We start from the raw sequence: 144,179 nt of genomic DNA on the forward strand, positions 1-144,179 counted from the left end.
CATTTCTAGAAATATGGACAAATTTATTAAACCCCCCAAAATATGACTATCCAGCGTTGGGAGCAGGAAGCAGAGTTGCAGTCTTACACGCCTCTCTGCAGTTTATGTTACCCCCCCCCAAAACCCCATCTCCATAGAGACTGTGTCAGCTCCTAAACAGAAAAAAAACAAACTAAAAACCAGCAAAAAACGACTTAAACATAAACAATCACAAAGAAAGAACAATACAGTATCCACATCTGAACCAAAGAGTAAAACAGTGAAATGTGGATTATTAAATATTAGGTCTCTCTCCTGCAAATCTAATTATAAGCTAGTCTAAATAAATGAGTCTTAAGATGATGTTTAAAAGAAAAAATACAATCCAGCAAGGGTGTAGATTTGGTTGTGGCGTTGGTGGGGACGGAGAATTCAACCACCGAACCCTGCCCTGATTCTTTTTTTTACTTTTTGTCTTTGCTTCTTTATTAAAAAAAAGGAGAAATATACTTCTCTACGTATGCTATTCTACCTGCTTTTAAAGCATTTAAAATTACAATTCATAGTTTTATGTCACGGCGGGGTGCGCCGATGTGAATGGAAACAGGACCCAAAAGCAGATGATGACGAGTAGTGTAAGTTTGAACAGAAAAGTGATCCTTTATTGGATGACGACAGGTAGTGATGGCCCGCTTGAAGCTGACGCTCCGGAGCGTGTGTCGAAAAAAACAACACACTGGTTCAGAAGCACTGTGTCGAGGCTTGCTTCGTTTGGCAAAAGTCACGTGACCAGTGACGTCCGAAGCTTCATTACGCACGTAACTGCTTCGGTACCTGATTCAAACAGATATAAGGAAGTGAATCATCCACGGGATTCGTGGAGTGTGTTGATGGTGACAGATAGCGACGAGGTGATCATTCCACTGACAGATATGGAGCCAGCGAGGAAGAGAGGACGTTCTGGCGTGTGGGAATATTTTGAGTTGATTTTGCTCAATCCATTTTATCTGCCGAAGTGAAAAACTTGAAATGTCCAAAATCATGTTTTCATAATGTAAATATCATTACAGCATATGACTTTAGGAACACTTCCATGTGAATTAAAGCTGATGAAGACTACAAAAATGTATTTGACACTATACGTACATTACATTGCTACAGTTTAGAAAATCATTTTGTTTATTGTTGTTAGGTGATAGTCTGCAGACCCAGGAATACCTGCATATCTACCAGCTTGCAGTGTAGTTCCTGCACTCCACAGCCTCTTCTGTTCCATGCAAGTGGATTTTCTCCAGGGCAGGAGAAACTATTTCTAAGAAAAGAAACAGACTCAGCCAGCACACAGTAACACTAATCCTCTTTTTAAATGTAAATAACAAAAGGGCTACCTTACATTGATCATGTTTTTACTTTGCAAGTTCTTGATTAGGGGTGGGTTTTGACTATGCTTTTCTGATTACAATCCATGCTAAATTGAATAAAGTGATATTGATTCATTAAAATCCCGTGTCGATTTGTAAATTAACGTTATTATGCCTGAAACGCCAGCATCTCAGGTTAAATCTCACAACATGTCGTCAAACACCATGCAGCTAAAACAGTAACTGGGAGCAGGTTTACGGATTCTGCATACAAACGTAAACACAGAGCGCGGACCCGACGCGTCAGAGTCAGATTTTGATGTGTCGTCAGGTCCGCGCTGTGTTTGCCTCTTTTTTTTCCCGCTGGCTTCTGCAGCTGCAGGTTTCATAACTCTCTGTTTACATCTCTAATTAAGTCTCACATGTGTCAGCTTTCTTTTAATAGATACGAAATTATGGATATATACTGTTAAATGATCAGACTTGTAATATTTCTGACTGAGGCAAAACTTTCCAGATTCCAATCAAATTGAATCGGATCCTGTATCGAATCAAAATGATTCTACAAATCAGTGACGATGCAGCCGTACTCAGCTCCCTAAGCATTTTCCCTTTCCAGTTCACAATCAATCCCACCCCTAGGTCAAAAATATGTATAGGACAATTGGCCTAATCTAATATTTTGTATGAACCTGTCCAGCTGTCCAGTGATTAAACGACAAGTAGATGGAGGCAGGACTTCACAGCAGGGGCATACTCCATAATGTGCTGTGCATTATCATATGTATATTATATATATTGCTCACTTATTGTATTTACCAACATCAAGGAGTTATGAGCAAAGAAAGGCCACCATAGTGCATGTTTAAATAGGGAAACTTTATTGATCAAAATGTATTACGCTGATACGCATTACATTTTTTTTCAGCCCCCCAATCGAGAAAACAAAACCAATTACATGTTCAAAGCAACGGAACGGTGGCCCAATATCAGAGAGAACTCCACTCTTGAGTGAGCAGTGATAATTGAGCAGTCCGTTTTATTTTGCAGATTCAAGCTGCTCTTCTAAATATTCGCCACCAGATGTCACCGGAGAGGACTGTGTTGAAAAGCTTCGAGTAATGAACCGTTTTTCAATACAAGCTTCAGTGCTTCGGAAAGCTTCATTTGGCCATCACTAACGGCAGGAGTAAACCAGGAAATCCAAGTAAACTGACAAGACACTAAGAAACAAAATACTAAACGGTACTGAGACCAAAACCTAAACTATGACTGTGGTGGAAAATAACAAGCAAAGACCATAACTAAGACTAATAATACATAACAGACGAAAACCGTAACTAAGACTGAGGTCAAATAAACAGACGACCCGACAATGGCATGCAGAAAACAAAGGGCTTAAATACATACATACATACATACATGCATGAGGTGATCAGGGGAAGTGGAGACACATGGGGGAACAGCTGACTGACATAAACCTAATGACAGGACCAGGAGGAGGAAAGCTAAATACAATGAACAAAGAACACATGACACTGTCAGAATAAAACAGGAAATACTAAAACTAAACATGACAACACAACTTAACAGACCTAATACGTGATGAATAAATACAAAACCCCAAAACATAGAAAAACCAGGAACAATAACTGCCTAAACTAAAGGCAAAATAGGAAATAACACAAAAACTATTCACATAACAAAATGAGAACTCAGAGCGCTGGGTCAGAGACCCAGCCTGTGACAGTTTTATATGTGAATTATATAATGTTAAATTACTATTAAACAACTGACTAAGTATTTCAGGCTTTAGTTTACTGCAGCCATATTCCATATAAATCAGGTATCATACAAAAATAAAAATGGCTTCAAATACAGTCGTGACAATGAAAGAATATGACTTGAAGGACTTAACATCATTACTTCAGTTAGTACACCAACATCGCTGATACATCAGCACTAAGGGAACACTGAATGACCTGCTGGTTTTTGTCTCATCTAAGATTAGCACAGAGTAAAAGACCTCTCAGCAAAATTATGCAACATTTTAGGCACTGTTGCCCCGATCAGATCAGTGAGCTGGGATTTTCTATTCTCAACATGAACTACTGTTACAGCAACAGACATGGACCCACACAACAACTCAATGTCCACTATGTGAAGCAGCCAAACACATGCCTGCTCCTCTCGTTAACTGAGAAACTGCTGGCATATTTGTTTTACATCTATACTGTCCAGTGTCTCCTGGTGGACATACGGCAGCATTGTTTAATCTCATTTGAGTCATTGTTGACCTTAGCCCTGTTTTTAGTCTTCTGAGAGCACTGAAGCTTCTTTCAGCCTCAGTACCTGCGTTTTATCCTCAGATTAAAAGTATTATTATGTGCTTGCTTTGCCTCACCTTTGGCCCTGGCTCCTCCCCTCTGCCACCTGATAAAATAACACATGGATTCGTGCCATATAAAAAGTGAGACGTGTCAATTCAGATTCTTTGTCAAACATACACTAATGAATCAGTTTACATCAGCAGCCTAACAACTGTCATGATAATAAATACTAGTTAATCTACAGCACCGAATCATCAGTCACCTGCGACCTCGGCTCTTCACCTCTCAGCTACAACATGGCAGAGCTGCCTCTGTCACCTGATGAATAACAGTGAGACACTCCACATACATGCAGCCACACATGTGCTTCAAATACAGTCACGAACCACCAGGTCATCCTCCAGTTTCACCTGTGATCTTGTGTCACCATTACTCTCTATCACCTGACAAACAGGACAAACATGACAATAAGAATAAAATGTGGAGCTGCTTCAGTGTTTCTGTCACTTTGTGCAGATCCTGACTCGTCAGTAATGTTTGTAGGCTGAGTGCATTTTTAAAACAAGTTGTGCAAACTGCACTACAAGGTGGATATTTGCAAAATCATGACTACCTCATGATATATTGTCTCAAAAATGAACCCTATGAATATGTCAGTGCCATTAGGATGAAATTATTGTGTCACCAACATTTTGACGTTAGACATATAATTCTAACAGCCTCTGTAAACTAATATCCTGGCTGCTCGAGGCTGCTGTTTTCTCCGACAGCTTCAATCAAAATTAGAAACGCTGCTCTGAGACTGAGAGAACTAATAGTGCTGCTTGTTGTGCAGTTAGTTTCCAAAATACTTTTTTATATCCAGGCTCTTCCTTGTTGCTGCCGTCCTCCTCTCCTCCTCGCAGCGCAGGCTTGCCGCTGCTAAAACTAAACAGAGCTCCCTGAAAGGCTCAGCCAATCACATTGGCCATAATTGTCACACGAGGTAGGACTGCAGTAGAGAACTTAATTTAACTCTTTCTGCACCGCTGGGTGAATGAGACGCTGACAGATCGTTTTTTTGCCAAGACGGATGACGTATGACCCACTGGGCACCCCATCTTGCTACAGTGTTTGTTGTAATTGAATACATTGTGAATAAGACTGACCAAGCTAAACTGTACAGCACAGTGAGAAAAGCATTTCCCAGCCTCAAAAGACACAAGGTGAAAGCTTTTATACAGGCTGTTAGTGCGGATGCAGTTGACGAGTACAAAGTGATGACAAAGAAAGACTGTATTACTGTACCTAAAAAAAGCCACATGCATGTTGAGGGTCGTATAGCAGCAGGGCCATTTAAACAAGACATGGTCATGATATTTGAGCCAGACTTAAACCCCCAGTGGCCAGACGATCTTGAGTTTTTTGACACTTTGGTTAAAGTTAAGAAGGGTACTTTACCCGTCATAACACTAGGTGTCTCTAACCCAACTGACCATGAAATTGTCATACCAGGCCGTACATTAGTTGGCTCGGTTCAGACTATTACAGCTGTTTTACCTGCTCAGGTGTTTGAAAAAGCCGCATCTGTAGCTACTGTTAACCAGACAAATACACAAGCCCAGTGTAGCGCTAGTGAAGAGTGGGACCCACCTGTAGATCTTAGCCACCTGGGTGAAGAGCATAGAGTATTAGCGAAACAGATGCTCAGAGAGGAATGCCAGACTTTCTCTAAAACAGACAATGATATAGGCTGTATTGAAAAACTGAAAATGACCAGATGACCAAAGACTACGAACCAGTCAAACGCACATACCTGTCTGTGCCACGGCCGCTCTACCAAGAGATGAAAAGTTACCTGCATGATTTAATAGCACAAGGCTGGGTCAGGAAGTCAGACTTGTCATACTCCTCACCAGTTGTTTGTGTTAGAAAAAAAGATGGTACTTTAAGACTGTGCATAGACTACAGAGACCTGAATCGGAAAACCCATCCTGATCGCCAGCCCATCCCACGCGTCCAGGATATTATGGACAGTTTGGGTGGAAACTCCTGGTTTTCGCTTTTAGATCAGGGGAAAGCGTACCACCAGGGGTTCATGTTAGAAGAAAGTCGTCCACTCACTGCTTTTGTGACCCCCTGGGGATTATATGAGTGGATTCGCATCCCCTTTGGACTTATGAATGCCCCTGCAGCATTTCAGCGCTGTATGGAAGAGTGCCTGGATGGGCTGCGCGACAACATCTGCATCCCCTATCTGGATGACACATTAGTTTACAGCAAAACGTTCAAAGATCACTTGGAGGACGTGAGAAAAGAGCTCCAGAGATTGAGAGGCTTTGGTATAAAGCTTAAGCCAAGTAAGTGCGACATGTTTAAGTCTGAGGTGCGCTATTTGGGCAGAATAGTGTCTGCAGAGGGCAGTAAAGTGGATCCTGCAGACTTTGAAGCAGTCAAAGCACTCAAAGGTATAAAACCACAAAATGTTGGTCAGCTCAGAAAAATGTTAGGCCTTCTCTCCTACTACAGACAATACATAAAAGACTTCTCCAGAAAAGCAGGTTGTTTGTATGAACTGTTAAAAGCTGACAAAACCACAGAGAACTCAGACACCACAAAAGGGCCAGCAAATGTAGCCTTGTGGGGCCGGCCGGGCAGGCACGGAGACCATGACACTGTTTGCTCCACCCACCAGTGCTGGGGTTCCCAGATTTCACACAGACGCCTCACACAAAGGGCTAGGCGCAGTGTTGTACCAGAGACAAGATGGTAAGCTGCGAGTTATTGCTTATGGCTCCCGTACTCTAACAGCGGCTGAAAAAAACTACCACTTCCATGCAGGAAAACTAGAATTTTTAGCATTGAAGTGGGCTATCACTGACAAATTTAGAGACTATTTGTACTATGCCCCAACATTTACTGTCTATAGCGATAACAACCCGCTAACATACATTCTGTCAACAGCCAAACTGAATGCCACCACATCAAGATGGGTCGCTGAGCTCGCTGATTTTCACTTCACCATTAAGTACAAACCAGGGACGGAAAACAGTGATGCAGATGCTTTATCAAGAATGCCACTTGATGTCGAAACCTTGATGAGAGACTGCTCGGAGGAAGTGCCACCGGACACTATTGCAGCTGCTATCCAGGCCATTGAGGTACAGAAAGACACACCTGCCGCATGGACACTCTCAGCTGCAGCAATGTCAGTCACAGCAGACGGTGAGCCAGCAGAAGCAACATTCACACCCATACCAAAAGAACAGCTTAATGAAGCGCAAAAGTCTGATCCTGTTATAAGCCCTGTATTACAGTGTAAACAGACAGATTCAAAACCACTGCCCAAAGAGCTAAGAACATTTGACCCTAAGACAAAATTCTTGTTCAGAGAGTGGGGCAAGTTAAGACTAGATAACAATGACATCTTGTACAGACTCACTTCTGCCCGGAAACAGCTAGTCCTGCCAGATCAGTTCAAAAAGACTGTACTTGAAGAGCTGCACAATAATATGGGCCATCAAGGTGTTGATCGCACAGTGTCTTTGATACGTGAACGCTTCTTTTGGCCACACATGCAGGCAGACATCGAGCATTATGTGACCAACGTTTGTTCCTGTGTAAAGCAGAAAAAGCCCAGCCATGAAACAAGAGCTCCTTTAACAAACATCGTAACTACGCAGCCCTTTGAGCTGGTGTGTATAGACTTTCTCCATCTTGAAAAATGCAAAGGCGGTTATGAATATATTCAAATTCAAATTTTATTTGTCACGTACACAGTCATACACAGTACGATATGTAGTGAAATGCTTGGACAACTGCTCGTGACCTAAAGAAAAAAAAGGAAAAGGCTATGAATAAGATAGGAAATAAATATGAAAAATTAAAAAGGGTAAATTTAACTAGGAAGGAATAAAATATAAATTAAGGTTAAAAATGAAATAATTGTACAACACAAATTAGAATGAAGGGTAAATTTAACTGGGAAGAATAAGATAAAGATAAATATATAAATTAAAGTTGAAAATAAAATAACTGTACAACAAAATACACAATATAGAACTATATAAGAATGTATGAAGAAATCTAAATATAAATAAATATATACACAATAACAGCAGCTGTACAAGTATTAACCGGAAATGAAGAATATAGTGACCAGTGTTGTGCAAAACCAAAGTCCAGAAAGTCCAGTGTGTGTGTAAGAACCATATGTGTGGGTCAGTACTGTGTGGTGGTGTGATTGAGAGACCGTATCGCCTGCGGGAAGAAGCTCCTCCTCAGTCTCTCTGTGTTGGTCTTCAGGGAGCGGAATCGCTTTCCTGACCTCAGCAGAGAGAACAGTCTGTTGTTGGGATGGCTGAGGTCCTTCACGATCTTCCTGGCCTTGGTCCAGCACCGCCTGCTGTAGATTGAGTGCAGGTCAGGGAGCTCGGAGCGGATGGTGCGCTCAGCTGATCGCACAACCCTCTGTAGAGCTCGTCTGTCCTGCATGGTGCTGTTCCCGAACCAGGTTAAGATGTTTCCCGTCAGGATGCTCTCTATGGTGCACGAGTAAAAGTTCCTGAGCACCTTGGAGGGCAGTTGGAAGTCTCTCAAGCGTCTGAGGTGGTAGAGACGCTGTCGGGCCTTTTTCACCACGGTGTTGATGTGACAGGACCATGACAGGTCCTGCGTGATGTGAACTCCGAGGTATTTGAAGCTGTCCACTCTCTCCACTGGGCACTCGTTGATGACGGGGGTCTGGTAGTTCCTCTCCTGCTTAGTGCTGAAGTCCACTATCAGCTCCTTTGTCTTACTGACGTTTAGAAGGAGGTTGTTCCTCTGGCACCAGTTCTCCAGATTCCTAATCTCCTTCAGGTAGGCCGTCTCGTTGTTATCAGAGATCAGGCCCACCACGACGGTGTCGTCAGCAAACTTGATGATGGTGGTGGAGCTGGTAGTGGCCACACAGTCATATGTGTACAAAGAGTACAGCAGGGGGCTCAGAACACACCCCTGGGGGGCTCCAGTGCTGAGAGTGGTGGAGGCTGAGACATGTCCGCCCATCCTTACTGCCTGTGGTCTGCCAGTTAGGAAGTTGGAGATCCACTGACACATAGATGAGCTGAGTCCCAGATGCTCCAGCTTGGTGGTGAGTGTGGAGGGAATTATGGTGTTAAATGCAGAGCTGTAGTCTATGAAGAGCATTTTAACATAATTCCCCCTTCTAGTGTCCAAGTGAGTGAGTGATGTGTGGAGGAGATGAGAGATGGCATCGTCTGTGGAACGATTTGGACGGTAAGCGAACTGTAGTGGGTCCAGTGTGTCTGGTAGTGAAGAAATGATGAAGTCCCTGACCAGGCGTTCAAAGCACTTCATCACTACTGAGGTGAGGGCTACAGGGCGATAGTCATTGAGAGAAGCAGGGTGGGGTTTCTTCGGGACAGGAACAATGATGGACTCTTTGAAGCATGTGGGGATCACCGACTGAGATAAAGAGATGTTGAATATCTCAGTGAACACAGGAGCTAGCTGGTATGCGCAGTCTCTGAGGATACGACCTGGGATGCCGTCTGGTCCTGCTGCTTTCCTGGTGTTCACTCTCTTGAAGGCTCTCCTTACTTCATGCTCGGAGATGACGAGCACGTTTCCGGTGCTGGCAGTATCTTCCTGTCTGCAGCCGTTAGCGCCGCTAACACTAGCATTGTTGGAGACCTTAGCTGCAGCCTCGAAGCGAGCATAGAAAGTGTTCAGCTCGTCTGCCAGAGTCACGGCCACGTTCGTCATACCGGTTGTTGGTGCTTTATAGTCCGTTATTGTCCTTAGTCCCCGCCACAGGCTCCTAGAGTCACTCTGTTGGAGTTGTGACTCTAGTTTCCTCCCGTAGCGCTGCTTCGCCTCTTTCACCGCCCTCCGCACGTTATATGACGCGGCTTTGTACGGGTCCATGTCCCCCGTCATGAGTCCCGTGTTGTAGGCAGCGGTGCGGGATCTCAGAGCGTCGCGGATGGTTTTATCCACCCACGGCTTCTGGTTGGGAAACGTTGTGATAGTCTTTGTCTCCACGGTATCATCCGCTAGTTTCCTGATGAATCCCACAACCGCTTCCGTAAACACGTTGACGTCATCGTCGGAGCTGTTTCTGAACATGCCCCAGTCTGCGTCATCGAGTGCGTCCTGTAACGCGGCCACCGATTGATCCGTCCAGCGCGCGACCTTCCTCTGAACCGGAACTTCCTGTTTCAGCCTTTGTTTGTATTTTGGCATGAGGAAGATGGCGGCGTGATCAGATTTGCCAAACGGGGGGCGGGATTGTGCCTTGTAGCCGTCCTTGACCGTAGTGTAGCAGTGGTCCAGTGTCCTTTCACCTCTGGTGGGGCAGGTGATGTGTTGATAAAAGTTCGGCGCTGCGCGTTTGAGGTTGGCGCTATTAAAGTCCCCCGTCACAATAAGCGCAGCGTCCCGGTGTTGTGTCTGGTGCTGTGTGAGTGCCTCATGCAGCTCGCATAAGGCGGTGACCGTGTCCGCTTGTGGTGGAATATAAACGGCACTTACAATGACCGATGTAAATTCCCGAGGTAGATAAAAAGGACGACACATGATGGACAGTAATTCCAGATTTGGTGTGCAGGAGCGTGTGAGAGGAACAACGTTCGCACTGTTGCACCAGTTGTTGTTCACCATTAAACACACGCCGCCTCCCCTTGACTTCCCCGAGTCCCGTGTCCTGTCCATGCGGTGAACCGAGAAGAACTCGGCCGGCTGGATGGCGTGGTCCGGCACCGCTGGGTTCAGCCATGTCTCGGTGAAGCAGAGGAGATTGCAGTCCCGAATGTCTCTCTGGAACTTTATCCTGGCCCTGAGGTCGTCAAGCTTGTTCTCCAGTGACTGGACGTTGGCGAGCAGGATGCTAGGCAGAGGTGTGCGGTGTGCACGAGCTCTCAGCCTGTTCCTGACGCCGGCTCGCTTCCCTCTAGGCCGCCGCCGCTTCCCTTTGTTCTCCCTCGAGATCTCACTCAGCCAGCTCGGATCCGGAGTTAAAAACTTCGAATTGTGAGTACATTGTATACCAATAGAAACAAGACTGTCACTGTCATACCTAATGTACCCAATGGTGATGATTTTGCCGATTTAGAAACGCTGAAAACTAACTTAAAAAACAAAGACAAAGAAAAAGTGGTTGGAGCAGTCGTGACGGCAGCCGACCTCACCGGCGCCATCTTAAAAACGCCATCTTATTCTAGTGATAACTGACCACTTCACACGTTTTGCCCAAGCCTATGCCACCACCTCAAAGTCAGGCCGGTTCTAGGACAACACCCTATCACCCAATGGGGAATGGTCAAGTTGAACGTATGAACAGGACATTGTTGCAAATGCTTAGAACGCTAACCGAAACACAAAAGTCAAACTGGAAGGAATCTATCAATAAGCTAATGTATGCATATAATTGCACACATTGTGAAGTCACTGGCTACTCCCCATTTTACCTACTGTTTGGACGGTCACCAAGGCTACCAGTAGATATGCTCTTTGGACTGTACTCAGAAACAGATTTTAGTGACCACAGAGACTACGTTGAAAAATGGAGAAAGGGCATGGAACAAGGATACTCTATAGCAAATGAGAATGCAAAGAAAGCTGCTGAAAAGGGCAAAAGACACTACGACACAAAAGTAAGGAGTTCTGTGTTACAACCTGGCGAGAGAGTTCTGGTCAAAAACCTGACACCTAGAGGAGGCCCAGGGAAACTGAGAGACTATTGGGAGGACACTGTTCACACAGTAGTCAGACAAATGGGGCCTGACCTCCCTATCTATGAGGTAAGACCGGAGAGAGGCAGAGGGCGCTCTAGAGTGCTTCACAGAAACTTGCTTATGTCATGTGACCACTTACCTTTTGAAAAAGTGCCTGAAAAAGATAATCGTACAAGACATGAACAGAAAAAGACTGATAAACCTGTCGCTGTTGTGCCAGACTCTGATGATGAGGGCAGTTTTGATGAATACCGCTGTCATTACGCACCACCTCAACCTGTGTCCCAGCCATCAGAACAAGAACTTCTCACAGCAACGTCTCAGCTCGCAGCTTCAGTCCCTGCTCTTGCACCAACACCAGAGCTTCTTGCTGGAGACCATCTGGAGGCGCCTGACCCAGCTGTCGTGGAGACAACTGGTGAGGAGGCAGAGCCCACTGCAGGTGACATACCTGCCCCTCCTCCACCTGTTGTACTCGAGAGACTTGAGGAGGAGACACCTCAGCGGCCACAGCGAGAGAGACACCCGCCAAGACGGATGACGTATGACCAACTGGGCACCCCATCTTGCTACAGTGTTCAGCCAGCACCGCAACTGCTTCCTGTGTACCCGGGCCTGGTTCCATGGTTTCCAGCTGTGCAGTCATACTGCACCCAGCCCATTGGTTTGTATGGACTCCAGCAAATGTAAGTTGACACTTTTTCACTGATGACTTGAGAACTGTACTTAAAGACTGTCATCAAGAAAAAGACATGAACTTTTTCCCATCTGTGGATTATAACCATAGACAATAGACTTTGTGAAGACTCACACATGGACTGGTTATAGACTTTGTCTTCAGTCACCAGTGATGGACTGTGGTGAAACAGGTGTTAAACCCACAGAATTGAGGACATTGGTTCACCGTACTGTTGATGTTGTTAGATTATAATATTATTTTATGCCATGTTAGACCCCTAATTAAAGATTGTGAATTATTATGTAGTTTTAGTTTGCATTATTCTCCTGAATTAGAAGAAGCTGATAACTATTACATTAGTTAAACTGATTTGCATTACATTAGACTGCTGATTTATTGTGGATGAATGATATTGTTTTATGATGTTATAAGAAATACTGTTTGCAGAAAGTCATCGCCTTATTTGTCTGATTAGAAGAGAACGGAACATGCTGGAGTTTTCTGCCCCATCTCAGCAGGAGCAGATAAACGGGGAGCCAAGGTCGTAGCTTAGGCGCTGTGTGAGAGAAAGCATGTGAATGTTTAGGCTTTTATGATAAGGTGGAGACACCAGAGGCTATAAGAGTTTGATCAATGCTCCACCATTTTGAGATCTGATGCTGTCTGCATACATTGTCCATCTCCCACGCGTGTGATCATTAAAATCATCGTTTGACTCAACCCTGCCAGACCAGTGTTGTTATTGTGGTTTTTTCTCTTGTCTCCATCCCCAATTTTGAACTCGTAACAATGTCCTGACTACAAGAGAATATAGACTGAAAAGCATCTTGTTGGTATGATGTCGGGATGACATTTATTTGAGTGGGGGAGAGTGTGACAGGTTGAAGGACTATTTTTTTTGCCTGTCCCATTTGGTTCTTTAGCCGTCAGAATTGTTGTCTGAAGACCAACAAGGAGACCCAATGGATTTACTTTGCCAAATGGATCATCGTGGCATTGCCGTATTGGTCCATTTGATCGACCTTTGTTTTTATTATTTATTAAATTTTATTTTCAGATGTTACAGACGGGACAGACATGAGTGAGGGATAGGAAAGGGAGAAAGAAAGAGGAAGGAAAAGAAAAACAGAAGGGGAGAGGGACAGTGAGAAAGGGGGGGAGAAAAAAAATCTCCTGGATCAGCTGTTGAGAGAAGAAGAGAAAACAAGCAAAAAACAAAACAAAACAAAAAAACAAACAAAGCAACATACTAAACACAACACCATCGCATCAATCTAGCTAAGTGTAAACAGCAGTAAATACTAAATATTCAATGTTGTTGTGCAGCACGCAGGACAGACAGCGCACAATGTGCTTTGAAGTAGCAGCCAAGAAAGGTGTAATTTAAGTCTACGAGCAGTGAACACCCGTGTGCACACCTGTGTGGATCAGCGTGCTTGTATTCAAATGGTTTCCACATGTAATGGTCTGCAAGGGGATGTAGCGAGCCATAGCCCCGTCCCCCAGGGCATGAAGCAGGCCTGTGCTTCGAGGTTTCTGGTAGTTAGAATGACTCGGGGGTGTTGATTCATTTAAACTAACATAATCATCCTGCTGCAAGCAGGTTTCTGTAAGGCAGAGTAAATCGATTTGTTGATCATTATCATTGATTATTAAGTCACGTACTAACAGAGACTTGGAAGAGAGAGACCTAATGGTACTGTTTTACTCTTTGGTGCTGTTGAGGACGCTGTATTGTTCTTTCTTTGTGATTTTTGTGTTGTGTTTGGTTTGTTAAGTTTTGGTTTGTTTTTTGTCTTTTGTCTTTTGCAGACACACTCTCTAAGGGGTCTAGCGTTCTGTGGGGGGATACCAGTAGGAGAGAAACAACTTGGGGTCCTGGACCCAACTCTGGATAGTCACGTTTTGGGGGGTTTATTAAATCTTAATTATCTATGAAGCCCACATAATTTTTTTTTGAAAGAAATTATTTATTTAAGCTGGTAAACAGGGCATTAAAATAATCTGAATGCAAAGAAGAGAAGAAATGTTAGACATGTTCCTTAAATGGAATAAATAAGAATGAGACAAAGATTTTACATGAGAGTCGAAGCCCAGAGAAGAATCAATTGTTACACCAACATTTAGTAGTTAAACAAAAAGAAGCAAGGAGCTGACTGATGTTGGATTTAGTTTACAAGGGCTATAATTATGGTCTCAGTCCTTCTGGGAGTTAAAACAAGGTAACTGCTAGAGAGCCAATCAGTAACCTGAGTTAAGGAGTGAACTAGGGTGGACAGCCTATCCAGCTCATGAGGCTTAAAAAACATGTACAGCTGAATGTCATCAGCATAGAAATAATGAAAAATGTTATTAAAAGATTGAATGATGCCACCTCCTAGGACTTGCTGTCCACATATGTGGACATCACATTTTGGGTTATTTAGACCAAAATACTCAATTTTGCTCTACATGGGCCTGATATCCACTTACGAGGACATTATACTGCTACTGTTCTATCAAAATTTTAAATGAATATCCTCATTTGTGGCTCTCATTTTTCTTAAAAACAAAAATAAGGTAAAAAAAATCCGGTAATTCTTTTTTTTTTACATTCATCGGGCCCCAATATGCCCAAATATCAAAGAGAAATTAAAAATGCATGTTGTGGAAGAGTTCGGGTCTTAGGAGGTTAAAGGAAGCAGAAAGCAGAAAGAAAATAATGGACTCAGAACTGAACCTTGTGGAACCCTACAGGTTAGAGATGCAGTGTGAGAGGTCCCACCAGTAGAAACAAACCCAGTCTAACAGGAGACACCAGGCAAACCTTTTAGCCCATTATGAAAGTTTTCTTGGTCAATCACACAAAATTCATTTTACTCATTACTGTAGTTAAGTCATTGAGTGCAATTCGAGCAAAGGGAATAAATGACTCACACTACTGAGGACCATCTTTCATGTCAATCGCCTTTTTTCTCAGAATGGTTGAGAAATGTGTTACAGTTATTATCAGAAAGGAACAGCAGGAGGAGTTCAGTGCTCTAAAAAGTTGATCTTACATAGGTGACTACATCAACGAGTAACTGTAGGAGAGGAAAGGTAATGGATTGTTCTCAACTTCCCCAGAGATAATGGAGAGAGACTCCTGCATCACTCAGGCATTTGTGTCTGTCAGATTTACTGATTTAAACCAAATCCAAACATAAATATAACAAGTCTTAATATTTGTTTTGTCCATAAAGTTTTAATTGGACATTTCTGTCATATAAGGCATGAAGCTATTTGATTAAGAGTTTATTACAAAATAATTGAAAAATGTTCATCTGTGTAGTTTTCTGTCGTCATATTTCTAAAGGCATGTCTTCAGTTGTATTGTAACATACTGTATTTAAAAACAACTCAAAACCTCATCAGAAAAACTTTAAAAAGTTTGAAAACTTGAAACAAAGGGAAAAAAAAGGTAAAAAACAGTGAATAAGATTCTGATTAAATTCAGCTACAGCTGATTCTGGGCAGCACTGCTGTTTGCAGTACTCACTGGTATTCATCACAGTATATTTATCCAGTACACTCAGTGTATACTTGAGTGGAGATCTCCTGTCGAATTGACTCAGCCATCTCCAGCAGGTCGGACACTTCAGCAGCTTTCTGGTTTCTTCTGTGAAGCAGCTGCTGGATCTTCTGCTCCATGTCTGCAGAAACACAAAGAAACTCATTTGAATTCATATCTATCTATCTATCTATCTATCTATCTATCTATCTATCTATCTATCTATCTATCTATCTATCTATCTATCTATCTATCTATCTATCTATCTATCTATCTATCTATCTATCTATCTATCTATCTATCTATCTATCTATCTATCTATCTATCTATCTATCTGTGTATGTATCAGGGTGTGGCAACCCTGGGCACGCATGGTGATTTTTCGTTTTTATGGGCCGATGATTTTTTTTTCTTTTTTTTGTAACGGTATAAACAATGAAAGGTGGTGGCCGATGTGTAAAAATAACTCTAAATGTTTGGTGGTGGCTATCGTGGAGCTGCCACAGAGGCCAGCAGGTGGATGAGGGAAAGGTGAGACAGGAGGAGGAGGAGAGACCCGAGGCGGCCGCCGGTCCGAGTGTCAGGTGAACTGAACTTCAGAAGTTATGACCTGCAGTCTATCTGGGTCAGATATAAACCAAGTTTAGGTGGAGTTTATTTTTGTTGTGCTGACTTTTTACAGTCAGTTGCAATAACTCGTACTGCGTACTAGCTAGCATGACGGAGTTTCTATACAGCTGGGTGGGTGCTGTGATGTTACTGATAGTGAACTTTATTTTGTTCAAAAGGTTAGTTAGTAGAGTTGCCAACCGTCCCGTAAAAAGGCGGTCCCGTATTCAGAGAAAATATTACGCGTTTGTATTAAGGTGAAATGGAACAGTTTGTCCCGGACTTCAGCTAGAATGGAAAAAGAGACAAAGCTGGAGTTATTCTTCTTCTCTCATTCTCTCCTCTCCCTCTCCTGTTGCTACTTCAATCATGAAACTGATTAATGATCAGCTGATCAGCTTTTTTCTCTCGTTTGTTTATCTCCCACTTTGCGCCAGAAAGAGGACACCAGTGGATGTCGCGCTAAACATCAGCAGCACGTTTGAGCTTGATCAGCTGTTGTTAGAATGTATTTAATAATATCAGCTTGAGGTTCCAGGTGCAGACACAGACGAAGAGACAGTGCCTTTATTTGGGCTGATTAACGTGGCAAACAACAGAAAGCACTGAGACAAAACTAAACTAGAAGCTGAACTGGGAAAACTAAGAACTGACACTTAACTCAGACAGCAGGGAAGGCTAAGACAGGGTGACAATGATGCACATGACGGAGGCAACTGTGAACAGGTCTCTGTGCTGGAACAACAAGGAACTATGAAACGTATATACGTAAGTAACATGGACATGACCAGCACAGAGTCCTGAAACCTGGCGTAACATGGGGGAAGTTGAACAGACGACGCGGCGATGAACAAAGCAAGACTGAGGACTTAAATACACACATGAGGTGATCAGGAGAAGTGGAGACACATGAGAACACAGCTGACTAGAAGGAAACATAATGACAATACAGGGGAGAGTAACACTAACTACAATGAACAAAGAACACCATACTCTTTCAAAATAAAACAGGAAACACAGAGACATAGACATGGAGATAGAACATGAATTTAACCTAACCAGAGACATGAAACATGACAGGTAGACACACGGACCAGGGAGAGATGACAAAAGGGACTAAGAAACCAAGGACTAAACTGCAAACTAGAAAACAACTAGATGCGTTAAACTACACATGTGGATACAAAAATATGCATTAGAACTTAAACCCTGGGCCTCATGGCCTAGTACCATGACACAGCTGATGTTTGCTGGAGCCACAGCTGTAAAGCTGCTGGTCATGATGTTGGTTTGGATATGTGGTGAGAGGGAAACATGAAGATGAAACCAGGAGATGTCCTTACTGAACCATCAGAGCTGTGATGGAGAAACAGGTTTACCTTTTAGGTGACATGAATGAGTTGAAGTTATGAACTGTTTCTGAGAGACAAATAACACCAGGATGCTTTTCTAAGCAGCTGACAGCTGGTAACTGTGCAGGGGCGGGTCTAGTAAAGTGTTGCCAGGGGGCAGGTAGGGCATTAACAGTCTCTCACAGAACAGACTGTGAGAGACTGTTCCAGGGAAAGTAATACAAAAAACACGAGACTAGACAAGGACATAAGAGCTAAGCAGGGAAGATAAGAGAGAGAGGAGAGGAGAAAAGTGCGACCGCCTTCGCCAAGAGCCAAACGAGAAACCATAGTCTTTTGCATGTTTCTTTAACACCGTTGTGTCTGCACTGTCTTGTGCCTGTATCCTTCTGTCTGGTGTTGCACTGTCTTTGTTTTTTTTTTCAATTTTTTACATTTAAATAATATCACTCAGTCTTCCTATTTTCATCTTCATATTATTAACCGCCTTCGTCCCTCACTCACTCCAAACAGTACCGCCATATTTGTCAATGCTCTTGTCACATCTCTTTTAGATTACTGTAATTCTCTTCTCTGTGGTCTACCTCATAAATCCCTCCATGAATTGCACTTAGTTCAAAATTACAGCTGCTCGTATTGTATCCAGAAATAGATGCACTGAACATATAACAGCTGTTTTTAAACAGCTCCATTGGTTTCCAGTTCACCTCTGTGCCAATTTCAAGATCCTGCTTCATACTTTCAAAGTGCTTCATAACCTCGCTCCTCCATATTTATCTGATCTTGTCCTTCAATAGGGCTTTGGAGCAATCTCTTTGCATCCAGACGCAACCTGTCTCTATACCGTCCTTTTTCTCTTGAGCTGTTTTTAAAGCATGGTTGGTAGCAATCGTCCTTCCAACACAGTTTGTTTTGATACGTGCCCTTCAAATGTGGCGCCGTGCACCCACAATACATTGTGCCGTTACATCAGTTCCAAAGCCCTATACTCACCCCCTCGTACACTCGGCTCTTTTTCAGCTTCCCTTCTGTCTGTTCCACCTTGCCCGCCTGATGGGACTCAGAGCCTTTGGTAGACTATGGATGTACTTCCACCAGATCTCCAGACCACAAACTGTTTCTTCACTTTTAAATTGTATTTTAAAACCATCTATTCAGAACTGCATTCCCTTCATTATGACTCTGTCTTAGTGCATTTTTACCATTCTTAGCTTTTATACTTTCATGCTTGTTGTTTTTCTCATTTAACTTGTGTTTTTATTTAGTTTTACTATATTTTAATATGTTGTATTGTTGTTACTGTTATTGTACTATTGTAAGGTGACCTAGAGGGCCTTAAAGGCACCTAGAAATAAAATGTATCATTATTATTATTAGCATTACTCTTAATAATTTTTGCACATTGCACCTTATGTAGTCCTGCGCTTATTGTCTGTTATATGTAGCACCATATGGAGGAATTCGTTTCACTGTGTACTGTACCACAGCACAAAGTTGGAATGACAATAAAGCCACTTGATTTAGTTTGAGATTTAGTGGGTGTTAACCATCGGGTGCTTAGTTTATGTAAAATTGTAGTTTGTTGTTTTGGTTAAATTAGCTTAAATTATGTGTGTGTTGTATATGAGTAGACTTGTATACAGTTAAACATGTATGGATTATATAATATCGAAGTCTGAATACTGATTTGTAAATACTGGAATTTGAAATGAGGGGGTAGGTACAGAAAAGGTGCAAACTTTATCCTACTCATTTTCTAGCATACACATTGTGTAGACATAGAGATAATCACGAAACTTGATGTTAAGGTTTTTCTTTTTTCTTGTTATTTCAGTTATATTTACGAAATAAACATTATTGTATTTATGCATCTATATATAGAAGTGGGAGTGGAGATACATGACCGGAAACATACAATAGTTAAACACAGAAGCAAAGCTGTGATGGGGACAGGGATTTTACTTTGTCCAGTGACGACAGAAATGACATTTCAGTGCCTCAGAGTTTATCTGAAGGTCACACCTATCACGCCTCAAACACACCAGCAGGTCAGCGCTCTGACCTTGTATCTGCTGGAGTTTGTCCTCCACTTGTCTCTTCATGTCCTCAGCTTCCATCATGATGTTCTTCAGTCGACCAGCAGCTTGACCCTTGACCTCCTGATTCTGTTGATTTTGCTTTAAAACCTCAAACTGCTTAGTGACATCACTGAGCTCCTGTTGGGCAGAAACAGTGTTCTGATTTTCATCTGAGACTTGAAACTAAAAACAGAGACTCAAAGTTGTGTGCAAAGTTTTACATAGATTTTTCTTATCTTAAAGCCTCAAACACATATAAATGTGTCTGTTGGTGTTTTTACCGCCTCTGCATCAGTGGTCATGTTTAAAGCACTCTCTGCCACCTCTCTGGCTTCTCTCGCTGTCTCTCTGTTCTCTTCAGTTTTGTCCTTCATAGCTTCAATCTCTTTCTGCAGGTCTTTGGTCTGAATCATGAGCCTCGTCTCGATGTTGTCCAGTGTGTCTTCAGCCTGAAACAGAAAACAAACACGAGCACATCAGCATCAGGCTGAACAAACGTCTCAGAGGTCATATGTGAAATATTTTGGATGTTTTACATCTTGGATCCTGTCTTTGGTCTCATCTTTGTTTCTGCTCGCTCTCTCTAAGAGGTTGTTAGCTTTGGCCTGAGCTTTGTCTGCTTCATAAATATCCTGAATGATCTTCTTCACATCAGTGTTCTCCATCTGCTCCCTAAATACAATAAACAAAGACGATTAAGGTTCAGAACACGAAGAGGACAAATATGTGTTACACCTATAAATCACTAATCAGAAGGACAGGAAGTAAAAACATCAGAGAGCAGTGACACTCAGACTCAGAAAGCTGATTCTGCTCCTGCTGCCGAACATCCGAAGGACCAGTTCAGCACTGAAAGCACCTCACTATGCCTGAGAAAAACATCTAAAACATATGAAGAAAAATAATGTTTCATGCAGTCACAGATCAGCTGTGGATGTGTCCAAAACTCCTCAGTGTTCGTCTGAAAGACTAAAAATGAAAAATGGCCTCTGATACTGTCTGAGGTCATCTTCACAGTCACGGTATTATATTGTTCATGACATCATGAAGCTCCTGTTGGACAGCGTTGTAGTGAGAAGTTGTGTCCTTACCTTTTCCATTTTGAAATGTTATAGAGTCTTTCATTGATGACAAAAATGGGGGAAACACAAATGAGACAGAGCAAATGATCTAAAATCAAAAGAGTAAACATGGACGTATCTGTGGTAAAGTCTTAACTAGGGATGGGTACCAGTATCCGGTGCCATTATGGCACTGACATAAACGGTAGTAACCAGGCCGAAAAGCAGCGCACATTTCGGTGCTTGGTTTCGGTGCTTTTTTTTTTCTTGAGATGTCATACACTTTGGATTCTAGCCAATCATTTTACCTTTCCGAGGATAGTAGGCGGGTCCAGGTACTTACAGTCTTTTATTGCAGAGCTACAGATTAAAAATGCCCAAGGCGAAGCAGTCAAAAGTCTGGCTGTACTTCACAGCAAAAGATGCAAACTCAACAGTCTGCAACAAGTGCTTTAAGGTGATACTGTGATACTGTGCAAAGGAGGTAACACCTCAAATCTGATGAAACACCTGGCGACGTATAGCATTTTTTTAAAAGCTGAGAAATGCACCGTATTTGATAGCTTGCTGTGAGACCTCACACCGAGCACAACTACTGTGGGTGGGTTGCCTGTTATTGGACCCGGAGTTAGCAACATCCCCCAAGCACCTGAAGAGGAGAGTCCTGCCCCCTAGCCCTGCCAGTGTAGCAGAAATGATGAGGATGATGATGGCAGCAGCAGCCGTTCTTCTCTGCGTGAGGAGCTTAATGTTGTTCGTGTGTAATTTACGTTGAGTAGGCTAACCACGTTATTACATTAATGCACGTAAGGTGAACTAGCAAACACCGTCGTAGTTACATGCGGCTGTCTTCTTGTTTGATAGAGTGATACCATATATGCCCTATAGCTGCAAAAAAGGCTAACCTGGTAATCATTTTGCAGAAAAAAAGAGACTGCTAAAAATAATAACATAAGAGATTTTTGGACAAAGTTTGTGTTCTCCATTCTTTAAGCACCGGTTCGAGCACCGTTTAAGCACCGGCACCGTTTCAAAAGTACTGGTTTGGCACCGGTATCGGATAAAACCTAAACGATACCCATCCATGGGGGTGGAAAAAAAAAAAACAAAAAACAAAAAAACAAAAAACAAAAAAACATGGGGATGACTCCCTGCTGGAGCCTCTGCTGGATGTCAGCGGGACTGCAGCTGATGGTGGTTTTAGGGCAGGGGTGGGCAACTCCAGGCCTCAAGGGCTGGTGTCCTGGAGGTTTTAGATAGCACCCGGGGTCAGCACACCTGAATCACATGATTAGTTTATTACCAGGCCTCTGGAGAACTTCAAGACATGTTGAGGAGGTTGTTAGCTCTTAGAAACATATAATCATATATGCTGAGAGGTATATAATCGATTGCATAATGATATAATGCCTGATCCTCAGTAGTCTGCAAAGACTATGTGCGTTCCAGAATGCTCTGGCATACCACACGTCCTAAGGTCATGATAGAGGTCTTACCTTCTCTTTCTGATATATAGTATAGGAGGACACCTACTTTATCTGTTTGAGTATAAGAGCCCTTTGTTTAGGCGGACCGCATGCCTGGTTGATATGTTATATGTTAATGAGACTATGCATTTTCATGTAACCACAATAAAGAGCAGACTACAGAGGGGCTGACATATAGTGACTGGCGTTTGAGCGGCAGGAACAGCGCTCGTCCCGGTCACCTCCCTCATGCACGAGATCACACAAATAGCTCTGGTGTCTGGTGTGTTGTTTTTGCCATTGTAGTGGATTGTCTCGGTTGTTGCAGCAATAGGTTTGTGCCTAGTTAAAGCTATCAGAGGTCATTTAGCCATTTAAATCAGCTGACATTTCTAAAACCTGCAGGACACTGGCCATTGAGGCCTGGAGCACCCCCACCTCTGTTTTAGGCTAAAGGTTGCATTTCATTTCTAGTTTCTAGTTTAAAGTTTTTGGTTTGAATTAAGCTTTTATGTCATTTTTATGCTCTCAGCACTGACTTGAGTTCCAAAGCTTCCTGCTGCAGGTCCATGGCTGCCTTGGCTTGCTTGTCCAGGTTCTTTAAGTCCTCCAGGAATCTGGTGGCATTTTTCAGCAAATTATTGACGTTGCTGATCATGGACTGGATGTTAGCAGGTGACTGTGGGAGCTCGATTCTCAAAACTGCTTGTGCCATTTTCTCAGTGTCCTTTGGAGGAACCATGTCATCTGTCAGGGAGGAAATGTGAAGAGCAATGAAAAGGTTTCCTGCAGAGAAACATTACATACTCACATACAGCAGCATCACAACAGCACCAACGTTCTCTGTAAAGCCACGCTCTCTCTCTCTGACTTCAAAGGATCCATCCTGTACTTTGCTACCATCTGGTGGGTACTGCCTCAAAGTGGACATGAAACACTACATGTATAAAGCCTAATTTACACCATTCACAGAGAGTTGGGGAATGGCTGCAATCACAGCATTGTAAGATGGCGACAGATGTACCCTTAGGCCCCTCCTCAATTCAGAGATGGTCTTTCCCTTTTCACGTAAATGGCCTCCTTGACTCCGCCCTCAAACCAGCGTTCCTCCCTGTCCAGGATGTGTACATCTTCATCCTTGAAAGAGTGTCCACTGGCCTGTAGGTGTAAATAGACTGCAGAGTCCTGGCCTGACGAGGTAGCTCTTCTGTGTTTTGCCATCCGCTTCGCCAAAGGTTGTTTGGTTTCCCCGATGTATAAATCCTGGCAATCCTCCTGGCACTTAACAGCGTACACTATGTTACTCTGTTTGTGTCGGGGGACCCGATCTTTGGGGTGGACCAATTTTTAAAAGCCAAAGAGACGCAGTGTTTAGAAAAAATGCGTCTCAGCTGCTCCGATACTCCTGTCACCTACGGGATCACTACTACAGGTTTTCACTTAGACAGCAGTTGTCCTTCTCTCCTGGATCGGCTGGAGCTTTGTTTAGGTGCCTTCCCAGGTTTGACAAAAGTCCAGCTGGGATAACCACATTTACTCAGGGCCTTCTTCATGTGATGTTCGTCTGCTTCCCTGGCCACTGTGTCAGTGGGGATGGTGTTAGCTCTGTGCTGTAGCGTCCTAATGACACCCAGTTTGTGCTCCAGTGGATGATGAGAGTCAAGCCTTAAATGGCCTGTATTTGTATAGCGCTTTACTAGTTCCTAAGGACTCCAAAGCGCTTTACATATCCAGTCATCCACCCATTCACACACACATTCACACACTGGTGATGGCAGCTACATTGTAGCCACAGCCACCCTGGGGCGCACTGACAGAGGCGAGGCTGCCGGACACTGGCGCCACCGGGCCCTCTGACCAGACTAAATACTTATCCATATGTGTAGGTTTACGGTGCACGTCAGCTTTTAGATGTCCCCCATTACTGATGGAAATCTCACAGTCTAAGAAGGCTAACTTGCAATTATTTCATATCCTCCCTGGTGAATTTGATGTGTCGGTCCACCGAGTTATTGTAATCCGTAAAATGTGGTATGTCCTGAGATTTGATTTTCACCCAGGTGTCATCCACAAATCTGAACCAACGGCTTGATGGTGTTCCAGGGTAGGATAGCAAAGCCCTCTTTGCCACTTCTTCCATGTACAAATTGGCCACAATGGGTGAAACTGGGGAGCCCATGGCACACCCGTGATTGCGGTGCCGTGCAGAGGAGGTGGGCGCACCTGCACGGCATCCGCAATCACGAATTGAATATTGTACTGGGTCCTGTGGTTGGCGTTGTTGTTGTGATAATGTTGAGCGGGCAGCAGTAGAGCTGCAGCTCTGTGAGTATTGTGGACAGCATCCGTCAAAGCATTAATAAAAAGTATTAAAATGCCACTGGGTCTGCCGTGTATGTTTACACATATAGTTAGGGCTGGATCAGGTGAATCTACCCATGACCCTCTTAATGAACAACCCCCACTACAGTTTAAATACATGGGATGATCCATCAATTAATTTTAGACCTGGTGAAGCCTCTTGGATGAAATATGTTCACAAACTTAAAGATGTCCAGTTGTTTTCTTTCCAAACTCCTTAGGCTTCCGTGACCTGACTGAGGACCTACACTGAGACTTATCATTTAGTTCTATTTGTCTACTATTTATATTTTATTCTGGGACAGTTGGTGTGCAGCACCCACAATTTTGTTGTACAAGTACAACAACAATAAAGGGTTATTCTATTCTATTCTGGCTGTACAGGACCTCCACATCTGCCTTTTATGTGGCTTATAAATGATCTGAATTACTGTCTCTTAAATCTGTTGATTTGATGATGATCTATGTCTCACTGAGGAAAGTGAGATGATCTGATGATCATTGCAGGCTGAGAAAGAACACACTGTACATGATTGCTCTACAACTTTAAACAATAAGTTAATGAATGTGGAGTGAGCACTGACCCATCAGGTAGTCTTTGACTTGCTGAATAAGCTCTCTGATTTTGTTTTTCTCTCTCTCACACGAGTTTGTATTGTTGTTGATCTGGTCCTGCAGATCTCTGGCCCAGTTTTTGGCACCCCAAGTCATCTCATTGGCATTATTGATCTGACAAAAGAAATCACCTTTTAAAAGATTTAGTTTGTGGAGAGGGATGTGAAATATTACACTATGGTAATTGGTCTACACGTAAGTTTATAATGCTACAACACTAGCATCTGCAAAATTAAAAACATCTTTGTGAGGAAGAAAAGAAAGTGTGATTTGAGTCATCAAATTGAAAAAAACATTTCTGTTTGTTCATCCAAAAAAGTAAAACAGGAAGAGCTCTACTGTTCTGTCGATCACACACAAATATCAAAGAAATGTAGATGCAAAACTCACTGGTCTCGTCAAATGACACCACAACACACCACCAACACACTTCCAAACCAACGTGGTGCTTGGTAAGAGGCCTGCAGGTTTAACCTGTGTTTAACCCTCACCCACTCCCATAGAGAGTAGAGCATTCACCAGTGTTTCCAGTATAGACCTGCCTTGTTCTTGGTGTCCTGCAGTCTGGAAGGCAAATTCATGAGCTGGTCTTTCAGCTTCTCTGCAGTCTTAGAAGCATCCTCACTGACATGAACAGCTCCTTTACAGTTTGGACTTCCGCACTTCCTCTTCCCCAGATCACGCCCACAAAGAGCTCCAGTACACCCTGAACAGTCCTCCAAACCTGGATCGCCACAGACCTTTATCGCATCACAACAAATTGCTTAAACAGTATTCACATTTACCCAGCGGTCATTGTTGATTTGATTATATGGAATCAATGATTTTCACAGCAGCATTGAGACAACAGGACAATCAGCTATTCATTTAATCCTGCAGCTACTCATGTGATATATTAGTCATATGACCTTACAGTTCAATGTTTACATTGTAGGGTTTTTGGTTTGTTTGTTTGTTGACAAACTGCATCTGGTTGTTCTAGATTGGTCATTTTCCAACAAAGAACAATTTCCATGTTTACATCATCTTATCTTGACTTAATGAAAGGTAGGTTTGGTGTTGGTGATGTCTTGCCTAACATCATTGGGTCAAACGAAATTCATAGGTTTGTTCTTTGTAGGAAATGTGCCAGTGGTTTTCAGGTGTACCTGTGTGACCTAACGGTACTGGCTAAAACAGGTGTGGTTTGCTCAAAGCAAGGAGACGCTCGACATTTTGTCTAAGTGTTCGGGTTTTCTAATGGAGAGTGCTGTAAACTAAACATGTCTGCTGAGTTTGGCATCAACTCTGATCTGCTGAACTGTGATTGTGATTTAAGCACCTTGAGACAACAGCTTTAAGGTTTGGTGCTATGTAAATAAACCTGAATTGAATTGCGTTTAAATCATTGGCTAAAAAATTATTGATCACCATACCCTCCAGTTTTATAGGAGCTGAGTTGCTCCCAGTCAGTGACCTCACCACAGGTTCAAACTCAAACCTCTTTGGTAAAGATAAAGATATCTTTATCTCTATCTTTTGGTAAAGATAGTCACCTTCTGTTTGAGCTGAACCACACTCAGCTCTGTGACCTTCTTCTTCAGCAGTGCAAGGTCTCCTGTATTGCACATGCTCAGTTTGTGTTTGACTTCCTGTCTGGTGTCCATGGAGTCCTCTACAGCTTTGCTGACATTTCCCACCCTCTCATCCTCCAACATGAAGAATCTGTAAAGCGTCTGGATCTCATCCAACAGCTCTACAACAGGTTCAGATGAGACACGTGCTAAGCAGAGAAAGTGAAATCATGAAACATGAAGTCTGCTCTGTGATGAAAACAAAGGTTTATGTTTAAAAAGATGAATTCATTGCCTGACAAATAGATCTGCTCTGTTTTTAACTGAACCATGAAAGCAGTTTCTGAGAATATTTATGTTTCTTCACTTTCTGTTAGAGATAAGTGAACATTTTTAGGTATTTAGCTTCACATTAAGACCGTGCATGTCCTGATCTTTAATTTAAATGTGGAGTCTTCAAAAACTCAGAAAAGGATCTTGTGTAGTTTATCTGAAGATGTTTAAAATCCTCTGATGTGATGTGATGTGATTTTAAAAACAAAACATATAAAAAAAGGAATGTACCTTTCTGTTGGTCATTTACGTTATCAGTTGGCACACTGGTGAGTTTCTTCTTAAGGTTCATGATTTCTAGATGAATGTCGTCAATTTCAGTGTTGAAGAGGGGAGACATGTCAATCAGGATCATATTTGTGTCGATGGCATCTTTCACCTTCCTGTGAGATGAATACACTCTGATTATTCAGCATAAGCTAAATCTTCCTGAGTGCTCTTTGATTGTACAGTATTGTGAAAAAGTCTTGAGTCAACCTCATTTCTTAATATTTTGCTAAGTTAAAGGCAAATATGTGACTATTTATTGAAACATGCAGCCATAAATTGAAATAGATAAAAACAGACTGCACAATTCTAACAAACTTGAACGTCAGTATTTGGCAGAGGTGTGGACTCGACTCAGACTCGAGTCATTAATTTTATGACTTTAGACTTGACTTGAAAAAATGTTCTAAGACTTGTGACTTGACTTGGACTTTTACACCAATGACCTGGGACTTGAATTGGACTTGAACTGGTTTACTTGAGAAGACTTGATATTTCACCCCAAATATAAAATTTAACATGCATATTATATAGAGATTGAAAATGTGACGTCATTCAGGGGTAAAACCGCAAAGGATTCTGGGAACTCGTGGCAAGCGGTACTAGCACATGCAGGCTTTCAATTGAAATCAGTCACACAGCGATAAAAAGAAACACAAAAATGGCAACAAGCTGTTGTATTATTAACTGCAATAGCCGGTCGCATGACAGCCACGGGAAGCCGACGGGTAAAGAGATCGGTTGTTATCGGATTACGTCGTTGAAGAGAAATTGTTCGAGCCATGTTTCCGAAGTAACAAAGAGGCGACTGGATTGCAGCCATTCAAAGATCAAATTTAACATCCCAGAACACTCCAGCTCACAGGTTAGTCTGCTCCAAGCATTTCCACGAAGGTCAGTCTGCTGTTGTAGTTAATACGTCATTTTTCTTAACATAATTGGTGATATAGGTTACAAGCAAGTCTGGCGCTGAACAGAAATTGTCGCGCTATGCTCCTTTGTTTATTGTGCATAAATAGTGAATTGTCCTGACACAATATTGCGTTTCGCTTCTGTTATTATGGTACATTGACAAAAACATATACTTTTATTCACAGGATAAAACAGGTTTTTTGTATCACTAATTGCCCAGTGCGATTACAACATACAATATTATTGTCACTGCTACATTTCTGTAATGAACCAGAAATTATTTCCACTACTAATTAATTACCGTTGAGCTCAAAGGTTATATTAATAAACGGTTAACGAATGTGTATTTATGAAGACGATTTGTGAGACTGGTAAACTTATGATACGTACGATGGTCCTTCGTTCGGTGCATTTCAAGGTCCTGTACCCATCCGTCGGTAAACTGTACCTGGGCTTGTTGCATGACCTGAAGTTACTAAACTTCATGAGTGTATGCACTCACTCCAAGAACCGTATGATTATAAATATGCATATAAATATGCTACGATGAGATAGCTGACTTCATCTAACTGGCAAATGTTGTCCAGGCTACGTTGGTGATACAGTTCTTTTTAATGTGTATGATATTTTTGTCATGCGATTTTAAAGCCGGTCCTACAAGCGCATCCAAGCATAACATGCAGCTTATCTCAGAACTGTCGGTGAAAATTATTCTTGGAGCTAAGTTTAATTGAGCTGCATTTTAAAGAGGTGCAATTTCACAATTTGTGTATATTTTCCAAGTTCACTATTTTGTCATGTGTTGAGAAAAACACAGATTTAAAAATTACATGGTCTAATATTTACATTTAGCATATAATGGCAACATGCTTTTTTCGGGTTTTTTTAGAGACTCGAAAGGACTTGAAATTCAAAATTTCAGACTTGTGACTTTACTCGGACTTTTACACCAGTGACTTGAGACTCGACTCTGACTTGCCTGACATTACTTGAGACTTGATTTGAGACTTGAGGATAAAGACTTGAGACTTACTTGAGACTTGCAAAACAATGACTTGATCCAACCTCTGGTATTTGGTATGATCACCTTCATTCTTCAGCACAGATTGAGCTCTCTGAGGTAGCTTTCTGTAATTTGTTTTAGTCCACAGAAAGAGTTCTCCACGCTTCTTGAAGGACATCCAAAGTGCTTCTTTGGATGATGATCCCACACTGCTTAAATATTGTTGATGTGCAGGCTATGGGGAAGCAACTCCATGTCTAACAGTATTCTGTTATGTGTTTTGGTATTACATGGTTTTGTATGGTGGATCAAAGCTGATGGTACTTTTCTGCATTCATCAGTTTTATCAAAGATCTTAATTCTGACCACCTCCTTTAAATTTGTCAGTCCGTCAGATTTTAGTTTAATAAATTTTTTGGCATTTCTTAAGGACATGATGTTTTAGACACTGTTCATCTGAAATGTTCAAATTTTTTAGGCCTGGCACTTCAGATACATATCAAATTTCCTTCCTCTGAATCTGGTAAGTTACAAGAACTGGACTGAAAATGAGTAAAAAAGCAGCCTATGTCCAAAGAAAAACTTTGAAAGACCTTCAGAAACTATGCTCAAATACACTTTACAAAATTACGGGAAAGTCTGGCTCCTTGGAAGCAAAATATAAAGAAATGAGGGATGACTCAAGAGATTTCCAGTATACTGTATATTTTTACATTTAGCATTAGTGGAGTTCCTTTTAAGTTCATCCTCTCATGCCTTACCTAACCTTCAAAGACATTTTCTCCAGTTTCTCCACGCTTGGTGGGGAGATTACTCTCAGGTTGGCCAGGCTGTCCAGCATAGAGTGCATGTTAATCATCTCCTGCAGGTGCTGGTTATCTGTGGGCTGTACATTGTTATGAGGGATAAGGGTCCTCATTTTCTGGGCAGCTCGCTGGACATCAGTGACAATTTGAGTCCAGAGTGCGTTGCAGGGATGGCACGGTTCACAGGCTGGGAATAATGTATTGAAGCCGGGCGTGCACTCATCACAGAATATACCGCTTACACCCGCCCGACAGATGCACTTGCCAGTCTCAGGGTCACATGATGGTTGTTTGGTTCCCTCCAGATTGCAGTCACAAGCTGAAAACAAGATAAAACATGGTATCTTCGCATGAAAACAAGGGGGATTTAGAAAAGGTTAAAGTGGACCTGCGCTGCTGCTACTTAGAATACACTTTCCCCCAATAAACTGTAAACTCAATAAATCAGTGTGTCTATGCCTTAAAAGTAGAATGGGAGGCGGAGCCTTCAGTTTTCAGGCCCCTCTTCTGTGGAACCAGCTTCCAGTTTGGATTCAGGAGACAGACACTATCTCTACTTTTAAGATTAGGCTTCAAACTTTCCTTTGTTCTAAAGCATATAGATAGGGTTGGATCAGTTGTCTAGGCTGCTGGGGGATTCTCAGGATGCACCAATGTATTTACACACCTGTCTGCATTTAATTATTAGTTAATATTAATGTCTGGTTCTCTTCCACACCCTGTCTTTGACCTGCGTTCTTCCTGGAACAGTGCAAAGTTTCCAAATAAGACAGAAGTGGTAGATGTGGATGTTGTGCTTTGAGTGCAGCTCTTTCAGTGACCATATAAGAATATCCCCATCCTGCGACATCAAGCAGATCAAAGAGTATAAAAAGTGTGATAAAATGAGTCTTCAGAACAGTCTGCACCCTTTTTTTGGTTTTTGGTTCACTGCCCTCAATATTTGAAACTTTGGAACGATTTATATGAATAAACACCACTGGAGACATATGTCAGAAAAGAAAAGAAGAATTGTCCACTTAAAGGAAACATTGAAATATTACTCACAGATACACTGCAGGTCTGGATTCCTAAAATGATTTTCTCTGCATTCATCACAGTGCCTTCCTCCAAACTCAGGATGGCATGGACAATGTCCAGTTACCTGAATATGTCACAGCACATTCATTCAAAGTTTAACCATCAGCATCTACTGCAGGTGATTATTTATAATTTTGTTTTTTATTTGAAATAAAAACAACCTTGAAATGGACACACAAACACACAAGGCTGTTTTTCTGAGGTGAGAGGAGTAGCAGAGTGACAGTCTCACACCCTAAATGATAAATGAAAACTGAACCCTGTGGTCACACGCCGACACTGTCTGTGGCTGTGGAGCTCTTGCCTTGTCACAGATGTTGGAGATAGATTTGATGAGGTCACAGCTGCAGGGCTGACATCCCGAGGCTATGTTCAGATTCCAGTATCTGTCCTCACATTCATCACAGAGTTTACCTATCACACCTGTCCTACAGGGACACTGTCCTGTCCTGGGATCACAGAAACAGGGTCTCCCCAGAGGACACCGAGTCTCCTGAGTCCCCCGTCGATCACAGGAGCATTCTGGAAAATACTTTTATTTTAGTGTTTGTCAGACCATTGTGAAATATAGAAAAGAAATACAGGGTATACAGTATAGATGGAGCAATAAAGAAGAAAATTTATGCAAGAAGATTATTGATGATGGAAGCATTCATCCCTCTTTCAAAACTGCAGTTTAACTTTAAAATGGTTATAGTAAGAATCAGGTTTTAAACAGGATCTTTAGATACTTTGCTACTAGCAGCCTGTCATAAAAATACATAACACATTCCTTAGCATTTTCACAGCTTTAATTGAAAAAAACAACACATTTTGACAGCATGAAATAGTACTTTTGCACCAGCAAGTTTATTCTCGCAGACCTGTTAGCTGAAAAGTTTGCACATTTTGGCATTGTGAGCAGCGTGCCTTTGTAAAAAAAAAAACTGAGGACAATGGAAAAGTGAAGGCCTAAAGAAGAAGTGTGAGGCCTAAAACGATATCTACAGCAGATAAACAGTACCTGATATCATGAAGTCATGTCCTTAAGAAAAAGGGGAAAAATGCTTTGCCTATTGATCACACTTATCGGTTCTGCTTGCACTTGGACAATCAGCTAATTTCAGTTTGTGTGCAGGAGAAGGAAAATAGTGGCACAGCCTACAGCATGAATATGGATATTTTATGGTAAAGTGGAGACTGCTCCAGAACAGAAACAGCTGCATTATTCTGCTAACACAACTTCAGCTCTTTGCAAGCACCTTCACAGATGGCATGCTAATGCTAAGCTAGCCAAGAACCCAGAGTGATGCTAAAGCTGAGTAAATGCAGACCTCAGCCCAGCAGCCAGAGCCTGAACAATAAGTAAAAAACTTGCTGCAATCAGGCTGCAGCCTCTACCTGTTCATGCTTCTACAGTGGGATCACCATGACGACTGCTTTGAAGTCTCTTTGTGCTGGTCTCCATATTTCAATTCAATTCAATTTTATTTATATAGCGCCAGTTCACAACAACAGTCGCCTCAAGGCGTTTACATTGTAAGGTAGACCCTAAAACAATACAATAATCCCTGCAGCAAAAAGTCTAATGTGGCTGAAGCAATCTTATTATGACCAAGGAGAGAAAGCAGGTAGACTTTTGGCATGGAGAATTAAGAAAATGCAGAGTGAAGGAGCAATTAATAGTATAAAGACCTCTTCAGGGTATGTAACAGTAGATCCATTGGAAATTAATGACAGCTTTAGAGAATTGTATGAAAATTTGTATAAATCAGAATGTGCTTATGCCTCAGAAGAACAGGACGTATTCTTAGATCAAAATCAGTTCCAGACACTAATGGAAAACACAAAGCAGGAGTTAGACGGACGTCTATTGAAGAGATATCACAGGCTATCAAAGCATTAACAGTGGTAAGGCACCTGGGCCAGATGGCTTTCCGGTCGAATTTTGTAAAAATTTCCAAGAAAAATTAACATTTCCTCTTTTTACCCTGAAGAAGCGTAAATGAAACTCTCCCACCTACTCTGGAACAGGTAATGATTACTTTGCTAATGAAACCTGGTAAGCCCCTGCAGAGAGTTCATCATTTAGACTAATGGTGGTTGACACTAAAATACTTTGTAAAGTTTTAGCAAGACGATTAGACTCCTGTATCGCACATTTAGTTCATGATGATCAAAATGGCTTTGTACTAAAACGTCAAGGGTTTCACAACATAAGAAGGATTTTGATTATAATTCATGAGAAATTTGATGCTAAAGATACAGCATTATTATCACTTGATGCTCGTCAGGCCTTTGACAGAATACAGGAGTCATATTTATTTAATGTTCTTCCAAAATATAGATTTGGAAACACTTTTCTCAAATGGGTTAAACGTTTGTATACAAATCCCAAAGCTAATGTTTTAACAGATAACAAGTTTCTAACCCTATCACATTGGAGCGTTCCACACGCCAGGGGTGCCCGTTATCTCCAATGCTATTTTTCTTAGCTGGCGATGATGTTAGAATGAGAACTGACATATTTGTTTTCCAGTTAGGAGATCAAGAGCATAGATTGGCCCTTTATGCTGATGACCTGATAGATTTTTTTGACTAGGCTCTCCATTAGTATACCAAAATTAATGCAACTAATGGAGTTATTTCTGGCTATAATGATTCAAAATCCTCCATCCTATTTCTGAACAAGGATGAAAGGCTAAATCCTATTATACAAACCTCGCTTATTAATGCAAAAAGGATTTGTGTATCTTGGAGTTAAAATCACCCCAGACATTGACACCATTGTAGCAACAAACTATGACCCTTGATTAGTGAAGTGGAGGAATCTCTAAATAAATGAATGACAATGGCCATATCAGTGAATGGCCATAGAAACATTATAAAAATGAACATATTACCAAAATGTTTATATCTGTTCCAGTCACTTCCTCTGCCTTTTCCAAAAGAATTCTTTGATAAGTTAAACAGTATCTTTGATATATTTATTTGGAATAACAAAAAACCTAAATTAAGACTTCACTTGTTGTAGTTAGTGATATAGATATATTACAATATATATTAGCAATAGTATAGATATGTGAGTATATTACAGAAATGGGTCTATTATGGTATGTTATAATGTACACGGTATGAAGTATGTTGTGAATATTCTATAACTATAAGTATGTACAGGCTGTAGTGAGTACAAGCTATGTACAGGCTATGAAAAGGATATAAATATGAAAAACTATACAGAATATGAAATAAATAACTTTACAGAATCTGGGATATACAGCTATACAGAAATGGGAACTATGCAAGTTGTAAACAGTTGTAGGATTAAAGATTATCGAATGTACAGAATGATTATTTACACAGAGCTATACAGTAGTGCAGTTAAGATAAGTGAGGGTGTGGATAATTTCTACAGAGGCTATATAAAGTGCTAGTGGTTGTGAGTGGTGGTTCAGTCCATGTTATTATTGTGTTTGAGGGTACAGTTGTCCATTGTGGGTGTGTGTATGTTCAGTCCATGAGTTTAACGTGGGTCAGATGTCAGGAGGCAGAGTTCAGGAGTCTGACAGCTGTGGGGAAGAAGCTGTTCCGGTACCTGGTGGTCTTAGTCCGGAGGCTCCTGTGGCGCCTCCCAGAGGGCAGGAGGGTGAAGAGTCCATGTGATGGGTGACTGGGGTCTTTGATGATTTTCCCAGCCCTTTTCAGACACCGCTTCCTGTAGATGTCTTTTATGGCAGGAAGTGGTGCTCCGGCGATGCGCTGGGCAGTTTTCACGACCCTCTGCAGTGTCTTGTAAACTGTATGTATGTATAAGATGTTCTCACCTACCTGTGAGTCCAGCGTTTGGGTCCTCCTTTCTTCACCCACACTGCAACCACTGACAGAATGACACGACCCCGCCTTGTGGACCCAGCGGACTCTGAACTTTTCGAGCGGCAGGAGGCAGCGCTCCTTCACTGGACGGAGGAGATTAGGGGAAAACAGCGGCTCTTCGTGGAGAGAGAGCACGTCTTTGCAGGGACTCGTCTGGCTCTGGGCAGGCCTCGGGGATGCCGTGTTCTTCCGCCTGCTGCCTCTCCTGCATTGAAGCATTCACCGCGGAGAGTGGGTGTCACTGGCCAAGCTTCAGCTGCTCACTCCCTCACTGCTCTGCTCCTCGAGGGAGGCAGCCGACGGGCAAGTCGGCTGCTTCACTCACCAGACTCTCCGCCTCGCCACGGCACAGCGGCTCCGTCTCCCACCTCCCCTCAATGGAGGCTCCCGTGCCAGAGGCTCAGCTGTTTACCCTGCCCGCTTCCTCTTCCCGGAGAAAGCGGCGCAAACGCCACCATAAAATGGACTATTTTGAGGAACTCCCGGTGGTGAGTTCCAGTGACTGTTTTCCACACTCGTCATCCGTTTCCTCACTTAAAACAAATAATAGACTTATCTCTGATTCATGGTGAGTTTCCCTCCTGGATGAGGATGTGGATTGGGAAGTTGTTTTCTGCTCTGCTCCCTCTGAGCTGGTATTTATTTAAGACAATAACAGCACTTCAACACCCCCAAAGACTGTTCAGTTAAAGACTGTGAATAGTGGTGGCAGAAGGGCCAGAATAATATTGGATAAATCTGTTGTCACGATTCCTGGGTACGCAAACCCTAGGTCTGCTTATTCTAAGACTGTTTTATCTAAGCCGGCTTCTTCACCTACCTGTCAGCTTGTTCCGGTTTCATCAGCCCAGGCCACTCTTAAAAATATTCATGCACCTAAACCTGCCAGTATCACTCACCCTGTCATTATTTCCACCTCTATCAGTTAGCCAACACCCACACCTGTGCCAGCGCCCAGGCTGAGGGCAGCTAGAACCCAGTCTGACCTCCCTAGAGGCTCGGAAGAGCTAGCCTCTCCACCTGTCAGTCTACCACTTCATCCACCTCCTGATCCAGCCTTTCACACACTAGCACTATCCCTGGTCAGGCTAGCTGATCTGTTTCCAGCTCAAGCACCAGATTTACTAGCCCAGGTTTCTGCACCCGCTGGCCCTGCCTGCCTCCAGCCAGAGGCTCCCACGCTATTGCCTGCAACTGCTCCTCCGCCGGCTCCCACGGTGTCGTCTGCAGCTGCTGCTCCGCTGCAGCCTCCTCATACACGTTGGATTTGGCATCAGCGACCACCTTCCAGGCCGCTGACTGGACCTTGTCACCGGTGTGGCCGGCCTCTGGACCTGCTCAACTGCCGCCACTGCCTTCCACGTGGCCGGCCTCCGGACCTGCTCAGCTGCCACTACTGCCTTCCACGTGTCCGGCCTCCTGACCTACTCAGCTGCCGCCACTGCCTTCCACGTGGCCGGCCTCCAGACCTGCTCAGCTGCCACCACTGCCTTCCACGTGGCCGGCCTCCAGACCTGCTCAGCTGCCACTACTGCCTTCCACGTGGCCGGCCTCCGGACCTACTCAGCTGCCACTACTGCCTTCCACGTGGCCGGCCTCCTGACCTACTCAGCTGCCGCCACTGCCTTCCACGTGGCCGGCCTCCAGACCTGCTCAGCTGCCACCACTGCCTTCCATGTGGCCGGCCTCCAGACCTGCTCAGCTGCCACTACTGCCTTCCGCGTGGCCGGCCTCCGGACCTGCTCAGCTGCCACCAATGCCTTCCACGTGGTCGGCCTCCGGACCTGCTCATTCGCCTCAGCTGCTGGCCACACAGCCGCCCAGCAGAACTGTTTTGGCTCAGCTGTTGGCCACGTGGCCGCTCACCAAAACTGTGCCTGTTTGGACTCTGTCTGTAGTCCCAGCCTGCTTCAAAATGGCCACCATCATTCTGTGCCCAAATCCTCCACCATCTCATCACTGAACAACTGGCAACCGGTAGCCCTGACCCACATCACTGAATTGAATTGAAATGTAAATCCTTCACCATAGGGAGAGGGCAACCAGTTATCTTTTGGGTCGAGTCAGGGTTACACTCTCAATGGTAGTGCTATAGAAGGACACCATCAGTTTCTGTGTGATATTATTCTTCCTGAGAATTCTCAGGAAGTACAGTTCTGTTTTGGACCTTCTTCAGTAGCTCAGAGGTATTTATACTCCAGGACAAGTTCTCCTCCATGTGGACTCCCAAAAAACGAAAGTCCGTCACCGTCTCCACACAGTCTCCCTTTATAGTTAGGGGTGAAAACTCTGTCTTTTTCTTTCTAAAGTCAATTATAAGTTCTTTGGTTTTTGAAGTACTGAGAACAAGATTGTTGATTTTGCACCAAGACACCAGTTGCATCATCATCATGAGCAAATGTTTCGAGAGGCTGTTCAGGGACTTCATCTGCTCTGCACTATCCAACTGACTGGACCCTCTACAATTCAGATACTGCCACAACAGGTCCACTGATGATGCCATAGCCCTGACACTACATACTGCCCTGTCACACCTGGAGAAGAGAGACACGTATGTGAGAATGCTGTTTGTAGATTACAGCTCAGCATTCAATACCATCGTTCCCTCGAAGCTGGACAGGAAACAGCAGGATCTAGGATTGAACAGCTCCCTCTGCTGCTGTATCCTTCACTTCCTGTCTGAGACGCCAAGTGGTCAGATTGGCAGCTTCACCTCATCCCCCATCATAATGAACTCAGGTGCTCCACAGGGGTGTGTACTGAGCCCTCTCCTGTACTCACTCTACATCTATGACTGCACGGCCACTAGCAACTCCAGCATCATTGTGAAGTTTGCGGATGACACTACAGTGGTGGGTCTTATCACCAAAGGTGCGCTAACCAGTGCCCTGACCCACTGGTGTCGAGACAACCATTTCACCCTCAACGTCGCAAAGACAAAGGAGTTGATAGTGGACTTCCAGAGGTGCAGAGAAGCACACACCCCCACCACCATCAACTGTGGCGAGAGTGAGCAGCTTCCGCTTCCAAGGTGTACACCTGGCAGAGGATCTCACATGGTCAGTACAAAACAGTGAAGAAGGTCCAGCAGCGTCTCTTCTTTCTCAGGAGACTGAAAAGATTCGGCACGAGCCCCCGCATCCTCAGGACCATCTACTGCTGTGCCATTGAGAGCATCCTCACTGGATGCATCACCACCTGGTACGGCAACAGCACCGCTTACAACTGCAAAGCTCTTCAGAGAGCTGTACCAGTACATGTGATGTGACAATAAAAGTGATTTAATTTTGATTTGATTAATTATTTTATCTGAGCTGAGCACTAAATCAGATAAAAAGTCTGAGAAATCAGGTAGACGATAGATGATAACGAACAAGACTGGCCTTTTTACATCTGATGTGGACAAGGATAAGCATCAGGCTTTCAAATGAATTAAAAATCTGTCTTGGTCTTTCATTAATTAATAGGCTGGTGTGAAAAATTCCTGCCACACCTCCCCCTCGGCCTGTGCTTCGAGATTTCTGGTAGTTAGAATGACTCGGGGGTGTTGATTCATTTAAACTAACATAATCATCCTGCTGCAACCAGGTTTCTGTAAGGCAGAGTAAATCGATTTGTTGATCAATTATTAAGTCATGTACTAACAGAGACTTGGAGGAGAGAGACCTAATATTTAATAATCCACATTTCACTGTTTTACTCTTTGGTTCAGATGTGGATACTGTATTGTTCTTTCTTTGTGATTGTTTATGTTTAAGTTGTTTGTTGCTGGTTTTTAGTTTGTTTTTTGTCTGTTTGGGAGCTGACACAGTCTCTATGGAGATGGGTTTTTGGGGGGGTAGCAGGAGGAGAGAAGCTGCAGAGAGGCGTGTAAGACTGCAACTCTGCTTCCTGGTCCCAACTCTGGATAGTCATATTTTGGGGGGTTTAATAAATTTGTCCATATTTCTAGAAATGAGAGCTGCTCCATCCAAAGTGGGATGGATGCCGTCTCTCCTAACAAGACCAGGTTTCCTCCAGAAGGTTTGCCAATTATCTATGAAGCCCACATCGTTTCTGGGACACCACTCAGACAGCCAGCAATTTAAGGAGAACATGCGGCTAAACATGTCACTCCTGGTCTGATTGGGGAGGGGACCAGAGAAACTTAGATCCAACATATTATTTTTCCAATAGTATATATTTTTTTTAATACCGTTTGTATGTTTATAGTGGTGCAGAACTGGGCTTTTATTTTCCCAAATGTCTGCACTGAGTAGGAGATTGTACATGTGTATAGAAAAAAAAAAGGATTCTACTCTATTCTATTAGGGTAGAGATCTGTTTTAGTGTGTGGGGCTGTGGCCTCAGGTTCATATTATTAAATGGTGATTATGAAGCAGTGCATTTCAGATAATTTTACAGAGTAACATGAAAGTAACGTAACAAGTAGACCAACGAATGTCTTTCTTCTGGGTGTAATTAAGTAACATACTGCAATACTTTGAAGAAAATTGCTCTGTGTAATATGTGTAATAATTACTTTGTTGAGTGACGACACCAACACTGATCACAACAGAGGGAAGCACCTCCAACATGCACAAACATGTGACCCGCAGCATGCAGTGAATGTGCATGAGTGTAATTTCTTTGATATGCTGATTATTGATGGTGGTGACTCTCAAAGTGGAGCCAGTGAGAACTGATAAGGGAAGGAATTGAATTGATAAGTGATATCAATAATAGAACTGAAACTGCTAAATTCTTATCAATTCGAATCCCTAGTCAAGATTGAATTTAAAGTTTTCAATTCACTCAGCCTTACAGACACTCAAGAACCAGCGCTCCTTTACACTGAAAGTTAAGGTAGCTCAGGCACCTGATCAAGACATGTTTAAGTTGCCTCTCAGTGGAGGTTTAGTGGGTTGGGTGTCCAGCTGGGTGAAGACTGTGGGTTCCACCAAAAAAGGGACACATTAGAGGACACAGGAATACTTGGTGCCCCGATGAGGTTTTGCATACATGTAAGCGGATGAAAGGATGATAGATGAAGTTTCTATGTTTTGTTGTCACCTTTGCAGTCCTGGGTTAAGGCGTTGCCATGGTAGCCAGGTTTGCAGTGTTGGCAGTGCAGGCCAATTGTGTTGTGAAGGCAGTGTAGACACTCTCCTGTTGTGCTGTTACATGAGTTGGGATCATCAGGGTCGATGTTGTTGTTGCAGGGACACTCTTTACAGACTGCACCTGGCAATGTCAGATCACCATAGAAACCAGGGCTGCAGCTGTCACAGCTTACACCTAAAAGGGAAATGGAGAGTGATATATTTTATGTGTCTTTCCAAAAATCTGCTGATAAACACTGACTCTTAGCATCGCTGCTGTCTGTCTGTCTGGTTGCCTCTTTTATGTAAAGAAGGTAAAAGTAACTAATGCAAACATACTGGCTCTTACCTGTGTGCCCCTCCTGGCACTTACAGATGAGCCTGAGGGACTGTGGGTCATGCTGACAGGAAGTGGCGAAGAATCGTCCACTGCTCAGAACATCTGGACACAAACATGGCTGACAGGCCTGTCTGGAGATTGGGTCACCATAGTAACCCTCAACACACCTGCATCAAAATAGGTTTATCATGATTACCTGAACAGGTACCGACCCTCAGCAGTAAGTACTGGCACACTTATTTCCTGAGTAAATCTAATTTATATAAATTTACTCAGAGACGTAGCAAAGACATTTTCAGAGGGAAATTTTCAGCTGAAAAAAACCCAGCTGAGTTACAGTAAACAAAGGTTCCTTTTTTGAAATTGCATCTACTTGCAGATAAAAGCTGCATAGCTGAAAACTGAAAACCCAGCCCTTTGTCTAATTCTCTCTGTTCTTCATCATTATGGAGTATAGTATGTACTACATCTCTGAGTCGAGGAGAGGGCCTAAGGGTACATCTGTCACCATCTTACAATGCTGTGATTGCAGCCATTCCCGAACTCTCTGTGAATGGTACTCATGGCCATTGATCATGATAATTTTGCATATTAATGATTAAGGACCTGACCTCACAGTCCATTGTTTGTCAGTGACTAACCTTTCACAGCTGGGTCCAGTAGTGTGCTCCCTGCAGTTCAGACAGTCTCCGGTAAATCCATCACACACCTCTGATAGCCCATTACATTCACACGATCGACATGAAGGGAATCCCCAGAATCCCATCTGACAGCGTTTGCAGCGCTGACCCGTAATCTCTGAACGGCATGCACACTGACCACTGACCTGATCGCACAGCTCTGACACAGAGCCATGGGGGTCACAATTACATCCTACAAAAAGGTGAGAATTCATTGTGAATCAACTGTCAGACGCTCAGAGAGAAAACGAAAGGCAGTGTTTCCCCTCTGGTTTGGGTTTCTTACGTTTGCAGCCTTCAGGTCCAAAGCCAAACGTCATTGGGGCACAGGCATCGCAGCAACGACCAATCACATTGGCCTTACAGTCACAAAACCCACCCAGTTTACTGCAGGATGGTCCAGTAGAGCCAATAACATTACACCTGCAAACTGACCACAGGTAAAACGCAGATATAAACATATGAAACACTCATCTTTTCCATTGTCTCAGTCCTGGATCATCTCAGTCCAACTACTTACGGACAGCTCCATTGTGGATTTGTGCTGAAAGGCTCACGATGAGTCCCTCGCAGACTTCAGGTAGCGACTCCTGAGGGCCAGGCTTGACAGCCAATCCAGTACAGTGAAACTGGTGAAAAGTGTCGAGGTCGCTCTGGGAGCAGAAATTTTGGACTGACCCAATTCTATTAAAAAGACTAATCTGAAAAAAGGGGGGCATGATTAAACATGTAGAAATCACCTCATGTAGACACATCCCATCATTTAATTTTGAAGAGAAAAATTGAAAATTGAAACCATGCAATCTTCCCAAATTTATTTATCTCCTCAGCTATGATTGGACAGTTACTGTTAGTAGGAGGATTTCAGGGAATATGTCAATCACTTTATCTGAATAGATGAAGACCTCCTTACCGAGTCAATTAGGATGTGTGAACTATCAGATCTGGGCTGTTTATAAAAGGTGATATCCACAAAATATTGACCTCCAGCATTTAGACAGAGCAAAGAGTCCAGAATACCTCGTCTGGAAAAACAAAAAGAAAAAACAAACAAAAACTGCTGCTACTGAGACACAATCTCTGACACAAGTACACTATTAAGGCTTCAGAGAACCTTGGGGCTCACATAAGTACAAATGTGTAAGAATGTCTCTGTACGTGGAACCAGGAGTACAAAGGCACAACATTTGGCTCATGTGCGTTAGCTGTAGCTGCTGGCTGTCTGCTGTCGTTTTATAGATGTTCTGTTGAGAGTCCTCTCTCAGTACATCCTGGTATGGTTCACAAGCTGCACTAGGACTGACAACAAAGTGCTGCAAAGTTTATTAAATCATCACACACATGCAGCTACGCCCTGTCACTGATATGCACACAGAGCCTGCTGCCTCAGCCACAAACATGATGTCACCCACAGGCCACCTGATCATGGCCTCTATTAACAACTCACACAGACACTGTACAATATCCTGTATGTCTGTGAAGGTTCTCAGTCATCCAGGTCATCGTAGTCAAAGGAGCTTGCAAAGAAAGGCGTCTGGACTTCTTTAAGTTACTTGAAGACGGATGAGAGGTGAAACGTCTTCAAGTAACTTAAAGAAGTCCAGACGCCTTTCTTTGCAATATCCTGTACAATTTGCTAGTTTCAAAGAACCTGCTTAATTTCACATCTGAATAGTGTTGTGGCAGATTTCTTTTCTCATGTATTAATCACATATTTAATCATATCACATTATTTATAGTAATATCACTGTCACGGTCCTGGGTCCCCTGACCCAGCGTTTTTAGTTCCTTGTGATGTTTGTAATATTGTACTTGTGTGAGTTATTCTATGGTTTCTAGTTTCGATCCCTTGCCCTTCATGTTTCTCTGTGTCCCCTCTGTTCTGTGTAGTCTGTGTCGGCATGTTTGAGTTCCCCTCTGTCCCTCGGTTCTTAGAGTCCTCTGCCTTATGGTTTATGTCTCTGTTTCTTAGTTGCTTTCTCCACTGTGCCAAGCTTGTGTCTCTGTATGATACTTCCTGTTTTACTTTGATGGTCCGTGTGTCACGATCCCGGGTCTTATGACCCAGTGTTTTGAGTTCTAGTTCTTTTGATGTTTATAGCGTATGTTTAAGCTTATTAGGTTTCCTATGTTCGTTTGCTTATTAGCTCCCCCTTGTGTTTTCAACCCCTGTGAAGTCTCCCTTGCCCTTCGTGTGTTTCATGTCTGTTGTCTTATGTTGTCATGTGTGCCTCTCATTATGTTTCCTGTTTTATTGTGAAGAGGTCTGGTGTTTCTGGGTTCATCATGTTCAGTTTTACTCTTCCACTGTGACGTCGTTATGTTCATGTGTCAGCTGTTTCCCCATGTGTTGCCACTTTCCTCATTATCCTCCTGTGTCTATTTAGTCCGTGTGCTTTCAGTCATTCTTTGTCATGTCGTCTGCTCATCCATGTCTCATCTCTAGGTATCTCTGTCAGTTCACTATGCTTAAGGTTTTTCATTTTTAGTTTTAGTTCACCCAGTTTAGGTTAGTGTTTAGTGTTCACCTATGCCCTCTTGTTTGTACCCTCGTTGCTAGCCTCAATAAACGGCTTGTTTTTGTTAATCCACGCCACGTTTTTGGTCTGCGTTTGAGTCCTCTTTTGCAACACTTACAGTCTGCCCTAGCCAGACTGTGACAGGACGACCTGACCGTACAATGGACTCAGCAGACCGCGAGCTCTATGAGCGTCGGGAGGCAGCCTTCGCCCAACTGGAGGAAGAGCTCCGTTGGAAGCCGTGGCGTGCCCTCGACTACGAGCGCATTTTCCACGGGACTCGGCTAGCTCTCGGAGGTCCCAAGAGCTGCCGAAAGTCCCCGCCTGTTGCGCTGCCTGCATCCAAGCCTCGCCCGCTTCAGGTGGGAGTCCTCCGTGTGGCTTCAGGCGCTCACACTCCAGCCTTGGTGTCACCATTCTGTGCACCAGAGGCTCAGTCGCTCGCTCCGCCAGCTTCCTCGGTTCAAAGGAAGCGGCGCACCCGCCGCCATAAACTGGAGATTGCTGAGCAACTCACGGTGGTGAGTGACAATGACTCTTATTCTCACGTCCCGTCTGACATTAACAGTAATAAGCTCACCTCTGATCCGTGGGGAACTTCCCTTATGGATGATGACATGGACTGGGAACAGTTATTTTGCTTTGCTCCCTCTGAGCAGGGAGAGATTACAGACAATACCCGCTCACCTAAGTCTGCACATGCAGTTAAAGGAAAAACTGTGAACACTTCTACCAGGTCTAACACACTCAGTTCAGATCCCGTCTGTTCAGGTTTTGTCAGGTCTGGTTCAGTCATCCCCGAGTCAGCTCACTCTAGAACTGTTAACCCAAGGACTTCGAAGCCTGTTAATACTAAGATTGTGAGACGTGGTGGGAAGGATGGCGGATTCATTTTTGCTAGGTCTATTTTTGTCGACCCAATACATGTTGACCCTGAGCCTGCCGATTCTGAGACTGTTTTTTCTGAGCCTGCTCCTTTTCCTGCTCATGTTCCTCCTCCCGGGGCAGCTCGGGCCCAGCTTACCTCTGCACCCGTACCCTGGGGGAGGCTGAGGCCCAGTTGGTCCCTGCTCTGGTTTCCAGGCCGGCTGAGGCTCTGTCCATTTCTGCACCCGTACCAGCTCCTCGGGTGGGAAGGGCAGTTGCCCGGCCGTTGCCGGTGCCTGTCCCGGCTTCCGGGGTGAGGGGGGCTGTGAACCAGTCCACCCCTGCACCCATGCCGGTCCCCAGGGTGAGGTCAGCCAGGATACAGCCCGTCTCCGCACCCGTACCTACTCCTCGGGTGGGAGTGGCTAGTGTCCGGCAGGTGCCTGCACCCGTTCCTGTTTCTACTGAAGGCTCTGTCTGGTGCCAGCCCTTAAGGGGGGGGGGGGGTACTGTCACGGTCCTGGGTCCCTTGACCCAGCGTTTTTAGTTCCTTGTGATGTTTGTAATATTGTACTTGTGTGAGTTATTCTATGGTTTCTAGTTTCGATCCCTTGCCCTTCATGTTTCTCTGTGTCCCCTCTGTTCTGTGTAAGTCTGTGTCGGCATGTTTGAGTTCCCCTCTGTCCCTCGGTTCTTAGAGTCCTCTGCCTTATGGTTTATGTCTCTGTTTCTTAGTTGCTTTCTCCACTGTGCCAAGCTTGCGTCTCTGTATGATACTTCCTGTTTTACTTTGATGGTCCGTGTCTTATGTGAATGTGTCCTGCTTTGCTCGTCTCGTCCAGCCTGATTACTCCCAGCTGTGCTCTCCTACTGTGTCTCATTCCCTCGTTATCCCTCTGTGTATTTAAGCCCTGTGTTTCTCTTTGTCAGTGTCGTAAATTCCCTCATGCTGTGTGTGATGCTCTCCGTGTTTCCTGGTATACTTTATGATTAGCTTTCCCAGTTTAGTTTTGTATTGCCTGTGTTCTATTTTTCCAGCAATTAAAGCTGTGCTTTTGAGTTCAAGTTCTGTCCCCGTGAGTTTGCGTTTGGGTCCTCTCCTGCCTGCCACACAGCCGAAACATGACAATCACTTTCTCACTTTACTATAGTAAGAGCACTCCTGTCCATAGTTTACATGCATGTGGAACGTAAACACAGTGAGGCCGTTAAACAGATAGTGGGAGTCCTGCTTATCAGGGATGTAAATCCTTAGGTGACGCCAAAGCAGAAAACAAGGTCATAATTCTCTCTGAGGGAGGAGGTATTGCTCCACGTGAGAGGGGCCAACATGTAAGAGTTTGTGAATGTTCTTTGTCTGTGTCTCTGTATATATGATGTAAGGGCGGTGGCCACAATTCAGAGATGGTCCTGGTGTTTCACTGGGATGCTCTCTCCATATTGCAATGTGTTTATTAAACCCACTTCAAATCAAGCTCACTGGGTGTTTTGCAGGTAATTGTTAAATTTTCCATAACAATTTGCCGTTGTCAGGCAGGATTCCTCCGGTGAGTTTCGCTGAACTACGGGCACACAGTGACTGGCCATCAGCAGCAGGACCAGACGGCATCCCAGGTCGTATCCTAAGAGACTGCGCATACCAGCTAGCTCCTGTGTTCACTGAGATATTCAACATCTCTTTATCTCAGTCGGTGATCCCCACATGCTTCAAAGAGTCCATCATTGTTCCTGTCCCGAAGAAACCCCACCCTGCTTCTCTCAATGACTATCGCCCTGTAGCCCTCACCTCAGTAGTGATGAAGTGCTTTGAACGCCTGGTCAGAGACTTCATCATTTCTTCACTACCAGACACACTGGACCCACTACAGTTCGCTTACCGTCCAAATCGTTCCACAGACGATGCCATCTCTCATCTCCTCCACACATCACTCACTCACTTGGACACTAGAAGGGGGAATTATGTTAAAATGCTCTTCATAGACTACAGCTCTGCATTTAACACCATAATTCCCTCCACACTCACCACCAAGCTGGAGCATCTGGGACTCAGCTCATCTATGTGTCAGTGGATCTCCAACTTCCTAACTGGCAGACCACAGGCAGTAAGGATGGGCGGACATGTCTCAGCCTCCACCACTCTCAGCACTGGAGCCCCCCAGGGGTGTGTTCTGAGCCCCCTGCTGTACTCTCTGTACACATATGACTGCGTGGCCACTACCAGCTCCACCACCATCATCAAGTTTGCTGACGACACCGTCGTGGTGGGCCTGATCTCTGATAACAACGAGACGGCCTACCTGAAGGAGATTAGGAATCTGGAGAACTGGTGCCAGAGGAACAACCTCCTTCTAAACATCAGTAAGACAAAGGAGCTGATAGTGGACTTCAGCACTAAGCAGGAGAGGAACTACCAGACCCCCGTCATCGAGTGCCCAGTGGAGAGAGTGGACAGCTTCAAATACCTCGGAGTTCACATCACGCAGGACCTGTCATGGTCCTGTCACATCAACTCCGTGGTGAAAAAGGCCCGTCAGCGTCTCTACCACCTCAGACGCTTGAGAGACTTCCAACTGCCCTCCAAGGTGCTCAGGAACTTTTACTCCTGCACCATAGAGAGCATCCTGACGGGAAACATCTCAACCTGGTTCGGGAACAGCACCATGCAGGACAGACGAGCTCTACAGAGGGTTGTGCGATCAGCTGAGCGCACCATCTGCTCCGAGCTCCCTGACCTGCACTCAATCTACAGCAGGCGGTGCTGGACCAAGGCCAGGAAGATGGTGAAGGACCTCAGCCATCCCAACAACAGACTGTTCTCTCTGCTGAGGTCAGGAAAGCGATTCCGCTCCCTGAAGACCAACACAGAGAGACTGAGGAGGAGCTTCTTCCCGCAGGCGATACGGTCTCTCAATCACAATCACACCACCACACAGTACTGACCCACACATATAGTTCTTACACACACTGGACTTTCTGGACTTTGTTTCCACTTCATCACTTAAATCACGCTGCTGTCATTGTGTATATGCTGCTGTTATTGTGTATATATTTATTTATATTTCTTCATACATACTTATATAGTTCTATACTGTGTATTTTGTTGTACAGTTATTTTATTTTCAACTTTAATTTATATATTTTATCTTATTCTTTCCCAGTTAAATTTACCCTTCATTCTAATTTGTGTTGTACAGTTATTTCATTTTTAACATTAATTTATATTTTATTCCTTCCTAGTTAAATTTACCCTTTTTAATTTTTCATATTTATTTCCTATCTTATTCATAGCCTTTTCCTTTTTTGTTTTCTTTAGGTCATGAGCAGTTGTCCAAGCATTTCACTACATATCGTACTGTGTATGACTGTGTACGTGACAAATAAAATTTGAATTTGAATTTCCTGAGGTAAAATTGCCTTAGTCCCACCATTCCTTTGTTTTCAAAAAAAGAAGGAACCACAAGATGTGCTTCAGCGACTCACACATGCAGGAATTTTTTAATGAACCAAGAGACGGACTGCAAATGATTTAGCTGCTTTGATTTGGGCAGGGTTCTTAACCAGACAGATGGGAAAAGCCTTGGTTACTTATTACTGCAACAAGTAGATTCAGGGTCCTAGAAACTCAACGAATTTGGGTATCCTAGTGTGAGAAATTGCACCTTGTTGTGGTAGTAAGTGCAGGATCTTAGAAGCTCAATAATTTGAGCATTCTAGTGTATGGCAGTTTAGCACTTTTGCACCAGTGAAAAAAGGCAGAAAGGCCTTGTTCGTACAAAGGAAGCTGGGCTCAGAAAAATGGCTACTGGAGCAGTGGGAGGCATTCCTCCACGTTGTCTGGTTGAAAACTCCAAGTGTGTGGAAGATGGTTGTGTGATGGAAAGTGTGATATTATTCTGTTATCATATGTTACCTTATATATGTAATCAAAGTAGTTGAAGTATGATACTGCTGTAGATCATATTATACCCTTTAACATAGAGTGTGTGATCAGTATGTAGTTTTAGTTTGCATTTTACTTCTGACTTAAAAGAGTGTGAAAATCATTAGATCTATTGGATTGACCTGTATTACTCGACACTGTTGAATGTGTTACACTGTTTCTTGACATTTCATACTGCTGAATCATGAAGAGAATGTTGTGTGCAGAGGACCTTGTGCAGATAATAGAAGAAACAGACCACATTCCAGACCCCCACCTTACAGAGAGCAGAGAAATAAGGAAGCCGAGGTCATAACTTAGGCGCCATAAGAGAGAAAGAATGTGAATGTTTAGGCTTTTACGACTAGGTGGGGGCCACTAGAGGGTATAAAAAGCTGAGTAACCCGTCACCATTTTGAGACTTGCTGTGACCCTCTGCAGGCAGGTCTCCCCATCATGATGGTTTTAATGCTCTTAAGTGTTGAATTGTATGGAAATAAATGATTGTTGATTGAGCATTTATACACCGAGTACTGTCCTTCCTTCAGCCCAAAGATTCAAAGAATTGGGAGATTTCAACAAAAGATATGTTGACAGGGATAAGAGTTTTTTATTGTTTGTAGTTTTTTGTTGTTGCTGTTGTTGGGTTTTCTGTTTATTTGTTTTAGATGGACCACTGGGAGGGAAACCTCAGAAATACGACGCCTGATTTCAGGACTGTTGTGGGAAGGACTCTGTCCTTAGTTTATGGTGTTTAACACTTTTGCATCGGAAGGAAAAGGCCAGACGGTGAACGCGCTTGTCCACAAAGCTGAGCCCAGCAGTACGGCCAGTGAGGCTGTAGGAGGCATCCCTTCAGGTGGTCTGGACAAATCCAGGTTTTGATTGTATGATTTTTTTTCTTTCAGAAATATGGGAAAGAATACATGGAGTATGAAGTGTGTAGAAACTGAGGAATGCAGTGAAGAGAAGTGTGTGTGTGTGAGGAGTGCTGTGGGTGTGTGTATAAAAGAGATGTGTTAAAATGTGGACAGAAGAATAAGAGAGGGAACGTGTTAATGAGCAGTGATGAAAATGATATTAAATAAATGTTTTAGTGTGTTAGTACAGGTTGCTACGGAACTGGATCAGCGCCCTCCACAAGCACAGCGGCCGGAGTAAAATGATAGATCAACGTAATTGGAACCGCATACAGCCCATGTTTTGGCTGAATATTTCACAGCTTCACTTTATGCACATCTTAACCTGAAGAACATGCTTCGAAGACAATCAATCTCTCCCTGAAGACGAAATGCAGTTCGAGAGCAACGGCGTCGACTTCAAGAGTCAACAAGGTGAAGAGACAGCAACACTGCCCTAAACCTTAAACCTTAAAGGGTTCAGCAGCATGTACACATGCCATAGTGGATGGAAGCATGCGCTCCTGATCACAAGCTGAGAGGTTCACCAGCGACATCACTGTGTGTGAATGGACTTGAGAAGACTGTCTGAGTTTCACATTTGCCATACTGGGAGTTGAAATGGCAAAGGAAGAGACTGAAAAGAGTGAAAGACAAAAGGCAAAGCCGAAGAACGGCCCACTGGCCTCTGACACGCCACAACCATGAACTGCTGCAGATGCAGGAGAAAGACAGAAGCTGTGAGAAGTGGGAGCATGGAGGAAAAATGAAGGCCGTTGTTGTTAATGTGAGAGCACATGAAAATTGTGTTGGGAAACTGTGGCCGACTGTCTTGTGGAGGTTGAGAAAGAGTCCGTAGGATTGCAACAAAGGTAAAAATAAAATGCACACAAACGCACACAGAGAAATGTGAAGGAAAAGCAGCTTTAAGGACAAAGCCCTGCTGAATCTGCAGCTCCACTGCACACACATGCATTGAACCTGCCTACTAACACACACACACACACACACATGCAATGAAGATCAGCTTGTTATCTCTCATCAGTGTTAAAATAGTGTAAATTTAACAGACACTTGTTATCAAATGCTGAGTGTATCCACTGCTGACAATTAATCAGAATCAGAATCAGAATACTTTATTGATCCCTGGGGGAAATTATTTATTATTTAACTCTCTAGGGTTGCAGGACAACAGTTTACCTTTTGTGAAGGGAAAAAAAGATTCTGGTTTGACCAACCAGCGATCAGACAATAAATTTAGTTGTTGATACAGTAAATTGTGAGATGTTTTCTGCTTGATTGGTGCAGCACAATTAATTTACTGTATGAAGGAAATTCTCTTTTGTGATAATATTTTTTGTTACTAGATCAGGGAAAGATGACTGGATTATAAAACAAGTGAATAAGATGTAGCAGAGGGTTGAGTTTCCTGTTTCTGATGTGTGGGTGAAACTTGCACCCAGATACACATCACTGAATACATAAAACAAACTTGTTTTGTGAAATACATGATGACATGTTACACGTTTACTTTTGGAGGGGGAGAAAAGGAGAAAAGCTAAATGAAATGATTGGGTCTGTGAAAGTGACAAATGAGTGACCTGGGGAAGAAATTCACATTCCAGTGATAAAACATTGATATGAAGTGTTTAGGAAGCGTTTAATGGTGAACATTAGTGTTGTGTGAACTGTGCAGCTGCTAATAAAAAAGAGGGAGATTTCTCTGTGTATTTAGCAGGTGGATCTATGTTTGTTGGCCCCAGACTTTCCAGGATTGTGTGATATTCTGGAGCTCTTGTGGGCAACCAGTAAATATGATGTGGGGAAAATGAACAAAGGCAGTGACTCTTAAGTCTGATTTTAGACCATGTAAGCATCAGTTATAAATTAAAGTAAAGCCAGGAGCAGTGACTGCATGGCAGGTTCTAATCCCTACAGCATGTTGTTTCACCTGAAGGCAAAACGTTTCCTGTGATTTTTCTGGCAGATTTTGGGGTTTTGTTTTAGTACCAGACTGATTCTGCGAGTTAGGTTTGGGTTGTTTTCTTTTTCTTTTTGCACGTACAAACTGGGCCCAATATGGGTTTTATTTTTGTAACAGTGCACTTAGGAAAAAACCTGCCAGGTATCACCCCTCTGGGTGTGATATTTTGTGTGTTGATGATTTAATAATCAGCTCTCTTTAAGCAGGCAGCAAGATTGGAAGTAAAAGTGCTATAAAATACTTTACTGAGAGCAAATACAAAGTGAGATTCTCCAGATTACAATGGCTTAGGAGAAATACACCTACCTAGGACCATATTAGATGGCAAGTCCTGTGTTTAAAAGGATTGTAGCGATTCAATTCATTTCAAAAGCAAAAAGAATTGTTTTTATTTTTGGAATGACGTAATATTGCTGCCAATGGATACTTAAATTCGTGCGCAGTTTTCCACTATCAGCAATGATTTGTACGAATGTATATGACTGGATGAATGCATGTGATTGAGATGAATGCATATGACTGGACTGTGGCTGGACTGATGATGTCACTTAGTCACTTCTAATGCCTAATCCACCCCAAACAGTGAAAAAAGGGTGGATGTATGTGGGTTTTTTTTTTGTTTTCTTGTTATTGCAGGAGCAGGAGGATGGCAGAGACCAGAGGAGGGGGAGACCTGTGGGTTCACATTAATATGTGTGGAACCTGCAGACTTAATCCTTTACATAGCACTTTTCTGTGTTACTGATTTTTGTGTGAAGGAAACTGTGGTTTTACTGGCTGCTTGTTGGTTATGGTACCACATTGTAGTGTTGGGAAATGTTAAATGTTACAGTGGGAAAATGTATATTCAGTGTGAAACACATACTGTGTTAAGATCAGTATCACTCCTTTCGCAGAAAAGGAGGGTTGACCACATGATTTACAGCAGCACCTCTGGAATCTGTTAATCTAGGCCCGACCTGCGAGGACACACCACCGGCTAATGTTTTTTTTCCTCTCTAAGGGTTTTGGCATCACACAGGCAGACATAAGTGAAATGAAGCAGGTTTTGCAGTTATTACAGAACATCTTAGTGTGGGGCTCATTATCATATCTTTATTCATTTTAAGGTGTTGAGCCCACAGTGTTTAAAACAAGTGAGTGACATTACTTAAGAAAGGTCACTGGCTACAGTAGCTTTGAATAAACACATTTGGCAAATTATGGCAACAGTAGTGTTTTTAATGATTTGGGGAAATAAACTGCGCAAGGCACACTTGTGTCTGTGGTGTGGGATGCCTTATTACTCTTATAACCTACAGTTGTTTGCAAGTGTGAAGTTTGTATTTACTCACTGATTTTGGTTTCTGGGTAATCGTGGTGTGGATGCAGGCTCCAGGCAGAGCCAAGAATTAGACCTACTTAACATGACATTAATACAAATTTTATTCTCTAACACAGGGTTTAAAGGGCTGGAGCGAAATTACTCAGGAGGAGAAGCCCTGATGTTGTCTGAGAAATGATCTAACTACCCTTTTGTGTTGTTATTCTCCTAGTTCTGATGAGTTGACTCATGGGAGAGACCATGTGTCAAAAGGAGGGAATCCAGGTTTAACATGAAACAATGTTCTCTATGTTTTCTGAGTTTTTTCATGATAATTTTTCCATGGCTTTTTGTGGGATTAACAGTTCATTTATAGGTATGAAACCTCTACATGGGGCACAGACATGTTCAGATAAGGGTAGGGCTGTGCGATATGACCAAAATCTCATATCCTGATATAAGACATCTATCGTCCCAATAACGATATAAATCACAATAATTTAATATTTTCTGTATATTCTATGAATCTCGGGCAGCTTGACTTGCGTGAAGTGTTTCCAGGTGGGCGTCATGTACCTGGAGTCGAGTGTTTTAACCGATGCATGAAACGATACATTTTTAGACACAAGTTGTAATTGCCGCCGTTTTCTTTGTGAGTATTTATTACCCATCGTGCTGCGGGGAAAAGCCTGTTGTAACGTTGAGTCTTTTAGCACCTGACGGCTCTTTTTGGCTTCTCATCCGTAAATACTCTGCATACTCTTTCACGTGATTGAGTTTATTTTGAAAAGTCTCAACAGGATCTTGAACTTTATTGTGAAAGGTTAATGTGGAAACTAAACCAGGGGACACGCAATGGTTTTGCCGTCGTTGTTGCTAATGACAACGCATAAAAGCAGGCGCTTGTCCGTCCGTAGTGTAGTTATATTAAATATAAGAGAAAGAGAAAACTTTAAGAAATTAATATAGCCACTACAGCCACCATGAAAACGATGAAAAAATATTGAAGTAAACAGTTTATTTTGTGACACCACGAAACAAACAATAGCGTAAAATGAAACGATAGACGTTTTTATATCGTCATTCGATATATATTGTTATATCGAACAGCCCTAGATAAGGGTTGAACTTCATTGAACTAAAAGGAAAATGTGGTTTGATGATGGCTGACATGTTTTCCAAATGGTTAGAAATTTTTCCTCCTAGTAAGGAGATACAGGTGCAGTAGCCAGAGTATTGCTGGAAGAAATCATCCCAAGGGTGGAATCTCCAGACTGAGATTGAGACTGGGTGCTGATCAGAAGTCTTCAGAGACCCAGCGAGAAGCAGGGATCATTCATAGCACAGCTGACAGCCCAGGCAGTGGTTGAGATCAAAGGTCGTGCGGTTTGGGGCCCTACTAGTCATCATGAGAAGATTCCAGAACCACAGAAATAACCATAAAGGTTAAAGATCTCTGCATTAGACACTGAGGAAGACAACAGGGTGTCAGATGAGCTCTGCCCTTTTAACCTACAGCTGCATTGGAACGAGAGAGTGAAGGGTGAAAAGAGCACCCTCCTCCAACAAGGGTGTGCCAAGCTCCAACTCAGCGACTGCAGAGCAGACCCTGTACCACCCAAGAGCGATCAGCGAATGAATGCAGATGACAACTGATTAAAGAATCAGGCTGTCATGCCTGAAGTAGTTGTAGTTGTGTTTTTGAGTTAAGGTGGTCGTTGGTGTATAGTAATCTTACTAGTAAGGATATGATTTAATCACATATTTAATCATATCACATCAGAAATCTGCCACAACACTATTCAGATGTGAAATTATAACAATAGTCATGTGACATTCATGGATAGATGCCCTGTTTTTTTATTCTCACCTGGAGTTTCCAGGTAGAATCACAGTTTTACTTCCTGTTGGATTGCTGCTGCAGCCACCATCGCCTGGTGACACTTTGCCGATACTGACTATAGCCATCCAATCAGATGCAGACTAGAGAAAATAATAAATTGACATGAGTTATAGAAAGACAATTCCGTCAATTTTATTAAACATGTACATTTAAATGAAGTTTACCATTCAAAATCGCCTCACCTCCGGTTCATAGGAAATCGCCAGCTGGTAATCAGTCGAAGAATGGAGGTTGTCCACAGTAAATCTAAGCCCCACCCCCTCAAACACTCTGACCAATCCTAGGCCAGTCCAGGTTACTGGCTGGTGAGATGCCCTTTGACGGGGAATGATTTGCAGGGTGTAACCAGGGACCAGAGGTATGCTGGTTTGCTGCTGGATGGAAATAAACAACAGATGCACTGAGGAAAGAGGACGATCTGATTAGCTGAAACATATGAGTTGAGCTGTTTCCAAATTCAGGGGCTGCATCCTTTGGAGACCACATTTGTGGGACGACTATATCACAGCACACCAAAGGCTGCTCCAAATGCGGCCCACTAATGCGTCTTCCTTTTCCCCGGATTTGAAGAGAGTCCGGTGTATCCTTTGTGTCCCAGAGAAGCCCAGACCTCTCTCCCCAGCTATCTCTTCCAGCTTATCCGGGGGAACAGCAAGGCATTCCCAAGTCAGCCAAGAGATACAATTTCTCCAGCGTGTCCTGGGTCTGCCCCTGAGCTTCCTCCTGATGGAACATCACCCAGGAGGCGCCCAGGAGGCATTCTTGTCAGATGCTTGAACCATCTAGACTGGCTCCTGTCGATGTGGAAGAGCAGCATCCCTACTCTGAGCCCCTGCCAGATGGCTGAACCTCTCTAAGGGAGAGTCCAGCCACCCTTCGGAAGATGCCCACTTGTTCATCACTTGTGAACAAGACCACAGGATAGTTAAACTCCTCCACTTGGGGTAGTAACTCATCCCTGACCTGGAGTGGGCACCCCAACCCTTCCGGCTGAGGACCATGGCCTCAGACTTGGAGGTGCTGATTTTCATTACCACCACTTCACACTCAGCTGTGAATCATTCCAGTGTGAGCTGGAGACGATCACCTGATGAAGCCAATAGAACCACATCATCCGCGAAAAGCAGAGATGAGATTTTTAGACCATCAGGTGAAAGCCTTCTGCCCCTTGGCTAAACCTAGAAACTTTGTCCATAAAAATTTTGAACAGAATCTGTGATAAAGGGCAGCCCTAGCGGAGTCCATCACCCACTGGGAATGAGTCCCACTAATTACCGTCTATGCAAACCAAGCTCTTCCAATGGTTGTATAAGGATTGAATGGCCTGTAGTAATGGGCCAAACACCCCATACTCCTGAAGAACACCCCACGGGAAACTCAAAGGGACACGGTCGAATGCCCACAGCCAAAACACTGGCTGGGCAAACTCCCATGCACCCTCATGTATCCTTGAGAGGATAAAGAGCTGGTCCAGTTTTCCACGACTAGGACGAAAACCGCATTGTTCCTCCTTTATCTGGTTTTTATCATGTTATCATAGCATGGCTCAAGCACGTTCATCATAGTTTAACCCCCTTGTTTTGCACAACGGAATATGGCCTGCCGTCTGCAGCTAAACACCCCAATAGCTTTTGTAATAGCTTTAGCCCGATCGGACTGGGCAGCAAATGGCTGCTTAAATACAGAAAACTCTTCTGCTCTTCCACCTGGACCGCTAGCGCTGGCCATAACTATCGCTTGACAGACGCACCATACACATAATTTTTTTCCTTCTTTTTCGAATCTTCGGATTACGTGGGTGTCAAACCGTGGAGTGGGATCGGTTCGGATTACGGATCAACCGTGATCCGTTACACCACTAGTACATATCAGCTGCCTCCGAAGTCCCACAGGCGAACCAAGGACTCCTTCAATAGGACTCCTTCTTCAGCCGGGTGGCTCCCTTCACCTCTGGTGTCTAAGGATGGGTATCGAAACCCGGTTCTTGTTGAGAACCAGTTCCCACTGTTTCAATTCCTTGGAATTGTTTGGCATTTTTGCAAATGATTCCCTTATCGATTCCAGTCGCCCCGAATGACGTCACCACGTTGCAGAGTGTCATTTACCTGGCGGGTAACATGGCGCCTAAGCGGCTCAAACACTCAAAAGTTTGGTTATACTTTAGGAGAACGGATGACAACAGGGCAACTTGCAATACTTGTAAAGTAGATACTTCATTTAAGGGAGTAAACACTACGAATATGCAAAAGCATTTGCTCACAAAACACGCAATAACCTCAAATGAATGTCGTGTTTTTAATTCTGCTCCGGACTCGTGAATCTCAACCCAGCAGCAGAGGTAACGTTTGCACGTCCTCTCCCGTTAATGCGGCAGGTAAATAATCAACTAACAGTGCATATTATGTTAGCACGATGTGCCTTATTACAAAACCTGCCATTACTGTGCATTTAGGTGACCAAGATGAGAGAGACAAAGTCTGGCTGGCTCAGATGCTGGCAGTTCTCGCTGCAGTCTACCGGTAGCGTCTCCTTTCAGGCCAGGATAGACAAATGTCACAGAGCAGTGACTCAGTTTGTGGTCAAAGGCTTGCAGCTGTTTGCCACAGCAGATGATTTTCAGTAAGTGTATGTGTTTAATTGTAGGCAGGGACATTACTGGATATTCTTGTGTAATTGCTACAGAATAATTTGTGTTATGCTTTGTTATTGCTACAGAAGAATATTTATTTTATTATTTTACAATTACATTTTTTTTCCTGGGGACCCTGTGACACCCATTGAAGAGCCATAGGCTGTGGATCTCTTAAGATCTCACTTTTGGGTTTGTAAGGCCATGTTACTCTTACTTAGAGAAGATATAAAACAAAGTTCTAAGCTAATCAACCTTAGTGTTCTCCTTTTTAAAAAATAAGAATCAATAAGAGAATCGATAAAGAATCGAATCGTTAAACAGACTCGAAAATGGAATCGGAAACATGAAAATCTTATCAATACCCATCCCTACTGGTGTCCACCATTTGGTTTAGGTGTTACCACCATGACAGGCACCAACCGCAGCGCAGTGCAGCAGCTTTGGCGGTGGAGGTGCTGAACATGGTCCATTTGGACTCAGTGCCCCCAGATTCTCTTGGAAAACTGTTGAAGCTCTGCCAGAGGTGTGTGTTTAAGATCTTGCGGACTGGGGGCCTCTGCCAGGCATTCCCAGCACACCCTCACTATACCTTTAGCTGCGCCATGTCTGTCCAATGTCCTCCCCAGCCACCTGATCTGATGGTGATCAGTTAACAGCTCAGCCCCTCTCTTTACCCGAGGGTCCAGAACATATGGCCGCAGGTCTGGTGATACGATTACAAAATCGATCATCGACCTATGGCCTGTAAATGGCCTGTATTTATATAGCGCTTTACTAGTCCCTAAGGACCCCAAAGCGCTTTACATATCCAGTCATCCACCCATTCACACACTGGTGATGGCAAGCTACATTGTAGCCACAGCCACCCTGGGGCGCACTGACAGAGGCGAGGCTGCCGGACACTGGCGCCACCGGGCTCTCTGACCACCACCAGTAGGCAACGGGTCAAGTGTCTTGCCCAAGGACACAACGACCGAGACTGTCCAAGCCGGGGCTCGAACCGGCAACCTTCCGATTACAAGGCGAACGCCCAACTCTTGAGCCACGATCAGCCTAGAACTTTCTGCACTTTGTGGACTTATGGACGATCTTATGTTTTAACATGGTGTTTGAATCCAGGATTCATTGTGAGTCTAAGGTACAAGCAATTTTTTGGAAAAAAAACAAAACATGGCAAACAGTTGTAGCAAAGCAGTCCAGAAATAAAAAAGTGAGTACTGGGTTTTTATCTCACCCAAATATCCAGTGGAACAAATGTTAGCACACCAAAGAATCTTAGAACATCAAACTTAGCTAACCTTCATCTAAGTTACATGACGTTAGTGATATTGCTACTTAATCGGGTCATGCAAACTTTGGTTAGTTATAACCTGAACCTTTGTTATAAAGCCCAACATTTATGCCGATCTTATGGACTGGACTGGTTCCTATATAGCGCTTTTCTATTCTTCTGAGCACTCAAAGCGCTTTACACAACTTGTGCATTCACATATTTTCTTAGTGCTTTCTAATTAACATTCACACTCCAATGGATGCATCGGAGAGCAATTTAGGGTTAGTATCTTGCCCAAGATATTTGGCATGCGGACTAGGGGAAGCCAGGAATCAAACCACCAACCTTCCGATTAGTAGATGACCTGCTCTACCGCCTGAGCTTATGTCCTGTTTCCCATTTCTCTTAGTTTTTTTTTTCTCTCTGATTAAAATGAAAGTACGTCCCATGATTCTAATAAGAAAATTGTGCTTTCATCCTGCAAGTTACCAAATGCTTGATGAGACCTATTATATTTGTACTGTCAAAATGAAATGAGACTAGTCTCATGCTCTACTCTAGCAAACTAGCTAAACTTAGATTCATTGTTGGTTAAGGGGACTCAGTACCCAGATTCACATGTAGATGAAAAAACAACATACAGATTTTTTGTATTTCTGTTGAACATGCTGACCACCACAGCAGTAGCTGCGACTGTCATGGTTGCCAGGCAACAGGAACCCCATGTTGTAGGCTAGACCGTCCAAGTTCACAGCCTTGCACTTCTGGCCTTCGCTGCCTTTGAAGAATGCAGCCCCTGAATTTGGACACAACCTATAGTCTCCAAATAATCAAAGCATTAAAGTGTAACAGAAAATGGATCTCACCAATCTCTTTCTCATTTTCTGTTGCTGGGCAAGTTGGCGAGCCCGCCGAACTAAAATAACTCGTCCATTTTGGAACTTGGTGTCAAAACCTTGCTCTTTGAAGTACTGCTCACACTGAGGTAACACTCGTGGGTTCAGCTGAAAACACACACGCAGATACTGTTTATATAGTGCAAGTGGACAGCATTCACAGTGCTTCACTTGTTCCACATTTTGTCATATTAGTATGGGCAGAAATCTGTGCCATCAGAAACTGAATTTGAATGAGTTCAATTTGAATTTGAATTGCTCAGATTGAATCTGAATTGTAACTTGAATAAATGCTTTTGAAAACTGAATTTGAATTAGTCTAATTTGAAATTGAATTTATGGTTTGAAAATGAATTGATTTGCTTTGAAACTGCATTTTATCCTTTAAAAATTCAGCTCTCGAATAATTTCAGTTTCACTTCTCACCATTCAGTTTCAGGTCTACAATTCAATTTCAGTTCCAAAATTCAGTTTTTTGGAACTTACATCCGGTTCCGGTTCAAGCGCAGATCAATAGAACTACGTTTTACTAGCGGACCGAAAGTGTTACTGACGGGAATCTACAGCGTCTTGAGCTGAATTAAGACTTCAGAAGTCATTCGTCATGTCGAATGACCAGCGGATAAACTCTCAGGTTGGTAATAAATGTATTACATGTATAAGAACAAGCGTCATGTTAACAAATGATAGCCGTAAGGTAACTTTTATGCTTATTGTAGCTGCTAGCTAAAAACGCTAATTTAGCGTAGTTTGCCTTGAATTCAGCTTTGACAAACAAATATGATCGACTGTTTCTAGTAGAATTCCAAAGTTGTCATCTTGGACCCTCTCAGAGTACCCCCTCTGTATGCTTGCAGAGACCCCTACAGTAGGGAAACATGCAAAACAGTGTCCAAACCTTTGTATTTTAGCTTTATTTATGTCTTACACGGCATCCCAACTCTTTAGCTAACTTAATAACTTTAGCTAACGTGAATAGTTAGTCTAATTCATTAGTGCAGCATTACTGGATCATCTCTGTTTGAAGTGATATAATATGATATACAACTATCACTGTGTTTAACTACCATAATAATTCTTAGGGTACTGAGTGCATGCTTAATTAGATTTTTTTTTTAAAGCATGCTGCTCCATTACTATGTTTGACAGGCTGAAGTTGTCGGGTCACCTCCTAAATCGACCATCTTTTACAGGTGTTTTGTGCCAGAAATGGAGTGTCCACTGAAGACTGAAGATACTGAATCTCTACGCCTTGCCATTGATCCCTCTTGTGCCTTCATCTAGACAAGAGACAAACTTCACCACTCTCATATGCTCTGTACCTACATCACCTTCCCTGCCAGTCATAGCTTGGCTCATCTGAGGGTGAAATTATAAGAATGTGTTATTTTGCAAAGTGCTCTCTAGGGTTCCTAAATAAAATATGGCATTGAGGTCATTTCTTTTGAATTAATCCCTCCTTCTGAAATATAAGAACCTCTCCTGGTTTTAATGGCACTTTGGATTTCCTTACTTTTTGTTCCACTCCCAACCCCAAATAGATGCTGACAAGCTGCCACAGTAACATGGAAGAGGGAAAGACGTTGGAAAGGACTACTACAAATAAACCTAATGCCTAACAATGAAAAGTGTAAAATAATAATATTAATAAAGATAAAAGATAAAAGATAAAGTAACAAGTTTTTAGTTTCTTGTTTATTCCAAATGATCATCCAGATGTCTGTGACATGTGATGACAAACACCATAATGGAAGGCCTTAGTCATCACATGCTTAAACTCATATATTTTTGCATATGCTGAACAGGCAGTCAGACATGCTGTAACTGTGGGGTAGAAAACAGCATGAACACCATACAGCAGGGGTCTCAAACTCCAGTCCTCGAGGGCATGGAAAAGTTGCATGACACTGGCCCTTGGGGACTGAAGTTTGAGACCCCTGTCATATGGAATATGACAGGTGTGGTTGAACTGCATGAAGACTCTGAAGTTTGTCTTCTCTTCTGGCAGGACAGTAATGTGGCCTTGTCCTGTGAGCCACTGTAAGGATGTACTTAGAGTAGAACTGGACTGTCACCGGCCTCAGGCTCTTCACCCTTTTCAAAGACAAAGCAGTCATTTAGATAAAATATTAGATATTGTTTACCTGTAAATGCACAAAGTAAATTTAGAAATGTTATTATTGTCAAGAGTGAACAAGCACTGATAGTGTAATCTACAACTGTGGCCAAACGTTTAGAGAATGAGAAGTGGTGTTTGCTTATTTACAAAGTTTGCTTGTTTCAGTGATAGTTGTATATCATATTATATCACTTCAAACAGAGGTGATCCAGTAATGCTGCACTAATGAATTAGACTAACTATTCACGTTAGCTAAAGTTATTAAGTTAGCTAAAGAGTTGGGATGCCGTGTAAGACATAAATAAAGCTAAAATACAAAGGTTTGGACACCGTTTTGCATGTTTCCCTACTGTAGGGGTCTCTGCAAGCATACAGAGGGGGTACTCTGAGAGGGTCCAAGATGACAACTTTGGAATTCTACTAGAAACAGTCGATCATATTTGTTTTTCAAAGCTGAATCCAGGGCAAACTACGCTAAATTAGCGTTTTTAGCTAGCAGCTACAATAAGCATAAAAGTTACCTTACGGCTATCATTTGTTAACATGACGCTTGTTCTTATACATGTAATACATTTATTACCAACCTGAGAGTTCATCCGCTGGTCATTCGACATGACGAATGACTTCTGAAGTCTTAATTCAGCTCAAGACGCTGTAGATTCCCGTCAGTAACACTTTCGGTCCGCCAGTAAAACGTAGTTCTATTAATCGGCGCTTGAACCGGAACCGGATGTAAGTTCCAAAAAACTGAATTTTGGAACTGAAATTGAATTGTAGAACTGAAACTGAATGGTGAGAAGTGAATCTGAAATTATTCGAGAGCTGAATTTTTAAAGGATAAAATGCAGTTTCAAAGCAAATCAATTCATTTTCAAAATATAGAATTCAATTTCAATTTAGTGATGATCATTTTCAAACCATAAATTCAATTTCAAATTAGACTAATTCAAATTCAGTTTTCAAAAGCATTTATTCAAGTTACAATTCAGATTCAATCTGAGCAATTCAAATTCAAATTGAACTCATTCAAATTCAGTTTCTGATGGCACAGATTTCTGCCCATATATTAGAGCCTTATTCCAAAATGGATTAAAATCATTTTTCACCTCAAATTTTTACACAGAATACCCTATAATGACAAAGTAAAATGAGTTTCCCTTAAAGTCTTGCAAATTTATTAAAAATTAAAATACAAACAAATAACATGTAGCTATAAGGAGGAATTGTTTGTAGACCTTTGAGCCTGGACTGTATTGAGGCACGGATCTGGAACAGAAACATTTCTAAAGATCCCAAATGAGCACAGCGGCCTGCATTATTCATAAATAGACGTTTAGAACCACTATTACTCTTCCTAAACCTGGCTGCTCAGCAAACGGTTAGGGAGCTGAAGGAATGGGCTAGAAGTCCTTACTTATAGAGGTCACCAAGAACCTAATGCTCAATCTAACAGAGCTCCATGGTTGCTTTGTGGAGAGACGAGAACCTTCCAGAAAGACAGCCATTTTTGCAGCACTCCACCAATCAGACCTGTATGGTAGCGTGGCCAGATGGAAGAGATTCCTCAGTAAAAGGATCAAGAGTTTGCTAAACAGCATACCAAGGACTCTCAGACCATGAGTAACAAAATTCTTTGGTCTGAGGAAATGAAGATTGAGCTTTTTGGCCTGACTGCCAAGCATCGCGTCTAGAAGAAACCAGCCACGGCGCATTATATGCTCAACACCATTGCTACAGGGAATCACGGTGATATAGAATCATGCTATGGGGATGACTTTCAGAAGGAGGAACTGGGAGACTAGTAATTGTTGAAGGAAAGATAAATGCTGCAATGTATAGTGATATCCTTGAAATCCTAACCTGCTCCAGAACACTCTGGACCTCAGACTGGGATGAAGGTTTATCTTCCAACAGTGCAACAACTCTAAGCACACAGCTAAGATAAGAAAGGTGCTGTCCAGACAGAGCTCAGACTTGCTTTTAGTTCTGGTTCATTTCCTTTTTTCTTGTTTTAGGTTCCATTGCACACTTTAGTGTCTATTTCCGTGTTTCTGATTGAGTTCATTTCTATGAAGAGTTTTCCCAGCAATAAATCTGTGCTCTGAGTTTAACTTTCCATTTCTGAGTCCTGCATTTGGGTCCCTTATCCTGCCTGCTCCACAGCACTGTCTTCTGAATCCAACCTGGAAGTTGGTTCCACAGAAGAGGGGCTTGAAAACTGAAGGCTCTGTGTAAGAGCCAAAGTCAATGTTTATGTTTTTCCTTTTTGTTTTGGTGGCACAGGTGTATAGCTTTACCTGCGTCTCAGGTGATGGTATGTGGGTGTGGTCACAGTCTATTTACCTGATGTCGGTGTTCGCAGCAGGTGTGTTGGGTGAGTGGTTTGTGGGCAAACTTTTCTGTTGACCGTCATTTTTTGGCACACCAGTTAATCCATGCGCTAGTTGGAAATTGATTGAAAGCGCAAATGTTTGTTCTTGTTTTGTTCTTAAAATAAATGCGCAAAGTACTAGTATGACTCACTATGGATTATTGGAGGCGCGTCACAGGGACACAACCAACTCAGCCGGCTGCAGCTTTATTTACGGATGAAAGTCGCAACACTCTGCCTCTCATTCCACTTTTAAATAGTCTAGGAAAGAAGAATGGGACAAACTGCAGAAAAAAAGGTGTGCCAAGCTTGTAGCATTGTACTCAACAGGACTTGAAGGTGCCATTGCAGCCAAACATGCTTAAACAAAGAATTGAGGAAAGGTTATGAATATTTATGTACATGATATAATTTTTTTTAATTTTTAATAAATTTGCAATAATTTCGAGTAAACCTTTTTTACTTTGCTACTATGGGGTATTGTGCGTAGAATTATGAGTTGAAAAAAATGAATGCAATGAATTTTAGACTGAGGCTGTATCATTACACAATGTAGAACGAACAAAATGCTGTGAATACTTTGCTGAATGCACTGTAAAAAGACAATTTTACCTATAAACACATATTAATACTGAACTATAGCTGTGTAGGTTCTAAGTCATTCAGGTCATGGTAGCCTAAGGAGCTTGGAATGAAAGCAACTGGACTTCTTTAATTCAATTAAAATTCAGACCGCGGTCAAGTGAGCCATCATTTCTGTGCTTCTACACCAGCCTTTACGGCAGCGCTTTTTATCCTTCATTCCCGATCACAAACATAGACTTGTGCACACATACACACGTGTGCACACATTGCATTGGAACAGTATGGTTGCATCATGCATTTCTTCACCAGGGCTGATGTGTTAGTTGTCCAGTATAGGTCCTCGGAAATGTGGTCACCTTTTATGGATAGGGGAGGGGGATGAGTTTTTTTTCTTGCAGAAGTCCATGACCATTTCTTTGGTTTTCCTGGTGTTTATGGTTAGGTTATTGTAGTCACACCATTCTGTCAGACATTGGATCTCATCTCTGTAGGCGGTGTCGTCATCATCGGTGATGAGCCCCATCAGAGTGGAGTCATCTGCAAATTTGATGATGATGTTGCAGGGATGTGTGAGGGTGCAGTCACTGGTATAGATGGTGTATAGGAGTGGACACAACACACATCCTTGTGGTGAGCCAGTGCTGGGTGGATGATCTCTGGTTGCCCACCTTGACTCTTTGTGATTGGTCTGTGAGAACGTTTTTGAACCACGCACATGTAGCAAGGGGGAAGTCTAAGTTTACCAGTTTGACTATAAGAATGTCTGGGATGATGCTATTAAAGGCTGAGCTGAAATCAATGATGAGCATCCTTACTGAAGTCCCAGCATTCTCCAGGTTATGCAGAGCAGAGTGGAGGGCAGTGGAAATTGCTTTCTCAGTGGACCTGTTTGCCTTATAGCAGGGGTCGGCAACCTTTCAGATGATGAGTGCCATCTAAAATGTCCTCAGAAGTCAGTGTGCTGTATGATTGCATTAGCAATAAATTTAACAATGCTCTATATTGACAGTTACACACTATATAGAACAACTTAATAGAATTATACAGTATTTGTTCACAGATGTTGGCAGCTATCAGCGAATAGTTATCAGCTATTTTGAAACAAAAAAAGATACAGAGTTCTTGTTATGGATAAAAAGTAACAGCAAATGAACTGTACAAAAGAAAATATAAATGCTATTTATGGTCTCCTCACAACAATGATAAGAGAAATAAACTGGGCCAATATGGCATGTTTGTTAATACAGGGATAAACATGTTAATGTGATCTCTGGTCTTCCAATCAGCGACACAGGTCTATGAGTGTCCACCATTCAGATGGCTACCTCACGACACTTTTTGTGTGAGAGAAAATCTGCTCACACAGATATGTAGAGCCAAATACTGTCAATAAGGCCTCTGCAATGTTCTGAATGTCATGGTCCAGGTGAGTACGGGGTTTTTCCACTCCGCTGGGCTCCACCTTCAGGCAGAGACTCCAATCAGCTTCCACACCTGGTTCCAATCAAGTCACCAGCATATAAGACCAGCATTCACAACAGACCTCTGCCAGATCTTCTGCTAACTCATGTTAGTGCTAGGCCGCCAAGCCCTTGTGAGAACCCTTAACTACTGCTTTTCTCCTCACCGTGTTTTCTTTGTCATAGGACCCACCTGGCAGTCGCGCTTCCCAACCTAGATTACTCACATCTCCGCCTGGACGCTGGTTCTGTCATCTGGTTGCTTCCTTTCCATCATCGGACTACACCTGCCTGCCTCCCTGCCAAGCCCCTCACTCCAAGCATATTCTGGATCCTCTCTGGACACCCCCTCCTCGCATGACACTTTAAACCTGCAACGCGTAAGCCCTAACCACCATAGTCTAATCCTTCAGCTGTGATTCACTAGACTGCCACTGACAACTTGTCTCCTCTCATTATAGTGACTGCGTACCTCCATCCAAGCCGCTGCCCCTTTTTCCCATTCCCCGGATCCATCCGTGAAATCTAGCACCTAGTCATAGCACTCCGAGTTTCATGTTCACAGTTTGGCCTCACAGTTCTCAGTTCATAGCTTCCACAGTTCATACCATTCATAGTTTCCTGCTTTTTAAGTTCACTAGGCACAGCAAATAAAGCACTGTGTTCACACCCGTTTTTCTTCCCTCTGTGTCTGCATTTGAGTCCACACCCACAGCCTGGCCCGCTCGGCCGTAACACTGAAGACAGTAAAACTTGACTGGGAGTGATGTCCAGCAGGTGAAAAAGCTCCATGAACATGCACAGCTATGGATTTCCGCTGCGTTCGTAGTTCTGCAAACTTTGACCCTCATAGAGTCGAGCTCCTGAAGCATTCGAAGTGTTGGAATGTAGAAATTTCAACATCGCTTGAAAAAACTGCCAGCTAGCAACATCCCTCTCACTGGTAGGCGAAGTTATTTTTAGCCAATTACATGTTGAACCTGGTAGTTGGGGTTGTTAGCCAAGTTACCGTCATTAAGAAGCGACACAACTAATGTGTCTATGCTAGTTAATTTGCAATGTGTACCACTGGCCCGGCCATTTATTTTTTAATGCACCTTCTCAGATTAATTCACTGCATGTCGTGCCCAGGGCTGGACTGGGACAAATAAAAATCAGCCTGGGCATTTTGACTACAGACCAGCCCCCCAGGTATTGCAGGGAAAATCATAAAGCCTTTTAATGAAAATAAACACTGTTGTGACAGTGATGTACACCGTCTTGTTGGTATGATTTCTATACATTTTACATCAGATAAAAACTTAAAGCGAGGCATTTTTAATGAGAATAAGAAAGAAAAGTATGTGTCCCCTTTCCCTGTTAATGCCCTGCCTGGCCTCCTGGCAAAACTTTGCTAGACATGCCCCTGCACAGTTACCAGGTGTCAGGTGCTTAGAAAAGTATCCTGGTGTTATTTCTCTGTCAGAAACAGTTCATAACTTCAACTGAGCTATTTTTACACATTGGCCAGCACCTGGCCAATACACCACCTTTCATTGTTTATACCGTTACAAAAACTAAAACAAACAAAAAAACATTGGCCCATAAAAACAAAATTCACTATTGGCCCACCGGGCAAATGCCCGATATGCCCGATGGCCAGTCCAGCTATGGTTGTGCCATCAGTTAACCCTTAGCTTGCCAGCTGTGGCACGCGTGCCCAGGGTTGCCGACCCTGGTTGGGGTCCAAACTAGGTGTGATGCAGTCCTTTATGTGCTTTAAGACCAGCTTCTTGAAGAACTTTGCGACCACTGGAGCACTGATGGTGGTGGACTCGGAACTATTGTTGCTGATTTCAGGCAATGAGGGGCAGTGGCATGTGACAGGGAGAGGTCCAATAGTCTGGTGAAAACAGGAGCCAGCTGGTCGGCACAGGCTTTGAAGATACTCCCAGGTATTCCATCTCGGCCAGCAGCTTTTCTCTGGTACTGCTCTGCAAACCTAGTTTTCTTGAAGAGTAAATGTGTGAGGGCTGTGCTCAGAGAAGGCTGTGGCAGAGCGGTGTGCATGGTAGGTGTGTCTACAGTTCTCTCAAAGCGGCTAAAGAAGTGGTTAAGTTCCTCTGCTAATGAGATGTCCATGTTATCCGTATTTGTCCCATTGCCTTTGTAGTTGGTGATGTGTTTCAGGCCCTCCCATACCTTCTTGGAGTTGTTGTCTGAGAGGTGATCCGATAGTTTATTTGAATAGTCCGGTTTTGCTGCTCTGATGCCTTTTTTAAGGTCTGCTCTTTCTCTGATATACATATCGTGCTCCCCAGATTTGTATGCAGAGTTGTGTGCTTTTAACAATTCCTGAACTTTACTCGTCATCCAGGTTTCACAGTTGGGGCTGACCTGGACCTACTTTTCCGTGGTGACAGTGTCCATGCAGTGCATAACTCACCACTGCAGATGTGTGGGTCTATAGGTCGCCATGTTCGAAGACATGCCACTCTGTGAGGGCAAAAGAGTCCTGCAGCTGAGCCAGAGCTTCCTTAGAAAAGGTGTTAATGTTTCTGATGGTGGGCTTTGTCCTTTTCCTGAGTGGTGTGTATGCCGCGACAACGAGCAGGGAGAGGTGGTCGGGCATACTCAGGTGGGGGAGGGGAACAGATCTGTAGGCTTGCTTAATATTTGAGTAAACATGGCCCAAGGTGTTATTCCCTCTCATGTGGCATTTCACATGTTGTACAAATTTAGGCAGCACAGTTTTTAAGCATGCTTTGTTAAAGTCCCCTGCGATGATGTGTACTTCCTCTGGATATGTCCGTAGCTGTTCGGAGATCGTGTCGTTCAGGTAGGCAAGGGCTGTGCTAGCATTAGCGTCTGGTGGTATGTAGACTGCTGTTATTAGCACCGCAGGCAGTTCTCTGGGATGTTGTTGATCCACTGATAATCGCTGGTAACGGGGTTCTGGCTGTCATAACTGATGTTGTATAATTCCCAATGACTTAAGGTGAATTTGGCTACACAATAAGGGAAACAAAAGAAAAAGAAAAGGAAACAAAAAGAAAAAGAAGATCACCTAATTGGGGGCCCTTAAACAACTGCGATTATGTGCACCGCCATGTTGTACTAAAATCTACAAGATATTAAAAATTTATTTAAAATCATCTGCAATAGTTGACATAGAATTGTCAGTTGAATACTCCTTTTAGTTACCTTCTTTACATGTCTCGCAACTTTTCTCACAAAATGCTGCATCTATCTATCTATCTTAAAGAACTCCATTCACTTTCTTTCCAAGCTCTGTGTCAGGTGGCTTGTCATCTGTTACACACCCGAGAAGAAGATGATGGATCAGCAGAAGAAGAAGGCGATGGAGGAGGAATTGTAGAAGACCTTCCTCCTAGCAGTGGGAAAGTGAGTTCAGCCTCATAGAGGAAATAATTCAGTGCAGGCAAGAAGTACCCAGGTGCAGGGTCAGAGCATCGCCGACCAATCATGTTGGGTAAACAGCGACACTGTCCATCCTCTGGAGAACACCTGACGGGACAGGAAATCCCCCCAAAAGACAGGAAGTGACACACTGGAGGCTCTATGGTGTCAGTTATTAAGAGTCTAATTACTGCTTTTATGATGAATTTCCAGCTCACAACAGCGTGCCATACCTATAAGGTAATAAACTGTTTTTTCTGATTATTTTACTGGTATTCAGTTGGTGCTTCCTGTTAATTTTTCTTCTTTCTCAAACTAACCTGTGATTCAGATCAAACTGACTGTTGATCTTTATTCAATACTTTTTATTATGTTTCACACAAAATAAAGACAGAAAGAAAACATACGTGCTGCCGTGAGCTCCGCCAATATCACAGTTACAAGGTGAGCATCTGAACACAGAGTTTCCCAAACCCCAGAAATCTGGCTGAACACAAACACATTAAAAGACATTAAAATCAGACTTTTCTTTCACTCAGACTGGCTAAAATGTTGTGATATTTGCTTTAGAATCACTGTGTCCAGGCAATCATTTCAAACTAAGGACAAAATATAGTTTACTTAAACACTGTTTTATGCTTTAAAACTCATTCATCATTTATTTTGAAAATTCAGACAATGCTTGCAGAGTTTGAGTGAGTTTTTATGTGCCTTCAAATCATACAGTTTTTGTTCTTCTTCTTCTTGCTGCTTCAGGAATGAGCACAGCATTATATTTATTAGATAGTTTTAATGTGATTCAGATATTTTGATTTTCCATTGTTATCACTACCTACATCCGTGTTACCACATCCGGGATGGAAAATGCTCTCACTACATGACAGTAACTGATGTTATTAGTACTTCAGTATCTTCTTAGATGAAATTTGAGATTTTATTACTTGTGTTGTGGAACTGATGAGGAAACTAAATACTGGGTTTAATATTGTATACAAAAAAATTTGTGCAGTCTTTAACTGCCAGCGCTCTTAAGCCTGTTGATGCTGTGTATCACAGTTCTCTTTTTTATGACTAGGGGCAGTTTCAACAGCAACCACTCTATTTTCTATGACTGCCATCTCCAAGTCCCAGAAAATCCCATGGGGTCCACGAACTATAGAAATGTTTTCAGTGGGAGACACATTTCGTCATCATCATGTGACTTCTCAGTCTCAGCTGATTGCAGGTTTCCAACCTTATGAGCAGTTCATCTGCACAATGATTAAAACTAAAACCACTGAAGGAACAATGGGCTGTGAGCTCAGTTTTGTAAATGGCCTCCTTGACTCCATGCTCAAACCAGCATTCCTCCCTGTCCACGATACATCCTCACCATTGAAAGAGTGTCCACTGGCCTGTAGGTGTAAATAGACTGCAGCGTCCTGGCCTAACCAGGTAGTTCCTCTGTGTTGTGGCATCTGCTTAGCCAGAGGTTGTTTGGTTGTAAAAATCAGCACTTAACAGTGTACAGGGGTAGGCAACGCCAGGCCTCAAGTGACAATGTCCTTCAGGTTTTAGATCTCATCCTGGTCAACACACCTGAATCAAATAATTAGTTCATTACCAGGCCTCTGGAGAACTTCAAGACATGCTGAAGAAGTCATTTAGCCATTTAAATCAGCTGTGTTGGATCCATGGCACATCTAAAGCAGGCCGGACACAGGCACTTGAATCCTGGCATTACCTATCTGTGTACATTATATTCCTTAGGTTGGGATTATTATTTGTTTGAATTATTTCCCAGCTCTATTATCAATTAAATTTAATGAGGATGAAAGGAAGCTAAAGAGTAAATCACTTATTTTACAGATGTGGCCTACCAGACACCGATCACACAGCGGTCCACTTGCCATTGGGTCACATTCACAAGTTCCTGTTAGCTGATCACATGACCCAACACTCCCCAAAGGATGACACCTGCACGCTGAAACACACACACACACACACAGTCAGCCTGAAAGTTTCTGTCATGCTCATACCTTCAGCTCGTTGAAATCATCATATACACACAAGCAGGAGCTCCTTTGTTGAGAATGACAACAGGACAAATAAAGTTGTTTGGTCACCCTGACAACCCGTGGGGTCATCCTGCCTCAGGCTGAAGAAGCCATGTTTGCAGCGATCACAACGTTGACCCTCCACATTTTCTTTGCATACGCACTGACCGCTCAGAGCGTCACACTGACCGCCGCCACGTGAACCAGCTGGATCGCAGTTACATGCTGAAACACATCACCATTACATGGTATGACATCATCATCCCAAAGCTGTTACGTCATTTCACTCAATGCAGATTTATTTCTAAAGGACCAGATCAAAACAACATTATAAATTAAAGACCATACAATAATCATCATCTTGTTATGAGACAGCTTCCCCGAGAAACTCGTTATTGTGCCATCAACTACAGATAGACAGTCTGCTACTACTGTGATTGAAATTGGCAATTACACACATTCTGTTTGCGACAAAAGTTATGCATGATACCATAGCTGTGATAAACTGAAAAAAACACTACACCCAAATCTACTGCCATCTTGATCAGAAATGTAGTGCTATACTGGAGCCAGGAGTGGACTTATCGGTCCACTGGGACACCGGCCTAAGCGTCATTATGGGCTGTGGTGAGGAGCCCATTTGATGAGAAAACAGCTTATGGACCAAGTCAAATTCATGGACCAAGCACGACTCCATCAGCCACAAACTTGCTGAGATTTAATTACCAGAACAACTGTCTGTGAAGGTTCTCAGTCATCCAGGTCATCGTAGTCTAAGGATCTTGGAAAGAAAAGCGTCTGGACTTCTTTAAGTTGCTTGAAGATGTTTCACCTCTCATCTGAGAAGCTTCTTCAGTTCTAAGGTCAAATGGTTGAACTCTGGAATTCTCCACCTAGAATTGAAGAAGCTTCTCGGATGAGAGGTGAAATGTCTTCAAGCAACTTAACGAATATCTGAATACCTGTACCATAAACATATTTTACTATCAGCTTTCACTGAGTTAATGGAGACTGTTACTGCACCATGTTGGTAAAAGTCATAAAGCACTGGGTTTGACATTCAGACATTACTGTTAACATAGAAAATATCCCATAAAGAGCTGCATTCTGACAAACATCCAGCCGCACCACTTCAGCAATGAAAGAAAATAATAGAAACAGAAAAAGGTGAGACTCATTTCTACAGGAACAGTGAGAGCATGAATATTCAAAAAGTAAAATAACAATAAAAGCTTACGTATGCAGGCTTGTGGGTCATCCTTCGCTCTCTGCGGATCCTGATACAAAAAAGGTTGACACTGTTCACACTGAGGCCCCATCCTGTTGTTGCCGCAGTCATCACACACACCGCCGCTCACACCTCCAGTCGCTTCGTAACGAGCTGCATCAAAGTGACACGAGTCCGAGTGACTGTGGCAATTACATGCTAAGAAAGACAGAAAACAGCATTTTAAAGTATAAAAGTTATGGAAAAAAATAATCATGTCAACAAACAAGATACAGAGGTGTTTAAGATTATCAAACAAATTTAAGTATAAAACAAAGATAACAAACGGAACACAAAACGCAGTTTCTAAATGAAGTGGTTTATAATTGGGGGGGGGGGGGGGGGGGGGCGCAATTCCAAACCATCATGGCCCTGTGTGATTAAGTGATTGCCCCCTGAACCTAATAACTGGTTGGACCACCCTTAGCAGCAACAACTGCAATCAAGCATTTGTATTAACTGGCAATGACACTTTTACAGCCGTGGAGGAACTTTGGCCCACTCATCCTTGCAGAATTGTTGTAATTCAGCCACACTGGAGGTTTTTGGAGTATGAACTGCCTTTTTAAGGTGATGCCACAGCATCTCAATTGGATTAAGGTCAGGACTTTAACTAGGCCACTCCAAAGTGTTTTTTAAGCCATTCAGAGGTGGACTTGCTGCTGGGTTTTGATTATTGTCCTGCTACAGAAACCAAGTGCGCTTCAGCTTGAAGTCATGAACAGATGGCCTGCTATTCTCCTTCAGGATGTCTTGGTAGATGGCAAATTTCATGGTTACACTTACCACAGCAAGTTTTCCAGGTGCTGAGAAGGCAAAACAGCCCCAAACCATCACACTATCACCACCATATTTTAATGAAGCTATAATGTTGCTTTTCTAAAATGCTGTTAGTTTTATGCCAGATGTAATGGGGTGCACACCTTTCAAAAAGTTTAACTTTTGTCTTGTCAGTCCCCAGAGTATTTTCCCTAAAATTCTTGGGGATCATCAAGATGTTTTCTGGCCAAACTGATACAATCCTTTATTGTTCCTTTTGCCCAGCCACCTCTTTGCTGTAAGAACAGGAAGTGCTGTTTAACATTCACATTTTAACCTTGTAGACAATAATGGTCAGAGGTTTATAATTTTAAACTCCAAAAATTCTGCCAGAAAATGAGATTGGAGTGTAAAATTTTACTGAATTTTATTCCTCCTATTCCTATTTTTAATTTGTATTAATTTATGTTGATAAATAATGTCAAAGGTCCAGCTGGTTTATTTCTAATGGGAGAGAAAAGGCAGAAAGCTAATTTCACTCAGAGATGGAGACAGATAAGAAAGAAGGAGAGAAAGGAGAGAGGTTAGAATTAAAGGAAGGATCCTCATTTAAAGCTCACATGGAAGTAGGGCTGCCACGGTTAGTCGACTAGTCACGACTACGTCGACTATCAAAATCGTCAACGACTGATTTAATAGTTGACGCGTCGTTTGAAGCTTTGTAAGATCCCAAAAGACGCAGGAATAAGTAGCAGGATTTAAGAGTGTAATAACGGACTGAAACAGAAGATGGCAGCACTGCATGTACAAGGATGCCAGCTGCCGTTAAACCCCGAAGAAGAAAAAGTAGCTCTGACCCAGAATTCATAGCGCAGCCCAGCTCAGTTTCCAACAATGGCGGCAGCTAGTTAGTTTTAATGTTACTCTTATTATTCTTTCTGGGTCACAAAATAAACGTTTAACATATTTTCAGGCGAGAATGTAGCTGTGGAAACCTCAAATATCTGCTCAGTTTATCAAGACACCACATATTTTCAAAAGCGCTCCAACGTTTTCGGAGACGTCTGTTACCCACTAGCTCGATAGCTAGCCGGGGGCGAGGCTCACTAGAGCCCGTGAGAACACCGGCAAATCATTTTCAAACCCACCGCTGTCTTTCGCTACTCAGGTTAAACACGATATATGAGTCACTTAGATAACTTAAAAATGTTGTTGTTTGGCTTTTTTTTTTAGTGTTTTATTTGTTCCTGAGTAAATCGGTTTGTCTGAGATTAAAGTTATAGTTTTTACACAGCTGAATAAACATCAAGCAGACAGCTGATTATCAGAAGTGTGAGATGCTCCAGAATATACTCCGGTGTCCTGTTATATTTTAGAGAGCAAGGAGTTTATTAAACTTCACCGAAACAATCTGCAAATTTCATTAAAAATTTAATAAACTATCATCTTGTCTTTATTTTTAGTTAGCACAGACCATAAACACTTACAGCTGTAAGCTAATGATAGTTATATAAGAGCAGATGCTGCTGGTGCAATAAGCTGTATGTTTTACGTCCAATGGGTGATGATCTGATTAGTCGACTAATCGCAAAAATAATCATTTGTGGCAGCCCTACATGGAAGTCCTCATGTCTCTGAATCTGTACGTGACACATGATGTTTGTTCATAAAGTTGCTGCTAAACAAACTGAGGCAGACTGTGTTATTTAAAGGCTGCAGGTTAGTGCAGGATGAACAGGAGAGTTTACTGCACTGTGATGGGTTCAAAGTAAAGAACAGTGTGACTGCTGCACAGTGGCTGTGGGATCATGGTCACAGTTAGCTTCCATCAATTGCAGCAGAGACTCACTGACTGAATTCATACCAACTCTATAGTGTAATATAAATACAGCATAAACAGGGTACTGTCAGGGTAGAGGATGGACTCAGCCAGGACAGGTCAGGAAACATCTGCTCACATCTGGTTGAATTCAGCTGTGTAAGAAAATGGACTGAAGCTCTCAGCAGAAATGGTTGTGATTGTTTTCCCCACACTGAGACATTACAGCTGATTTTATGTTCCCTACCTGCTGAATCCGCGCTGACCTCTTCCCTGCTTATTTCCTGTTTAAAGTCCCCCTCTACAATCGAGGCAACAGGAAACAGAGCTATTTTATTTTACTTCTTTTTCGCTGCTCATGTTCTACTTTTCTGATTCAAGGTGAACACATTTATTAGAATTAAAATGATTTGAATAAAAATTTAGACTGAAATAATGTATTATAATTTACTAATATTATTTTATTATAACATTAATAAAAAAAAAATAGGTGGTAGAAAGTCTAAATCATGCTTAAATTGTGCAAGGTTGTTCTATGACCACACACAGAACCATTTATTGTTACTGAAAAGTGCTGATATTCAATTTTAAAATGGGACAAAAAACCATCAAATGCATCACCTGAGCTTTTAGTTTTGTGTCTTTCATCTATTTTAATTTAACCTTTGTCTGGATCTAAAATAGATCAGAACAAAATAAATAATTCAGTCATTAAAGTGGACATATACTTTTGACTTTTAACCAGACAGCAAAATTTCATTTCACATCAAAGGAATGTGTTTAAGAATGATTGAAAATCCCTAATAATCATATGCTATCCACAAATGTAAGCAATTCTACTTACTACTTACTCTAGTTGTAATTTGATATCATGTGAGGTATTCTGATATCTAAAATGAATCTGTAATACAGATGTAGCTTCTACAGAAGGAAGTTGACCTTCTGCTGCCTCAGCAAAAGTTCTTTGAAAGGGAAAACTGATTTCTTATTTTTTTATACGTTCAGGCTTTGCAAATATGCAAACATTTTGCAAACATCAGTTTGACAACTGAATCACAATGACATTTGTGTATTAGCCAAAAACCTAAAAATATTTTTGATAATGTTTCCAACAATCTCTTTTTTTTTTAAATAAAACATTAAAAAGTGATACATTTATGTCAATTTGAGTTACCTCGGCAGATGTCTGCTGCACCCTCTCCTCCAGGCTTCCAGGGGGAGTCGTTGTGAAAATCCTGACATCTCTCACAGTTTTCTCCAGCTGTATTGTGCTTACAAACACATTGTCTGTGAACCTGAAATCAGAAAATATCTTTACCTGCTGAGCTCAACTGCAGTTTCAGGTGTAGTGAGATGTCGAGGGAAAAATGATGCATACACACATTTGATTAAAAATGTGCAGAGGTTATATTAGGACTCCATCTATTTTCCCCTGCTGGCCAGAACACCAGTTTTACCCAAAGACCACTGATTTGTGGATAGCAGAGGTCACACATGCATGATGACTTTTTCTAATTCTTAAGCCACAGCTGCCCAAATACATATAATCTTTTCTCTCAATTTTTGCCTTCATCTTTAATTTCTTTTTACTGACTTTCAAGTTCTTGATTCGCCTTTCAAAGCTGTTTGTTAAAAACAAAAAACCCAGCACGTTAACATTGATTAAATCACAATACAATACAATTTTATTTATATAGCACATTTAAAACCAAAGTGCTTCACAATAATGCAATAAGTCATTGTTATAAAATATTAACAAAGTACAAAAACAAGTACTAGTACTAATCCTAACAGATGGGAAGCACTAATCACTTTAAATAATCAAGTTAATCACTGAAGGACGAATAATTTCAGACCGGCTCTACTCCATACCATGCCAGGCTGGGTGAAAACGTCCCTGTGGACTCCAGCCATGGGCACACACTGGCTGGCGTGTCCGTTACAGAAACAGCTTCCTTGAACCACCATGTTGTAAACAGAATAGTAATATTTGTCCTGAGGGTTCCTGCGTTTTCGACTCAGCAGTGTGTCACCAAGTGTGAAAAGACGTGTGAAGTTCACCCGAATGTTTGTCACGGTGGTCAGATCTGAGGATGATGATCAGAACAATATTCAGTTTTACACGTTTCCCCTATTCCCATTAAAATGTTCCATTTGACAGACACATTAAAAGTGTCAGGGCTGCTGAGCGCCATTTGTTAGGGTCTATCTTCAGTCTGTCGCTGGGAAGTTTTTCCCAATGATGAATATGCAGAGAACATAATTGGAGATACATTTTCTGAATTTCAGGAGGGGGACTACGCCTCTAAACACGCCCCTTCCAGCTCTTATCTATATATAACCATTTATATATATATTTATATATATATATATATATACATTTCTACAAGCTCTTTTGTCTCGTTTTCGTGCACCACTCTCCCTCTCCTTTTTCAAGTCTTTCACTTCTTCACTTCACATTAGTACATGAGGGATCTGCCAGGCCTAGGAGACGCCTCCAGTTCAACTCCAAACTGCAGTTCAATTCATGTTTAAGCCATTCACTATTATCTATTCAAAAAAAGCTGTTAAACCTCAAATAACGACGTGGGCCCAGCTAGTGAATGATACATTTATTGGAGGCTCATTAGACATCTTTTGTACCTCTTGTTAAAGAGCGTAAACCCCTGAGGCAAAAAAATGGGTGAAAGACTAAAACCTGCAGTTCCTCTAATGTTCGCAGCACATTGGTCCCCTTAGGCTATGTTCACACTGCAGGTCTTAATGCTTAATTCCGATTTTTTGATCAAATCAGATTTTTTTGGTCTGCTCGTTCACACTACAAATAAAATGTGACAGCAAACACGCTCTAGTGTGAACCCTCAAAGCGGCCCGCATGCACAAAGAGATGTCACACACAACGCGCTCCGTTTAGACCCAGAGCAAGCAATATTGTTTGACTGATGGACCTTAATATAAAGACTTGTTTCAGACCTTATGTTTCCCAATTTTGCTTTAAGTTATAAAGTTATTTTGTTATTTACATATGGCCTAGTAATTATCCTTATTGCTGTTTTAGAGAGGAGCGGTGCTTTAAAGGATAGCTGCAGACTTCTGTCAGAATCTGCAGATTATACAGTACAAATAAAATGTTCACGTTTCTCCAACGTTGTCTTCCCAACAGTTTTACTAACATCTACACTTGCTGGCCAGGAAGTGTTCACGATGTCTTCTCGTGCACTTCTCCGGTGCTAATAATTGGCGTCTGTCCTGTGTCAGTGATGTAAAAGACGGATTTAATGCGACATGATCATTCAAACTGCAGTCGCTTTCTAAAACATCATATATGTATCAGATTCAGCACCACATACGAAAGTGACCCAGATCGGATCTGTTCACACTGTCATACCATGATCGGATATGGGTCGCATAGGGTCAAAAAGGTCAGATTTGATGCACTTTCGCCTGCAGTGTGAATGTAGCCTTAGACTCCCATGTTAAAACGTTATAAAAGAAATAAGCCTGACCCCCCCCGCAGTTTGCCCCAGGGCAACTATGGTTTGCCTCCACCAGTGTGTGAATGTGAGAGTGAATGTATAGTGGAATTGTAAAGCACTTTGAGTGTCTAGAAAAGCGCTATATAAATGCAATCCATTATTATTATTATTACATATAAACACAGTGACAGCTATTTAGGAAAACCTCACCGTGGATGTTCGGTGCATGAGGGTTTTCTGTTTTAAAGACAGGATCAAGAGCTTTCAGGACCACCTAGAGGACAAATATAAGAAATACAAACATATTTACTTACACAGAACCAGTATAAAAAAGCATCATTAATGCTTTGCTGTTATATTACTTCATCATTTTATCATTCCTGTGAATTAGTTTCAGTTTTGTCTCAATGAATTCTTATGACAAAGTCCAGAATGACTGAAGCCCAGGGGGAGCTATAGAAAAAAGCTCATGTTCACACTGGCTGTAGTTACAATTGTTACCTCTCCAACTAAGGATGGTTCTGATCCAGAGTATCTGCTGTCACAGACAACGTCATCGATGCTCCTGGCGGGCGCAGTCGACACTGAAGGGAAATGAAGAGAACAGTCTTCTGCAAAGTAACGGACAACTGTCCAACTTCGCCCAAAATCCCTTGATCGTTCCACCAACATGGCTGCTGGCCGAAAACTCTGCACAGAGCAGATTAGCATTATTTTAATGTTTGATTAGGCAAATGTTAAAGGTGTAGGCTCTTTTCTATTCATACGACTTTTTGACTAACATTAAGTTAATTCCCTAAAAACATTAAATTCAGTACGCTTTAGAGGTATACCTTGAACCTGAGGACCAGGTGACTGAACTGGAACATAGTCTCCAGATTTAACTGGATGCTGACATTATGAACTCCTGCACAGAAGGCAAACACAGAGCAGACTTACAGTGTTGCAGATTATTTGTGATAGCATATTTTAACTGTAACGTTCCACAAACAGTAAGTCGTGTTTCTTTGTCACACACAGAGCAGTAGGGGTAGAGTTGCACAGCTAAGTGCTTTCTCTTACCCAAACACATTCTGCCACCTAAACAAAATGTTTTTTGTAACTAATATATTGATTTCACATAGTTTTCCTTCTCCCTCTGATTGGACAGTTTGTTGTTGCAGAAATACTCAAACTTACCAGTCTCCGACTGCCACCACTTCAGCTTTCTCTCGAGGTCAAAATTTGTGATGACATTCTCAATACGATGGCTGTTTGGGCTGTTGTAGCGATGATATGGTAGCCGAGAGTCACATGTGAAACATTTCTGCCCCTCCTATGAATAAACATAAACCAGCCTGATCAATGATTACCTCTGGGTTTATAATACTACAAGTAAACTACATGAAATATCATTACTTTAGTAGTAATGATATTTCATGTAGTTTATTGTAGTTAATTTCATTTATTAAGTATTTCAATCACCATAAAGGAGGTAATGCTTATTTCTTCATTATACCAACGCCTACAAATCATGGAACAGGCTATTAGCCCAGGCAAAAATAGCATCTTCCATGATATAACAAATTTATTTTGTTATTGATCAATGTAGAAGACAGAGTCATGCTTTAAGCTGTGCTTGAAGAGCCTGAACATACAATTTAAAACTGGATCATTGCCAAGTTGTCTGTTATTTTTAGTTGTTCATCCTTTGAGCCTTTTCATGCTCGGGTGATTCACCAGTCAGAAGAACTTTGAATGCTGGAGAAATAATGCAAAGATTGACGATACATCAGAAGGAAAAGAAAATAAAGAGAAAAGCATACACGACGGGAGAGGTGGAAATGATCCTCAGGGTGAAGAGAACAGCGTCAGATAATAAAGACACAGATCTGAACATGCTTCAGTATGAAGACCAGCCAGAAACATCAATCAAAGAGAAAATGAGTTCAGCTGTAGTTTATTCACACACAGGCTGACATATCTTGCTTCACTTAACACACACACACACACACACTTTGTGTGTATGAATTTTCTATTTGACCTCCAGATATCCGATGATGCAGTAATTTTGTGGTCCATCCAGACCACAAGTGGATGACGCTGAGAGCTGAGCAGCACGACCCACCAACAGGTCACCCAGCTGGGGGTTACAGGAGCTGATGGGGCATGGGTCCTGGAAGTCCTTGTAGTCCTGAAGGTGAACTGCTGGAAGGAAAGCTGCAGAGAGACAAACTGACCAAAGACATTTGAGGTATTGGACATTTCTTCCAGACTCGGGAAAGTAGGTCTTTTAACAGACATAAAAATAAAATAGTTGTCTGCAGTTTAAATATTTCAGCATATCGTTAAATCGATCCTTTTTTCCAAAGCGTCACAGTGAAGTGTTTTTTTCTAAATTATAGCTTTCTAGAAGGAGAAAGGTGTTCACATTTTTGTTTTTACAAGAGTTATGATGAGAACTAAAAATAAGTTTAAATTTAATAGATTGGGAAGAAAAACACGTGACAACAAGAGGAAAACCTTCAACAAGTGATTGCATGTCTGCAAATCTTCAGCTAAAATACCTTGAACAGCACACCTGATCAACCTGACAACTGCTCCCTGCCCTGGCCATAACAACTTGGACTTTTCCTCAAAGAGGAGGTGCACCTGCAGGTGTTGGACATCACATCTCACAACATGAGAACTGCAATGTCACTTTCTTTACAGGAAGTTTTATTCATTGTTAGATTAAACATTGAATTCTAATGTTTTGTTATCCAGGTCATGGTAAAGAGTTTGAAAAGAAAGTGATTGGAATTGTCATGGTTTGCGTGAGTGCTGGGTTTTTTTCACAATCCTGGCATTTCCACCTCTGGGCAGAGCTGCCGCATCACTGCTGAAAGGCTGCACCTAAGCCGGCAGCCCAGATTGTCTGCTAGCCCTCATTAGTCGCGGTTATAGTTATTCCTAAATTTGACTTTCTTCTCACAGAAAATCTCCGGATATTGCTGAGACTCACTGCCATAGCCTGCCTTGGTTCAATCGCTTCAACTCGCAGTTTCTCCAACTATGCTCACCTGCCTTGCTCCCCACCCAGCACTCTGACTTTAACAGATCACTCATTGGATTACCTTTGCACCTCACCCTGACCACCTACCCCTCTATGCTTCACCTGCGCCTGTGAAAAGACTTTGCAATTCACAACTTACACCTTGGATCAGCATCTGAAACCCATTCTAACACCTGTTTCCCTCATTTCAGTGAGTGAGAATACCACCACACCCTTTCCCTCTGTCCCACACCCCAGGGGTCCTGCACTGGAAGTGTCCAACTGTTTGCCATCTATAATCCAGTTTTGAGATCCTTCCCAGGCCCTCTTTTGGGATCACTCCTACTAGGGTTTAAATACCCAGGGCTCTCCACCATTTCATTTTATAACTGGAGACGCTTCTTGGATGCGAGGTGAACTGTCTTCAGGAAACTTAAAGAAGTCCAGGTGCTTTGTTTCCAAGCTCTAGTGATTTTAATGGTCCTTCCTTCACTGAGTGAAAGTTCAGAAAACATATGGCAGTGATTAGAAACTGAACTTACCGATGAAAAAGTGAAAGATCATGTTGTGCTGAGGCTGGTCAGGTAGATTCCACAGATCTCTAGCAAATTCTTCTTACTCTGAGCACAAAAACATGTAAACATCTTCATCACATTTATTGCTAAATTACTCATTTCGTGATTGCTAATCTAAGGTCAGTTTTATCTGCATAAACAATAAAATGTATATTTAACAAAACCAAACACATTTAAGGGAAACAAACAAAAATCACACCGATAATTTTTCATGTTCTTATCAATAAACAGTTCAATTCTGTTTTATTGATAGAGCAGTTCACAACAATAATCACTTCTGAATTGACTCTTATCCAGCCTCTTAACATTTCATTTGCTGTTGGCTGCTCTGTTAACTGAGTCTCTATCTTTACACTGTGGAGTCCCCTGGAAAAGTTGAAACAGATATTGTATTTTAATTGTGTTATGAGACAAACAATTCTAGTAAGCACATGACAAATATGTCATCATTAATGTCACCATATATGACAAAATAAAGAAAAAGTGATTTGTAAATAAGATAGTAATCTCATGTACTATAACTAGAAAATGGTTATGAAAAATCTGCTAACCTTCGATTAAATGCTAGTTCTTTCTTTTTTTTCAAACTGAATAAAAGAAAGTGGGGTATTGGTTGAATATAATATGCCTCCTCCCATTTAAATAAAAGAGCCTGACAGAGCAGTATGTTTTCACAGAGCAATCAAATGCAACCCCCTGAGGGGACTGATGCACTTTCACAGGAATGAAAGGAAAATGAAGTTTTGCTGAACATTTCAACACCTTCCATGCGTTTAAGCCAGTTTGATTGCACAAGTTCTTTATGGAGAGGCAAGTTATCATTTTGTGTTGTTTCTAAGTTAGCTTTATTGTCCCCTGCAGGGAAAGTGCTATGGGAAACAGAAGTGGATAGGTATGTTGGATCAGTATGTTCACAACATAGTAAATATAAACAGATTTCCAACTTGTTTTTCGAAACAGTTGGAACACTGTAAAGGTTAAAAAGGTAGGTAAAAAATTAATAACAAAAACAATTTTCCCAGGAAAAGGCATAATCCAGATGGGAGCTAGTGTTTCTCATCATTCAAACTTCTCCGTGATTTACATGTAAAACACTGACTTAATCGTGTTAGTGATGTGCAAAAACAAAGCTTTCTCTGGACTCCTTAGAATGCCTAACACGAAAAATACAAATACTCTAAATATTCATGCTCACAAATTTTGCACAAGTTAAATAGGATTTGCAAATTACATTTCAAGATGTGCGTGTGTGTGTGTGTGTGTGTGTAATGGAATGAAGTACTGAATATTTATCATGCTCCTGGGAATATTGTTTATAGGTATGAACTTAAAGTGATAAATATCTTGATGTGATCTGTCACACATCCTTATAGCCACAATCGATTAGAATGGTCTGACAGGACCTTGAACATATTTAAAAAGTACAATTGTCGAATGACAAAAACTGTCAAAAACTTGGTGGTAACATTTATATGTACACTGAAAATACCCACCAACCTTTAATTTCTACTTTAGAATAGTGAAACGATAAAACAAATTCATAGGTTCACAATTTAACACACCAACTATTAATTACCAATTATATCTACAACCCCAAATACATTTCAGTGCAGAGCAATTAACGCTTCACAAAATACTGTTTGCAGGCTTACAGTTCTATGAAATGCGAATTATTCCAGTTAAATTGAACAAATCAGCTGATCATATGAGGTACAAAGCTGCCTGACTTTTCTAACAGCAGGTCCAGTTTTGACTTAAAAGATAGTTGATAGACTTAATTAGAGTAAATATGGAACATACCTACTTCTGCCTCCATCGCAAAAGAAAGAACACATCTGGGCAAGTAACAGCACACCTGAGACATATGCAGCCTCAGGCTGTACTTATCAGTGTGAGAGATAAAAAAAAAAGGCAAAGAGAGAAAGTGAGAAAGTCGGTGTGTGTAAGAGAGAATATTGCACAGGCATAACTCCCATAGGAGAGGGATTGGGAGGGTTTTTTATCTTCGCATTTGTCATGTTGTACCAGAACAAAAAGAGCAGGTAAAATAAAATCAAATTCAAATTTTATTTGTCAGTTACACAATCATACACAGCAAGACATGCAGTGAAGTGCTTATTAGTGTGCAATTCCAGACCAGTATAAATACAACTAGAGAGGGAAAATTTCAGAAGAAATTTTAAATGTGCCTATGCTGCTGCCAATGAGTGTAGTTTACCATTCATACGACTACAGGGAGCAAAGAGGCACAGAAAAGAAGACCAGACACCAGCGAGGGAGGATAAGAAGGACAGACGCAACAACATTGTCATCCCCTATGTAGCTGGTGTATCAGAAAAACTCAGGAGAGTTTTCTCCAAGCATGACATCCCGGTGCATTTCAGACCCAGCAACACACTCAGACAAAAACTGGTTCACCCGAAAGATAAAACGCCAAAACACAGACTTAACAACGTGGTGTTTGCTGTACAGTGCAGCGAGGAATGCCCAGACCTCTACATTGGAGAGACCAAACAGCCACTTCACAAGCGCATGGCACAACACAGAAGAGCCACCTCCACAGGACAAGACTCAGCAGTCCATCTGCATCTTAAGGATAAAGGACACTCTTTCGAGGATGCCAATGTTCACATTTTGGACAGAGAGGACAGATGGTTTGAAAGAGGAGTGAAAGAAGCCATCTATGTCCACTGTGAGCGACCATCTTTGAACAGAGGCGGGGGTTTACGACACCAACTGTCTGCCATCTATAATCCAGTTTTGAGATCCCTCCCAGACGCCTTAACGCCCACTCACATCCTGGGCCATCTGACCTCAGGAATTCGCATGATAAGGTGGGGCCAGGTTTCACAATGAACCCACCCGAAACTCTGGCTGATTGGGTCCCACACCCAGTTTCACACCTTGGCTCAGGCGATTAGAGGATCATCAGGGGGTCCTTTTGTCCCTCTGTGGGGGGTCACTCCCACTAGGTTTATATAGGGCTTTGGAGTTGACGTCACACCGCAATGCATTGTGGGAGCGCAGCGCCAATCTACGAATTAAAACAAACACACTGTGTTGGAACCACGACTACAAGAAAGATGCTTAAAAGCAGCTCAAAAGAGAATGAACTGTATAGAGACCGATTTCATTCAGAGGCAAAGCAGCGGTACTTGCAGAAAATAGCGTGCATTGGAAATGTGGACCCGTATGAAATACGGCCGTGGAGTAGAAACCCCGAACACCTAGCGCTATTTTGTACCTTGTCTGTGGAGTCAGCGCGTACAAGTCGTCATTCAAACAAAGGTAAGTCAGCTCGAGTACTGCGAGTGAAATGCGTTTGATTTCCCTGCAAACATTCAGATTAGTGCAGCATAAATTCATTCATGAGGGGAAATTACAGTGAGAACATGTGGAGGCTGTTAGAGGGATAACAGTGAGTTCAGTGCATTGATGTGACATTGTCCTGAAGGATTTAGTTATTCTTTATGGTTAAAGAAATTGCACTAATTTATTCATATTTATTATAAATAATCCTAATTACACATCTTGCTTACATGTTTGTATCCTGTGTCACTAAAAATACATTTTATTTTAGTTTTATACTTTGATTAATGACCTGCAGAATCTCCTTATCATATTAAGTGATTCATAATTGTCACTTTATGCTTTCTCCATCTCTACAGTGATGACATCCTTGCATTACAAACTTTAGGTTCATTTTCTGCAGGCAGGTTTCTGACAGAACAGACAGATTTAGACTATAACATGCAGCGTTCTATAGATGGACACATAAAGAAATGAAAAATTACATGTCCTAACTTTCTAGACACTTTGTTACATTTATGATAAAGTAGATTAAACACATTTGTGTCGGCCTTGGCTCATAGTTCTTGTCTTTAAATGAACTTTGTGTGTGTTTCAGGTGCTGCACTCTAAGCCTGAATGAACCAGCATTGCAGCCATGGGTCACTGTGAGCATCACAGGGAAGGTTGAAGTCGCCCACTGCACCTGTAAGGCCGGAGTCGCAGAGACCTGCAGCCACGTCACTGCTCTTCTGTTTAAAGTAGAAGCAACAGTGTTGATCCGTGGCAAAAGGACTGTTACAGATGAACCTGCATACTGGGTTTTGCTGGGTAATGTGACCAAGATACAGCCAGAGGTTGGCCATAAGATGGACTTCTCCTCTTCAGCTGCCCAAAAAAAGGCTCTTGATCAAAACATAAACAGACCATCTGTAGTGACAGGTAAAAGGAGCCGTCCTCAAAAAAGAAAACCCCCACCTGCTACTGTGGAGTCTAGATGTATGCTTGTAGTGCACTGCCGTGTAAATAATTTGCATTAACTGAATATGTACTGACTGAGTCCCACTGTTCAAAAGTTGAATAAAGAAACAAACTAAATTTTGCCTCTTTTTTTATTTTATTAAAACCACTTTATAGAACATCACATCAGTAACAGTGTAAAATAATTAAACTATTAAACTATCTTGTTCAGAGAGGGAGGAGGAACGTCCCCCGAAATATTTTTTAAATGGTGCACTGTCTTAATGAGTTTATGAATGATGTGAACCTTTGCTGAGAAGTCAGGATCATCTGACTGTATTTTCTTCTGTGGAGGTGCGGCCCGGTCCGTGTGTGAATAAAGATCAGCAGGTGAATTTATTAAAGTGTGAGTTCAGGTGAAATCAGAGAGGTGTGTGTTAAAGAGTGTGTAACTGCCCACTGTGACGTCACATCCACAGTGTGTCATCAGTGTTTGTGGTCACAGTGTTTCTGTTTTCATATTCAGGTTCTCGTTTAAAGTCTCTGTCGTTCACACGTTACTGTTAAATGTTTGAATGTGAGTGTGTGCCTGTGTAACAGCGTCCTCTAGTGGACGAGCTGGCCTCCTGCACTATGAGCTCTCCAGACAGGAATGAGCTTTGAGCAGCTCTATGTAACCCTGGTAAACATAGCTGTCAATAAATAAAGCCTGCTAGTAAAAACAGTCATAAGAAATAGATTACAGGTGATAAATAATCAATAAATAGATCATAATGGTTAAAAAACTAATTAAAAAACATCAACAATGATGCAATTCATGATATAGTGTTTCATTTGTGTTTAAAAACATGTGAAAGGTTAAACTTGCTGCTTCACTGTTTTCGTGTTAATTCAGGTAAAATGGGTAAAATATGTGTTCAGACTCTTATTACAACTATAATAAGAACATAACTGAACGGGACTTGGTGAGTAGTGTTAGTGAGATGAAGCTTCGTGATGAACCGAAGCTTCTATCCAACTGGTCGATTTATGGTTTGAAGCATTGTGATGATTCATTTGCTCTACTGCGCCATCAAGTGGACGATTCTAGTGAAACAGGCTCTGTGATTATAATGATGTGATGTGTAAACCTCTAAACTGAATATATACATTCTTTTCATGGTTATTTATCCCGAATATTTTCTCAGTGTGTCTGATACAAAAGAGAAAGTGGAAACTTTTGATATGATTGTGTAACTGTTAGGGCTCGGTATCGTCACTGATTTCTAGAATCGATTCCACGATTGGATTCTGATCATGCATCACTACATATCCATATTTTTATATCTATAAAAAGAAAGCTGACACTTGCCAGACTTTATCAAAGGTGTGAGCGTCACAGCAGAGGCCTTTGTGTCAAAGTAGCTGAGGATAAAACAGAGAAACATGAAGGTGATTTTCCTGCCCTGGATTTTATAAAAATATTCTGCAGTACATCAAAAACGAAAGAAAACCATGAATCAACATCTGAACATTACCTGATGCTGCTGAAGTGAAACAAGGTTACAGAGGTTGGATTAGAGACACAGCAAAAGTTTCTAATTTTTAAAAAGTATAAATATGTTCAGTATTTAACAGCAGAAATTAGGCTTTCTTTTTGGAAGTAAGTGAAAGGAAACAAACAGCGTCCGACAGGCTGTAAACAGTGGTAGACTTGTGCGTAACAAGCAAGCGAATAATGCAGAAAACAGATTTTTAGACGGGATACAGAGAGAGAGAGTGTTATGATCCAAGCAGCCAGGAACACAGGCACAAATGTAATCTTCAAAAAAATGGGTTTTATTATACGCCCAAAAAGGACAACATGATTACAAAAATTCAAAATAACAAAAAATAAAGTTTTTAGGAACCAAGTGGGCCCATAAAAGAGGTTAACTTAACAGAATGCTACTCAAAAGTCACTTAACAAAAACATAACCCAACAAACTGACCTGCCCAAATGAGAAACAGCTCCAGTTATATAGCAAATGAATAAACCATTATATACACCAAAGGTGAAAACTAAAGAGATAACAGCTAACCATCATTCAAGAAGAACCCCATTCCCCCTGCATGATCACAATAGATGGTCCAGTCCACTTTATTGGCTTCTGCATTTAAACCAGCTCCACCCTCAGCCTCCTCTTTCAGCCAAACCAGGAAGGACTGGAGCGGAGGTCAGGTAACTCCGAAAGAGCAGAAATATAATCAATATAACATACCTATATAAAATAACATGCAAAGCAAAGTCTATGCCACCATTTGGGCTATAGCTTAGTGCTGTCATGCATTACAGGTAAACTCAAAATATCAAATTAGTTAACTTATGATCACAGAAGCTTTAGAGCATAACGTAAACATAAGACAAAAGACCAAATGAATATTACCAAGCATCTCAGTTGTGTGGTTGCATGCATCCATCACAGAGAGAGAGAGAGAGAGCGAGAGAGCTGTGCATGAAGTGTGATTTTTACCGCGCTCGAAGCGAAACAGCAAAAGTCAGAGTGAATCCATGACGATGTTTATGTGAAGCGTAGTTTGGATCTTCTTTTGCTGCTGCTTCATGTTGTGTTGGGCTCTTGAATAAAACTCCTGCTCAAGTGATAACGTGGAGCAACAACAATCTTTAATGCAGTTTTTCTCGTGGCTGTTCACGTGCCAACCCATTTCCTGTTTGTGGGTAAGTACTGCCACCTAGTGGCGCATGCATGTACATCCATATAGATTACACCACAGTTCAGTCAATATTGTTTGGACAGAGATAAAAGCTGCAGCTTCAGAATCAGTGCAAAAAGGGCGTAAACACAAAACGCGGACCGGCCGACGGATCAGAATCAGCGAGCTGTCGGCTTTCAGCCACGACCGTGTCCGTGCTGTCGGGTGAGAAAGCCACATCTCACTGATCCTGATCCGTGATCCATAAACGCTTTGTGTTTATGTCTTTGTGCACTGTAAAATGTAATTCTAGACGTTTGTTATTTCAACATATTGTTCTATATCAGTTTGACGATAGATGACTGAAGTTGTTGTTATAACATAGAATTACAAGTTAAAATTGCCTTTTATATCGAAAAATTTTAGAAAAAGTAGTACTAGAACAACTTAACTATTTCCTGGATAAAAATGCTGTTATGGACACTTTCCAGTCTGGTTTTCATAAATTGCATTCCACTGAAACGGCCTTACTTAGAGTATCCAGTGATATGTTGATGGCAGCAGACTCTGGAGAGCACACCGTGCTGGTCCTGCTGGATCTCAGCTCTGCTTTTGACACTGTAGATCACAGCATCATGATAAACAGACTCGAGAACTTGTTTGGGATTACTGGTGTTGTTTTAAAATGGTTTATATCATATCTGTCTGAGAGATCTTTTACTGTTTGCATGAATCATGTCACGTCAGAATCAACAGTTTTGCCATGTGGGGTACCTCAGGGATCTGTCCTGGGTCCAATTCTCTTTTTACTTTATGTATCTCCCCTAGGCCAAATTATTAAGCGCTATAAATATATCTCCTATCATCTCTATGCTGACGACATCCAACTATACTGTTCCTTCAAAATGTCTGAGTTTTATAAATTGTCTAATTTAAGTAATTGCCTGACAGAAATCAACAAATGGTTATATGACAATTTTCTCCAACTAAACTCTGATAAAACAGAAACTCTAATTATTGCTCCAGACCACATGGTCCCAGAAATCAGGCAGCGTATCAGCTTCTTAGACCCTTCTGTAAAATCAAGCCTTAGAAACCTCGGTGTCATATTTGACATGTCGCTCGAGCAGCAGTCTAAGCAGCTGGTCTGAAACTGTTTTTATCATTTACGGAATATTTCTAAACTCAGACTAATGATATCAAAGCTTGAACTTGAGATGATTATTCATGCTTTTATTTCTTCTCGTTTAGACTATTGTAACGGCCTTTTTACTTGTTTAACAAATCGTCTTCAGACTGTGCAGAACGCTGCAGCACGTCTCTTAACAGGCACCAAGAGAAGATCGCATATCACTCCAGTCTTGGCCTCCCTGGGCTTTAAGGTCATTAGATCAGAGACTGCTGGTGGTACCACGCACTCATTTTAAAACTCGTGGTGATCGGGCCTTTCAGACGGCGGCACCACGGTTGTGGGATTCTCTCCCACTGTCTCTTCGCTGCACGGACTCCATTGATTCTTTTAAGAAACAGCTGAAGACATTTTTATTTAGAAAAGCATGGATGAATTTCTTCTTATGCTGTTTTTATAGTTTTATTGTTTTACATTGTTTTATTTACTGTTATATTGTTTTTATATTCCCATTTTCTGTGTTGTAAAGCACTTTGTGATCTTTATCTGTGAAAAGTTTACTTACTTACTTTAACCTTTGTACTGTTTTCTTCAGTTAATTTTGGAGTTACTACAAAGAGTGAAGATATAAGATGATCTGTCTGCTGTCACTGGGTGGTGCTGAGATCTGAATCTGAGGACGGCTCCTGAATCATCACAAACTGAAATATAAAGTTTATCTCAAATCTGAAATACAGCTGATCCTTCTCCGTCCTCACACACTCGGGATCTGAAGTTGTTCAGTCCTACAGTTCTGCCGACAGTTGTTTATTTTTTATTTGTTTTAAAGGCCTTACTAACACATTTTCTAATATCATGTTTACCTTTGAGTTGGTGATGCTTTATAAATGGACATCTGCAAAGATGAGATGATGGAGCAGGTTTCAGTCGAGGTTCAGTCTGCTGCTGCATCCTGGTCACAACATACAGAGGTGTTATCAGCTCAGTATTGAACAAGAAATATTAATGTTTCAAATTATTTGTCCTAAAGGATGCAAGCTGTACAGAGTACTGCACATGTGACTTTGTGAACATAACTCATTAAAAATAATTCGGACAGTTTAACCTGAATATTTGTAACAAACTCAGTAAAAAAAAAAAAAAATAATAATCAGGGGAAAATGTAACCATTTTAACTTAAGCTGCCAAGCGGAAGTAGTTGGTTTCAGTACATAAGTATCGGGCTTTGCTATTTAATCCGTAGCTATTGACTAATGAGGGGTTACTGAAGTGCCAGGTTTTTAAAAGTTGGCGTTAATGTCGTTCCACATGTGGAAAGCGACAGAAAACATGCAGCTGTTTGCTTCTGCGCAGAACTGATTATTAAATATGTGCAGAGTCCAGCCTGTTGCTCTTACAGTATAATACTCATAATAAAAGCACAGTAACCGTGGTTAGTCACTGAGCAGCCCGGTGCGTTTCTCTTGATTTCTTTAGTCAGGGTAAATTCATTCACCTGCACAGGTTAGCTAAACGAACTTTACAAAACAAGTTTCCCCGACAGCCGAGTGCTCACCTAACACACAAATCCTGATTTACAAGTAAAAAATATTTATGACCACAATTTGAGCCCATATACTCTCTCTACCAGAGGCGGAGCCAGACATTTGAAACACCCGGGGCTTAGCCCTATGCATGTGGGATGTATTTTTTTTTGGGGGGGGGGGGGTTAGAAATGACTGAAAGATTAATTGGCTGAGTTTTGAGTTTTGTTCAAAAAAGAATGACTTCATATAGGGGAAAATATATATCACATGTGCAGGACACCTTAAACTAGTTTTTTAATTAAGCAGCGAGGCAGAACAAAGTCAGGCTGTATCAAGACACGAGGACTAAACCCCGATTCAACCAGACCCAGAACTGATCCGGAATTAAAACAGGACTACAACAGTTCAAAATCAGGACTATATAGGATTTAACAAAGACAGAACCAGAATCAGAACTAGATGATAGCAGCACTAAAAATCATCATAGACCTGCACTACACTTGTTTTTTTAATTCTACCAAAGTCCACTATTTAGATTGAGAAAAGTTTATAATTATTCAGCCTTGTTGTGCAAACAAGCTGCAGAACTTAATAAATATATAATTTGAAAAATAACAAACCTAAAAAGAAACACTAGGTACGAGATACATGAGGACCTGTGATACGGTGATACTCTTGGTAAACAACCATTTGACTAACATGTGAGTCTCACCTGCTCTTGTTCATCTCTGTCCTCATTCTGCATCTCCCTCTCTCTCTCTCCCTCTCTGTTCCTCTCTCTCCCTCTTTGTGCTGACAATCATCAAATATACAGTTGAAATTATTATTGATTATTTAAGACCTTGAATGTGAGGAGCAGGATTTTGGATTCATGTTCCAGTTGATGCATCAGAGTCAATCTGGGATCCAGTGTGGAGCACATGGACACTTTTAAGGCTTAAAGAACAAACCGATGATTCGATTAGATACTCGGCTCCATCTCTGGAGTCACGGCCACCAAAGCTTTGTTTCTGCTAACACTGTAAACATATACAAATGCACATTAATAGTTGTTACTGCAGAAAGAGAAAAAGAAGCGTCAAAGACAGGAAGGAGATCTGCTCCACTGCGGAGAGAGCTGCACAACTTTGTTCCTGCAGAATTGTCACACAGTCAAACTGATAATTCTTCATTTTTCATTGATAGTTAAACAGACTGGTTCTTATAGCTCTGAACGTGCTTCACAGCACAGCAGCAGCAATTGTGTGTTTCAGGAAGAAACAACGTTACAATAGAGCAGACTCTCCTGACACTGACAGAAAACACCGCGTCTTTACATCAGTGCTGACCACGTCCTTCCAGTTTCATCTACATGAAGTATATATAAATAAAACAGCGCTGACTTCATGTCTTGCTCTAGGACCGGGACACCGACCTATTCTTGATGCTGATATTGAATAAGTGGTTGACTGGTGTGTGTGTGTACCTCTAAAGATGTCTCTATAGATGACAAATACATGACTGTATACATGAAACTGACAGCAAGACGTGGGAAGGACACGGAGGCAGAGTGAGAGTTACCCTCTGAGCACTGATGAAGAGTCTGTGGATTATACTGCCAGCCAGGCCCTGGCCTGCTCCTGTCACTACCACCTCTGGTTCCTCCAGCAGGGAGCTCACAAACCTAAAGACAACACACAATGTGGAAAATATTCCCACAAAACAAAACACTTAAATAAGAACATGTAAAACCTGAAGACGCCAAAACTATAAAATAAGACCACCAACATGAGCGAGAAAGAAACGTGTGAACTGACTGTGATCCTTCAGACGCCGTCTGATAAGGCACAGGGAAGGAGTTGTACTGACGGGACCCACAGAGACCAGACAACATGGGAGTGGCAGATCCTATGTTGTCAATGAGTGTGGAAGGAGATGAAATGACCTTCCTTGTGGACACTGGGGCTACCTATTCAACACTGAAGCAAAAACCAAACAGTGCCACACTTTCCAACCATGTGGTCAGTGTTGTTGGGTTTTCTGGGGTACCAATGACGCTGCCAACAACCAATCCAGCCCTGACGGTGCTGGGAAAACAGACATTGAAGCACAGCTATGTGGTGTCTCCCCATGTGCCTGTGAACTTGATGGGCAGGGATCTGCTCATTAAACTGGGGGCCACCATCATGTGTTCAGCTGATGGACTAACAGTTACACTTCCAGGAGGAAAAGAGTTTCCGTGCCTGGGGACATTTTCAAAGAACCAGTACTTGCTGAAAGACTGAACAAACGACCGCTGACATCTATTGGGGTCGTGTGGTGGAAGAAGGCATACTAAGACAATATCAGTTGTGGAAACCTTGGATTATGGCCTTGGCAGTCTTCTCTCTCCCCAGGGATCCGTTCCATGTCACCCTCTATTATGATAGAAATGATGATGAAATTTACAGGGACCTGTTCCAGTCTGACCTTGAAGGCCAGACTTGGAATGTGTGTTCTCAAAACATCTATGTCGGTCCGGAGGGCGTCGCGGCAGCAGTAAAATTAACCGACGAACAACGGCCTTGGTTCAAAATGGGACCTGATTCAGTGCCCCATATAACATTGGCGGTCCATGAGAGTCATCAGGCGAAGGAGCTGGGGACGATGGTCAAAAGAGCCCTCGAGGAACCTGGCTGGCAAGCTACTCAGATTCCAGACGTTTGGTACTCGCCAAAATGCAAAATTTATCGTATCACTTGTCAATCAGAGGACACAGTGATGTTGGAGCATCAACAAATCTCAAGAATTCATGGGAGAGAAAGAACAGACCATGCGGATGCAGTTGCCGCACTTGCGACTCTTCCTGACACCTTGTGGTCAGCAGGGCCTACGGATGTGGGCCAGGCAACGTGTTCGCCCGTTTTGTTCCAGCTGAAGTCTGAAACGCCAATTTGGAAACCACAGTATAGGCAAAAGAGAGAAGCTGAGGAGGGAATTGCAGAAACCATTGAGGGGCTATTGAAAGTAGGGGTGCTTGAGCCCTCTCAATCCTACTGGAATACTCCTATTTTGCCAGTAGAGAAGCATGGGACAGGAAAGTACAGAATGGCACATGACTTAAGAGCCATCAATGCCATTTTACGTACTGACACGGTGCCAGTCCCAAACCCATACACAGCCTTGACGGCATTAACACCAGACCAGAAGTGGTTTACATGTATTGATCTAGCGAATGCATTTTTCTGTCTCCCATTGCATGAGTCTCTGAGGGACATCTTTTCATTCACATATGGGGGACAACAGTACAGATACACAAGGTTGCCACAAGGGTTTGCACTTTCCCCTGGCATTTTCAACCAAGTGTTGAAAGAAGTTTTATCGCCGTGCCATCTCCCAGAGGGGTGTTCACTAGTGCAATATGTTGATGATTTGCTCATTGCAGCTCCGTCTGCTTCGGCATGCACGGCAGCTTCACTTACCATACTGAAGAGACTCGCTGAGTGCGGTTTCAAGGTCAGTAAAGAAAAGTTGCAGTTGGTCCGACCAGAAGTAACATTTCTGGGCCGTGTCATTGCTCACAAATCAGTGGGTCTGCTAAACACTCATCGTGATCAGATTTTGACACATCCAAGACCGCGTACGGTTAAGGAGTTGCTCTCATTCTTGGGGTTAACAGGATACAGCCGGCACTTCATTCCAAATTATGCAGGCAAAACAGCCCTGTTGAGGGATTTGGTAAAAACGGCAGGTGTCAGAAATCTTAAGGCTGAACTGCCATGGACATCGGCCACTGAGTCGGCATTTATTGCATTAAAACAGGACTTATCTAGATCGGCTGATCTTGCTATCCCTAATTATGAACAACCCTTCTATCTTGATGTTTCTGAAACACACGGGATAGCTAATGGGGTGTTGTTTCAGAAAAAAGGGGGAGGAAGAGATGTACTCATGTACGTCAGCATCAGGCTGAATTCATTAGAGACAAGGCACCCGAGATGCACTCAGCATGCCATTGGGGTGTCAAAAATTATACAAAAGACAGCACATATAGTGAGGGACCATCCGTTGAAGGTGCTGACCACCCACAGTGTGGTGGCATATGTTAACTCACAAGCCTTCACCATGACACCTCTTACACAACAGAGAGTGTGTAGAGTTTTAGACGCTCCTAACTTGACCTTCACACATGAAGGAATTAACATGGCAGATTTAATGGAGTCAGGAGGAGAACCTCATGACTGCGCAAAGAGAGCTGAAGTTGGCGAGAAGATAAGAGAAGACTTGAAAGCAGAACCTCTGACAGGAGCTGAAGATTGGTTCACTGATGGATGCTGCTACAGGGATGATGAAGGATTAAAAGCAGGCTACGCGGTAGTTTGCAGAAAAGGGGCTGCATTTGAAGTGAAGGAGGCTGGAAGACTTGAAGGGCAGCAGTCAGCCCAAAGAGCAGAAGTAATTGCTCTAAGTCGAGCTTTGAGACTTGCAAAAGGAAAAAGAGTCAACATTTACACGGACTCAGCTTATGCTTTTGGAGCGGCTCATGTGGAGCTGGCCCAATGGAGAAGAGCAGGATTCAGGACAGCAGATAACGCACCAATCTGCCACAAAAAGGAAATGGAGGAACTTGAGCAGGCCTTGGGAGATCCAGAGGAGGTGAGCATCATAAAATGCAAAGGCCACTCCTCAGGGACCGGCCTGATGGCCAGAGGAAATCAGGAAGCCGATCGAGCTGCAAAAGAGGCAGCGGGTTATAAAACATCACGACAGATGGTACAAATAACGGTGGAAGAAGAATCAGGAGTTAACATGCTAGAGGAGGCCAGGAAGGCCCAAGGGGAGGCTGCCCCAGAAGAGAAGGGGATCTGGAAGAGTCGAGGAGCCTGGGAAGAAGGAGGTCTCTGGCGAGGACCTGACGGTCGACCAGTGTTGACAGCCAACTTGGCAAAACAGAAGATTGCCGAAGCGCACGGCCTTGGACATGTAGGTGTCGCCCAGATGGGGAGACATCTGTGCCATTGGTGGCATCCCTTTTTGAAGGATATGATCAAGGTGAAGGCTAGGACGTGTCTGATCTGTGGGAGGCACAATCCGAAGCCAGTGATTAAACCAGAGGCAGGTAAGTTCCCCATTCCAGAAAGACCAGGTGAAGAGATTGTCATTGACTTCACTGACATGATTGATCCAGGTCCAGGAGGAGTTTGATATCTACTGGTAAGTGTAGATGCTTTGACGGGTTGGCCTGAGGCATGGCCTACCAAGAGGGAGGATGCAAAAAGTGTGATTAAGTGTTTAATCAATCATTACATCCCCCGGCATGGTTTCCCTAAGCGGATTAGGTCCGACAATGGGACTCATTTCAAAAACAAAGATTTGGCAGAGGTAGAACAGAAGCTGGGGTTACAACATAGATTTGGCACGGTATATCACCCCCAGTCGCAGGGAAAGGTAGAAAGAATTAATCTAAACCTGAAGAATAAAATTGCTAAGATTTCAGCTCACACGGGGCTAAATTGGGTAGCGGCCCTGCCGGTTGCATTGATGATAATAAGATGTTGTGTTAATCAATCCACAGGTTTCACACCATATGAGCTGTTGACAGGACGACAGTTTCCAGGTCCTTGGACAACAGTTCCGGCGGAAGAAAGTGTAAAAAGTAACAGAAAACATATTGAATGTTGGAAAGAATTAAAAGCTCTTGTGTCTAGTTTCACACAACAGGTTGGAGAAGGGGTGAAAGCGGAGGACAGGTCCATCCCCGATGCCAAGGCGGTGTGGCTGAAGGTCATTAAGCGAAAGTGGAGAGACCCGAGGTGGACCGGACCCTTCGAAGTAACTGCCCGAACCACCAGTGCTGTCCGTCTGAAAGGGAAAGGGGAGACCTGGTTCCATTGGTCTCAGTGTGCAGTCGCGGACGAGAGCTTGCTGGAGCTAGCCTCCACCCAATCGACGCAGGGGGGGAACATAGAGGCAGAATAATCCTCTCTCCCCCTGTGCCACGGTCCTCCTCAGTAGTCTAACCTGAATGAGGCGAAGAAAGAAGAGGAGCGTCACGCGCCAAGGAGGAATCCATTCCAGGCTCTTAAATAGGCTAGGGCTCTAGTCTAAAGTATTTGATAGTTTGAAGGAATCGTAATAGTTTTGTATGTTACTTGCATATTTTTATACTCATAACTTTATACTCTTCTTTTTGTAACTTTATCTTTTTAGTATAGAGTAAAAGTAAACGAGCCTGGGAACAGTCATCATGAAATTGTGGGAAAATTGGAGAATAACGGGGGTGTTGGGGTTAATAAGTGTTATAACGTGTTTCTTTGTTTTTTGGCAGACAGGTGAATTGCCCAGACACAGAGGTTTATCTGCTCCAGAGCCCGAACCGATCAAATCGTCGAAAAAAGTCAAGCGTGCGGTTGGTTCAGGTGGGGATGATGGGTGTCTTAAAGCCAGTGGCGGAGTCGAGTTTGGGTATGTTAATGGATCCACAACAGCGTTCACATTTGATTTGTGTGAGGTAATTAAATGCTCGGGAGATGGGAATAGCTGGAGAACATATAATGTGTGGGTTTGTTATCATCCAATGATGTGTTACCCTAAGTCGGTGTGGGGCCCATCATGGGATAGTGACATCTACACCTATGTAACAGATCAGTGGTGTTCTTGGCAGGATGTGGTCGCGTGGACAGGGGTAGGATGGCAGCCAACGGTGCCACCGGCCCTTGAAGGAATAGCTATTCAGAGAGATTATTCTGTTACAAATAACCCCATTACTCTTTCCCTAGGACCATGGAGTGAACTCCCTGAACCTGGGTTTGATGGAGGTGCGTTTTATTTAGTAGTAGGGGTAGATAAAGTAGGGACAGATCCATTCGGGTTAATTCGGGTGAATTTATTTAATCCCAGGTCTAAACCGCTGGGAAATGACTCAGCACTGAATCTCACGGTGCAAACGGATCCCGTAGAGACAGTTACTTACAAGGATCCAGAAGAAAAATGGTTTGTTGCCACTGATTATACTAGGTTAAAACCTCAGGAGTTGATAGAGCGTGCCACAGGTTTTGGAGATAGGAATCTTTGGTTAGATTGGGTGGCTCAAAATGCTAAGGAGCAGAAAGTGGTTGATTGTGTTGCTTGTGCTACCGCTCGACCACATTTGTTTACTGAACCCGCTCCTCTGTATCCAGAGGATGAGTGGGGATATAATTGCATGTTGAGATTAACTAGAGAGGCGGTGGACACAGGTAACTGCACCACTTTGTCAGGTTTATATCCGCCAATTGATAAACGTACACAACCAGGTTCATTCACACCAAAACGAGATAATTATACATGTTTTGAGTTTTCTACAGACAGAGTGAGATTTAGGCTAGGAAGGATTGATCCAAGCTGGTGTCAGAGGACAATCACAGGTAGGACTAACAATGATGTAAGTGACCCAAGCACAATTATAGGCACCTGGGCGAGAGGTGGGCTATATTATTATTGTGGGGAGTACACCCTTTTGGTGCAGGTTCCCTTGGGGAGTGTGGGAACGTGTGCTCTGGTGCGCCTAGCTGCACCTTTGATGCTCATAGGCAGTAGGCTAGAGACAATTCCACAGCAAGGCGCGGATGTGTCTACAGCCAGACGGAGGAGAGCCACAGGAGCTATCCACAAGTATGATCCAAGACGGGACTCGCCAACCTGGATAGACTCAATAGGAGTTCCCCGAGGAGTTCCAGATGAGTATAAGTTAGTTGATCAGATAGCGGCCGGGTTTGAAAGTGTGTTTCTGTGGGTGACTCCAAATAAAAATGTTGATCACATTAATTATGTTCATTATAATGTGTTGAGACTCTCGAATCTCACTAGGGACGCAGTGGAAGGTCTTGCAGAACAATTAGGTCCGACGTCGTTAATGGGAATCCAAAATCGCATGGCGCTGGACATGTTATTGGCTGAGAAGGGAGGCGTGTGCGCGATGTTCGGAGATTTATGTTGCACCTTTATTCCCAACAATACAGCTCCGGACGGAACGGTCACGCGGGCGCTGGAGAATTTGAAAGCGTTATCTAGAACCATGCATGAGCAATCAGGCGTGAACTCGAGGCTGGGAGACTGGTTCACATCTGTTTTTGGGCAATACAAGGGATTGTTTATGTCTGCCATGTTTTCTCTTCTAGTTTTTCTAGGTTTGTTGCTGATCGGGTGTTGTCTCATTCCTCTGGTGAGGCAGGTGTTGGGCAATCTGGTGAGCAGGGCCATAGCTTCTGGTTCAGCTGGGTCAGCTGGTCCGGAACATATGATGCCGTTGCGAGAAGCCGCCTGGACGGAGGAGTGACACAATATCTCTAAATGTTGGCCTTTTTTCAAAAGGCCAAAGAGGAGGAGTGTGATCAGGAGATATTTTATTTTGTATTCTCACAATCAGTTATCATTGATTAATCATTTACCATTGTTGAATCGGTTGACAGAATAATCTTTTAATTACATCTGTGTTACTCTGAGCAAATATTAATGCACACTGACTGTTTATATAAAGATGTTGCACTTTAGTGCAGTCACACCATTCAGACCCACCAGTCCTGTTGGGCCCGGCAGGCCTGCGAGTAGTTCTGCACGTACGCCGGCCTCTAGTCACATGCACGCACTTATGTAACACACACGCACGTTCACCTACACACTTAGTAATAATAGGAGGGTCATCTGAGGACAGTTTTTCTGATAGATACACTTTCACAAAATGCACAATGTAATACACACTTGTTTTTCTCTTAAGAGTAGCAGTTGATGTCTATATAAGGGAAAACTTTGTGATAGGCGGGGAATTGTTATCATTTGAGATCATTTCCAGTAAAGATCCAACTGTGATGTCATAATGGCAATATAAGGAGACTGATGCTTCAGTTGACGAGAGGATTCGATTGCAAATTGTCTTTTCCCACACTTAGTGCACAAAGTGTGTAATAAAGTTCACTATTTTTGACACCTACTTCGGCTTGGGCTTGCTTTCTTCTCTTCCCTAACTCGAACGAACCTTAACAAACGTTAACAGATTCATCGTGACAACCTGTTACTGACTAACTATCTATAGTGACGGTGAAGACTGTTACATGTTACCAACAGCACAAACAAAGCTGTCAGTGAGCGCAGCTCAAACTCTGCGACTCACTTCTTCAGTTCATCAGCAGCCTCTCCGCTGTCGTCCTCAGGAACGGAGAACTTGGCCTTGAGCGAGCGAGCTTGAGTGATGACTGTCTCCATGCTCAGCAGCTGGTTAATGAAATCCTGCACACAGGACAAGAACAACTGTCTGCTCAATCCTGACAGCATGAGACCCCAAGACTACGTGGAACGTTATAGGCTGAGTCTCGGGGTGTAAAAGGCGTGTTTGGAGTCACAGTGGATACATGGCATACTTAAATGTACTTTGAGAAAGCCAAGAATGCTTTTACACAACAAGACTGTCCAATCAAGCAAAACTAACATGGTGGGGTTTAGCTGTGCAGCTGTACAGTATGGGCTGTATGGATACTGAGTGCTAGTGAGAAGAACATTTTTATATGTGAAGAAGTGATGATTGTTCTCAGACTTTAGGACAGTATTAAAGCTGTCATGGTCCTGGGCCATGTTGGCCCAGTGTTCTTAGTTTCCTTGTATGTTTGTATTTTATTCCATGCTTCCCCTGCCCATTATGTCTGAGTTCTCCCCGTGCTCTCTCTTCCCCCTGTGTGCCCTCTATGTATTTATGAGCCCTCGTCCCCTTTCGTGTTTATTCCATGTCTCCCCTGCCTGTTACGTTGGTGTTCTACTCGTGCTCTCTCTCCTCCTGTACTTCCTGTTTCACCTCTCCCGTCAGTGTTCAGTTCACCCCGCCCTGTCTCGTTATGATTATCAGTGTCACCTGTGTTCCCCGTGTGTTCCCACTTCCCTCGTTAACCCTCTGTGTATTTCTGTCTGCGTCTCCCTCTGTTCAGTGTGACGTCGTCCCTCATGTTGTGTGGATCTCCCTGTGTCTCTCTGCGTATGTTAGTTTACTTTTCCCAGTTTAGTTTTGTATTTCCTATGTTCTGCCATTCCAGCATTAAAGCTGTGATTTTGAGTTCATCCCCGTGTCTGTGAGTTTTGCGTTTGGGTCCTCCTCCTGCCTGCCACACAGCGTTTCATGACAGTACGACGTCACCAGATATGGACCCAGCAGCACTCAACCCACCTGAAGAACTGCGTCTGGACATTATCTACTCCGTGGAAAGACTCCTGCATCTGTGGCTCGAACGTGAGGGAAAGGAATTTCGCCGTGCTGTGGAAACCAAACTACAGCGTTTAATCTCTGGTCTTCCCTGGCTACTCAGTGCGCTCCACCCACTCGAACAGGATTTAATCCGCAACGAGCTCCACCTTCATCCCCCAGCTGCTACTACCCACCTGCCTGAAGGGCCGGATGTGGAGCCGCTCGGCCCGTCAGAGCCATCATCAAAAAAGAAACGGCATTCACGCCGCCGACGCGCCACCCCACAGCCGGACATTCGGCCTTCTAATTCACCTGCTGTGCTACCAGAAGCTCCGTCGGCTCCCTCGCTGCTACTTCCAGCTCGGTCAGTTCCCTCGCAGCCCTTCACAGCTCCGTTAGCTCCCTCGCAGCCCTTCACAGCTCCGTTAGCTCCCTCGCAGCCCTTCGCAGCTCCGTTAGCTCCCTCGCAGCCCTTCGCAGCTCCGTTAGCTCCCTCGCAGCCCTTCGCAGCTCCGTTAGCTCCCTCGCAGCCCTTCGCAGCTCCGTTAGCTCCCTCGCAGCCCTTCGCAGCTCCGTTAGCTCCCTCGCAGCCCTTCGCAGCTCCGTTAGCTCCCTCGCAGCCCTTCGCAGCTCAGTTAGCTCCCTCGCAGCCACCCTCAGTTCAGTCTCCTGTGTCCCCGCTAGCTCAGCCATTAACTCCACCACAAGCTCCATTTTCACCTCTACCATCGCTTCAGTCATCAGTTCGGTCTGCCACTCAGTCGCCCTTAGCTCCATCATCCACACTACCACCTGTTTCTCTTCCACCACAACCGTCACTGCACCCAGCCACTCAGGCTGCTACTCAGTCAGTCATTCAACCCATAGCCCTGCCGTTACCATACCCTGTAGCTGAGCCACTAGCCGTCCGACCCACAGCCACTTCAGCCACTCCTTCACCCGTTACACCTCCACTACAACCATCACTGCAGTCTCCAGTGTCCCCAGTGCAGTCTCCAGTGTCCCCAGTGCAGTCTCCAGTGTCCCCAGTGCAGTCTCCAGTGTCCCCGCTTTCCCCAGTGCAGTCTCCAGTGTCCCCAGTGCAGCCTCCTTTAGCACAATCACCCACTCAACCACCAGCACCACAACCGTCACTACCTCTAGTTCATTCCCCTGTGAAGTCATTAACTCCACCACCTACTCCACTCTCACCACCACCGGTACTACAGACATCAGCTCAGGTCCCCGTGTGTCCAGCAGCTCAGGTCCCCGTGTGTCCAGCAGCTCAGGTCCCCGTGTGTCCAGCAGCTCAGCTCGCACCTGAACCTTTGGCCCAGTTCCCCGTAGCAGTGCGGTTTTCTAGCCAGCTTAACGTTGAGCCCGGGGTCCCAATCCTCTCTGGCTCTACTTCAGCTCCTGCTGGAAGCTCGGATGAGCTCATCCAGGACTCCGCGGCTCCCACGCCGCCACCCACCTCGTCCGCTGGGGGTTCCAGTGAGCCCGGCCAGCACCTCCTCGTCTCCGCTGGAGGGTCCGAGGGGCCCGTTCAGCCTCCTGTCTCCGCTGGAGGGTCCGAGGGGCCCGTTCAGCCTCCTGTCTCCGCTGGAGGGTCCGAGGGGCCTGTCCAGCCTCCTGTCTCCGCTGGAGGGTCCGAGGGGCCTGTCCAGCCTCCTGTCTCCGCTGGAGGGTCCGAGGGGCCTGTCCAGCCTCCTGTCTCAGCTGGAGGGCCCGAGGAGCCTGTCCAGCCGCCATCTGCGACCGCTTCGTCATCGCCTGGGCCAGCCTCTGCCTGTGCTTCTGCTACGCCTGGTCCGGCCTCAGCCTCTGCAGCTCCGCCTGGCCCGGCCTCAGAGTCTTCGTCCTCGTCTGGCCCGGCCTCAGAGTCTTCGTCCTCGTCTGGCCCGGCCTCAGAGTCTTCGTCCTCGTCTGGCCCGGCCTCAGAGTCTTCGTCTGCTGCAGCCTCCTCAGAGTCTTCGTCTGCTGCAGCCTCAGCCTGTGCTTCGCCTGGTCCCGTCTCGACTGGTCCTGTGCCCACCAGGCCTCGGCCAGTACGCCTGACACTGGAGAGCCGCCGCCGCTGCCTTCCGCGCGGCCGGCCCCCTGAACTGCACCGTCATCGCCTGAGTGGCCGCCGTCGCCTTCCGCACGGTCGGCCCCCGGACCAGCGCTGTCATCGTCGCCGCCGCCTCCCGCGCGGTCGGCCTCCTGAACTGCTCCGTCTCCTTCACCGCCGCCGTTGCCTTGCGCACGGCCGGCCTCCTGAACTGTTTCCACGTCGCCGCCGTTGCCTTGCGCACGGCCGGCCTCCTGAACTGTTTCCACGTCTCCGCCGTTGCCTTGCGCACGGCCGGCCCCCTGAACTGCTCTGTGTTTGGGTTATTTTCTTGGGCTCCGGTGTTTGCTGTGCTCTTCTTTTGTTTTCTGTTCCGGACCCTCCGTCCTGGGCCCCCGCCGCCCGCCCTGGGTTGTTTTCTGTTTGGTTTTGTTTTTCTGTGTTTGGGCTGTCTGGAGCCAGCCCTTGAGGGGGGGGTACTGTCATGGTCCTGGGCCATGTTGGCCCAGTGTTCTTAGTTTCCTTGTATGTTTGTATTTTATTCCATGCTTCCCCTGCCCATTATGTCTGAGTTCTCCCCGTGCTCTCTCTTCCCCCTGTGTGCCCTCTATGTATTTATGAGCCCTCGTCCCCTTTCGTGTTTATTCCATGTCTCCCCTGCCTGTTACGTTGGTGTTCTACTCGTGCTCTCTCTCCTCCTGTACTTCCTGTTTCACCTCTCCCGTCAGTGTTCAGTTCACCCCGCCCTGTCTCGTTATGATTATCAGTGTCACCTGTGTTCCCCGTGTGTTCCCACTTCCCTCGTTAACCCTCTGTGTATTTCTGTCTGCGTCTCCCTCTGTTCAGTGTGACGTCGTCCCTCATGTTGTGTGGATCTCCCTGTGTCTCTCTGCGTATGTTAGTTTACTTTTCCCAGTTTAGTTTTGTATTTCCTATGTTCTGCCATTCCAGCATTAAAGCTGTGATTTTGAGTTCATCCCCGTGTCTGTGAGTTTTGCGTTTGGGTCCTCCTCCTGCCTGCCACACAGCGTTTCATGACAAAAGCAGACGTTTAATGCACCTAACGTGTGATCAAACTCAATAATAACAATCTTAGTCTCTGTTTTCGATCACTGATAAACACATCCGATATCAGCAGAGTATAAAAGCTTTGAGCCCAGGTGGGAACAGCCGAAGGAATTACCTAGGTTTAGAAAATAGTTAGCCATCACTGAGGAAGCACTGGAGTTTGTTACTCCAGCTCCCACTACAATCCCACTGCACCACACCCCTGTTTTCATGGTTCAACCATCAATGGCCATAATAATTATCAGCCAAGTTCTCAGCCATGGTGCACACTGTCCAGTCTACGTACACCTCATGTACAGCACATACTCAACTACAACAAAAACACAGTTAACAATCAATCAATAATTTATTTAAAAACAAAACTTTTTTGGGTGAATCTAATGATACTTTCTTTTAAACTGAATTATTTGTGGAAAGTCCGGTCGAGTTTTCACTGACCTCTAACTTCTTGTAGTCCTGGTTGGGGGACTGCAGGAGCTTGCTCGCTTGAACTGTAGCTTGCTGAATGTTTTTTTGCACTGATGGAATATCTTCAGCAGACTCTGAAAGAGAAGAAATGACAGTGTTTCCAGAGTGACAGAAAGCTGTGATTAAAAGAAAGACCTGCCACGTTTGTAACCTCAATTACTGTTAACATGAGAAAAAGCCTAAAATCGAGTAAACCTGCAAACTATTATCTTACTAATACAGATCCTTTTGAAATAAACAAAACCTTCACAACATTTTATAATAATCTTTACAGAGATTAAAACATATCCACAAAGTCTTGATGGATTATTATTGGAGTTAATTAATCCAGCTATTTCAGAGGATCACAGAACACATCTGCAAATAGAAACTAAGCCTTTTGTCCAGGAATATACCCACATGTGCTTTGGCACAAGGAAAAACTCCCTTTAAACAGGAAGAAGCCTTAAGCAGAGCCAGGCTCAGGGAGGGGCAGGGCCATCTGCAATAACCGAGTACAATAACCTCAGTTTGATCTGAATTAAGAAGCAGAAAGTTAGCGGCCATCCAGGTCTTTATGTCTTTAAGACATTCCTGCAGTTTAACTCATTGGTGTGTGTTATCTGGCTTCATGGACAGATAGAGCTGGGTGTCATCTGCATAGCAGTGTAAATGTATGCTATGTCTTCTAATGATGCTGCCTAAGGGAAGCATGTATAATGTAAACAGAATTGGTCCTAGCACTGAACCCTGTGGAACTCCATAACTAACCTCAGTGTGTGAAGAGGACTCTCCATTTACATGCACAAACTGGAGTCTATTAGATAGATATGATACAAACCTTCACACATTCACGTGTTATCAGCACGGAGCGTCTCTGTCAACCTCTGGAAGTAAAGCTTTTAGTAAGTGTCATAAGATCAAAATACATTTTTTAAAGAAGTGAAACGAGGACATTATTGTTGTGTCCAAGCTATGTTTTGTATTTTGTAGTCCAGACTTAATCAGAATTAATTTGCATACAACCTGGATATGCACCAAAGCATTTCTGACCTGCTGAAACATTCTGGGATATTACAGAATAAATGAAAACTAGCTTTCTGGTTTAATTAGAGAAAAGGTCTGAGTATCACAGCAGGACGTTAGCTGATTGAGGTTTCTCCAAAGTACTAGAAAACTCTCCTCAGTGATGTCCTTACTAGTGTCTCTCATTGGCTGTCTCTAGACTCAGAACTGGTCTTAGCAGTATACCGTCAACTTAGAGACGATCCAGAAACTAAGACCTGTTATAATTATACGTGAACTCTCATTAGCTAAATTAATGGTTGCACTGCAGGTGTCAGGGAACAACAGCAACACGACTGAAAGATCTTTAGCTTCTTCTAGAAACCAAATCAAATTATGCCCTGCTCCAGATGTGACAGTCTGAAGACGAAATCTAGACTTTTCTGTATCCTGGAATAATTATCAATTTATTGTGTGTAGAATAAAATAAAGAGTGGGTTTTATCTGATTTCTGATCATTACTGGAGAAAACTTGACTGAAAGAAATTCATGCTGGGGAAACTTTCCAGGCTCCTTTCACAGTGAGGGTTGGGTAGCTAGTTAGAGTAAACAAACTAAATCACATTTACCTGCATTTTAACTCCAGGGTCATGTTCTACCCATCATGCCTACGCATCCCTGAAAATATCACGTGTCCATCTCTGATACTTATAAGAGCTCAAAACTGGCCCAAACCCTGATGGAGTCCAAGGGCCTGCAGTGCAGAACACATCTTGAGCCCAAATCTTGGGGGGCTCAGGATTTGGGCTTTTTCTGCAGCTCATGGGCTGCATTCACTGAACCGACCACAAACTCATCTGTGCACCAAAGTACACAGTGAGACGTCCTTTACCCTCACATCACTGGACACTTCCAGGTTCTGGGTTCCAGTCACTCTATACCAGTGGTGCCCAAATCTTTTTGCATCACAGCTGTGATACAGAACGGCTGTGTGGGCGGAGCCTGTTTCGTTTCAGTGCCGAAAAAAAGGGGTTGTATTTTGATGTAATGACTGTGTCGATGCAATCAGTCATTACATCACTCAGCTCAGGACTGAGCTGTCTAGACGCCAGCGTGTATCATACAGTGCATCCACTTGCAGCCCTCCTCGTTTCCCAGCCGTCGCGCCCCCGTCTGCACATCCCCACACAGTCCTCACGTTTCTGGCAGGAGCCTGTCTGCAGAGAAGTCATTCCTTTGTCACTATCAGTGGCTTCATCCACCTGCAGAGGAAAGCAGCTAGCATGCACCTTATCATTAAGCACTCGATAGGCAACTTTACAGGGGCAGAGCACAGACGCAGTTTTAGCAGAGACACTGTTGAGCACGACAGTTTAGAAGTGTGTGTCTGAAAAAGCCCTCTGACTTGTCTTTGTTCTCTGGATATTTGGCGTCTTAGCTTGCTAAGCTTTAAACTGTCACAAACTTGCACTTTAAGACAGACACGCTGCGGCCTCTCCTCATCACCCACCGCTGCGCAGGTATGCTTCATCTTATCTGCTTCTGGTTTTTTTCTCCATTAACATCTCGGGTTGCATTTCATTTTCTTAGTACTTATTTTAATATCTTTAGTTTTTTGTATTTCGGTCTTACTGTAATTTACCTGCTGTGGGCTCAGAGTTATTTTCCCTGATTTTATTTCATATAAACGTGTTTCTCAACCAAACGGTGAGGACTTACCTTCTTCCTTCAACTTCAGAATAGTTGCATGAAGTATACAGGGCAGGAGGTGACGGGCCAGGTCTGCAGGTTTCTGCATCGCCATGTAGTGCAGAACCTAAAGACAAACCCCCAAAAAGTTTAGTTTGCCTGGCTTCTGTTTTCCTTTTGCTCTTTCAGATCAACAGAATATTTTTGCACAGCCAACAGGCTGCCTCTGAAGAAGACTCCAGATAAACGGTGACCTTTCTCTATGATGGTTATTCACAGAGGGACCAGTCATACCCAGATCTTTAAATCTGTCATAAGACTATCAGTGAGCATTATTTTTAACTTTCTCTTTTTGGATAAACAATGTCTTTAAAAGACAGGCAACATTTTCAGTGACGGTGCAAACTGGAGCTCCGAGCTCTGCTTTCATATGTGCAGGAAGAACATGCAAACGCTTGGCAGGGACCTGCCCGGGTCCAAATCCAGGACCCTCTTTGGGTGAGGAAACAACTAACCCCAGTTACTGTTTGTCCCTTTCCCATAAAGCCGACCGGATCATTAATAGAAGCTGGTTTAAAGTTGTTCTTCATTTAACACCATCACACCACAGAAAGCTGCTGTGTGTCAGTTAAACATCGTGTGTGACAGCATCAGATCCTTTTTCATCAACGTGAAAATGCTTCAACATGTCTGTGAGCACAGATCTGTGTTAAACTGACTTCTCCAACATACATGAGCCAAAACGGTCCCATGGCAGAAGCTGATCCTGAAAATCAGCAGAAACATTCATGAAAACACTTTGTGATCCACTTAGTAAACACGTTTGGCTTAAAAACACGCATGCGGCAAAACGAACGACCTGCTTCAGACCTTCTCGGCCTCCTTGGTGTCATCAAAAAGTCTTTTTTGGCATCGTGCAGGTGTGACCCTGGCAGTCTCCCAAGCCTCCACCCACATGTTGCCTGGGATCTTCATCCTGGGACTGAGTGTCCCCGTCACCATCGTGTTGCCCTTCTCATCGACCACTTCCTCTTCTACGTAATCACGAGGTGAATACCAGCGCACAAAATCCTCCAGGACACAGCCGGGGTTGGCTGCCTGTGGACAGAGACACAAACTCGTACTTTAAATGAAGTAATGTGTAAATATATTCACTGACACCTCATACTGGCACTGACGACTCGAGCAGGGCCCACTCACGACACCACTGCATTCATGGACCCAAGCACACCAGGCTGTCACTGAACATAAAATGTCATTTATGCATCAAAACGATTTCCTTCTGTTCAGGACTGGAAGTAAATACGTGTGATCTGGCAACAAAAATGTTTTACTTTTTTGTGTAAGAGTAAATCTGAAAATCTATGAATAACAAATCAATTGTATTTTAGTATTAAAACCAGTTCAGACTGAATAAAGAGCTCGTCCACACTGGATCAGAAACATGGTGGGAATAACCAACACTGTAGATTCAGGGCAGCTGCAGCATGACTTACACTGTGTGCTGGTTATTATCACTGCATTACTGCCTCAGGTCTGCAGGTCTCTGCAAAGACAAGGTTCAAATAACCTCTGAAGATGATTTATCAAACTGCAATGAGCTGTTTGAAAACTGACGACCACGTGATCGTCTGGTGATAAGAGGTTTCTGCACTCACGTAGCTTCTCCCAGCATGACTGCATCCATCATGCCACACGTGTCAGTGACAGAGTCACAGCTTTCCACAGCGTAGGCTGATCAACAGTCCTCTTATTTCACACTAGTTTACTTGTAAAAGCCTACATGACATTTTTTATTAATTCATTAAACAAAACATTTTCATCCACAAGTTACAACTTAGTTTAACTATGTACAGATAAGAGGACTTCAATAAAGAGGTACCAACCATCTTCCCCACCTGTTGTTCCCCTCTTTGTTTTTGGGGGGTATGGCTCTCATATTGAAAGGGCCCCCCTCCAGTAATGAGATATGACTCCCAAAAGATTGTCACACTCATACTAGTCATTATTGTGTACTGTCCATCCCTAGCCAACTTCGTGTTTCCATATAATCCTACCAGACACACCGTGAATCCATCTTGTCGTTATACGACTCCTTATACGCCTCTCATGCATGGTTATCGTTATGCTGAAATTCTTGAAGTCTCTCTCGAGCTCGCCTGCTAGCCACCCCAGCATACGTGGGACGGACCGGTTTCCATGTCACTGCCCCGATTGACAGGTGTCCCTCGGTGCTCTCTCTGTCCCAGCTGCTTATCCCTTTTTCCACGTTGTATCCTCTCGCTTGCAGGTCGTTAGCAGCCTCCTCCGCGTTGCCATAAGTTTTCACTCCATTTGGCCAGTGGATTCGCATCTTGCTGAGAGGAGTCTGGAAGCGGATGCCTTCTTTCTTTAGTATCTTTTTGATATTCACGTACGCTTTATGTTCTTGCACCATTCTCGCCGAGTAGTCGTGGTCAAAATAAACCCTGCTTCCGTCCAGAGTGACTATTTTCTTTTCCCATGCCTTTTTGAGTATCATCTCTTTAGTTGTGAATTGTTGGAAATTGACAACGACTGACCTTGGGGGGAGACCCGCTGCCGGTTTCGGGGTTAATGCTCGGTGTGCGCGTTGAATCTGGAGGTTGATGTTAATATTAAGCTCCTCCCTGAGCCAGGCTTCCAGAAACTGGGCCAGCGATTCTGCCTTAGATTCGGCTCCCTCTTGTATTCCGTAGATCCGCAGATTGTTACGTCTGGATCGCAGTTCCAAGTCATCCAATTTGGTCAGCATCATTTTTTGTCCTCTCATTAGTTCTGTCAGGGTTTGATTGGCCTCGTGGCTCCATATCTCCATTTCTTCCGTGCGCGTCAGCGCAGCTTCTAATTTCCCTTCTTGTTCTTTAAGTTCTGTAGTCATGCTCTTAAACTTCTGGTCGATGTCTTCTTTGAATTTAGACAGTTCGTGTCTCATTTGGCCGGTAATTTCTTCTTTGAACGTCGTGAAGTCTGTTTTCAATTCATTTTGGAGTGATTGAATTTGTTTGCTAATACAATCCAGTCCGTTTTGAAACGCGGCCATATTAGCTTCAGGTGCTAGCTTGTCCTCGTTGTTCGGATGTTTTATGTCTTTACCTTGGGTGTCCGCAGTTTTTTTTATTCTTTGCTTTTGTTGTCCCTCCGCTCATCTTCCAAAGTTGTTTTGTCTCACGCTTCAATTTGTGTTTTAGCGGAGTTTATCTACTTGGCTTACGGGAGCTCTGTACTTATGCGACCATACTGCTCTACCGCCACACCGGAAGTCCTTCGTGTTGGACTGTTATTCAGTTGTCTGCTGAATGTTTTCAAATGTCTGCATCTCAGCTGTGATGAGGCTGGGGGTCACGGGAGGCCACCACAGCAGTCTCTTCAACATCATGACATCATCATAAATGCTGCTGGACTGTCTGATGGGCTGACGGTGAAAAAGCCGTCGGGAAGGAAACAGAAGACATTTCAGAGGCTGCAGGCAGATTTCTTTGATTTGGGCCTTTTTCAGCTTTATTGGAAAGAGCAGTGAAGATAAGTGACAGCAAAGCAGAGGGAGAGAGAAAGGGGGCGTGATCAGAATCAAACCAGGCCAGCTGCTCTCCACCTCGTGGCACATGGTCACCTGCTCATCCTAGTGAGCTCCACCAGCAGCCCTTTCACACAGTTTACACTGTCAAACACTGTGTGTGGACCTCAGCTAACAACAGGCTACATTTAAGTCTGGACTACATGCTTTTATATTGAGGAGATTTTTCACTGTTTTTATTCCATCAGCAGCTCAACATCATGAGCAGCTTTGACATAAAGACATCAAACTCAAGCTGACTTTAAACTGGATCTACTTTTTATACACGGGCTCAAAAACAACAACATCTTTATTATATATCAGGACAGAAAGTCATTTCATCTCAAATGGAAACAGCTTTATTTGGAATAACCAGCACTATCAACTGGTTTGGGATCTCCACCAGTTTCATGTCTTTACAGCTTCTCCAACAAAGTTCCTGTAAAATCAGCATTTTTGTTTTTATTGGTTTGATAGTGATTGATTATTCACTCCCAATCTGCTGTCATCTAAAGAACAAAATGATGTTTCTATGAGTCAAAAAGCTCCAGATGTTGTCGGCTTCACAAAGAAAACAAAGATTAGGAACTTAAACACAAAGTGTTTGCAGCCAAAATGTTCCCAAGCTGCTCTTTTTGAAATGGCAGAGGTACAGTGGTGTCTAACAGCACACTGTGGAAGGCAAACGTGTTATTGTTGGATGAAACTTCATGAATCCTTTGTAGATTTGAGCTGTTGGAGCCTTTCTTTTCTCTTCAGGTGTACAGATGCTGAGGAGGCAGGTGAAGCAGGTGGAGCTGTTGTGATGCTGGCAGAGGGTGTGTCTTAGTAACTCTGTGAGGTAGAACTGGATCCAACATTGTGGATGTGTTGATGTTGGAGCCATTAAGATTCTCTGGCCAGGTGAAAATAATTGTCTAGTTTGTGCGACTGTTGTTTGTAAATGAAGAATTGTCCCAACTACATGTGCTGCTGACCTTTGACCTTTTCTTTAGGTGCACAGAGGAGTCTGTGGAAACATCCAGAACTGAGGCAGTGCTACAGATGTCTTCAAATAAAGTGGAGTATTATCCATGTTTTCTATGGATCACATCCAGTATCCTGATCTAACGAGCCCCCATTTTGTGGATTTTAGAGCCTCTGACTTTTGCTGCGTCTGCGTCTCATTTCAAGCACAAGAGCAAGAAGTGGATGAAGAAATGGGGCGAGTGGGGTCAGTGTGGTGCATGTCAGCTGTGCTCACACCTGCTTTCACAAAGAACATGTGTATTCATTGGCAGCATTAAGGTGCACTTTAGTCGTCATATCATCATCATCATCATCATTTATTTGTATAGCACTTTACGAACACACCAGGCAGACCAAAGTGCTGAACAACACAGATCAAAACAACAACCAAATTAAAAATACCATAAAATCATTACATACAATAAAATAAATAAGAAGGTGTCAGTTTCCTACAGAGTTAAAAGCCAGGGAATAAAAATAGGTTTTCAATCTGGACTTAAAGACCTGCACTGATGACGCTTGTCTAATTTGGAGGGGAAGGTTATTCCAGAGCATCAGAGCCGCAATTGAAAAGGCACGGTCTCCTCTGCATTTCAGCCGCGACTTAGGGACCGACAGCAGAAGCTGCTCAGCTGAACGGAGCGAGTGAGGAGGAACATGTGGCTTCAGCAAATCAGATAAATAGACAGGAGCCAGACAATTTAAAGATTTAAAAACCAATAAAAGGACTTTAAAACAAATCCTAAATTCAATGGGAAGCCAATGCAAGGAAGCCAGAACCGGAGTGATTTGATCGAATTTCCTACTACCGGTTAAAAATCGTGCCGCCGCATTTTGCACTAACTGCAGGCGTGACAAAGTGCCCGACCCGACCCCTATTAAAAGGGAATTACAATGGTCCAGACGTGAGGTGATAAAAGCATGAATAAGAGTTTCCAAATTGGGTTTGGAAAGGAAAGTGTTACGGCCCTAGCAGGGCCTCCTCCTGAAGGTGCCTGTGTGGGCGTGTCCCACCACCTCTTCTGCCTGAGGTGCCACCTTTCCCTGTTACACAGCTGACTCACATCAGTAATTAAAAGTATTTAAGCCAGGGAAAGGTGAGCTCTGGGCCAGAGTGCCAGTAGTGTGGTTATAGCTTGTGAGCTGAGTGGTTGTGTTTGCAGCTAGTGAGCTGTGTTTTTGGTGGTTTTCAGCTAGTGAGCTGCTCTTTCTTTTTGGCTTACGTTTTACTTTATTGACCAATGCCTGAGTTTTGTTTGTTTTCTTAAATGGTGATAGCGGCTTGTCCGTCTCTTTTAGTTAGTATAAATTGAAATTTTAATAAAACTCTTTAATTTAACCCTTTTGCCTCCTGGACTCCTTTTTCTGACCCGGTCACTTTTGTTACTTCCCCCTCCCCGCCTAGACCCCTCAGGGGAACGTAACAAGTGGGGGCTCGTCCGGGATCGTTGAAAAGGGAGTTTTGAGTTGGAATTGGTTTTTGATTATCTTGTTGTTGTTTTTTTTCACCTTTAGAGATTCAAATTCCCAGTTTAGTTAGGTGAGTGTCCAGCTGGGCTTTGTTTTAAGTTCTTCCTTCGGGCACTCTTTTGTTATTTTGCCTTTTTTATTTTTGGAGTAATCCTGGGCGGGGATTAGTTCCCTGTTGGGGGTAGGCAATTCAGGGCTCCGGTCGCTGAAGTTCTGCCTTTCAAGTTGCCTCGAGCCCAGCACGCTCCAGAAGATAGATAGGTAAAGTTTGTTGTGCTTAGGAACTGGGTAGGTTGTATTTGTTAATGTGTGTGTAGCAAAAGGTAAGTTGGTCAAGAAGAGTAAGTTGTTCGGTTACCATTGATTGTTCGCTAGCCTGTGAGAATTGGCACAGGTGTGTGTGGTGGTTTTCTTCAGGCTGAAATGGCGTTCCAGTTGAATCAGCTGGAGCTGACGAGCACTGGGCCTACATCTGTTGGTGAACAGGTGTCCAGAGGCTCGTTTATGAGCAATAACATCCACCTGGTTCCAGTTTTCTGTGAGTCCAGTGTTCATAGCTTCTTTATTGCATTTGAACGCATAGCGACTGCACTGCAATGGCCTCAAGACATGTGGTGCGTGATGTTACTATGTAAATTGACAGGTAAGGCTCAGGAGGTTTGTTCTGCTTTGTCGATGGAGGACTGCTTAGTTTATGAAAAGCTTAAAAGTGCTGTCCTCCAAGCCCACGAACTCATACCTGAAGCCTATAGGCAGAACTTTAGAGGTTTGGAGTTGGCACAGGGCCAGTCCTACCTTGACTTTGCTAGGGAGAAGGCAAAGCTCTTTGATAGGTGGTGTTCTGCAAGCCAGGTTAACGATGTGGGGTCCATACGTGAGCTTATGCTGGTGGAGGATTTTAAAAACTCTGTTCCTGAGTCTATTTCTTGTTATTTAAGTGAGCAAAGGGTTTCCACTTTACAGCAGGCTGCCATACTGGCAGATGAGTTTACCCTAACTCATAAAACAAATACTGTAGAATGTGACATCCCATCCATCCATCCATCCATCCATCTTCATCCGCTTTATCCGGAGCCGGGTCGCGGGGGCAGCAGCCTAAGCAAAGAGGCCCAGACCTCCCTCTCCCCAGCCACCTCCTCCAGCTAATCCGGGGGAACACCAAGGCGTTCCCAGGCCAGCCGAGAGATATAATCTCTCCAGCGTGTCCTGGGTCTGCCCCGGGGCCTCCTCCCGGTGGGACATGCCTGGAACACCTCACCCAGGAGGCGCCCAGGGGGCATCCTTGTCAGATGCCCGAACCACCTCAGCTGGCTCCTTTCGATGTGGAGCAGCAGCTGCTCTACTCTGAGCCCCTCCCGGATGGCCGAACTTCTCACCCTATCTCTAAGGGAGAGGCCAGCCACCCTTCGGAGGAAGCTCATTTCTGCCGCTTGTATCCGCGATCTCGTTCTTTCGGTCACTACCCACAGCTCGTGGCCATAGGTGAGGGTAGGGACGTAGATCGACCGGTAAATTGAGAGCTTCGCTTTTACACTCAGCTCCCTCTTCACCACGACGGACCGGTGCAGCGTCCGCATTACTGCAGCCGCAGCCCCAATCCGTCTGTCGATCTCCGGCTCCCTTCTCCCATCACTCGCGAACAAGACCCCGAGATACTTGAACTCCTCCACTTGGGGCAGGAACTCATCCCCGACCCGGAGTGGGCACTCCACCCTTTTCCGGCTGAGAACCATGGCCTCAGATTTGGAGGTGCTGATCCTCATTCCCGCTGCTTCACACTCGGCTGTGAACCATTCCAGTGCGAGCTGGAGGCCCTCACCCGATGGAGCCAACAGAACCACATCATCTGCAAAAATCAGAGATGAGATTCTGAGGCCACCAAAGCGAAAGCCCTCCGCCACTTGGCTGCGCCTAGAAATCCTGTCCGTAAAAATTATGAAGAGAACCGGAGACAAAGGGCAGCCCTGGCGGAGCCCATCACCCACCGGGAACGAGTCCGACTTATTGCCGGCAATGCGAACCAAGCTCTTGCAACGGTTGTATAGGGATCGAATGGCCCGTAGCAATGGGCCAGACACCCCATACTCCCGCAACACCTCCCACAGGACACCCCGAGGGACACGGTCGAATGCCTTCTCCAAGTCCACAAAACACATGTAGACTGGTTGGGCAAACTCCCATGCACCCTCAAGTATCCTGGAGAGGCTAAAGAGCTGGTCCAGTGTTCCGCGACCAGGACGAAAACCGCATTGTTCCTCCTATATCCGAGGTTCGACTAGCGGACGAACTCTCCTTTCCAGCACCCTGGCATAGACTTTCCCAGGGAGGCTGAGGAGTGTGATCCCCCTGTAGTTGGAACACACCCTCCGGTCCCCCTTCTTAAAGATGGGGACCACCACCCCGGTCTGCCAGTCCACAGGTACTGCCCCTGATCTCCACGCAACATTGCAGAGGCGTGTCAACCAGGACAGCCCTACAACGTCCAGAGCCTTCAGGAACTCGGGGCGGACCTCATCAACACCAGGGGCTCTGCCACCAAGGAGTTGTTTAACTGCCTCAGTGACCTCGCCCCCGGAAATTGGCGGGTCATTCCCCTCATCCCCAGACTCTGCTTCCTCCTCGGAAGACGTGTCAGTAGGATTAAGGAGGTCCTCGAAGTATTCCTTCCACCGCCTGACAATTTTCTCAGTCGACGTCAGTAGCGCTCCGCCAGCACTATACACAGTGCAGGTAGAGAACCGCTTTCCCCTCCTGAGACGCCTGACGGTTTGCCAGAATCTCTTCGAGGCAGTCCGAAAGTCTTTTTCCATGGCCTCTCCGAACTCCTCCCACACCCGAGTTTTTGCTTCAGCCACTGCCCGAGCTGCATTCCGCTTGGCCCGTCGATACCTGTCGGCTGCCTCCGGAGTCCCACAGGCCAACCAAGCCCGATAGGACTCCTTCTTCAGCCTGGTGGCTCCCTTCACCTCTGGTGTCCACCATTTGGTTCGGGGATTACCACCGCGGCAGGCACCAACCACCTTGCGGCCGCAGCTCAATGCAGCAGCTTCGGCAATGGAGACGCTGAACATGGTCCATTCGGACTCAATGTCCCCAGTCTCCCTCGGAATGCTGTTGAAGCTCTGCCGGAGGTGTGCGTTGAAGATCTCGCGGACTGGGGCCTCTGCTAGACGTTCCCAGCACACCCTCACTACGCGTTTAGTGCAAATTTGCAAAATAACAGCATATGCATCAAAATAAACTATTTCCAGCAGTGCAATATGAGTCCTAAGCATCCCAGAAACGACACAGAAAGTCATGAAGTCAAACATAACTTTTAAAAACACAAGTATAAGCTCATGAGGCTACGATGGTAAAAAAAACTACATTTCCACAAAATGACGTCACTTCCGGTTTCGGGCAGGTCATGCGGTCATGTGATAGTTCGCGCTGATGGACTAGGAAGTGTTACAAACAGCTGATCGGATCGGCAAAGGTGTTTCTGGAATATTATGTTTTTGTTGCTACAAGTGCTTTTTATGCAGTTTTTGCAAAGCTATATGTGGAAGGAAACTGTGACCGAGGACAAGCTGATGGCATAAGATGTAAGTACAATTCCTCCGGTTTCATATGCAAAAAAAATTATTGCGCTAGCTCACGTGGTTGCAGTGCTACCGGGATTTAAAAATAGTTATGCAAAATGGAGCGTGTCCGCTCCTACCGGTTCTAAAAGGTTAACCTCCCTTTTATTTGTGTTCAAGGAGAAGAAAACACAGACTCTTGATAAACACTACAAAACTTAACTTATGTGCCAATTTTCTGTCTTTTATTCCAGTCAACTATTGCATCAAACACATTGCCTTCCAAAGTTATTCCCTTAAAATATGTTCTAAACAAATGACTGGTGGAAAGGTAAAAAAAATATACTTGAAAATAATTAATATTAAGTCTTTTGAATTATTACTAAACAAAATATCCCCTCTAGCAGACATCTTGTATCCTACAAAACTGCACCACAGACCTGTGGAAAAGGACCTTGACACATGATAAGAACTAATAATAAGCATAGTTCACCTCTTGCTGCTAACCATATGAACTTATTAAACATAATTAGTTAACATTTAAACTAGTAAAACTTTTAAGTATGAAAATTTAAACTGAAATTTACATTTTTCATGGTGGAAACAAATTGATGTTATCCACAATTTTTGAAAATAAATTCAAATATGAAATAAAACGCTTCCCTGAAATTTAAGCTCTTTCTTTTTTTTATACAATGATGTGTTCCCTGTTTGTGGGTTTAACAAACTTTAGAGCTTCATAGCCAGTCATTGTTAGTGCAAACCTTTCATTCTTTGGTTTAAACATGATGGACTTTAATCAAGCTATGCTGAACTCATAAGAGCTTTTAGCAGCCAAAACATTGTCCAGTTCATTTCGTAGTTCTGGGTAGGACGTGTATGTCCATGGTAGTTCCAGAAGAGGGCCGCATGTGTGTGCCACAGGTCGTCGTGCCAGTCCATCCACAGGCGTGAACAGTACCTCAACCTTGTCAACACAGATGACATCTGACCCAGTAAGAAACCTGAACATCCTTCTGAGCCCTGTATCGTCAAGTCCTCTGATGTACTGGTGCAGAAATCTGAAGCTCTGCTTCTCTGCTTGAGTGGTGGGAGAGGCAGTAATCAACTTCAAAAGCTTTCTCGTTGTTGGCTTTTTATCCTCATACATTTGTAGGACATCTTGTGGGCTTTGAAAAGTTTCTTTTAGGAAGTAGCTTGCAACTAAGGACATTTTCTCTGCGGCATATGCTGGTTTTTGGATTAATTGTTTGTGTGCGGATAAAGCGGATGAAGATGGATGGATGGATGGATGGATGGATGGATGTTTGTGTGCGACTTTCAGAAGAAGGCCTTTTAAGTTCTCTTTGGTTGGAAGCACTGATACATCCAGGCGATCCATGAGATCCAGCACTTCATCCCTGTCTTCATCTGAAAGATCTTCTTTTAGTGCCCTTGTTATCAGATCCCTATCTGATTGACTTAGGTAAAAGAGAAGACTTTCAAACAGCAGATCATCTGATACTTGATTCTCACCGAAGATGAGTGCCACTGTGAAAACAGGAGCAAGGCGACAAGGGAAATATCCATGGTCTTGAAATCCCTTCAGTAAAATTCTACCCATGGATTTCCACTCTTCTTCCTGCCATTTAGGAGACAGTGATGGCACTCTGAACTCCTCTCCTTCAGCTGTGTTGTCCACAAACTCTGACCAAAATGCAGCATACACATCTCTTGATACGCCATCTGCATCAGCTCCTTTTTCATCAATGTAGGTGTATTTTAGAGGGTGTATGAGGAGTGCTGGATCTTTGAACTGGCGGATCATCTCCTCCAGAATAGTAACCCTGTGAAGTTTGATGGTAACACAGACAACATCATATGATCCTGCAGAGCTTATTGCTTCATTGCTTATAGATGTATCTGGACTACTGACTGCTGTGTTTGTTGGAGGAAGTGTAATGGATGTGATGACCAGATCATCTTCCTCAAACTGCAGGAATGGTTCATCTATTACAGTGTCATCAAGTTGACAAGGCAGAGGCTCTCCAAGGTAGGGTCCAATCATTACCTCAGATGTGTCTAATAATACATCTTCATCAGCATTCCTAGATTCTGATGATGAGATCACAACAGTGTGAGAAGCTTCTTCATCTCCTTGATGTGAGTCAGTCAGTTGTGTAACATTGTTTACATGTGTTTTCCCTCTATCATAAACTTCTTCATCATCTTCATCATTGGAAAATCTTCTTGTGCACAAGTAAAATCTCAACATTCCCATTTTAAGTGCTGAATAGAGTTCTCCAACTGTGACATCTTCATCAAATACGGCCTCTTCCTGATAGTCTAATATGTCATGACTGAACACCTCCCATCTTCCAAATTTGCTTTTTCCACTTGGAAAGAAAAGATCTTTAGCATACTGTAATATGTCAACTTTTTTGGAGTCTTTGGGCACATCAAAGGTCCTTGTTCCTCCTCCTCTGCTCTCTCTTTGGCTCTCAGCGAAGGCGGTCGCACTTTTCTCCTCTCCTCCTCACCCTTATCTTCCCTGCTTAGCCTCTATGTCCTTGTCTTGTCTCGTGTGCATTACTTTCCCTGGAATAGACTCACACGGTCGTTCTCTAAAACCTAAAAGAGAATTATGGATTTGATCAACTGGTCTCTGAATGCTATTGACACCCTTTTCTCAACGAGAAGTCTGGGCTCGGGAGAGCCTGAGTGCCCTGGAGGGACTTCCCCTGCCGGATACACGATGGACAGGTGGCAGAACTGGAGGGTCATGTGTCTGGCGGGACTGTTGATCGAGGACGCTGAAGATATCTACCTATTCGGAACCATGATAACAGGGTTCGTGCTGATCGGAGTTGGCTTGGCCCTGGTTTATCGGAGAAATAAGAGAGCGGAACCGGCTGTTCAAACCCCCCCAAGGCTGCCCGCTGGAATTGAAGAGATGAGACGAGGCGCGACCTCTCACAACGAACGTAATATGGTCAACACCTTGGAGATGCTTACAGCTGCTGTGAAGGCTCAAAGCAACAACATTGAGCGTATGGGGGGATACATCAGAGAGAGGCCTGCTCAAAATGAGACCCTTGAGCGACAGTTGGACGACATCACAGAACGGATCACTGCAGCTGTGAGGTCTCAGAATCAAAAGAATGGCAACACCATGGAACAGAAGCTTGATAACATCATGGGGAGGATCGTGGCTCTCCAACGGGAGATCGAGAGGCCAGTGTCGGAGTGTTAGGGCAGCCAAAAATTCTCCTGGGCTGCTCGCACGGAAATTTACAAAATCAACATTGAGATTGCGGACCCCCATAACGGCGCCAGCTGCAGGCCCAAGGCTGGAGCCGAACAATCACTCCCTGATAACGACTGTGTTACGGCTATTCTTCCCATCCCATGCAAGGACACCTGGATTGGCTGGAGGACTGTTTACTTAGCCTGATAGGCCGAAGGACACTGTCTCAGCTAAACTATGGACACGCACACACACACACTTACACTGATAAGTACTCACTCATCCCCCTCCCTTTCCAACGCCTTCGATGCTTGTGCCCTACTGGGGAAGATAGCAGTCAACTGGACCAGCACAGATGCTGCAGGACCGGATGCGCTGTCTACACCGGCTCTCTCTTACCCTTTACCCGCCCCTGTTGCTTGTCTCGTGTTTCTATGGTGTATTGATAGTCATGTGCTTTTGTGCTGAGGTGTTTTTTCTGTTATCAAACTGTTCTCCCACTAGGAGCTCAGTCTGAGTGGAGTTTTTTTTTTCTCCTCCTCTTACCTCATGTAGTGTATTTTCGTTGTTTTTTCCTATCAGCCTACCTTCTGACATGTCTGCCCAATGTGATGTTTGTGTAAAGTTGGTCAGAAGGTTCCTTTGTGAGTGCGCATGCGCCATTAGCGTGCTGCCTGCTGTAACCCCTAATTTCCCTCGGGATGAATAAAGTATTCTGATTCTGATGATTCTGATTCTGATTCTCACTTGCTTACCTTCATGGATCCACCCTAACTCAATTTTTCGAGTCTTTTTCTCAGCCCATTTGTTGTTTTTTGCATATGTTCTTTTTCTCTTAGAAACAAATGCCTCCTCATGATCAGGTTTCTTCTCATTTTCATTGATTCCCATCTTTTCCTTCAATTTTTCGAGCAATGAGTTTTTTCTTGATTCCTTAGTACTTGCACCACTGTTTTCCAAGCAGAACCGTCTGGCAGCTATCCGGTCACCATATGTTGGGATGTAACCAGACAGGGTCTTGTCATCCATGAAATCAATCACTGTGGCATCAATCTGTAATAACAGAGATATTTATTACTATACAGAAGTACAAGGTATACCTGCTGCCACACCACATGAGGTACCTCACTAAAAAAATGTATGTACATTTCACGTGTTTTGATAATTGTCTGTTATTATTTTAGAGGCAGCCATCAATATTTAGCATTTGTTCTTTTCCTCTCTCTATGCCAGCAACATTAATGAGATTCTCTAACATGTTATTAATAGAAATATCACAGTATATGGGTTAGGGGTTAGGGATTTAAGAGAAAGGCGACCCAGCAGCCGCTGGGCCCCCTTGGAGGCACGCTCACGTCGAATGAAGTGGGCAGACGTCCCCCGTTCAAAAAATTGCCCATATAGGGTGATAATTGGCCAATGCGCATCGTTGGGCCTTCGCGACGTTTCGGCGTAGTTGTGCCTTTTTCAAGCTGGCCCAACGTGTCTTCTGTTTTTGTTTCTTGCCTGTCTCGGCTTTTATACTGTCTGTCTCCACCCACTTTGGGTTTTCTGTTTTCTTTCTTTTCTTTATATTTCTGTTTCTCTGTTTGTTCCATTTCTCAACTTGTACGTTTTCTTTTCTTATTTCTCAACTTATACGTGTTCCTATTTCTCAACTTGTACGTTTTCTTTTTTTATTTCTCAACTTATACGTGTTCTTTTTATTCTGTCTTTCTTTTCTTTATATTTCTGTTTCTCTGTTTATTCTTTAACTTTCTTATATTTCTCAACTTGTACGTTTTCTTTTCTTATTTCTCAACTTGTACGTTTTCTTTTTCTTATTCTTTCTTGAACTTATTCATTCTGTTTATATTTTTAATTTTGAAATGGCACCCCCTGCTTTATTGACATCCCGTCCTGTATTTTTCCTCTCTGGCACCCCCTTCTCATTTGTCCTTTCCAGTTCTACGGCTTTTTCACAACTTGTACGTTTTCTTCTCCCTATTTCTCAACTTGTACGTTTTTTTCTTTCTCTTTTTCTTATTTTTTAAGTTTTTTTTGTAATTTTTAATTTTTCAGGAGGGAGGGAGGGAGGGTTCTAGGGGTTAGGGTAGGGCAGGAGGGAAGGAGTGGTTAGGGTTAGGGCAGGGAGGGCGGGTAGGGGAATCACCCACTCCACCGGGACCTGGCTGGGTTAGGGATTTAAGAGAAAGGCGACCCAGCAGCCGCTGGGCCCCCTTGGAGGCACGCTCACGTCGAATGAAGTGGGCAGACGTAGGGTTAGGGTTAGGGTGAGTGTTTGGGCCCCTCCTCCAATTGGAGGCGGGCGGTGCACGGGCCATCCCTCGGTAAGGGGCCTGGACCTTGGATTGTCCACGGCGTCCGCCATGGCGCACCAGGGTCCAGTCAGAAGTCCATCCAACCATGGTGAGTTGGATGGAGGCGAGTGTTTTTTTTTAAAATTGGTTTTCCTACCAAAGTTTAAATTAAATTTTTAAAGCAAATTTTTAAAGCTTTAACTTAAATATGTAATTTTTAACCTAAATTTTTAAAGAAATAAAATAAAAAAATGAATTGGTTTTGAAAAAAACCTTTTAGTTATTAAAGAAAAAAGAAATCAAATTGTAATAGGCCAAAGAAATGAATTTGTGTGCCTATGTGGCAACGTTTCGACCTGTGAAGGTCTTCTTCAGGCCAGGCACACACAAAAATAAATGGGAAACAGGCTTGCTCTCAGAGGTCTGCTCTGTCCGATGGTTTGGAATGAAATGAGCAGCGAGTGCCATCCCCTTCTATTTATACCCTCCCACTTTTTTTCAGTTTGAATTTAGTTTTAGAAAGCCAAATTAGTGTTTTTACCTTTTCGCTTTTAATTTTTCGAATAGAATTTTTACAAATGTAGTTTTTAATCACTCCTCACTGGCAAAAACATATTTTTAGAAAGATTTTAATTTTTTAACCATGTAAATAATTTATAATCGTAGAAACAATTTTTTAACCACATTTAACCACGTCTACTGTATTTTTTTATTATTGTGTATGTAGTATTTTTTTGTAAGTCATGAATTGAGTGTTTTTAATTAATTGTAAGTAATTTTTATCCAGTAATTAGGGTTAGGGCCAAATCAAAAAATATTTAATTATGAATTATGAACCCAACTAATTAGGGTTAAGGCCAGAACATCAAGTGGTTAGGGTTTGTCACGTGGGTTAGGGGAGATCAAAGTTGGGAGGGTTAGGGGGTTAGGGTTAGGGGAAATCAAGTTTGGGAGTCCGGTCCCCGAAGGGGGCCGGGCTCCAATGCACGGTCCATACCTGTTCCCATCCCGGGCGTCAAGATCCCCCATAGCATGCCCCAAGAGGCTGTGATCGTCCAACGGATTGGTATGATGTCCCTATCCCGTTTCCAAAAATTACCCGTAGGTAGGTCATTGTTATAATTATTATTATTATTTTTTTGTTGTTTTGTGTTTTAATGTTGTGCTTCTGTGTCATTGGGCCGTCGCGACGTTTCGGCCGGTTTAGGCCTTCCTCAGGCTGGCCCAACGTGTGCGTCTGTGTGTTGTGTGTGTGCCTCTCTTGGCTTTTATAGTGTGCTGTCTCCTCCCACTCTTGGGTTTTCCGTTTCATTCTTTTTCTGTTTGATATTCTTAATGTCTTTGTCCTTTCTTTTCTTTGGCTTTCTTTGTTTTTATATTTTTTAATGGCACCCCCTTCTTAAATGTCCTTTCCAGTATTTGTCTTACGTTATTTATGGCACCCCCTTCTTATTTGTCCTTTCCTTTGGTTTTTACGTGACTTTATGATTTTATTCCTTTCTTTGTAACCATCCTGTCCCACCTTCCTTTGTCCTTGTTATGTCCTCCTCTGTGACCTTTTGTGTGATGTCCAATTGTTTTATGTCCTCCAAGTCCTCCTTATATTTTTCTGTCCCGATTATGTGTTTCTCGTTTTGGCTTTTTAGTGTTATGTCCAATTGTTTTGTATCCTCCAAATCCTCCATTTAATTTCTTGTCCTAATTATATGTATGTCTTTATTGACTTTTGTGTTTTGTCCAATTGTTTTGTGTCCTCCACGTCCTCCTTTTATTGTTTTGTCCTAATTACGTGTTTGTCTTATTGACCTTTGTATTATGTCCAATTGGTTTGTGTCCTCCAATCCCTCCTTTAATTGTTTTGTCCTAATTATGTGTTTGTCTTTATTGATTTTTGTATAATGTCCCATTGTATTCAAATCGTATGTGGTTAGGGTCAGGATGTGTTGTGTCCAATTGTTTTTATGTGTCCTTAGGGTTAGGATTGGTGAGGGGGTCGGGATACTCCCAGCCCAGTGGCCAAAGAACCTCCTGGGGGAGCCTTCAGGGAACCCCGCGCTACCCAAGCGGGCGGACAGGCGGCACTGGCGGGTTAGGGGAAATCAAGTTTGGGAGTCCGGTCCCCGAAGGGGGCCGGGCTCCAATGCACGGTCCATACCTGTTCCCATCCCGGGCGTCAAGATCCCCCATAGCATGCCCCAAGAGGCTGTGATCGTCCAACGGATTGGTATGATGTCCCTATCCCGTTTCCAAAAATTACCCGTAGGTAGGTCATTGTTATAATTATTATTATTATTTTTTTGTTGTTTTGTGTTTTAATGTTGTGCTTCTGTGTCATTGGGCCGTCGCGACGTTTCGGCCGGTTTAGGCCTTCCTCAGGCTGGCCCAACGTGTGCGTCTGTGTGTTGTGTGTGTGCCTCTCTTGGCTTTTATAGTGTGCTGTCTCCTCCCACTCTTGGGTTTTCCGTTTCATTCTTTTTCTGTTTGATATTCTTAATGTCTTTGTCCTTTCTTTTCTTTGGCTTTCTTTGTTTTTATATTTTTTAATGGCACCCCCTTCTTAAATGTCCTTTCCAGTATTTGTCTTACGTTATTTATGGCACCCCCTTCTTATTTGTCCTTTCCTTTGGTTTTTACGTGACTTTATGATTTTATTCCTTTCTTTGTAACCATCCTGTCCCACCTTCCTTTGTCCTTGTTATGTCCTCCTCTGTGACCTTTTGTGTGATGTCCAATTGTTTTATGTCCTCCAAGTCCTCCTTATATTTTTCTGTCCCGATTATGTGTTTCTCGTTTTGGCTTTTTAGTGTTATGTCCAATTGTTTTGTATCCTCCAAATCCTCCATTTAATTTCTTGTCCTAATTATATGTATGTCTTTATTGACTTTTGTGTTTTGTCCAATTGTTTTGTGTCCTCCACGTCCTCCTTTTATTGTTTTGTCCTAATTACGTGTTTGTCTTATTGACCTTTGTATTATGTCCAATTGGTTTGTGTCCTCCAATCCCTCCTTTAATTGTTTTGTCCTAATTATGTGTTTGTCTTTATTGATTTTTGTATAATGTCCCATTGTATTCAAATCGTATGTGGTTAGGGTTAGGGGTTAGGAACTATAGTTTAGATGTTTTTTAATTCAAACTTTGGTGCACGGTCCTAGGAATTACTGAAGCATCCCATCTCCACTTACTCCGCTCTTCTCCTTCTCTCCAGCATACTCCTCTTCTTCTTGGGTGCGTCTTGTACCTTCTTCCATATGTTGTCAAATCATAAAACCGTCCCCCAATGTCTTTATTCCTCCCAGGCCATAAGGCAGACTCATTGAAAGTTCCAGCACTGTCACCAATACTAAAAAAGGTCCCAAAGCCATATTTCTCCCATGACTCCCTGGAGGGGATGTGACCTCCAAGAGAAAGGGTTTTTTTCGTTTTTGATTCTCTTATTCATTTTCAACAATAATCACACTCCATGCAGTTAGTAATTATAACAAATCCTCACACTGTTAGTGTTACACTCTGTTCAAAACAACCTCCATGCAGTTCTGTCATGGGGGCTTATGGCAATCAGGGAAATATACTCCATATTGACAAGTAGTCTTTGTATATTATTTTTTTTTTTTTTTTTTTTTTTTTCCGGTGACATTTTGCTTAGAAATACAAATATGATCTGTTCACAAAACTTCTATGTTATAAATCAAACAACAGGTTTCCAGACCATTTTTTCTTTTTGAACTTTCTTTATTTCTCACCATACTTTCACAGCCTGACCTGTAATTCTAAGGATTCTCCCTCCCTCAGACATTGGAGTCTTAATTGATTATTCCAAACCATATACTGCATATACTTAATATTGACAACATCAAAGAAATACCAAATACTAAAAATTCTACACCCAAAACAGATTATTCAAAATAACCATCAACCGGAGAGTCTGTAGTTGTTTCTCAGACAGGCACGTTCAGGCCTGTTGGTCTGTAAGTTTTCAACCTGTCAGTCCATATCCTCTCCATTCTCCTCCGCTGACCGACTGACCAGCCTGGATTGGCCTGTAGGCCCATGATGCTCAGGGCATCCTCTGTATGTTCCCTGAAGTGAATTGCCACTGTGGAGCGCGGTTGATCCGCCCGTATAGCATACAGGTGTTGCTGCAGGCGTGCTCTCAAACAGGCCCCAGTTTCCCCCACATACATTAATCCACAACGCCTACACCGTATCACATAAATCACATTTTTTACTTCAAGAGAAAATCTACCTGTGGTCGCCCAAGTGGCCCCACTGTGTGGATTGCTAACCATATGGCTATATGTTAAATAGCCTTTGAGTATATCAGGTGGTTCTTTTTCTCTCCCCCCCAGTTTGGCCCTAACCAAAAGGTCACCCAAGCTGGGATTCTTCCTAAAGGCCTTAATAAACCGGACCTCGAACGTACGGCCCCGAGCTTTCATATCATCAAGGTTTTGTTGTATAACGTCAAGAAAGGATTTGGAGCTCACGTGGAACGTGCTGACAAAGGGCAAGATGTTCTCCCCTTCAGCTTCATCCCTGATGGCGTTTGGCTCGAAGGGAGTGCCTTCATCATCCTCCCTGCGTGCTCTCTGAGAGCAGAGATTTGAGAGGGTATTCTTATATACTCTTCTCAACATTGACCGTGAGTATCCCCTCCCTTTCAGGCTCTTGAACAATATGCGGGTAGCATTATTGAAATCCTCCCTTCTACTACATATTCTATGAAACCTCAATATTTGTGACTTTACAATTCCTCGGAACGTATGAGGTGGATGGTAACTTGATTTATGTAAAAGCGCATGCGTGTCGGTGGGCTTGAAGTAAACTCTCGTATGTAACCTCCTCCCTTCTTCCCCCACCTCCCCGAAAAAAACCGTCGTGTCTAAAAAGTTAATCTCAACATGGCTGTATTCATATTTTAGCTTTATTGATGGGTGATGTGTATTTAATATCTGTACAAACTGCTGGAAAGCATCCTCCCCGTGCGTCCACGCACCCACAATGTCGTCTAGGAAACGCAAATAAAATACCGGCCGTAGCGGGCACTTGGCCAGAGCCTCTCTCTCCCATTCGCTCATGTAAATGTTCGCATAAGAAGGGGCATATCTTTGGCCCATCGCCGTGCCCTCCATCTGCAAATAGATTTTATCTTCAAACTGAAAGTCATTATTAACGAGGCATATTTCTAGCAGCTTTAAGATCTCCGCGTCCGGACGCGCAGCCTCTGGATATCGGCGGAAGATATTGCTGACTGCCCTCAGACCCATTTCCGTATTGATGTTTGTATATAAACTGTCAATATCTATGGTAAATAAAAATGCATTGGCGGGCACCGGCATAGAGCGGATAATATCCAAAAAGTGGTACGTATCCTTAAGATAGCTCGGGTGTTTATTAGACAGCGGTCCGAGAAACGAATCAATATACTGCGACACATTGTACGTAGCGCTACTACAATCCGACACGATCGGCCTCCCAGGTGGGACTTCAAATTTAACGGTCCAGGTGTCAGGGCTCTTATGGATTTTAGGCAGAAGGTAGAATAAGCGCGGGCGTGGATCATCAGGGCCCAATAAATAGTCCCGTTGTTTAGCAGAGATATGTTTATTATGATACAATGAATAAACGATCTTTCTGATGTTCCGTTGCACTTCGGGTTGAATGGAATATGGGATACATTTATAATATTTTGTATTGTCAAGTTGTCTTTGGGCCTCTAGCCTGTACTGCTGTTTATCCATGATAATTATTTTGGACCCTTTATCTGCCGGTTTTATTACAATGTTCTCATTCTCTTTCAGGTCCTTCAGCGCCTGTCGTTCCTCCCTCGAGAGCCCACCTACCCCACCCACCTGCGGACAGAAGGAATGAAATGACCGAATGTCCCTCCTTATCAGATCTCTAAGCGAGTCACTCAAAGCGCCCCACTCTGGTTCCCAAACAGACGGCTGAATAAAGGGCTCTCTGCAAAAGTCATCATTATCAAAATAATCTCTCAATTTTAAGCGTCTATGGTAATTATGTAAGTCACGTCGGAGTAGCTCCCGGGAGAAGCTGAATGGTTTTGGGCTGAAAGTGAGGCCCTTCTCCAATAAACCTAATTGTGCTGGTGATGGGACAAAAAGCCTAGAAAGGTTCAACACATTAGAGGGAGAGGACCAATCTAAATCTGGCAGGGGAACAGGAGTCTTTTCCTCAATCCGCTGCTCCGTGCGCGGCTCTGTCACTCCTCTAAACCCACGTTCAGTCGCAGGCTTTCACACCAGCAGTCAAAGATTTTTTTAGCAGTCTCACTTGTCCAATGAATACCATCAGCTATGGTATGGAAGTGTTGTTGTGCTATACAAGGTAAATAATTATAATGTGTACTGATGAAGTTATTGATCATAGTGAGATTTGTCTGTTGGAGTTTGGACAGTGATTTGGAAAAGTGGATGTGGGCTACAAAAATGTCCGCATTCGGAAAAACGGCTTTCGCCCCATTCACTACCTTACGTAGTTGTTTAATTGATGTCTTCTGGGGATCCTGGTCCTTATTGTTAAGGCCTACAGACAAAATCACCATTGCCGTACTTTCACACACCGGTGTCATTTCCAGCAGGTTAAAAAAGTGATAAAAATTCGCACCCGGGTAGCTCTCTACCTGAATCTGATCATTCTGGAAGGGGGGTATCCTATTTAAATTGGAGTCGCCCAAGAAAACTACAGGTTTGTCAATTTTAATTCTCCAATCCTGCAGTTTCCTACTAGGCCTCGCCCGATGGTAAGTAGGTGTATGGTAACCCCCCTCTGCGCTCCCCGTCTCCCCCCCCGCCTCGACCAGATCTCCCTTTCCCGTAATCCCGCGTCCACTATGAGACTCCCTCTGCTTTATTTGCCGCACGGTTTTGAACTCTGCCACCGAGCCCTCGCTCTCATTATCCTCCTCGCTAAGGTGGAAATTGCTCTTAATATTATAATAGTGGGGATCAGCGCGGTCCAATGAGTCACTGCTCAGATTTCCCGCCGGCTCCTGCTGTTGCAGGGCCTCAATCGTCATTTCACCCACTACCTTATCACCTGTTTCAGCAGAGGTTTGGATTTTTACTCGCTTTTGTTGTTGTTTCATTATAGGGTCCGGACCATTCGTCCGGTCTCCTGCGCGAGACGTGGAGCAAGAAACTGAAGGGGTGGCAGACTCAGATGGCAACCTGTTCGCGGCCGTTAAGGGCAAGTCACGGCGCACAGTATTTCTGGGACACATAGGGGGAGAGCACAAAGAGGCAGGCAGAATGTCATCGGTTTCATCTAAATCAACCACCACGTTTGATCTAATTCTGGCTGTTGTCTCCACCCTACTCTCACCCTCTCCCGTCTTCCCCCCATCTACATTTCTCCCCTTCGGGAGAGCTCCCGCGGTGGCCGGCGCACGGGCATTAACAGTCTGAAGCTCATTCAGCTCTTCTACAATAGTTTTCCTTTTTCCCAACGATAAATTTTTCTGATGGGAAACATTTTGTGTATTACTGCTACTAGCAGTCTGATTTTTAACCACTGTAGGTAAGGGCGGAAATTCATTATCATCTCTCAGATCAATCGGCATTACCCCCGATCTTCCCCCCCTCTGTACTGTATTCTGTTCCCGTGTGTGGCCGGCCTCCGAACGGGCCCCCCCTCCACCCTCTTCCCCTGACGATTTTAGCAGAGTTTCAACTGTTGACATTGTAGAAACACGTAAGCGAGTCCCGTATCTTTTAAAAGCCCACGTCTTTGCCACCTGAAATGACACCTCAGTCTTTCTAGTTTCTTTTAAAGATTCAATGACAGTGGCATAATGATCATAAAGAATATCTAAATTTTTAGACATCCAAGAGTCTGTGTTTTGATCAAGTTGCCTCCTAACTTGTTCTGTGGGCACAGCCGGTTTTATAAAACTAGAGAGCCTGGACACCTGTTTTATCATACCCCTGGGGTATAAGCCCGTGTCGCGTGCTTCTTCAATCACACTTTTATGGTGTACTGTCTGTATTAATTTAAATATATTCTTCGCACTCTTCTTTGTGTCGGCATCAAGTGCACGCTTTAGTGCGGGAGCATCTTGTCCTCCTTGTTGTCTGACACGTCTCATGTTCGGGCGACCCCATCCCTCCCCATGCCTCGTCCCCTCCCGACCCCCAGCATGCGTAGCCAGACCGTCACCAGACAAACTTTCACCTAAGGTTTCAAAGTTATTGTTTTGTACCTTATATTTGTCAGTGGGGAGCTCACCTGAGTTTCTTTGTGTTTGTTGGACCACTCGATTCAGGCTCAGTGATCTCTGCCTCCTCCGTGCTCTTCGCTGGTGGCGTGGAAACGTCCATCCGCCATCCTGCATGTCGTTTTCTGGCAGCCGTGGCGTTTCCGACCGGTGTGCCTCCATCCTGGACCCGAAAAATATGGTAGTCCCACCGACCACGGGCGTCCCCGCGTCAGTGTCTGTTGGTCGGTGAAGACTCAAAAGACAAGAGGGTTTAGGTGCACAAACCGATGCCTCGCTCAGATCCAACGCCACCTCTCACTATCCGTTTAGAGTTCACGGTCACTTTGCTACAGGTGAATAAAAACTCCCCACTTTACAATTATAAAAAGTTTGTCAATTAAAATAGTCTTTCATGTGACTGGGCTAAACAAAGTTACTTGTCGCCCATCTCTGGAAGGGCTAAAAAAAGTCGCCTTTCTTCCAATAAGTTTGGTCTAGCGTCCCTGACGTTTCGCGGAGTTACCGCTTCTTCAGAGGGATACATGCTACTAGGTGTCCGGAAGGAGCGAGGCATTTAAACACATTTCCTGGGAGATGCCCAAGTCCTGGGCCCCTCCCAGGATTGGTAATCATAGGTCACATGGGTTTCACGTCACCAAATCCCTCCCCAATAATAAAAGGTGTCCAGGCCTCTCTCTAAAAAAAACAACAACAAGATTAAAAAATGAGAATAAAAAAACCCATATAAAATATCATATGAAATTGTTAAAAAAGGATAAAATTAACCATAAAAAAATGTAAAAAAATAAAAATACATATATAAAAAACCTTATTTTTTAGGGAAAGAAGGTGAACACACAAAAAAATATCTCTGAAAAGCAAGGGGGATGAAAAAGAACAAAGCTAAAGTTAAGACAAATATAATCAAATGGGGATGGAAAGGAAAATTATAATAAAAAACTAGGTAAGGGAGTGGGGTCCGGAGGGAGTCTTAGGGCTGTCGCGGACCAGGGGGAGAACCCGACAACGGGTAACATCCGGAGCAGGAACGTGAAAAACAGGGAAAGAAAGGAAAAAGAAAATACATAAAAAAATGTGCAAAAACTAAATAAACAATCAACCCATATTCACCTTCATTCCAAAACTAAAAAGGCTATGTAAGGCAACCCATAATGATAAGAATCCAATATTAAGAATGGTTTTTTAAGAGTAATTGAACAAGCAATCAACGAAAACCACAACTTGAAAGGCTGCTTTTTCCTATTGCACTAGGACAGCCATTACCCTCCCCAGTAAATGATGGGGGGAAGACATCAATATAACGAAATCAGGTAAACGGTCAGTCGGTCAGCAGAGGCCTCAACATAAATAAGAGGACAAATTAAGTCTTCTTTCATGGCCACCTCAACCCAAATGCTTGGCATTTTTAGATATTAACTTCCCACTTAGGGTTTAAGTTTCCCAAATGCAGTTATCAACTGTTAATATTTCCCCCAAGATGTTAATTATAGGGTCATGCGGCCTGGGCAGGGTCATCTTCCCTTTTAATTCTCCATTTCTAATAATATCTGCCAAGCCAAAGTGGTTAGGTTTAGGGCCATGTGTCTAGTTAAGACCATCCTCCAAATTAGCCACATTCTAGGGACTCTTTCTTTAAGGCAAAATGGTTAAGTTTAGGATCCAGTGGCCTGGGTAGGCTTATCCCACAGGTTATACACAGTGAAGATATGAATAAAGAAATTGTTAAATTCAGATTATTAGATCTTTTTGAAAAAAACAATTCAATAAACTCAATAATCTCCATTTGTCCCAAGGAGATGCTGTTTTATGTTTCAAGGAGTAGTCAGTCTGTTTACTAAGAGGTCCTTTTTAGGAATCGTGGATGGATGTCAGGTACAAATTCCTGGCACAGGCTAGTTAGGTGTTAGGAACTATAGCTTAGATGTTTTTTAATTCAAACTTTGGTGCACGGTCCTAGGAATTACTGAAGCATCCCATCTCCACTTACTCCGCTCTTCTCCTTCTCTCCAGCATACTCCTCTTCTTCTTGGGTGCGTCTTGTACCTTCTTCCATATGTTGTCAAATCATAAAACCGTCCCCCAATGTCTTTATTCCTCCCAGGCCATAAGGCAGACTCATTGAAAGTTCCAGCACTGTCACCAATACTAAAAAAGGTCCCAAAGCCATATTTCTCCCATGACTCCCTGGAGGGGATGTGACCTCCAAGAGAAAGGGTTTTTTTCGTTTTTGATTTTCTTATTCATTTTCAACAATAATCACACTCCATGCAGTTAGTAATTATAACAAATCCTCACACTGTTAGTGTTACACTCTGTTCATAACAACCTCCATGCAGTTCTGTCATGGGGGCTTATGGCAATCAGGGAAATATACTCCATATTGACAAGTAGTCTTTGTATATTTTTTTTTTTTTTTTTTTTTTTTTTTTTTTTTTTCGGTGACATTTTGCTTAGAAATACAAATATGATCTGTTCACAAAACTTCTATGTTATAAATCAAACAACAGGTTTCCAGACCATTTTTTCTTTTTGAACTTTCTTTATTTCTCACCATACTTTCACAGCCTGACCTGTAATTCTAAGGATTCTCCCTCCCTCAGACATTGGAGTCTTAATTGATTATTCCAAACCATATACTGCATATACTTAATATTGACAACATCAAAGAAATACCAAATACTAAAAATTCTACACCCAAAACAAATTATTCAAAATAACCATCAACCGGAGAGTCTGTAGTTGTTTCTCAGACAGGCACATTCAGGCCTGTTGGTCTGTAAGTTTTCAACCTGTCAGTCCATATCCTCTCCATTCTCCTCCGCTGACCGACTGACCAGCCTGGATTGGCCTGTAGGCCCATGATGCTCAGGGCATCCTCTGTATGTTCCCTGAAGTGAATTGCCACTGTGGAGCGCGGTTGATCCGCCCGTATAGCATACAGGTGTTGCTGCAGGCGTGCTCTCAAACAGGCCCCAGTTTCCCCCACATACATTAATCCACAACGCCTACACCGTATCACATAAATCACATTTTTTACTTCAAGAGAAAATCTACCTGTGGTCGCCCAAGTGGCCCCACTGTGTGGATTGCTAACCATATGGCTATATGTTAAATAGCCTTTGAGTATATCAGGTGGTTCTTTTTCTCTCCCCCCCAGTTTGGCCCTAACCAAAAGGTCACCCAAGCTGGGATTCTTCCTAAAGGCCTTAATAAACCGGACCTCGAACGTACGGCCCCGAGCTTTCATATCATCAAGGTTTTGTTGTATACCGTCAAGAAAGGATTTGGAGCTCACGTGGAACGTGCTGACAAAGGGCAAGATGTTCTCCCCTTCAGCTTCATCCCTGATGGCGTTTGGCTCGAAGGGAGTGCCTTCATCAACCTCCCTGCGTGCTCTCTGAGAGCAGAGGTTTGAGAGGGTATTCTTATATACTCTTCTCAACATTGACCGTGAGTATCCCCTCCCTTTCAGGCTCTTGAACAATATGCGGGTAGCATTATTGAAATCCTCCCTTCTACTACATATTCTATGAAACCTCAATATTTGTGACTTTACAATTCCTCGGAACGTATGAGGTGGATGGTAACTTGATTTATGTAAAAGCGCATGCGTGTCGGTGGGCTTGAAGTAAACTCTCGTATGTAACCTCCTCCCTTCTTCCCCCACCTCCCCGAAAAAAACCGTCGTGTCTAAAAAGTTAATCTCAACATGGCTGTATTCATATTTTAGTTTTATTGATGGGTGATGTGTATTTAATATCTGTACAAACTGCTGGAAAGCATCCTCCCCGTGCGTCCACGCACCCACAATGTCGTCTAGGAAGCGCAAATAAAATACCGGCTGTAGCGGGCATTTGGCCAGAGCCTCTCTCTCCCATTCGCTCATGTAAATGTTCGCATAAGAAGGGGCATATCTTTGGCCCATCGCCGTGCCCTCCATCTGCAAATAGATTTTATCTTCAAACTGAAAGTCATTATTAACGAGGCATATTTCTAGCAGCTTTAAGATCTCCGCGTCCGGACGCGCAGCCTCTGGATATCGGCGGAAGATATTGCTGACTGCCCTCAGACCCATTTCCGTATTGATGTTTGTATATAAACTGTCAATATCTATGGTAAATAAAAATGCATTGGCGGGCACCGGCATAGAGCGGATAATATCCAAAAAGTGGTACGTATCCTTAAGATAGCTCGGGTGTTTATTAGACAGCGGTCCGAGAAACGAATCAATATACTGCGACACATTGTACGTAGCGCTACTACAATCCGACACGATCGGCCTCCCAGGTGGGACTTCAAATTTAACGGTCCAGGTGTCAGGGCTCTTATGGATTTTAGGCAGAAGGTAGAATAAGCGCGGGCGTGGATCATCAGGGCCTAATAAATAGTCCCGTTGTTTAGCAGAGATATGTTTATTATGATACAATGAATAAACGATCTTTCTGATGTTCCGTTGCACTTCGGGTTGAATGGAATATGGGATACATTTATAATATTTTGTATTGTCAAGTTGTCTTTGGGCCTCTAGCCTGTACTGCTGTTTATCCATGATAATTATTTTGGACCCTTTATCTGCCGGTTTTATTACAATGTTCTCATTCTCTTTCAGGTCCTTCAGCGCCTGTCGTTCCTCCCTCGAGAGCCCACCTACCCCACCCACCTGCGGACAGAAGGAATGAAATGACCGAATGTCCCTCCTTATCAGATCTCTAAGCGAGTCACTCAAAGCGCCCCACTCTGGTTCCCAAACAGACGGCTGAATAAAGGGCTCTCTGCAAAAGTCATCATTATCAAAATAATCTCTCAATTTTAAGCGTCTATGGTAATTATGTAAGTCACGTCGGAGTAGCTCCCGGGAGAAGCTGAATGGTTTTGGGCTGAAAGTGAGGCCCTTCTCCAATAAACCTAATTGTGCTGGTGATGGGACAAAAAGCCTAGAAAGGTTCAACACATTAGAGGGAGAGGACCAATCTAAATCTGGCAGGGGAACAGGAGTCTTTTCCTCAATCCGCTGCTCCGTGCGCGGCTCTGTCACTCCTCTAAACCCACGTTCAGTCGCAGGCTTTCACACCAGCAGTCAAAGATTTTTTTAGCAGTCTCACTTGTCCAATGAATACCATCAGCTATGGTATGGAAGTGTTGTTGTGCTATACAAGGTAAATAATTATAATGTGTACTGATGAAGTTATTGATCATAGTGAGATTTGTCTGTTGGAGTTTGGACAGTGATTTGGAAAAGTGGATGTGGGCTACAAAAATGTCCGCATTCGGAAAAACGGCTTTCGCCCCATTCACTACCTTACGTAGTTGTTTAATTGATGTCTTCTGGGGATCCTGGTCCTTATTGTTAAGGCCTACAGACAAAATCACCATTGCCGTACTTTCACACACCGGTGTCATTTCCAGCAGGTTAAAAAAGTGATAAAAATTCGCACCCGGGTAGCTCTCTACCTGAATCTGATCATTCTGGAAGGGGGGTATCCTATTTAAATTGGAGTCGCCCAAGAAAACTACAGGTTTGTCAATTTTAATTCTCCAATCCTGCAGTTTCCTACTAGGCCTCGCCCGATGGTAAGTAGGTGTATGGTAACCCCCCTCTGCGCTCCCCGTCTCCCCCCCCGCCTCGACCAGATCTCCCTTTCCCGTAATCCCGCGTCCACTATGAGACTCCCTCTGCTTTATTTGCCGCACGGTTTTGAACTCTGCCACCGAGCCCTCGCTCTCATTATCCTCCTCGCTAAGGTGGAAATTGCTCTTAATATTATAATAGTGGGGATCAGCGCGGTCCAATGAGTCACTGCTCAGATTTCCCGCCGGCTCCTGCTGTTGCAGGGCCTCAATCGTCATTTCACCCACTACCTTATCACCTGTTTCAGCAGAGGTTTGGATTTTTACTCGCTTTTGTTGTTGTTTCATTATAGGGTCCGGACCATTCGTCCGGTCTCCTGCGCGAGACGTGGAGCAAGAAACTGAAGGGGTGGCAGACTCAGATGGCAACCTGTTCGCGGCCGTTAAGGGCAAGTCACGGCGCACAGTATTTCTGGGACACATAGGGGGAGAGCACAAAGAGGCAGGCAGAATGTCATCGGTTTCATCTAAATCAACCACCACGTTTGATCTAATTCTGGCTGTTGTCTCCACCCTACTCTCACCCTCTCCCGTCTTCCCCCCATCTACATTTCTCCCCTTCGGGAGAGCTCCCGCGGTGGCCGGCGCACGGGCATTAACAGTCTGAAGCTCATTCAGCTCTTCTACAATAGTTTTCCTTTTTCCCAACGATAAATTTTTCTGATGGGAAACATTTTGTGTATTACTGCTACTAGCAGTCTGATTTTTAACCACTGTAGGTAAGGGCGGAAATTCATTATCATCTCTCAGATCAATCGGCATTACCCCCGATCTTCCCCCCCTCTGTACTGTATTCTGTTCCCGTGTGTGGCCGGCCTCCGAACGGGCCCCCCCTCCACCCTCTTCCCCTGACGATTTTAGCAGAGTTTCAACTGTTGACATTGTAGAAACACGTAAGCGAGTCCCGTATCTTTTAAAAGCCCACGTCTTTGCCACCTGAAATGACACCTCAGTCTTTCTAGTTTCTTTTAAAGATTCAATGACAGTGGCATAATGATCATAAAGAATATCTAAATTTTTAGACATCCAAGAGTCTGTGTTTTGATCAAGTTGCCTCCTAACTTGTTCTGTGGGCACAGCCGGTTTTATAAAACTAGAGAGCCTGGACACCTGTTTTATCATACCCCTGGGGTATAAGCCCGTGTCGCGTGCTTCTTCAATCACACTTTTATGGTGTACTGTCTGTATTAATTTAAATATATTCTTCGCACTCTTCTTTGTGTCGGCATCAAGTGCACGCTTTAGTGCGGGAGCATCTTGTCCTCCTTGTTGTCTGACACGTCTCATGTTCGGGCGACCCCATCCCTCCCCATGCCTCGTCCCCTCCCGACCCCCAGCATGCGTAGCCAGACCGTCACCAGACAAACTTTCACCTAAGGTTTCAAAGTTATTGTTTTGTACCTTATATTTGTCAGTGGGGAGCTCACCTGAGTTTCTTTGTGTTTGTTGGACCACTCGATTCAGGCTCAGTGATCTCTGCCTCCTCCGTGCTCTTCGCTGGTGGCGTGGAAACGTCCATCCGCCATCCTGCATGTCGTTTTCTGGCAGCCGTGGCGTTTCCGACCGGTGTGCCTCCATCCTGGACCCGAAAAATATGGTAGTCCCACCGACCACGGGCGTCCCCGCGTCAGTGTCTGTTGGTCGGTGAAGACTCAAAAGACAAGAGGGTTTAGGTGCACAAACCGATGCCTCGCTCAGATCCAACGCCACCTCTCACTATCCGTTTAGAGTTCACGGTCACTTTGCTACAGGTGAATAAAAACTCCCCACTTTACAATTATAAAAAGTTTGTCAATTAAAATAGTCTTTCATGTGACTGGGCTAAACAAAGTTACTTGTCGCCCATCTCTGGAAGGGCTAAAAAAAGTCGCCTTTCTTCCAATAAGTTTGGTCTAGCGTCCCTGACGTTTCGCGGAGTTACCGCTTCTTCAGAGGGATACATGCTACTAGGTGTCCGGAAGGAGCGAGGCATTTAAACACATTTCCTGGGAGATGCCCAAGTCCTGGGCCCCTCCCAGGATTGGTAATCATAGGTCACATGGGTTTCACGTCACCAAATCCCTCCCCAATAATAAAAGGTGTCCAGGCCTCTCTCTAAAAAAAACAACAACAAGATTAAAAAATGAGAATAAAAAAACCCATATAAAATATCATATGAAATTGTTAAAAAAGGATAAAATTAACCATAAAAAAATGTAAAAAAATAAAAATACATATATAAAAAACCTTATTTTTTAGGGAAAGAAGGTGAACACACAAAAAAATATCTCTGAAAAGCAAGGGGGATGAAAAAGAACAAAGCTAAAGTTAAGACAAATATAATCAAATGGGGATGGAAAGGAAAATTATAATAAAAAACTAGGTAAGGGAGTGGGGTCCGGAGGGAGTCTTAGGGCTGTCGCGGACCAGGGGGAGAACCCGACAACGGGTAACATCCGGAGCAGGAACGTGAAAAACAGGGAAAGAAAGGAAAAAGAAAATACATAAAAAAATGTGCAAAAACTAAATAAACAATCAACCCATATTCACCTTCATTCCAAAACTAAAAAGGCTATGTAAGGCAACCCATAATGATAAGAATCCAATATTAAGAATGGTTTTTTAAGAGTAATTGAACAAGCAATCAACGAAAACCACAACTTGAAAGGCTGCTTTTTCCTATTGCACTAGGACAGCCATTACCCTCCCCAGTAAATGATGGGGGGAAGACATCAATATAACGAAATCAGGTAAACGGTCAGTCGGTCAGCAGAGGCCTCAACATAAATAAGAGGACAAATTAAGTCTTCTTTCATGGCCACCTCAACCCAAATGCTTGGCATTTTTAGATATTAACTTCCCACTTAGGGTTTAAGTTTCCCAAATGCAGTTATCAACTGTTAATATTTCCCCCAAGATGTTAATTATAGGGTCATGCGGCCTGGGCAGGGTCATCTTCCCTTTTAATTCTCCATTTCTAATAATATCTGCCAAGCCAAAGTGGTTAGGTTTAGGGCCATGTGTCTAGTTAAGACCATCCTCCAAATTAGCCACATTCTAGGGACTCTTTCTTTAAGGCAAAATGGTTAAGTTTAGGATCCAGTGGCCTGGGTAGGCTTATCCCACAGGTTATACACAGTGAAGATATGAATAAAGAAATTGTTAAATTCAGATTATTAGATCTTTTTGAAAAAAACAATTCAATAAACTCAATAATCTCCATTTGTCCCAAGGAGATGCTGTTTTATGTTTCAAGGAGTAGTCAGTCTGTTTACTAAGAGGTCCTTTTTAGGAATCGTGGATGGATGTCAGGTACAAATTCCTGGCACAGGCTAGTTAGGTGTTAGGAACTATAGCTTAGATGTTTTTTAATTCAAACTTTGGTGCACGGTCCTAGGAATTACTGAAGCATCCCATCTCCACTTACTCCGCTCTTCTCCTTCTCTCCAGCATACTCCTCTTCTTCTTGGGTGCGTCTTGTACCTTCTTCCATATGTTGTCAAATCATAAAACCGTCCCCCAATGTCTTTATTCCTCCCAGGCCATAAGGCAGACTCATTGAAAGTTCCAGCACTGTCACCAATACTAAAAAAGGTCCCAAAGCCATATTTCTCCCATGACTCCCTGGAGGGGATGTGACCTCCAAGAGAAAGGGTTTTTTTCGTTTTTGATTTTCTTATTCATTTTCAACAATAATCACACTCCATGCAGTTAGTAATTATAACAAATCCTCACACTGTTAGTGTTACACTCTGTTCAAAACAACCTCCATGCAGTTCTGTCATGGGGGCTTATGGCAATCAGGGAAATATACTCCATATTGACAAGTAGTCTTTGTATATTTTTTTTTTTTTTTTTTTTTTTTTTTTTTTTTTTTTTTTTTTCGGTGACATTTTGCTTAGAAATACAAATATGATCTGTTCACAAAACTTCTATGTTATAAATCAAACAACAGGTTTCCAGACCATTTTTTCTTTTTGAACTTTCTTTATTTCTCACCATACTTTCACAGCCTGACCTGTAATTCTAAGGATTCTCCCTCCCTCAGACATTGGAGTCTTAATTGATTATTCCAAACCATATACTGCATATACTTAATATTGACAACATCAAAGAAATACCAAATACTAAAAATTCTACACCCAAAACAAATTATTCAAAATAACCATCAACCGGAGAGTCTGTAGTTGTTTCTCAGACAGGCACATTCAGGCCTGTTGGTCTGTAAGTTTTCAACCTGTCAGTCCATATCCTCTCCATTCTCCTCCGCTGACCGACTGACCAGCCTGGATTGGCCTGTAGGCCCATGATGCTCAGGGCATCCTCTGTATGTTCCCTGAAGTGAATTGCCACTGTGGAGCGCGGTTGATCCGCCCGTATAGCATACAGGTGTTGCTGCAGGCGTGCTCTCAAACAGGCCCCAGTTTCCCCCACATACATTAATCCACAACGCCTACACCGTATCACATAAATCACATTTTTTACTTCAAGAGAAAATCTACCTGTGGTCGCCCAAGTGGCCCCACTGTGTGGATTGCTAACCATATGGCTATATGTTAAATAGCCTTTGAGTATATCAGGTGGTTCTTTTTCTCTCCCCCCCAGTTTGGCCCTAACCAAAAGGTCACCCAAGCTGGGATTCTTCCTAAAGGCCTTAATAAACCGGACCTCGAACGTACGGCCCCGAGCTTTCATATCATCAAGGTTTTGTTGTATACCGTCAAGAAAGGATTTGGAGCTCACGTGGAACGTGCTGACAAAGGGCAAGATGTTCTCCCCTTCAGCTTCATCCCTGATGGCGTTTGGCTCGAAGGGAGTGCCTTCATCAACCTCCCTGCGTGCTCTCTGAGAGCAGAGGTTTGAGAGGGTATTCTTATATACTCTTCTCAACATTGACCGTGAGTATCCCCTCCCTTTCAGGCTCTTGAACAATATGCGGGTAGCATTATTGAAATCCTCCCTTCTACTACATATTCTATGAAACCTCAATATTTGTGACTTTACAATTCCTCGGAACGTATGAGGTGGATGGTAACTTGATTTATGTAAAAGCGCATGCGTGTCGGTGGGCTTGAAGTAAACTCTCGTATGTAACCTCCTCCCTTCTTCCCCCACCTCCCCGAAAAAAACCGTCGTGTCTAAAAAGTTAATCTCAACATGGCTGTATTCATATTTTAGTTTTATTGATGGGTGATGTGTATTTAATATCTGTACAAACTGCTGGAAAGCATCCTCCCCGTGCGTCCACGCACCCACAATGTCGTCTAGGAAGCGCAAATAAAATACCGGCTGTAGCGGGCATTTGGCCAGAGCCTCTCTCTCCCATTCGCTCATGTAAATGTTCGCATAAGAAGGGGCATATCTTTGGCCCATCGCCGTGCCCTCCATCTGCAAATAGATTTTATCTTCAAACTGAAAGTCATTATTAACGAGGCATATTTCTAGCAGCTTTAAGATCTCCGCGTCCGGACGCGCAGCCTCTGGATATCGGCGGAAGATATTGCTGACTGCCCTCAGACCCATTTCCGTATTGATGTTTGTATATAAACTGTCAATATCTATGGTAAATAAAAATGCATTGGCGGGCACCGGCATAGAGCGGATAATATCCAAAAAGTGGTACGTATCCTTAAGATAGCTCGGGTGTTTATTAGACAGCGGTCCGAGAAACGAATCAATATACTGCGACACATTGTACGTAGCGCTACTACAATCCGACACGATCGGCCTCCCAGGTGGGACTTCAAATTTAACGGTCCAGGTGTCAGGGCTCTTATGGATTTTAGGCAGAAGGTAGAATAAGCGCGGGCGTGGATCATCAGGGCCTAATAAATAGTCCCGTTGTTTAGCAGAGATATGTTTATTATGATACAATGAATAAACGATCTTTCTGATGTTCCGTTGCACTTCGGGTTGAATGGAATATGGGATACATTTATAATATTTTGTATTGTCAAGTTGTCTTTGGGCCTCTAGCCTGTACTGCTGTTTATCCATGATAATTATTTTGGACCCTTTATCTGCCGGTTTTATTACAATGTTCTCATTCTCTTTCAGGTCCTTCAGCGCCTGTCGTTCCTCCCTCGAGAGCCCACCTACCCCACCCACCTGCGGACAGAAGGAATGAAATGACCGAATGTCCCTCCTTATCAGATCTCTAAGCGAGTCACTCAAAGCGCCCCACTCTGGTTCCCAAACAGACGGCTGAATAAAGGGCTCTCTGCAAAAGTCATCATTATCAAAATAATCTCTCAATTTTAAGCGTCTATGGTAATTATGTAAGTCACGTCGGAGTAGCTCCCGGGAGAAGCTGAATGGTTTTGGGCTGAAAGTGAGGCCCTTCTCCAATAAACCTAATTGTGCTGGTGATGGGACAAAAAGCCTAGAAAGGTTCAACACATTAGAGGGAGAGGACCAATCTAAATCTGGCAGGGGAACAGGAGTCTTTTCCTCAATCCGCTGCTCCGTGCGCGGCTCTGTCACTCCTCTAAACCCACGTTCAGTCGCAGGCTTTCACACCAGCAGTCAAAGATTTTTTTAGCAGTCTCACTTGTCCAATGAATACCATCAGCTATGGTATGGAAGTGTTGTTGTGCTATACAAGGTAAATAATTATAATGTGTACTGATGAAGTTATTGATCATAGTGAGATTTGTCTGTTGGAGTTTGGACAGTGATTTGGAAAAGTGGATGTGGGCTACAAAAATGTCCGCATTCGGAAAAACGGCTTTCGCCCCATTCACTACCTTACGTAGTTGTTTAATTGATGTCTTCTGGGGATCCTGGTCCTTATTGTTAAGGCCTACAGACAAAATCACCATTGCCGTACTTTCACACACCGGTGTCATTTCCAGCAGGTTAAAAAAGTGATAAAAATTCGCACCCGGGTAGCTCTCTACCTGAATCTGATCATTCTGGAAGGGGGGTATCCTATTTAAATTGGAGTCGCCCAAGAAAACTACAGGTTTGTCAATTTTAATTCTCCAATCCTGCAGTTTCCTACTAGGCCTCGCCCGATGGTAAGTAGGTGTATGGTAACCCCCCTCTGCGCTCCCCGTCTCCCCCCCCGCCTCGACCAGATCTCCCTTTCCCGTAAT

The 144,179-nt window shown here is 43.3% G+C and overlaps 2 protein-coding genes across 7 annotated transcripts; both read right to left on the reverse strand.

Moving 5' to 3' along the window:
• Nucleotides 1-13,590: 13,590 nt before the first annotated feature.
• Nucleotides 13,591-84,026, reverse strand: lamb4 (laminin, beta 4). 5 transcript variants are annotated; one of them, XM_085281061.1, is made up of 35 exons: nucleotides 83,920-84,026; nucleotides 82,087-82,164; nucleotides 80,555-80,745; nucleotides 79,711-79,846; nucleotides 79,365-79,438; nucleotides 79,033-79,221; nucleotides 78,742-78,805; nucleotides 76,928-77,142; nucleotides 76,230-76,350; nucleotides 72,448-72,636; nucleotides 71,280-71,435; nucleotides 71,034-71,137; nucleotides 69,582-69,661; nucleotides 69,078-69,282; nucleotides 59,211-59,348; nucleotides 54,622-54,810; nucleotides 54,407-54,519; nucleotides 41,959-42,070; nucleotides 41,566-41,746; nucleotides 41,332-41,475; nucleotides 41,007-41,238; nucleotides 40,375-40,532; nucleotides 39,997-40,221; nucleotides 31,397-31,614; nucleotides 31,060-31,156; nucleotides 29,968-30,331; nucleotides 27,256-27,407; nucleotides 26,674-26,900; nucleotides 25,681-25,878; nucleotides 25,108-25,252; nucleotides 22,702-22,909; nucleotides 20,172-20,307; nucleotides 19,917-20,084; nucleotides 19,620-19,773; nucleotides 13,591-15,738 (listed from the first exon to the last, which is right to left on the reverse strand). In XM_085281061.1, the coding sequence occupies exons 2-35, from the start codon at nucleotides 82,106-82,108 to the stop codon at nucleotides 15,605-15,607; spliced, it is 5,439 nt and encodes a 1,812-aa protein (XP_085137187.1). In that variant the 5' UTR covers nucleotides 82,109-82,164; nucleotides 83,920-84,026; the 3' UTR covers nucleotides 13,591-15,604. The 5 variants fall into 5 exon arrangements, with proteins under 5 accessions (XP_085137187.1, XP_085137188.1, XP_085137186.1 ...); XM_085281062.1 differs by having other exon boundaries at nucleotides 26,674-26,873; nucleotides 54,622-54,813; XM_085281060.1 differs by having other exon boundaries at nucleotides 54,622-54,813.
• An 8,784-nt stretch (nucleotides 84,027-92,810) lies between these two features.
• On the reverse strand, nucleotides 92,811-109,046 carry LOC146571732 (rab3 GTPase-activating protein catalytic subunit-like). Of its 2 annotated transcripts, XM_085281067.1 has the most exons (6): nucleotides 108,972-109,046; nucleotides 108,834-108,867; nucleotides 108,132-108,228; nucleotides 105,399-105,502; nucleotides 100,802-100,917; nucleotides 92,811-93,358 (listed from the first exon to the last, which is right to left on the reverse strand). In XM_085281067.1, the coding sequence occupies exons 1-6, from the start codon at nucleotides 108,992-108,994 to the stop codon at nucleotides 93,175-93,177; spliced, it is 558 nt and encodes a 185-aa protein (XP_085137193.1). In that variant the 5' UTR covers nucleotides 108,995-109,046; the 3' UTR covers nucleotides 92,811-93,174. The 2 variants fall into 2 exon arrangements, 1 of the variants encoding a protein (XP_085137193.1); XR_014893164.1 differs by lacking the exons at nucleotides 100,802-100,917; nucleotides 108,132-108,228; nucleotides 108,834-108,867; nucleotides 108,972-109,046 and having other exon boundaries at nucleotides 93,218-93,358; nucleotides 105,399-105,855.
• Between the last annotated feature and the right edge of the window lie 35,133 nt (nucleotides 109,047-144,179).

This window comes from Mchenga conophoros, linkage group LG7 (assembly GCF_057382185.1).
Source record: "Mchenga conophoros isolate Kocher_MC1m ecotype Shallow Benthic linkage group LG7, M_conophoros_male_GT1.1, whole genome shotgun sequence".
NCBI classification, from domain to species: Eukaryota; Metazoa; Chordata; class Actinopteri; order Cichliformes; family Cichlidae; genus Mchenga; species Mchenga conophoros.

Coding starts and splice junctions, on each gene's coding strand:
- LOC146571732 (XM_085281067.1), bottom strand. CDS start 108,994: ATGACACCAAGGAGGCCGAGAAG. Junction 108,868..108,971: donor ACACCAAGGAGGCCGAGAAG/GTCTGAAGCAGG, acceptor GCTGATTTTCAG/GATCAGCTTCTGCCATGGGA. Junction 100,918..105,398: donor AGGACTACAAGAAGTTAGAG/GTCAGTGAAAAC, acceptor TCCTGTGTGCAG/GATTTCATTAACCAGCTGCT.
- lamb4 (XM_085281060.1), bottom strand. CDS start 82,108: ATGATCTTTCACTTTTTCATCG. Junction 30,332..31,059: donor TCCAGACCTGCAGTGTATCT/GTGAGTAATATT, acceptor TCTTGTTTTCAG/CTTGTGACTGCAATCTGGAG. Junction 25,879..26,673: donor TGGTTCAGCTCAAACAGAAG/GTGACTATCTTT, acceptor GATGCGATAAAG/GTCTGTGGCGATCCAGGTTT.